Source organism: Pelophylax lessonae (assembly GCF_965119305.1).
Source record: "Pelophylax lessonae genome assembly, chromosome: 11".
Taxonomy (NCBI): domain Eukaryota; kingdom Metazoa; phylum Chordata; class Amphibia; order Anura; family Ranidae; genus Pelophylax; species Pelophylax lessonae.
In genome coordinates this window covers 24,626,625-24,759,256 of record NC_138778.1, presented here as the reverse complement: position 1 = coordinate 24,759,256, position 132,632 = coordinate 24,626,625, and the positions used below count along the sequence as shown (strand labels likewise).

General features: G+C 44.0%; 1 protein-coding gene across 2 annotated transcripts; it reads left to right on the top strand.

Annotated features, from left to right (window-relative positions):
• The first annotated feature begins 13,522 nt into the window (after positions 1–13,522).
• MBTD1 (mbt domain containing 1) lies at positions 13,523–88,940 on the top strand. 2 transcript variants are annotated; one of them, XM_082272476.1, is made up of 15 exons: positions 13,523–13,730; positions 15,769–15,902; positions 20,413–20,527; positions 20,612–20,694; positions 23,957–24,074; positions 26,591–26,725; positions 28,755–28,843; positions 31,305–31,539; positions 31,838–31,893; positions 34,478–34,582; positions 34,735–34,882; positions 36,878–36,960; positions 47,697–47,931; positions 54,263–54,337; positions 88,762–88,940. In XM_082272476.1, exons 1-15 carry the CDS (start codon positions 13,577–13,579, stop codon positions 88,878–88,880), a joined length of 1,884 nt encoding a protein of 627 aa, XP_082128602.1. In that variant the 5' UTR covers positions 13,523–13,576; the 3' UTR covers positions 88,881–88,940. The 2 variants fall into 2 exon arrangements, with proteins under 2 accessions (XP_082128602.1, XP_082128601.1); XM_082272475.1 differs by having other exon boundaries at positions 13,534–13,730; positions 15,769–15,878.
• Positions 88,941–132,632: the final 43,692 nt, after the last annotated feature.

Here is a 132,632-nt window from a genome sequence, read left to right as displayed (position 1 = left end):
GAGAGAGAGAGAGAGAGAGGAATAGAGAGAGAGGAATATAGAGAGAGAGAGGGGGGAATAGAGAGAGAGAGAGGGGGGAATAGAGAGAGAGAGAGGGGGGAATAGAGAGAGAGAGGAATAGAGAGAGAGAGAGAGAGGGGAATAGAGAGAGAGAGAGAGAAATAGAGAGAGAGAGAAATGGATGGAGATATATACAGTGCATTGTGAAGTATTCGGCCCCCTTGAACTTTTCGACCTTTTGTCACATTTCAGGCTTCAAACATAAAGATATAAAACTGTAATTTTTTTGTGAAGAATCAACAAGTGGGACACAATCATGAAGTGGAACGAAATTTATTGGATATTTCAAACTTTTTTAACAAATAAAAAAACTGAAAAATTGGGCGTGCAAAATTATTCAGCCCCTTTACTTTCAGTGCAGCAAACTCTCTCCAGAAGTTCAGTGAAGATCTCTGAATGATCCAATGTTGACCTAAATGACTAATGATGATACAGTGGGGATCGAAAAGTTTGGGCACCCCAGGTAAAAATTTTGTCTTCATGTGCATAAGGAAGCCAAGGAAAGATGGAAAAATCTCCAAAAGGCATCAAATTACAGATTAGACATTCTTATAATATGTCAACAAAAGTTAGATTTTATTTCCATCATTGACACTTTCAAAATTACAGAAAACAAAAAAATGGCGTCTGCAAAAGTTTGGAAACCCTGCAGAATTTATAGCATGCACTGCCCCCTTTGGCAAGTATCACAGCTTGTAAACACTTTTTGTAGCCAGCCAAGAGTCTTTCAATTCTTATTTGAGGTATCTTTGCCCATTCTTCTTTACAAAAGTCTTCCAGTTCTTTGAGATTTCTGGGCTGTCTGTCACGCACTGCTCTTTTAACCGCTTCCATACAGAGCAGTTAGACACCCTTCCTGCCCAGACCAATTTTCAGCTTTCAGCACTCTCACACTTTGAATGACAATTGCTCAGTCATGCTACACTATAACCAAACAAAATTTTTATCATTTTTTTCACACAAATAGAGCTTTCTTTTGGTGGTATTTGATCACAACTGGGGGTTTTTTTTTTCGTGATATATGCAAAAAAAGAGCAAAAATTTTGAAAAAAAAACACTTTTTTTTTTAGTTTCAATTATGAAATTTTGCAAAAAATAAATTTTTCTTCATACATTTGGGCCAAAATGTATACTGCTACATGTCTCTGGTAAAATTAACCCAAATTAGTGTATATTATTTAGTCTGTGTGAAAGTTATTGAGTCTAGAAGCTATGGTACCAATTACTGAAAATTGATCACACCAGATGTACTGACTGCCTATCTCCTTTCTTGAGGCCCTGAAATGTCAGGACAGTACAAATACCGACCAAATGACCCCTTTTTGTAAAGTAGACAGTCCAAGGTATTTAGTAAGAGGCATGGTGAGTTTTTTGAAGTTGTAATTTTTTCCCACAATTCTTGGGAAAATGAAGAAAAAATTTTTTTTTTTCTTTTTTTTTTTCTTTTTTTTTTCTTTTTTTTCCCACAAAGTTGTCAATTTATAAGCTATTTCTAACACATAGCATGTACACGGCAAAAATTACACCCAAAAATACATTCTGCTACTCCTTCCGAGTATGGCGATACCACATGTGTGAGACTTTTACACAGCCTGGCCACAAAAAGAGACTCCACGTCCAAGAAGCACATTCAGGCGTTCTAGGAGCATAAATACACATAAAACTTTCTTACTACCTATCACACTTTTCAAGGCCCTAGAGCACCAATACAATGGAAAAGTCCACAAAATGACCCCATTTTGGAAAGCAAACACTCCAACGTATATTCTATGAGGCATTATGGGTCGTTTGAACATATCATTTTTTTCCACAGGTTTTTGGAAAATGTGGGAAAAAAATGAAAACTTTTTTTTTTTTTACACAAAGTTGTCAATTTATAGGATATTCCTAACACATAGCATGTACACAGCAAAAATGACACCCCAAAATACATTCTGCCACTCCTCCTGAGTATGGCAATACCACATGTGTGAGACTTTTTCACAGCCTAGCCATATAGAGGGGCCGAACATCCAAGGAGCATCATCATGCATCCTAGCCACTTGCCTAGGCCTATTTTTGACATTTGGTGTTTACAAGCTAAAATCAGTTGTTTTGCTAGAAAACTGCTTAGAACCCCCAAACATTATATATTTTTTTTTAGCAGAGACCCTAGAGAATAAAATGGAGATTATTGCACTATTTTTTATCACACCGTATTTGCGTAGCGGTCTTCCAAACGCAGTTTTTTTGGAAAAAATTAACTTTTTTTAATTAAAAAATAAGAAACCAGTAAAGTTAGCCCAATTTTTTTCCATAATGTGAAAGATAATGTTACGCCGAGTAAATAGATACCCAACATGTCATGTTTCAAAATTGCGCACGCTCACGGAATGGTGACAAACTTTGGTACTTAAAAATCCCCATAGGCGACAATTTAAAAATTTCTACAGGTTGCCATCTTTGAGTTACAGAGGAGGTCTAGGGCTCAAATTATTCCCCTTGCTCGAACGATCGCGGCGATACCTCACATGTGTGGTTTGAACACCGTTTACATATGTGGGCGGGGTTCCTGTATGCATTCGCTTCTGCGCGCGAGCTAACGGGGACAGGGCGCTTTAATTTTTTTTTTTTTTTTTTTTTACTATTTTATTTTATTTATTATTTTTTATTTTTACACCGTTTAAAAAAAAAAAAAAAATTGATCATTTTTATTTCTATTAAAAGAAATGTAAATATTCCTCGTAATAGAAATAGGCACGACAGGACCTCTTTTTTTGTGAGATCTGGGGTCAAAAAGTCCTCAGATCTCACAAGTACACTAAAAGATAAAAAAAAAAAAAAAAAAAATAATAATTATAATATAAAATGAAAAAAAAAAAAAAAAAAAGGACCTTTAAACCGGTTGCTAGGCAACAACATTTTCCGTAGCTCCGGTCCTCCAAGACCATAGAGTCAAGTGAGGGCAAGCTTGCCCTCACTCGACATCCTGTCTGTGAGGATTCGGGACCGGATCGTTTTCCCCGCTGCCGGCGGGTCCGGTAAGCGGGGAAAAGGACCGGAACGCGTCGGGAGGGGGGGGGGGGCGCCTCTTCCGCCATCCCGGAAGGGTGATCCCACGGCGAATCCGCCGCTGGGACCACCCTTATCGAAAAGCCAACCGTCCACCGTTTAAAAAAATACCAGGGTTATGGCAGCTATCTGCTACCATAACACCGGTATTTAGGTTTAAACGGACGACGTATATAAACCTTTTTGGACTTGGACATGGTGGCTGTATGAAGGGTGACAGGTACTCGGGTACTTTGTTGGGCAGGTGACAGGTACTCTGGTACTGATGAGCAGGTGGCAGGTACTCGGGTACTCCGATAGGCAGGTGACAGGTACTCGGGTACTCTGATGGGCAGGTGACAGGCAGGTGATAGGTACTGATGAGTAGTACTCACTGACTGATAGGTGATAGGTGATACTGTACTGATGGGTACTGATGATCAGTACTGATACGTGATAGGTATTGATGAGTACTGATGAGTAGTGATGGGTACTGATGAGCAGGCGGCAAGTACTTGGGTACTTCAGGCGTCAGGTACTCTGATGAGCAGGTGGAAGGTACTCGGGTACTCTGATGGGTAGGTGACAGGTACTCAGGTACTCTGATGACGGGTACTCCGTTGACAGGTACTCAAAGTACCCGAGTACCCGTCATCAGAGTACCCGAGTACCCGTCATCAGAGTACCCGTCATCAGAGTACCTGTCATCAGAGTACCCGAGTACCTGTCATCAGAGTACCCGAGTACCTGTCATCAGAGTACCCGAGTACCTGTCATCAGAGTACCCGAGTACCTGTCATCAGAGTACCCGAGTACCTGTCATCAGAGTACCCGAGTACCTGTCATCAGAGTACCCGAGTACCTGTCATCAGAGTACCCGAGTACCTGTCATCAGAGTACCCGAGTACCTGTCATCAGAGTACCCGAGTACCTGTCATCAGAGTACCCGAGTACCTGTCATCAGAGTACCCGAGTACCTGTCATCAGAGTACCCGAGTACCTGTCATCAGAGTACCCGAGTACCTGTCATCAGAGTACCCGAGTACCCGTCATCAGAGTACCCGAGTACCCGTCATCAGAGTACCCGAGTACCCGTCATCAGAGTACCCGAGTACCCGTCATCAGAGTACCCGAGTACCCGTCATCAGAGTACCCGAGTACCCGTCATCAGAGTACCCGAGTACCTGTCACCAGCCCATCAGAGTACCCGAGTACCTGTCATCTGAGTACCTGATGACAGGTACTCGGGTACTTTGATGGGCTAGTGACAGGTGCTCTTTATTGGGGGGGGGGGCAATCAGTGTGTTTAGGGTGCACTGTAGTTGGTAACTAGCTGTTACCACACTCTCTTCCTCACACAGGATCAGTGTGTGAGGAGGAGAACACGGTGACAGCTAGTTACCGTGTTCTCTGTTGACATTTGTGACCGGCTGTGATTGGACACAGCCGGTCACGTGGTAAAGAGCCAATTTCATTGGCTCTTTACCTAGATCGGGGATCGACTCTGTCCGAGGGACGAGCCTCGTCCCCGATCGCTGCTCTGCGCGCCCCCGGGGGCGCGCATTGCAGAGAGAACGAGCGGCTCGTGCTGGAGCCGCTCATGTGATCGGCTGTGATTGACACAGCCGATCACGTGGTAAACAGCCAATTTCTATTGGCTGTTTACCTTGATCAGTGATGGGCTATGTCCGAGGGACGAGCCTCATCCCTGATCGCGCCGCCGGGGGCGCGCAGTAGCAGCTAGAACGGGCCGACGTCATATGACGGCGGCCCGGATCTAGACAACCACTTTGCCGACGTCATTTTACATGACTCGGTAAGGAAGTGGTTAAGGTCTATCCATAGATTTTCAATTATGTTGAGGTCAGGAGATTGTGAAGGCCATGGCAAAACCTTCAGTTTACGACTCTTGATGTAATCCCACATGGATTTTGAGGTGTGTTTAGGATCATTATCCATTTGTAGAAGCCATCCTCTCTTTAACTTCAGCTTTTTCACCGATGGCATCAAGTTACCGTCCAAAATTTGCTGAAATTTTATTGAATCCATTTTTCCTTCTACTCGTGAGATGTTCCCTGTGCCACTGGCTGCAATACAACTCCAAAGCATGATTGATCCACCCCCATGCTTAACAGTTGGACAGAGGTTCTTTTCATTAAATTCTGTGCCCCTTCTTCTCCAAACGTACCTTTGCTCAGTCTGGCCAAAAAGTTCAATTTTAACCTCATCGGTCCACAGAACTTGTTTCCAAAATGCATCAGGCTTGTCTATATGTTCATTTGCAAAGTTCAAACGCTGATTTTTGTGGTGAGGACGTAGAAGAGGTTTTCTTCTGATGACTCTTCCATGAAGACCATATTTGTACAAGTATCTCTTTATAGTGGAATAGTGTACCACAACTCCAGTGTCTGCCAGATCTTTCTGGAAGGATCGTGCAGTCAAACGTGGGTTTTGAATTGTTTTTCTCACAATCCTGCGAGCTGTTCTGTCTGATATTTTTCTTGGTCTTCCAGATCTTGCTTTAACTTCCACTGTTCCTGATGACTGCCATTTCTTAATTACATTCCAACCAGAGGATATTGACATCTGAAAACACTTTTCTATCTTCTTATAGCCTTCTCCAGCTTTGTGAGTGTCAACTATTTTCAGTTTCAGTTTTCTAGACCAGTGGTTCTCAAATCCGGTCCTCGGGACCCACCAACAGGCCAGGTTTGCAAGATAACTAAATTACATCACAGGTGATCTCATTTGCTTCTCAGTGATTGCAGTATTCTAGTCTGCATCCCCCAAGGTAATACTTAAAATCTGGCCTGTTAGTGGGTCCCGAGGACCGGATTTGAGAACCACTGTTCTAGACAACTGCTTAGAAGATCCAATGGTGCTGATTGTTGGGGCAAGGTCAGATGAGTCTGGGCATTTAAAACCTTTGAGATTGACAGGCATTCATTGTGTAGTACTGTCGGGTGGTATTGCTGCCTAACATAGTGGGGGATTATTGGTGCTGCAGCACGTGAACACCCCCCTGTCCACTGGGTGGCATTAAAAACACGACTCAACAACCAACCCCCCCTCCCACAACCGCAAGTCTAAATAAGCCATAAGAATAGATTATGGTTAACAGAAGAGTAACGGACAATGTTCCATACTTTGAGCCTCTTGACATGAAACAATAATTCCATATTCTTGACATATCACGATCTTATGCAGAGATTTAGATTTATTTCTGCATGCTTTAAAACACTATTAAAGTACTTGCATTGATGCATAGCGGTAGGAACAGGTCCTTGTATCTGTGCAGTAGACAGAAGGTTTTCTTTGCAGCTGGATTTATAGCATTGCTGGTAAGAGTTGGGCAGGAATTAATCCCTGCACAAAGATGTCTGCCGTTTATTTAAAGAGAATTACCTATAAAAGTGGAACATAAAAGCAAAGCAACATGAAGGTGGCATGCTGGCTGGTTATCTTTTCTGCCTGGTAGCACTGGGGTCCTTGGTTTGCATCCCAACCAGGACACTTCCTGCAGAGTGAGTGCATGTTCTCTCTGTCTTTTACATGGGTTTTCTTCCTGATACTTGTTTTCCCATCTCTAAAGACATGCTGGTAGGTTAATTGGCCTTAGCATGTATGTGTATGTAAGATGGGGACCTTAGATTGTAAAACCCTTAAACGCAGGACTGGTGTGACATGCACTGTGTAGATTGTTGGCACTACGAGTAAATAATGAGGTCCAATTGCCTAGAATTGAAGTCACCAGGCTTATCTGCTTCATACCTTCTGAGATTTATCCTTCTGCCAACCTTGGTGGCAAATGGTGCTCAAAGATAAGATTGCTTATTGCATATGGTGTATTTATTGCCTTCCTGACTCTGGATTAGATCCTGGGATCTTCTATAACAGGGGTGTCAAACTCAACTTCATTGAGGGCCGCATTAGCATTATGATTGCCCTCACAGGGCCGGTTGTATCTGTAATACTAGAAGTCCTGAGTATCCCAACCCCCTTACATCAGATGTCAAATGTCCCCCCACACTCCCTTACATCAAAGTGCAAACCCTTACCTTGTGTTGCTGCTGGGAAGAAGCTGGGGGCAGAGCTAGGAGGCAGAAAGTGCAGGCTGAATCTCTACTGCAGCTCTAGGAGAGGTGTGAGGGCCACATGAAATGGCCTGGAGGGCCGGATTCGGCCCGCGGGCCTTGTGTTTGACACGTGTGTTCTATAATGTGCATGAACTATTTTTTGGTTTTGGATGGAATTAGGAGATGTTGGGTCATCTGCCTGTCCCTCATTCTGTTTCCTCTAATTTCCTGTCCTGGTGACACCCGGAGCATTGCTGTGAGTTGAACTTCCTGTTACTCTCTGGAGGGCACTCTTCATATGATCTATTGGGAAATTCTTTACTAGGGATGCATCGATCCGATATTAGGATCAGATATCGGCGCCGATACTGCCACAATAGCTGGATCGGTAAAATTAACCGATCCACGGGCCGATCTGGTTTTGCGGAGTCCCGGCTCAGCCGTCCCTTACTTGGTGCAGTAGTAGTAGTATGGGATGGGATGGGAGCCGCTACTTGCCTGTCTAGGTCCGGCTCACAGTGATATCAGATTCACTCCGCCTGTGAATGGAGGAGCCATACACATGAAGCAGCGGCTTTGCTCTGTACTGCAGCCGCAATTTATATAGTGTAGTTCCAGATCGGTTTTCGGTATCGGCAGATACACAATGCCAGATATCGGTATCAGACAAAAAAAGTCGGATCGGTGCATCCCTACTTTAGACTAGAGGTTAGTGAAAGATCTACAAAAGGGACACATGACAATAAAAACCTGACCGGTACCCGGTTCGGTCCAGGGCTTTAGTGAACCTGCATTCTTGCCTTTGCATGGTAAAACAACCAGTTCAATTAAAGGATGTCTATGGTAAAATAGTATCCTCCATCCCGACCCTCTATTTAGCCAAAAACTCTTCAATGCAGATGGTGCTGCCTTGGAATTCACTGGTCCGCTTTCTATTGGCTGCAGACCTTCTCTTCACTTCCGTGCAGGCACCATGTTTGACATGCATCGCCCTTCTATGTGAGAGGTGAGTGAGCAATGGTAAGGTGACCTAGGGAGCCCCTATTTAAGAGAAAAGGTTTCAAATGCCGCACTTCAGCCTATGGTACAAGCAGCCACTAGGCCAAGCTCCATTCAGGCCCCCATGCATTTTGCCCCTCCCACAAGGCTTAGTCTTGGGTACCTCCATGGGCAGAGCGAAATGCGTCAGCAGGACATGGCCTGCATGGGGTTTGGCCTGAGGCTGCTTTTACCATAGACTCTATCGGATTTTTCTGGATGTGCAGCATTTAGGACCTTTTCTCTTGCATGCCTACAAACTCTTTCCCAACCTGCACTAGGAGGCACCAGGGCTGGATAGTTAAGGAGCCTGGAGCTGTAGCTCCTGGTTGCGGAGCACAGCAATTAAGTAAACTTTTTGCTTTGCCAAGCATGAGCAAAATATTGGTTCATTCAGTTTGCTGGTGGCTGATATTTTCATTGTTGGTAGCTGCTGGACAGTTAAACCTTATTCTCCTTTTATCTCTCAAAGACTCCATTGATGAGACCTCTGTGGGGTCTGCAGGCTTGCTGGACCCATTATGAGAGACTTCCATCATCCATAATGGAACCCGCAAAGGTGGCTGGGAACACCCAAAACACTATACTACTAGTTTTGCATTTGGCTAGGGTCAGTGTCACCACTGGTAGCATGAGTCAATACCTGGACCCCATAGAGGTTGCACAGGCAGTCCAACTCCTCCAGGACGGAACATCAATACTCGCCACTGCCAAAAGGTTTGCTGTGTTTAAATAGCATGGAGGATATTCCAGGAGAAATGCAGTTACTCTAGGAGGGAGAGCTGGACAGGGCCATAGGAGGTCCTTAACCCATCAGCAGGACCGGTATCTGCTCCTTTGTGCAAGAAGGCACAGGATGAGCACTGCCAGAGCCCTACAAAATGATCTCCAGCAGGCCACTGATGTGAATGTCATTAACCGAACAATATGAAGCCGACTTCATGAGGGTTTGGCAGCAAATTTCAATTTAGTTTTAGTCTTAGGACTAAAATGGCATTTTAGTTTTAGTCCCATTTTAGTCTTCTGCAAGTGTTTTAGTTTTAGTCGTATTTAGTCAACTAAAACTCCAGTACGTTTTAGTCTACTAAAATGTCCCTACATTTTAGTCGACTAAAACTCATTTTAGTCATCTAAATGGTGATGGTCAGGTCAGAGCGGAGGCTTGTAATGCTGCTGCCTGCAGTCAGTGCAGTGAGTGCACACAGTGCTGCTCAGAGTGCTGGATGGTGGTCTCTGGTCTGACTCTGAACTGAAGTTGTTGAACAGGATGGGCCAGGCGGGCCTCGCTGGCCTATATGCACGCACACAGTCCTGGATGGATGGCGGAATCGGATGCCAGTGGTGACTGGTGAGTGGTCTGAGGGGACTCAGGGAGGCAGTAATAGCTGGCCCGGCTGTTCACTCAGTGGGTGCTCTGCTCTGGATGTGGTGGTGGCCCGGGTGCCAGTGCCGTGTGATGAGTCGGGCCTGGCGCGTCTGGCTGCAGTGCTCTGGTGAGGTCAGATGACTGGTCTCGAGTCGACTCTCTTGTAGTAGTCCACTCCTCATCGGACGTCACGGGGCACGCCACGCCAGACGCCACACAGGCGAAGCTCCGTGAAAACCGGAAGTTGGGTAAACATCCCTGCCTCACATTCTTGTTTAGTTTTCGTTCGTTAACGAAAACTGATTTGATTTTCGTTATAGTTGTCGTCATTTGACGAAAATGTGCTATACTTTGCGTCTCGTTTTCGTCAGTTGAAAAATGCCGGTGACGAAAACGTTTCAGTTGACGAAATTAACACTGCTGTAAACTCCATTGGCTGTGATGTCATTGCACATATTACCAACATTAAATATTAGGGAAAAATATAAGAAAAGCCTTTTTCTTAATTGTTTTAGTTTTCAACAGCTTAGTAGATGCTCCTTACTTATGCGTATGCGGTGGTGCAATCCATGTTTAAATTTTAATGTGCTATTATTACATGCTCAGGATGGAATTGTGTTGCCGATATAGAAATGGCCAGCAGAGGAGTGTTAATTTTGATTATGTCAATTTTTTATTTAGTTTTAGTTAGTCTTATGACTAAAATGCCATTTTAGTTTTAGTCGTGTTTTAGTCATCTGAATTGTTTTAGTCGTATTTTAGTCAACTAAAAGTGTATTAATTTAGTCAACGAAAACGTTTTAGTCGACGAAATTAACACTGCACCAGAATTGGCAGGTCCACCACTGGTGCCCTGTGCTTTTCACAGATGAGAGCAGGTTCACCCTGAGCACATGTGACAGACGTGAAAGGGTCTGGAGAAGCTGTGGAGTACGTTATGCTGCCTGTAGCATCACTCAGCTTGACTGGTTTGGTGGTGGGTCAGTGATGGTCTGGGGAGGCATATCCATGGAAGGATACACAAACCTCTACAGGCTAGACAATGACACCCTGACTGCCATTAGGTATTCGGATGAAATCCTTGGACCCATTGACAGACCTTATGCTGGTGTAGTGGGTCCTGGGTTCCTCTGGGTGCATGACAATGCCCGGCTTCATATGATGAGAGTATGCAGCCAGTTCCTGGAGGATAAAGGAATGGATACCATTGAATGCCCCCCCCCCCCCCCCACACTCACCTGACCGAACTCCAATAGAACACCTCTGGGACATTATGTTTTACGGTCCAATCCGATTGCCGCCAGTACCAATGGAGGGGGGGCGCCGTTGCTCCCACGGACACCAATGGTGGGGGGGGGGCGCCGTTGCTCCCACGGACACCAATGGTGGGGGGGGGCGCCGTTGCTCCCACGGACACCAATGGTGGGGGGGGGGGCGCCGTTGCTCCCACGGACACCAATGGTGGGGGGGGGGGCGCCGTTGCTCCCACGGACACCAATGGTGGGGGGGGGCGCCGTTGCTCCCACGGACACCAATGGTGGGGGGGGTGCGCCGTTGCTCCCACGGACACCAATGGTGGGGGGGGGGGCGCCGTTCCTCCCCTATTTTTCATCCGTCTGGAGGATCGGATTGGATAGGATCAGATGAAATCAGACAGGCGGTCCGTTATCTGATCTCCCATCAAGGAGAGCGGGGCTCTGACAGCCCCGTCTCTGCAAAGCGTAGACGAAGCTGTCATCCGCCTGCTCAGCGGGGATCAGCAGATCGATCTCCGCTGAGCAAAACTTAGGCCCTGTACACACGATCAGATTATCGAACGATCTGTCGTCTGTTTTTTGTGGCATGCTAGTCTGATGTGGAAAGTGAAGAGGTTATTTTCATACGAATTTTCCCGTACGACAGAATTCTACTTCAGAAGTGATGTCATGTGTTGGATTGCTTTGTATGTGTTCTTTCCTCTCTGAGCGTGCCTAGTCTTGCTCTTACATTTTTTTTTCCCGTCTAAATCTTTACTAATGAGACGAAAATCAGACATTGTGTTGATGAACGACAAAAATTTTAAAGCCTGCACATCAGGATTTTGTCGGCCGAAAAGTCAGAGTCGGCTGTCGAAAGCACCATACTAACAATTCGAAAATCGGCAGATCGATCGTCGGACGAAATTTCCCTTCAGATTTTCTTATCGTGTGTATGGGCCTTTAGTCCGTTGGGTGCACCGCCCGTGTGAAAGGTGCCTCAGATTTACCTTCATCTATGTAGTGCAAAAGCCTGCCTGACTGCATACAATATGAAAGTAAATCTAAAGGCAAAATTCTAAATAATTGTATAGTGTGTGTATCCAGCTTAAAAGCCGGTCCAGTTCACAGGTTGTGTGAATCTGATGCGGTTCAAAACGCATATGTGAACACAGCCAAGCAAGAATTTAGTGCTGTAGCGTGTGTGTGTGTATGTGTAATAAATATATATATATATATATATATATATATATATATATATATATATATATATATATATATATATATATATATATATATATATATATATATATATATTATTGGAGGGAGCAGCAGGATCAACCAGTTTTTTTGCAGAATACAGAAAATGAATCTCTTAGTGACTGAGTGAGTATGAATAGCATGTAATACACCATTTATTCATAGTTTTTTTTTTTTTTTTTTATGTTGTGGGTTTAGTGACCCATTAACATACATATATTCGGGGAAATTGTATTTTTGTATTTGAACAAAGCACTTTATTGTAATACGTTTTTTATTTGGACGGGTTTTAATTAGTGATTGACCGGTATCGTTTTTTTATTGCCGATACCGATATTTTGGTCATCGCATATCGGTATCGGCCGCTATTTCACACATTCAATTTTTTTTTTGACAGGTACTATTGTGAAGGGATCTGGGGGGTCTAAAACCCCAAACCCCTCCTCTGCACTTAAAAGCATTCAAAACCCCAAGTTTGGCTGTTTTGAATGCTGTAATTTTTTTTTAATTTGGCGCCAGTACCCGGAAGTGATGTCATGACATCACTTCCGGGTTTTTACATGGAGACCCGATCAGAGCCGAATGCGGCTTTGATTGGGTCTTCTCTTCGGCGGCTGTGCAAGCTTGTTGCCTAGGTCTCCCGGTGGGACGGGAGACCCGGGCAAGCAGCAGGGGGGGGGGGGGTCCCCTCCCGCTCCTTGTAATGACAGCCGAGCGACTTCTCAGCCGCATCGATTGTCATTACAAGACAGCCGACCTTCAGCTATGGACGCCGATACCGGGGTGATGCCTCTAGCTGCAGGCATCATTCCGGTACAGCACTTTCCCGAAATATCGGTAACCTCCAGGGCCGATTCCGATATATCGGGGAAAGTGCATATCTGCCCCTGATATATTGGCTTTGCCAATAATCGGTCGATCTCTAATTTTATTAGAGGTTAATTATTAAGATCACGCTTTAGGCTAGTACTGTATTTTAGTAGTGCACCGAAATTTTAAAATTCTGCACTGCAACCGAAAATTCAGGATGCACTTAGCCGAAAAACGAAATGGACAGTTTTTAAAGAAGATATATCTTTTTTATATATTTATATATATATATATATATATATGATTTTTTTTTTTTATTTTATATCATGAATTTAAATGAATATGAATTTATTTTCGGCACTTTTTTTTTTTTTTCTTTTAGCAAAACGCAGATAATCCTATTTTCAGCGGCCATTATAGGCACCTTTGGGCATTTTTCAGCAGCCGATATTCCACCAGTGTATCGTTACTGTACTTATTCAGTGGAGTAGACACAAAGTGACTGCAAAGAATTCCTAGATCAAAAGTGCTGATAAAAAATGAATAATTGCAAAAAAAATTGTAAATTGTTTGATAAAATTGATGTCATCCAGTTAGGGTTTTCCATGTCCTGTACTTTTAACCTTAAACTCCTGACAATTGTTTCCCGACAGGCTGACCATTCTTCAAGTACAGTGCGGAAGAGACGGGATTCGTTCGGAATGTTTGACGGGTATGATAGCTGCAGTGAGGACACCAGCAGTAGCTCCAGCTCTGATGAGAGTGAAGAGGAGGTGGCACCACTACAATCCAGCCTCCCCATTATAAAAAACAATGGGCAGGTGTACACTTATCCCGATGGGAAATCTGGAATGGGTAAGTGCGAAGTTCCCCATTTACTAAAAATAAAAAAATACCTTTTTGCTGCAGGTTTAAAATTGATTAAAACAGATTGGTCTCCATCCTCACCCCAGAAGCCAATCCCCTATAGCAGTGATGGCGAACCTTGGCACCCCAGATGTTTTAGAACTACATTTCCCATGTTCCCATGCTCGTGCACTCTGCAGTGTAGTTGAGCATCATGGGAAATGTAGTTAACCTCTGGGGTGCCAAGGTTTGCCACCATTGTCCTATAGTGAACCTGTTATGGCATACACCTGAATAATCAATTTACTAGCGTTTTTCAGGATTTTTGTGTGTGTGTGTGTGTATATATATATATATATATATATATATATATATATATATATATATATATATATATATATATATATATATATATATATATATATATATATATATATATATATATAATATTTTTTTTTTTTTTTTGCAGCTTTTTAGAACTGTATTACAAGCATTTTACAGCTTCAGGTGTTTTTGTTTAGCCAAAAAATTTAGCCAATGAAAGAACTAGGGGGAGGAGAGGAAATTGGGGATGGAGAGCTGCTATTTGAGGCGTTTATATTGAAGTCTATGGGGCTAAGAACTCTTGTAGTCTACCAAAAAGAAGCTTGTTTACTTTTTTGAGCTTCACCTGTTTTTCTTCAGGATACAGAACACTCAGATGTGAACAGGGGCCATTGAAATGAATGGGCTTTGGCTTGTTGAGCATTTTAGAGCTGCAAGCTTTAAGCAGAAAATTGCTCAGGTGTGAATGGGGCCGAATAGCAGAACTAATAGTATGATAAATAAGTAGAACGAATAGTCCACTTAAGGTCTGGTCGTTCACACCACCTTGTCGCAGTAACACGCGTGGAATGCATTTGCGAGATCTGCTTCCATTAATTTGAATATATATGAACTCACCTTACAGATGGAGCAATGCAGTAACGTGAGCAGTAAAAAAAAATGGTGCGTTCATGTCTATCGTAAGATGTGTTGGGGTGCTTTTCGCTTTTGCTGCAATACTTAGCTTCCATAAAGAGATTTCCCTGCAGGACTTTTTTTTACCACTTGATGTCCTCAGTCTGATGGCTAATTAATTCAACCCACTTCCTCTGAGCCCAGGTTGTTCTGGACCCGCCCCCAACCATACAGTAAAAGGAGAAGCAGGACAGTGATGTGCTAATTTTTTTGTCGCTCTACTTCCTCTTTCTATGAGCATGCTTCTTGTCAGCACATGAACTGATTGGCTGTGTGTCTTGTGGTGACTCTTGCTCTTACACTCCAGCAATGCTGTACAGGGACTGTACGGGGCTGATACCAGGTCACCTCAGGTACTTACACTGCTTGCATTAGAAGGAGGTAAGGTTGTATCAACGATTGCAGAGATGCAATAATTTGTAACATCTCCTATTCTCAGTTCAAGGCTCTTAAAGAGTACAGATTGATTGTGCTGGTGATAGAACATACTTAAAGCGAAACCCAAAAGTGGAACTTCCGCTCATTTGCTTCTCCCTTCCGAGGGACAGCGCCGCCTGCCGGATGTGGGGAAGAAGGGTACCTGTCAAAAACAGCTACTGTTCCCCACTCCCCCCCGCCCCCCCCCCCCCTGAAAGGTGCCAAATGTGGCACCGGAGGGGGGGGGGGACAGTACCTGTTTTTGACAGGTGCCCTTCTTCCCCACTTCTGGGAGGCAGCGCTGTCCCTCGGCGGAAGTTTGGCCCCCTCCTCCTTCCCCCGCCACCGAGCCAACCCGAATGCGCAGCAGGGACCCGCCCGCGAAGCCGCAAGGCTTCACTGCCAGGTTCCCTTACCAGCAATGGCGGCGGCAGCACCCAACAGCCGATGGAAACATTGGCTGCGGTGCCGACATCGCTGAACTCCAGGACAGGTAAGTGTCCTAATAATTAAAAGTCATCAGCTACAGTATGTGTAGCTGCTGACTTAATTTTTTGAGGGGGAGGCTGGAACACCGCTTTAAAAAGTTATCTGAGGCCTTAATGTATTTTTTTTTTTCTTCTTTTTACAGCAACCTGTGAAATGTGCGGAATGGTCGGGGTCAGAGATGCGTTTTACTCGAAGACAAAGAGGTTCTGTAGCGTCTCCTGCTCCCGAAGCTATTCCTCAAACTCTAAGAAGGCAAGCATCCTGGCGAGGCTACAGGTAGCAGGCTGAGAAACACCCTTGCTTATCACGTCTACTTGGTTTAGGGTTTGTATAGATTAATAGGGCTCCATTGCCGTTTACGATGAACCACCGTCATTTCACCGCTATGTGACCGCATGTCCGTGCACAGGTATACACCTGGGGGAAAAAAAGCACACACAATCACGGCTTCCACTTTTTTTTCATGAATTCTCTAGTTAAACCTGAAATCCCGTATAATAACGCGTGCTGATCCCATACAGGTGGGTTGACCGTGGTTCACTGGCTGGTTAATGCGGGCGAACACAGGTACACGATTACTACACCCTCTGTTACTTCTATACAAACCCTTAAAGGGGTTTTCCACTATGGTCTTAAAGTGGACGTTAGCACCCAAGGGAGAGGTTAGGCCCATAATGTCCACTTTAAGCAGTGTTGATTACATTGTTGCAAAGGTTTCTTTTGATCCAAAAGTGGAATTCCCCTTTAAATACCAAGGCACTGTATGTTGAGTGTAGCACTATAGCTGGTAGCACTGCTGTTGCGCATGTCTGTGTTGGCAGAGGCTGATATGTTTGCCACAGCACACTGATGGGTTTCATGTACACCTGTGTGATTATGGGAGTGGCCAGAGATCTTACAGATGTCAGATTGTTGGTAAATGTCTGACACGTTAAATTGCACCTGTCCTGTTTTAAAAAAAAAAAATGATGCTGTAAATTAGGGCACTACGGGAGGCAGGCTTTGATTATTAGCTAGATGTGTGTTATCGCTTGTATTCTCTCCCCATCAAAGTAGAATTGTAAGTCAGGCTGTAAGACCCCAAGGAGAATGACTTGCCTCCTGTTTGAGCTTAGGACTATAAACGAACCCAATCACTGCGCTGCTCTAGGAGGGTAAAAATGTCAATTAACAAAGCCTCTAGTTTTCATTAATGAAGTTCTGACAGCACATTTGTGGTATGTTTTGGCCTGATGAGCTCAGGAAAAGTTAGTACAGGCTTACAGTAAGGCTCCGTTCAAATGTAGGCGTTTTTGGGGAGTTTTTCTGCTCTAGGATCAGCTCTCAAAACGCCCAACAAGACGAATCCTATTAATTCATTTCAATGGCCCCTGTTCACATCTGAGCATTATGACGCTGTAAGCAAAACGCCCAACGCTCAAAAAAAGTACATGAGCTTCTTTTTGGGCAGATTACAGGCATTTTCCATTGGTTTCTATTCAATCTAAAAACACCTGCACAAAAAATGCCTGTAAAAACGCCTGTAAATCACGGTTAAAATCGTGGTAAAAAACACGCGAAAACGCTACGCTCAGGTGTGAATGTAGCCTAAGAAACTTCTGTTGCGAGAGGGAGAGAATACAAGTAAATAGCTAAAATAAAGAATTCTCTGAGAAGTAAAGCGGCGCGATTATAACAGTCCAAGACCTTCTGATTATTACTGACTAATGCCAGCATGTCTAAAATATGATAAACCATTCATACCTGGAAAAACAAGTACATCCCGTACGCCTTCTATGACAGCCTTACGTTGACAGGTACAGGTGCTTTTTAAAGAGGCCCTGTCACTTTGCATATTCAGGGCAAAGTGACACTCTGGGGATATTTACTAAAACTGGAGCACTCCGCATCTGGTTCAGCTGTGCATTGTAGCCAATCGGCTTCTAATTTCAGCTCGTTCCATTAAGCTTTGACAATAAAGCTTAGAAGCTGATTGGTGACAGCTTCACCAGATTCTGTGTGCACCAGTTTTAGTAAACCCTCCCCCTATGTGTGTGAAAGACCCTTCCTTCCTGATCCATTGATGCTCACCTCTTCAGCAATCCCCTGGCTCTGCTTCCTCTACCTCACCTAGAGAATATATCCTGTGCTTCGGGTATGTGAGACCATTTGACCTCCTCCCGTGTGACATTGCTTGAGTGCTTAGGCCTATGAGCCCACGGGGGACCACTGGGGGGGTGGCATTGTCTCGTGAAAACCTAAGAGTAGCTAAAATTAAAAACAGAAGGGACATAACTTTGTCCTTTTGTACTGGTTCTTCTTCTTTCTGTTCAAATCCTCCGTACCTGCCTCCCACCACCTTTGCTGCTGTAATCTTTTGGTGCACTGTGAGTTAATACAACTAAGGGCATGTCACAGGCACTCGTTAAGAGAGTCTGACTATGCTTACTCTTTCTGCTTAGCTGCACCAGTCATAAAAGAGAAATAAGAAGAGCGCCTCTAAGTGCAGTAGTTTTAATGGTAGCAAAGTACACAACAGTAACTCACATTAAAATAAAGGTAGTAGCTCATCTGAGGAGTCCAGTGATGCAGTGTAGCCTACACCGAGACTGCAGAGCCAGAGATGTCAGCGGGAGATGAGGAGGGAGCCAGCACTCTGTGTCTTCCAGGTAGGCTGGCGTCAGGGCGTGTGACGTCAAGGAAGGGCGGAAGGAAACGCAACGCGTTTCGAAGCATGTGCGGCGGCCACAACAGGCATGGCGCGCTCCTTTGTTGCTGATCCATCATCAGTCCACCTGGAACCTTTATGGACCTTGTTTATGGACCTTGTTTATGGACATTAATGTTGTATTTTATATTTGATTTTAACCTGTTCCATCCCTTATATATACCTTGAGCGCCAACACCATTTGTTTTTTGTTTAGCTGCACCAGTCAAGGAAGCCGTACAGCTTCTATGAAAAATATTAACCAATCATTTGAGGTTTTGGAGAGAGTTTACCATCATCCCTAATGTATGGAAACAAAAAGAACCCCCTTGTTGGGTGGGACTGTAAAGGCAACCGCTAACCACAAAATATAAACTTTATTGCACATATACACAAAACATCATAAATGTAAAAAACAGTGGTACAAATAAATCATAAAATCAGTCACTGCTAAAGAAAAAGAAATTATCTTCACAATTCATGTCATCTCTTCATTCGTGAAAGGAAGCAACCGCCAATACCTGGTGCGTTTCACCACCTTTCTTCAGGGGTATGAAGAATAGAGCTTCTATGAATGGAACAGGATCTAAGAATGAAGGACGTGTGGATCGATTGCTCCTCCCCATCCATTCATGGATCTGGTTTCATTCATCGAAGCTGTGGTACGGCTTCTGTAAATGTAGCAGCAGAAGATTACGACGGCAGTGGTGTGGGGGGGTGGCAGGTAAGGAGGAGGATTTTAACTGAAAGAGGGAGAATCCGTACAAAGGCATACATCCTGCTGATTGGATGTCCTTTGTGCTAATTTTTCAGTTTTTTGATTTTAGCTTAAAGAGGAAGTAAACCCTCCTCTGACACTTTTACCTATAGGTAAGCCTATAATAAGGCTTACCTAATAGGTACTGTAAATATCTCCTAAACATGTACCGTTTAGGAGATATTTACCTTGCATGCAGCCAGTGACATCACTGGCGCATGCGCTCTGAAGGAACGGCCGCTGGTGCAGTTTCTTCAGAGACACGTGCCGTCACTGTCGGCTCCCGCGCGCGTGGAAGTGATGTCACCGCGGCTCCGGCTAATCAGATGGCCGGATGCTGCGATCCCGGAAGACGGGCGACTGGACATGTCGCATGTCATAGAGGTGAGCGGGCGGCACGACGGGGGCTCGTTCTAAGGTAAGTATTTCATAATGAGCTAGTATGCGATGCACACTAGCTCATTATGTGTTAATTTTTTTTTTTGTTTTTTTTACAAGCTGAAAGATAAACGGAGTTTACAACCTCTTTAAGCACTAAAGCCATAGATGATTCGATTCTCCGCCGGTTCAGCAGGAATCGGCTGAGATTTGAAACCTGCTATGGGCAAGTTGAATGTACCCATCAATCGACTTGGGTACAAATAGCATGTCAGATTTTCAGCATAAGTTTATTGTTAACCACTAGCAATATTCACTTTGTTACCCTGGCAATGACTGCTCCCCTCCGGAAGAGTACAATAGCTCCACCGGATAGATTCTAACATAAATCTGATGAGTTTAAAGCCTAACGCAGGCTACAGATGGTGTGATTTTCTTTTCTGCAACCATGGGCGCTTTGAGCGATTTTGTTTCTTTCTTGCAACCCACGGTTGCAGAAAAGAAAATTGCACTGTCTATGGCCTGCCTTAGACTTTAAAGTAAACTTATCAGATGTATGTTGGTATATAAAGTAACATAAAAGTTGATTACAGAACGTCTGCAAGTGCTTTTTCTCTGATCCCATCCTAGGCACTCTTACTGCAGCAAAGGCATTGACTTATATGATTTGGACCTCAGTTCTGACATTCAACAAACGTCTATTAGAACCTTCGCAGCCACTAGAGGCTCTGGTTATAGATTGGAGGAGGAGGGGACATGCTCCCTTATGCCTAGAAGCACCAGGTATTTTGCAGCACCAGTAGAGTTGGTAAGGCGCGTATAAGGTTTTATACCCCGTCATTTTGCCCTGAATATGCGAGTGACAGCGTCTCTAAGTCCATAGGAAGCTTAGTTCATTTCAGCCTACCAGTGATCATTGCCGCCTTGCAGCATGTTCTATTCTGATGCGTTTCTCCCTTTTTTAGGGTAAACCTCCCACTAAAAGAGCAAAGGTTCTCCAAAAACAGCCTCTTGTGGCTAAGCTCGCAGCTTACGCGCAGTATCAGGCTACATTAAAGAATCAATCGTTAACTAAAACTGGTAAGTCCTCTCTCCATATGTGCTTTCCCCCTGCAATTGTTGGGCACTCAGAGTTGGTAATTTTTTTTTCCCCTTATTTTGCAGTCGTCCCTGCAGAGGGATTTAACTGGGGCACCTACATCACTAGCAGTAACCTGCTGGCAGCGCCAGTTACTTGCTTCAGACACGTAAGTGAAACTGTCATTATTATTATTATTATTATACAGGATTTATATAGCGCCAACAGTTTGCGCAGCGCTTACAGCCCCTTCACACTGCCGCGACAGGATTTTGTGGGGCGGCCTGTAAAGTCGCGGTGCACCGCGACCTCGGCGCGACTTGCACGGACTTCATATAATTGAAGTCAATGCAAGTCGCCTCCAGGTCGCCCCAAAGTAGTACAGGACCCTTTTTCTAAGTCGGAGCGATTTGTGTCGCTCCTATTAGAACGGGTCCTGTACTATTCAATGGCGAGCGACTTGTCAGGCTACCAAGTCGCCTGACAAGTCGCGCTAGTGTGAATGGACCCTTAACAAAAGGAATCAGAGCTCCCTGCTCGTTGGAGCTTACAATCTAAAAGAGAGGGTCAATTGATACAAAAGGTAATCGCTGTGGGGGATGAGCTGATGGCAAAAGTGAAACAGTGTATTCGTTAGAAGCCGGATAGGCTTCTTTAAATAGAAGGGTTTTCAGGGATCATCTAAAGATGGATAGATTAGGGGACAGTCGGACAGATTGGGGTAGAGAGTTCCAAAGAATGGGAGAAGCTCTGGAGAAATCCTGGAGGTGAGCATGGGAGGAGGTGACAAAGGAGCTAGAGAGCAGGAGGTCTTGGGAGGACCGACGAGAGCGGCTTGGTTGATATTTTGAGATCAGGTTAGTGATGTAGCTGGGGGCAGAGTTGTGGATGGCATTGTAAACTATTGTTAGTAGGGCTGCACGATATTGGGGAAAAAGTATATTGCGATATTTCGTTTTTAACGATTATATATCGTGATATTTCTCCCAGACAGTCTCCGGAGGAGGGATCAGTTAGCAGAGCTCCGCTTTTTGCCAGGGGATCCACCACACTCGTAGAACTTCTCCCGCCTGAGCCTTGTGTCGGAGCCAGAGTGTAGAGGAAGTGGGCTGTCGGTAGCAGCCTTTGTCCCGCGGTGCTCCTCCGCCATGCTCCGGACGTCTCTTCCCCCCCCCCCCCCCTCTCCTGCTGCAAACACTGTAGCCTCTCCGCCGCCATGCAATCCGCCCCGTACTCCAGCCCTCCCAGCTCTCCCTCTTAGTCAACAGCCGACCATTACTCCGCCCTGCTCCGCCCATTGTCTCTCCATTGAAAAACATTACAGCCTGATCCTGCCCCAGATGCAGCCAGGAGAGACAATGGGCGGAGTAATGGTCGGCTGGATACTAGAGGCAGAGCTGGGAGGGAAGTGTGGGATGGATGCAATCACTGTGAGTCCTCCTCCTCCCCCCGAGTCCCGACTTCTCCCCGCCCTGCCTAATGCCTGAATATCGTGGCTTCGGCGATATGAATATCGCCCGTGCCTGCAGAACGATAGTCGATAGAACATCGACTATCGTTCAGCCCTAATTGTTAATACTTTGAATTTTATTGGTTGGGTGAGTGGAAGCCAGTGAAGGGATTGGCAGAGAGGGGTGGAGGTCAGGACACTGAACGGTTGGTAAGGTGGATGAGTCTTGCAGCAGCATTCATTATGGACTGAAGGGGGGATAATCTATGTAAAGGTGATCCAAGTGAGGAGGGAGTTGCAATAGTCGAGGCGAGAGATAACCAGGGCGTGAATTAGAAGCTTGGTGGTGTAGTTGGTTAAAAAGGGGAGTATTCTAGAGATGTTGCGGAGGTTAAGGCGGCATGATTTGTACAGGGATTGGATGTGAGCCTGAAAGAACAGTGCCGAGTCCGGGGTTACCCCTAGCACCCTGGCATGTGTGGAAGGACTGGTAGTAGTTTCATTGACCTTGACAGAGAATGACTTGTACGAACGGTAACCACACTTTCTTTATCACTCATTAGTGGAGGACGCAGCACTGTGAAGGTCATGTGTCCTTACCTACTAGGTGATAGATAGTGAGAAACATGACTCCACCCCTCTGGGCTGCTCCCAGTGCTAGCCACTCAGTGAGATTGTTGGTTTTTCTTCTGACCTATCAGATTGGCTAATTACCAACAACTGTGTATAACGAGCACCTGTCTGATTGGATATCATTTGAATGGGTTGTTCCGTAAACCTTCAGATTATGTCTGTAGCACCTGAGCTATGGCAACAAGCTGTGTGAGCTCCCATGTAGTGCTGTCTGGTGGAGTGCACATCAGAGTGACTACACAGAGCGTAGCCGAGACCCTGCAGGGCAATGGAGCCACCCTGTAGGTGGAAATAAATACACCAAAATGCACACAGAAAGGGGACAGGAAATAATTATTAAGTTAGGCCCCTTTCACACGGGCGCCTCCGTCTAAGGGACTCTGCTTGTTCAGCAGGGGATCGCTCCACTGATTCCCGCTAAGCAGACAGGTGACAGGTCCGTCTTCACTCACTGTGCAGAGCAGAGATGGACTTGTCCCGCTCTCCCCTATGGGGGAATTGGGTGAAAACAGACCGCCTGTCTGCTTTCATCTGTTCCGCCAGATGGATGGAAAATAGAACCACCATCCGCCTGGATTCTGTGGATTGGATCGGATGGCAGACTGCTGACATCTGCCGCTCCATAAGGGAGAGTGCAAGGTCTGATCAGGTGTAAAGGGACCTTATGCTGCTACATATTTATTATTTTTTTTAAATTTAATGTTATTAAAAATTACCTTTCATTTTCAATCTGAAGCCACTAATTTTCTGCAAAATGCTATGCAGTATGGCTACCTGGAGGTGTTCTGTACAGAATGCCCACCAGCTATGCAATTTCTTGCTTGTGTGATTGGCTTACTGATTTTCCCAGAAGTCCGAACGAAGATACAAGTCAGTTTTTGGGCATCCCCTGCAACTAAAATGCAATTTTTGGTGTGATACTTCCAAAAGAAAACCACAACTAAAGGGGGTGCAGGCTAAGCCTGAAACAACTAATCGATTAATAGACAACTAATCCATTATGAAAATAGTTGTCAACTATTTTCATAATCGATTAGTTAGTCAGCCGATTAGTTGTCCTGCATACAGAATGCATTATTTGTTTACATATCAGAAAATACAGTGCAGAACGCTGTTACTATCATGTCATCACATAAGCTAACCATAGGTCTAAGGGGAAAAAAAAAAAAAAACAATGCAAACCAATGCACTAAAAACGTACATAAAAATGTAGGTATTTAGTGTTTTACTAAAAATTCAATGCTCCTAGAGAAAAATTACAAAAGGCTGGTATGTATTTAGATCATGTTGCAAAATGGTTAGCAGTCACCTATGGACAACACATCTAACATTTATCTTCTCATCACAGGCGCCATTGGGCAACTGCTGGGGGGACATAGCTGAAGGTGTGCGAGTTGAAGTCCTCAACACAGATCAGAATCTGACTACGAAAGTGTATTGGATTGCTGTAATAGTGAAAATGGCAGGTAGTTTTTTTAAACATTTTTTAATATATATATACATATACACTTTTTTTTTTTTTTTTTTTTTAACTCTTCACTAGTTTCTGAATAATATAGTAGCTTTTGTACATGGTAATGCTGTCAAATGCTGGCTTTTGCTTCTGAATGCAGAGGGACTCAAGCACATGCCTTCAAACATAAATCACAGCAATATTCATGCGGGAGGAACCACAGCATGCATCATGAGGAGCAGAGCAAATCTATATAATCCTTTATATGCTCTAACTGTAGACTATCACATCAGAAAGTAAATTCAAAGCACAGTCTAATGGTAGTAGATGTTTCGTATGCTCACTGTCCAGTCATAACAGCAGCTAAAGCAGGAACACGGGTAAGGATAAAATGATAAAAGCTGCATACTCAGTAAGGCTAGGTTCACACTTGTGTGGGACAGAGGGTAAATCGCACCGGTTCCCGCACACGCAGCCAAAGCATGTTGCCCCTTTGCAGACGCATGGGGCTGCCAATCCTTCTTAATGGCAGTCCTATGCATCTGAAAACGTAGCACAGGTTCAGGAATTCGCAATCGATTTCCCTCCAGCTGCGGTTTGAAAATGGTGCAGGAACCTTTTTCCTACATGAATCGCAGGCACAGCAGTCCATTCAAATAAATGGGCTGCCATGTCTGCGGAATTGCAATGTGAAACAAGCCTAAGTAATTTAATTAACTCAGCTGCTGTAATTGAGGTAGAGAAACTGAGGGTTTAATATAATTTTAAAGTGATGATAAACACACACTGTTTCATTGACATTGTCCTTTCTCTTTCTGTGTGTGGGTGATGGCACTGTAACAAACATCAAAGTACCTATTTCCCAATCGATATCCAGCTGTCACATGACCCAGCTCTCTCCTAGCCTGTCTGCAGGGAAACCATAGGCAGGAGGAGCTTCTAGTCCTCTGCTGCTGGTCACATGTTTAAAATGAAAATAAAAAAAACAGCCTTTGGAATGCAGAGTAAAATCAAATTAATATCAATAAACGGTTTTAAATTGTTATTCAAATATATATTTGAAATCACATTTTTTTTTTTTGTGGAAATAACAGTGGGTTTCTGGTGTCAGGACCCTCCAGCCTGCGTCTTTGAATAACATAGAGGCGAAGTCACCATTAATCTACATGTAATATCCCTCCCCCCATTGTGTTTAGCTGGTTAGTGAGCATAGAGTAAAGGAGGGGAGTGGGCTGTCATTTACCACTGTGTATACGCCCACGTATGTGACGCTATAGTCACATGGACTGCTCAGATGTGATAGGAAGAAAATGTACCATATAGAAGCTCACTGAAAACTGAGCATGTGCAGAGTTTCCACCACAGCTGCAAAATCTCTGGCTGAATTGGGGACAGAAGGGAGAGACAGAGCAACAGGATCAACCAGGTTTTTTTTTTTTTGCAGAAAAGGAATCTCATAGTGACTTAGTATGAACAGCATGGAATACACCACTTATTGATAGTTTTTTATGTGGGTTTACTGATTCTTTAAAGCAGGAATCCTCAAACTACGGCCCTCCAGCTGTTGCAGAAATACACATCCCATGAGGCATTGTAAAACTCTGACATTCACAGACATGGACTAGGCAGGATGGGAATGGTAGTTCTTCAACAACTGGAGGGCCATAGTTTGAAGACCCCAGCTTTAAAGTGTAAGTCCACCCTAAATCTAAAATCCCTGCATCTATAGACATCCACAATCTAACACTAACCTATCAAGCCCTGTAAAGAAGAAATCGCTATACATACCTTTTTTGATGCTGCTCCGGTCCGGTCTCCAGCGGTGGAAGCTCTGCAGAGGGCACAGCCGACAGCAGCTGTGAAATGAATGGGGAGGGATGTTGCCAGATGTGTCCTCTGCACCCACCTCCACAGCGAAGCCGCAGCTTCCACACTGAGCTGTCAGCAGGTCGGATCGGCTTCAAAAATGTGTATATATACTAATTTCTTCTTTACAGGGCTAGATCGGTTAGTGTTAGATCGTGTATGTCTGTAGATGCAGGGATTTTAGTGTTAGGATGGACTTCTACTTTAAACCAGCCTTTTTTCTTACTTTTGGGTAGAGTGAGGAACCCCTGGTCACGACTTTACTGCAGTCTGGGACACTGGGACTCGCTACCGACCATTCCAGTCCGTGCTGACATTTTTACTAGAAAGGGAACTGCAACAGAGAGAAATTAAAATGCTTCTCTTTAGTAAAGTAGGAGAAAGCAAGAACCCCCGTCAGTTTTATTTCTGTCTTTATCCTTGTTGCAGGTTTTCCTTCACTTCCTGCCTGATTAAATTGTTGTCAGCAAGGACAGGCAGCAAGGATAAATCTCTCTAATGGAGAGCCAAGGATAGCAGTAAAAGCCTGACGGGAGTCCTGTCTTTTGGCTGCTGTGTCCAAAACCAGATAAAAAAAGTTTGTAAGGGATTAAAAGCCAACTTTAACCTTCTGCCTCCATCTCCATCATGTGTTGTTGTTTTTATGCTCTCTTATGTCTACAGGCTACAACGTCCTATTGCGATATGAAGGCTTTGAGAACGATGTCAGTATGGACTTCTGGTGTAGTATTTGTAGTAATGACCTTCACCCAGTCGGTTGGTGTGCAAGCAGCGGAAAGCCACTAGTCCCACCCCAAAGTATGTTCATTTTTTTTTTTTTCTTCTCAGTATTTTCTTTCTCCTTGGGGAAACCGCCATGTCTCAATTTCATTAAACGTGGAGGTGATGCCTTTTGCAACTAATCAGAATCCTGCAGACTTGTATAAAGTACTCGAAATTTCTACTTGAGTAAAAGTACAAGTGCTCGATCAAAAAGTGACTTGAGTAGAAGTGGAAGTGCTCGCAGAAAAAGTTACTTAAGTAGAAGTACTAAAGTATTCAACATTTTTTTTTACTTAAGTATTGCAAGTAGTTTTTTCAAAAAATTTGCTACTTAAGTACTAAAAGTAAAAAGTACCAGTAGTTTGGAAAAAAAACATTCTACTCAAGTACTGAAAGTAGAAGTACAAGTACTGTGTTATGTAGTTATTAAAGAAAGAAGTCAAAAGTTTGAACATCATATTGTTTTTTATTATTTCAAATGATTTATTCAAATGATTAACCTGTGTTTGTTAGTAGTTTCTTGATGCACTTTAAGCGCTGTAGCACCATTTATTTGTTTGTTTCATATTTTCTTTTTATTGGAAAGATTTGGTATAGCAGCTTTTATTATACACAGCCTTTATTTTCGTATGCGCTGATTTACAAATGACATTATACACATTTTTTTGAGCTTTATGCAACCTGCCATCTACTGTTCTGGCAGTGGTAATTTTTTTAAAAGTAACGAGTAACTATGCAGCACAAAAAAAAAAAATACTTGAGTAGAAGTATCGAAATCATCGAAAAAATGTAGTGAAGTAAAAGTAGAAGTAGGAGAAAAAAATTCTACTCTAGGAAAGTACAGATACCGCATTTCGGTACTTAAGTACAGTACTTAAGTAGTTCTACTTCGTTACTATACATCTCTGGAATCCTGTATCCCTGTTTCTACTGATGGGTAGCACAGCACAACAATCTTTTAGTACTAGCTAGCATATGAAAGTTGGGACAAGGTCAGGTTTGTTAAAAACCCTCCCAGTTCTACTCCCTAGCCCACCAAACCTTTACTGCTGAGCCACCCCATAAGTGCTTATGTACTGTACCTGCGGCATCAGCTCTGTGATCATTAATACGTTATTGTAATGAAAAAATGAGTCAGCACAGATCCACACTCCCCCAGGTAATGAAGTAGGGATAATTAAATAAATTATCCCCTATTCCAACAAGAAACTGTGTATTTGTGCTCTATCCTAAAGTGCTGGTGCAAATATTGTAAATCATAATTTTAAACAAGCACTCGTATAAGTGTGATCAATAAGTGCCACAAAGCAAAATAAATGTTGCATATAAAAAAAAAAAATCAATCATAAACTACAAATTCATATAGTGCATGACCAATGTATACTGTAAATCCAAAGTCCAATAACGTTATAAAGTGATCCAAAAATCAGAAGCCGCTATGTCTCAGCCAATCAGGAGGGAGAGTCTGGACAGCTGAGGGACTGGTGGACATCGCTGGACAGAGATGGGGCTCAGGTAAGTATTGGGGGGTGCTGGGGCGGCAGCTTTTTATCCTAATGCATAGAATGTATGAAGACAAATGACCTTCTGACTTTACAACTCTTTTAATAATTGCAAACAAAATAAGTTGTGATTGTTTATTGTAAGAAAGTTTAAACTGGCTATTAGCTGTAATCTTAAGAAACAATATGGCCCTGTTCACACCTGAGCGTATTTCAGCTCGTAAAACGCTCATCTCTGAAGTCTCAAAACGCCCAACAAGGAAAATCCCATTCATTTCAATGGCCCCTGTTCACATCTGAGCGCTTTGTCGCCTGAAGCAAAATGCCGTAAGCTCAAAGTGCATGAGCTTCTTTTTTGGCAGATTACAATCGTTTTTGTTAGATGTCAATGCCTTCCTCCAAACACCTGCAAAAAACGCCTGAAAAAAGCCCAAAAAAACTCCTGAAATCGATACGCTCAGGTTTGAATGGAACCTTAATGTTTTATTTCGCTTTTGTGCTTTTAGTTCTCTTTTTTTTTTTTTTGTGTTTTCTGTAAAATAATTGTTTTGATCTTTTTACAGCCATTCAACACAAATATTCAAATTGGAAAGCTTTCTTAGTCAAGCGACTAACTGGTTCCAAGACACTCCCTGCAGATTTTGCTCAAAAGGTAAGAAATCTTTCTAGATCCTGTAAGTCTTCATCTCTGTGTTGCAAAGATGAACAAAACCCCCTCCCGGTTTATTGGCTGAATGCAAAATTTTAATGACTTGCTGTGAAAGCTGTGCCAAAGAAGAGGCAAGCATTGGGCAAAGGATTAGTTGCCAGTATTGTCTGTTTGCTCACTGCAGCTGGTTGTTTCTCCTTTCCTGACTTTCCATGCCTTATTTTGCCCTGTGTGGAGGTGAACATCTTGGTGCGGCAGGGTTTTGCTTTCTGCTATCAGAGCTGATCTGGTGACCTGTTGAGGTAATATTCAAGAAGCAGCAAAATAGGTGCACAAAGCGTAGTCTGAGTGAAGCAAATGCAGGGAGATTATTACACTGAAGCTTTCTCTCCAGCTCAGGGAACAGTGAGCAGCACGTTGGCATTGTCACCAAATCTTACTCCAAATTTAATGAGATTAGCAATTTACAGACAGCAGTGCTTTTAACCACTTGCCCAGGAAAGTTTAACCCCCCCCCCCCTTTCTTCATGACCAGGCATTTTTTTGCGATATAGCACTGTATTACTTTGACAATTGCGCGGTCATGCGACGCTGTACCCAAATAAAATGTATGTCCATTTCCCCACAAATAGAGCTTTCTTTTGGTGATATTTGATCACCTCTGCAGTTTTTATTTTGTGCTATAAACAAAAAAAACGACAATTTTGAAAAAAAAAAATAAAACCATTTTTTTATTTTCTGCTATAAAAACACATCATTAAAAAATCGAATTTCTTCATCAATTTAAGCCAATTTGTATTCTGCTACATATTTATGGTAAAGAAAAATCACAAAAAGCCTATATTGATTGGTTTGCACAAAAGTTAAAGCATCCACAAACTATAGGATATATTTAGGGTTTTTTTTTTCTTCTACTAGTAATAGCGGCGATCAGCAACTTGTAGCGGGACTGCGATATTGAGGTGGACAGTCAGGACGCTGACACATTTTTTTGAGGACCAGTGACATCTTTACAGTGATCAGTGCTAAAAACATGCACTGTCACTGTACTGACACAGGCTGGGAAGGGGTGTACCTCAGAGGTGATCAAAGGATTAACTGTGTGCCTAGCTAGTGATTTACTACTGCAGGGGAGGTGCTTTTACTAGAAGAAGGCATAGATCTGTATCCCTTTTCAGGAACACAGAATCCATGTCTTCCTTACTGACAGAATGGCGATCTGCCTTATTTACATAGACCGCCATTCTGCCTGTGTACAGAACCATCAGTGGGTGCCGACAGACATTGAGTCCGTGGACCCCGATTGATCAGCTACTGCTGTGTAGAATCACAGCAGGAGCGAGATGCCAACGACGGCGCCCAATACCCAGAAGTGCAGATCACGTGTGTGTGTGTGTGTGTATAATGTGATCCTGCGCTGAGCGGCCTCTTCCCATCGGCCGTAAGCATATCTGTGGCCTCTCGACGGGTGGGCTTTAACGAGAGAGGTACTGCAAAAAACGCGAACCTTCCGTTTTGGCATGGAAGGTCCAATTTAACTTATGGACTTCAGGTCCACTTCAAGTGGTCATATGGTAGACCTATAGGGGGAGATTTACTCAAATTGGTGCACACAGAATCTGGTGTAGCTGTACACACGAGCCAATCGGCTTCTAATTTCAGCTTGTTTAATTAAGCTTTGACAATGACACCTAGTAGCTGATTGGTTTCCATGCACAGCTGTACCAGATTCCGTATGCACTAGTTTTAGTAAATCTCTCCCACCAGTATCCGATCCAGTGCCTTTTTAATATTCACTGAATGAAGGCGCCCCCCCCCCCCCCCCTCTTCACATGATTTTACTAATAGCAACCGAAACCAATGGCTCCCACTACTCTCAGCCAAGCTTTAGAGAGCACAGAGAGGGGAGAGGAGAACTGAAGCCGGGCACAGTGCTGATTCGATACAGAACTCCAGTAAATGTTTAAAGATGGAGGAGCTGGTATTGGAAGGCTCTCTACTAGGGATGCACCGATACCGAGTATTTTCACAAGTACTCGTAAAAATGCTCCAGATACCCCAAACCAATACTTAACGGTGTGATTTGCGCCCATACAAAATGAATGGTACAAAGATTTGCATGCAGTTTGAACAGGAAAGCGGTGTGATTCCTGTCCAAATCGCATCCACTTTCCCGCGCTGCTCCTGTGTGAGCCCAGGCTGAAGTCCCTATGACCAGCTGGGATTCACACAGGAGCAGAAGGGAAATCCCATCCGATTTCTTTGCAGTGCAATTTGAGCTTATTCATTTTGTAAGAATAAAAATCGCACGTCTAAGTATCAGTACGGGTTATCCGCGAGTACTTGACTGAAACTGTATCGGCACATCCCTACTTTTTACTTTAATGCAGAGACTGCAATAGGTTACAACCACTTTAAAGTTACATTGTGCCTCTTCTTTTTTTTTTTTTTCTTTCATTAAAAGGTGTCAGAGAATATGCAGTATCCCTTCAAGCCTTCAATGAGGGTAGAAGTAGTCGACAAAACACACCTCTGCCGGACGCGAGTAGCAGTCGTAGACAGCGTAATCGGGGGTCGGCTGCGACTGGTGTACGAGGAGAGTGAGGACAAGACTGACGACTTCTGGTGTCACATGTACAGCCCTCTCATTCATCCTATCGGATGGTCTCGAAGCATAGGCCATCGGTTTAAGAGATCAGGTACATGCACAGCTGGGTTGTGTTTCCTGTGCGCCTTTATCTTTCTCGTACATTAAATCAAAGCTGCAATCAAACAGTGAAATACATGTACTGAGCAGTTTTACCAAGAAACAAAAATATTTAAAATTCTGTTTTGTATTTCACACACATCTGCCACAATATATAGCCAGGTAGTGGCTGCATAGTCTGAATGAGACTGCTATTCAAAGCCTGTAGCTTTGTGGCTTCCTGTACATTACTCAGAGTTCTAAAATTAAAAAAAGGGTAGAATCCAACTGATGTGTTTTATTCTTTTCAGACATCTTAAAGAAGAATGAATCTCACTTTAATGCGCCTTCACACTTATTTATAAAGGTAAATATTCATATTAGACATCTTTCCTGGCACAATTTCCTAAAGCTCTATGTTCTCGTGTAGTTGGCATTATTTAGGTCTCATCCATGTAGGGTGTTCCGTGCATCCTCTTGCAGGCAGGTCCCACTGATGTCATTTGGAACACAGCAGCTGCACAGACACAGCTGCTGCTCCCAATTTTGCTATCCATGCGGGTGCGAGCCCCCGAATGCATACTGTGTGAGTTCAGGGATATGCACCCACATGGATTTCAAATTGGGAGCAGCAGCTGTGTCCATACAGCTGCACCCCAATTCACGTCAATGGGACTGCCTGAATGGGGATGCACAAAACATCTGGGTATCCCCATGCAGATTACCATGGCTTTCCATGGGTGTTTACTTTAGCATGCCCCGCGTAAACGAGACCATATTCGGTACTGCCTGTGTTGGAAAATTATCAGATTCAAACATCAGTGGTTCGGCAGTTGTAGTACCTCACTACCACCAGTGGATCTGATGTCAAAAGAAACACTTCAAATTCAATTGTACATCAAGCCACTTATGCCTCGAGTGGAGAAGGATTAAAACTCCTGCTTAGTCTTTACTGCTTACTGTGGCTGCATCAGAGTGGTTCCCCCTCACTTCCTGTCCGGCTGACAGCTGTTTCACCAGACAGGAAGTGAAGGAAAATCCACAACAGCGACACCGCAGTCAAAATCTGACCCGATTTCCAGCCTTCTCTTATTTCTCCTAGCATTTTTATTTCTGCCTGTGTTGCTATTGAACACTTTCTCTCACTTATTGTCTGACAAATCATTATCAGCTGGACAGCAAGTGTGTGTAGTTTTCTCTAAAGACACCTGTGATAGAAGTAAAAACCTGACAGGTGAAAGGAGAAGTCCAGTCTATTGCTATCTAAGCCCTATACTAACTACCATGTAAAGGAAAGATGTCTATATTTACCTATTCTGGTCCAGTCACATGATCACTTCAGTGGCCGGCTTCAGTGTAGAGGAGAGATTGCGAACAATGGCTGCAGAGCCGTGATGATGTCACCCAAATGCTCATTATAGGGCATCCGTTGTCGGCTGTCCCTCCTCTCTACTAAAGATGATGCTGGGTGCCAATCATGTGACCGGACCAGAGAGCTTCAGAATAAATAAGTTTTGACCTCTTTGCTTTACAGAGTAGCTAGTTTGGGGTTTAGGCTTAGATGGCATTTGACAGGACTTGTACATTAAAATCGGCATGGCTGTGAATGAGTAAACTACAAGTCCCATCTGCCATCAAAGCAGACCGACTTGTACACTTGTTCTCAATCGACCACAAGTACGGTAATCGGAGCAATTGTGGTCCATTGACCCTTCCTCCAGCTTAGTAACTGAAAGCTTGTGCAGAGGTACAGGCAGAAAGCTGGAGGGATTGTTTGCAGTAGTCTTGCATTGCACATCCAATCCACTGATCATGGGTGCAATGCTTTGCAGGCTCCTGTAAAAGAAAATAAATAAAAGTGCACATTTTTTTTTCTGCAAATGTAAATGGATATATAATCTTTTTTAAAGGTGAACTTAGCCATTAAACCCCCCAAAAAATGATTGTTGCTGTAACTACTTGTAAGGGATTAACCGGCACCCCAACTGGGTACCTCTGTTGATGGATGCTCCTAGTGCTTCCCGAGGGCTCCAAGCACTCCACCAGACACCATAACCACCTCAGACCCCGCGAACCACCGCAGCTTGGTTGGGTTTTGGGTGTCTCCTACCCACCCTGGATCTACGACGAGGCTCCAGGTTCCCGTGGATGAACCTCTCTTTCCCCAGAGAGTGAAGCAGGAACAAGCTCTTACAAGAGCTTAGTGATTATTCAAGGGAATATGAAGAGCATAGCAATCCCTTGTAGCATATTCCCCCAAACATGAGTCGAGACTTCCTGAAGGGGTAAAAACAGACTGTTTATTCAAACACATGCACAAAGAGATATACAGTGTGGGACTATCCCCCCCTCCCCCTTAGCAGCCAATCCGCATACACATATACATCCCATCATAAGTTTATTTCAAGGCAGACAGGCACAATAGAACAATGGAATACAGGCACTTGCCAATAACAAACCCCATCCCACTATCTAGCAATCTGAAAAGTCAAACCATTCATCTTCATACATTTCCTAAGAGCTATTGCTGACAAATATTACTGTCCCATCTGAAGCAATTCAACCATTAATTATCTGTCTTTCACTCCCAGTGACGGTGAACACAGTCACACTACTTAAATAGTGTTGTCGAGATTTAGGCTTTAATTTTCCTTTAAAACTGTTCTGCCCACAGGGTGACAACTCTGCAGGGTAATAAAGCTGTGTTGCAAAAAATTCAGTGTTAACACTAGTGACAGACTACAGCATATACATCATGTTTGATTTTGCCCGTAGTTCCCACTTTACGTATGTTTCCGATTAAGTACCCCCCACCAATCCCTGGCAATTACCAGTGCCCCTGTGTGATAAAGGGGAGCAAGTCACATGAATCCCATACCCAGATTATTGGGTGTTTCACTTTTGCCATAGTTCCAGTTTTAAATGAAGTTATGTTCTTTTGTTTTCATTAGGTCAAAGATGTTGACCAAAACTCTGACTGGTTCAAGGAAGGGATGAAACTGGAAGCTATTGATCCACTAAACCTCTCTGCGATATGTGTAGCTACCATTCGAAAGGTGATTCTCTTTCATGTTACTGTAGTTGCATGTTCATTGGCTTGGATTTAGGTATCGGTACACACTTTAATATAGGCTCATTAACTGTTTGATTAAATCAAGCAATTCTGGTTCCATCCATCTTGACACATTTGTTTTATGTGCACCTTAAGGTATTAGCCGAGGGCTACCTGATGATTGGAATTGACGGGTCAGAAGCAGCAGATGGTTCAGACTGGTTTTGTTATCATGCTTTATCACCCTCAATATTCCCTGTTGGCTTCTGTGAAATTAACAAGATTGAACTAACTCCGCCGCGAGGTAAGGTTGTATATAGGATTTCAGATATTTAATACAGGGTGACACACTGGTAGTTGTAAAGGCAAATAGATTGTGCAGTTGCACTCATTTTCCTCACAGCTTAGTAAATGTTGTAAAGCTTTGCTGGTTTCCATCATCTAATCATCTAGTGCAAGCAAAAATGCCTTTTTTTTTATTTTTTTTTATTTCTTGCACCTGATTGGGCATTCTTTAACCTGCCTGGTGGTCTGATTATGTCAGGATTTCTGTGCTAAAAGCGGTACATTGTTTTGCATGGAAATCTGTTTTATATTTTAAAACTCACCTTCCCCTGCGATCCCCTGCCGTTCTCCCGCTGTGTGTTCAGCCGATGCCGGCACCTGTCTTCCGGTTCCCTTCCCTGCGAGCGTTGCGACACAGGGGGGTGGAACAGGCGGCAATTTCAAAAATGTAAATATACCAAATGAGATGATACAAAGCTGTGATCCTAACAGATTACACTGTATCATCCAATTTCACCTGGTGGCTTTTCCAGTGCCCTGCCTGTGCGTTTCCAGTTCTTTGTGCCTGGAAAATTGAGAACGACCATGGCGTCCAAAAAGCATCTTTTTGCGCATAAGCGCTTTTAGACGAACTGGAAAACAGGGATATTTGAAGAACTGAGCGATAGCGTTTTGTGGAAAAATTTGTCACCGGGTACGGAAAGTGACGACAGCGACGATTCTGATGTCTCTCTCTGGCACATCGCTCCGTTAGAAATTCTGAATAATCAATTGATATACTTCCCAAATTCCACAACTATGTGCCAGAAAGAGACATCAGAATCATTGCTGTCGTCACTTTCCGTACCTAATGATGAATTTTCCCACGAATCGCTATCGGTCAGTTCTTCAAGTAACTCAGTTTCGCTGTCGCTGGTTTCCAGTTCGTCTAAAAGCGCTTTTGCGCAAAACGCTTTTTGGAAGCCATGGTCATTCTCTATTTTCCAGGCAAAAAGAACTGGAAAAGCACAGGCAGGGCACTGGAAAAGTCACCAGGTGAAATCCTGTGGTGAAATGGGATGACACAGTGTAACCTGTTAGGATCACAGCTTTGTATCATGTCATTTAGTGTATTTATATTTTTGAAATTGCCACCGGTTCCACCCCCCTGCGTTGCAATGCTCGCAGGGAAGGGAACCGGAAAGGCAAGTGCCGGCATCTGCCGAGCACAGAGTGGGGAGAGAGTGTGAGGACGACAGGGAGGACAGCGGGGGATCGCAGGGAAGGAGAGTTTGATTCTGGGGTAATTCCGAGTGTGGCTCGGAGTAACCGCTTCTGGTACTGACAATAAACCCCGAGCCACACTCTGGAATACCGCTAGGGAGGTTAACAAGTTAAGCTATACACACATTGACTTTTACAAAGAAAAAATAGTGCAGCTGCACTTGCAAAGTGCACAGTCTATTTGCCTTTAGTAAACCAACCCCACAGGGTTTGATTCCTTAAATGGAATAGAAGTTTCTCAATCTCTGCTCAGTACAAATTGCTTTGTCGTTACCCAGAAGGCAGTTGGGATTCTGAGAACAGGCACATAGTTTGTGATGGTGTCCATCATGGGCTTTCTTTTCCAGTAGTTTCTATAAAATTTTAAGATATATTTTTAAGTACTAAGAGATTACATTTTCTGATGGCACATGGTACTCCCATAATATTCCCAAGATAACCATTCTTTCTTTGCTGTTCTCTACTCCTTAGCTGTGGAGACTCCTAAAAATGGTAGATTGTTTTTATTGAATTGTTTCTATGAAATGCAGATAATCCATATGATCTGCTATGGAATTCGTTATTAAACAAAATCAGAAATGGGTAGAAAAGAGCCTGGGGTTGCTTTTCAATTGCAGCAGTCTCTGCACTAATGAGCAGACCAATATTAACTGGGTACAGGTTAAACTGAATTCAGAATGTTTTTATGTATTTCATGTTTTACATCCCTGTAATCTCAAAATCAGAAGATTTATTTTTATCGGTTTTACAGGATATACTAAACTACCTTTCAAATGGTTTGACTACCTCAGGGAAACTGGATCTATAGCAGCTCCTGTGAAGCTTTTCAACAAGGTAATGTAAAACTTGTAAAGCTGGTGTGGATGGTAATTGGGAATGTGAAATGCTTTATTGAATAGCTAAGCCCAAAAAAAAAGATGTAATATATTGCAGCTTTCCAGTCCTTAGATGTGGCTTCTCTTCTTCTTTTTTTTTTTTTGTTAACTTTTTAATTTGGTAATGCTGTGAATAACAAACACTTGCTGTCCTTTATGTTATACAATAATTCGAACTTTAAACATCTGCCTTTGTTATTTTATTGTTCGGTATCTGGTGGATTGATAAAACGATCTTGCAAAAGAGAGATAAAGTTGTTTTAGGCTGTCTTTCTTTTTCCTCCATTGAGGGTCACAGCGAAGTCTTTAACCTTCAGGTTATACTGCTGTCTACAGGAGGATTGGATACTGGCAAATACAGTAAACCCCCCTCCATTGCGGGGGTTACGTTCCGGACCCAGCCGCGAAAAGTGAAAATCTGCGAAATAGAAAACCCCTATTAAAATGCATTGTAGGCATGTTTTTTTTTACTGTCACTATACGTGTAAAAGCATTTTAAGGTCTTTAAACACACTTTTAAAACAATAGAAACTCATTTAAACACCTAAGACATAGCAAGAGCTATGGAAAAACACAAAAATATTTCATTTTTAATGATTTATATAGTAAAATAACATTACAAAAAAAAACGCAATATACCGGGACCGCAAAAACTGAACCGCGATGGAGTTTACTGTATAAGAACCTGTAGACACCCATCATTTTTCTGCCATTTTTTTTTTTTTCACTCAAGAAACAAGGAGCCTACTGATGGCGCCAATGTCTGCAGCATGGAATCATTTTATTCTCCTCTTAGACCAGCCATAGATGGATCCAATCTTGGCTGGTTCAGCAGGGAGTTGATCGATGGAAACGAGCCTGCTGGATTTATTTGCATGTGATTACTTCCAGGTGACTAAAGCCACCAGCAGTAATCGTTGTGATCTGCCAGCAGGGAAGAATCCCCGCCAGAAGGAAGGATACCCCCATCAACACTGACACTGTCTGGGGAAAATCAAGAATTTTCTTTCCTGCAACCTATGGCTGCAGGAAAGAAAATTGCATAATTTATGGTCCGTCTTAGTCTCTTCCAACCTCTTAGTCCAATTTAGCTCTGACGCGTGTGGCTGGGTCCTCTGCCCTTTTGGCTGAGGTCTTCATTACGGTCATGCAAGACTTTATGACCCAAGTTACCCACTTATTTGCTGACTTGGATTGCAGAGGCCACAAGCATGCTTCCGTGCCACCTAAAGCAGATACTGTATCAGACTTAGAGGAAGCCTTAAAAGAGTATTGGATTTTTTTTTTCTTTTATAGAGAATCCTACCTCGGTGGATGCAGCATTGGTCTAATGCTGCATCTGTCCCCTGCTTGCTCTAACACGGGGAACCGATCAATCAAACACTGCCGATCGCTCGGTTCTCTCAGCTCCCCGAGCAGAGAGCTAGTGGCTTGCTGAGCCAGATGCTGGTCCAGGGGTCTAGGTGGATCGCGACTGATCTTTCTCGACCCTCGACCAGCTCTGTGACATCAGCAGACCGCAAAATTCAGCCCGCTGTCTGCTGAAAAGGGGTCCCAGGAGTGCAGTACAAACTGCACGCCTGTGATTCACAGAAGTACAGCCAAACAAGCTTTGGCTTTACTTTTTCCTTTTAACAGTTTCTGAGCCATTGGCTACTGAGACACTGGTTTCTGAGTCGCTTAAGTCCTATGAGCTTAACACCGAGGAGTCGCAGTCTTCTGCTATTACTCCTAAATTAGGTAGATCATTTTGGCTCTTTATGATGCAATGCATACAACTCAGAAACTAGAGGATCGCCTGTTGCTGCCAGTACTGTTTCCAGTATTCGGTTGTTTAACACTTCTAAGGCTGTGAAGAGTTTAGAAATTGCTATATCACTGGCTTTTCAACACAGAGATCGGAAGCACCCGAATAAGAATTTTGCTCCCCCAAGCGTTAGTGTTGTATCAGTTTTGCGAGTACTTTGTTCAGAAAAACAGTCCATTCCCACTGTGGATCTGGCCATGTCTTTCCTCAGCAAGGTTCTATCTTTAAGGACCCAATTGATAAGTCGTTGGTTCCAGTTTTGTGAGGATCCAGTTGTAAACTCAATCCTGGATATGACTTTACTTTTTCAAACCATGTTTGATTGATCTAAAGCCCTTTAAAAATGATCTAACTATTGCTTAGTTTGACATCTGGATTAGGATGTTGGTTACCCCAGTCACCAACCGTTCCAAGGTTCCCACCTTTTTACTGTACCCAAGCGAAGAGGAGCATTCAACCAGAGAGACCTAGATCACCAAAGGGCAAGTCAGTCCGGTCTCAACAGGTCAATTTGGTCAATGTCAGAGACCATGCTGTCTCTGGCTTGGTGGCTCAGGAATCTGTCCCTGGAGTCGGGGAAATACTTTCTTCCTGGTTTTTGGTAGATTTTCCTTGTGAAGGGCTACCTTTTGGGTTGGGGAGTAGCCCTGGGCACATTATTAGTGCAGGTGACTTGGCTGTTGAAGAATCTTGCTTCCTGATTAACATCCTAGCGCTTTGGGCAATTTGTCTGCCCCTTCAGCATTGGACCACCCATTGTGACACTCTTAGCTGACCTCCTCCGCTTTTGCATGAGTCTTGGAGCTGACGGTAGCCTTTTTTGAGGCAGTCCCCTTCACCTAACTTCTTTACAGACAGCTGCAATGTAACACTCATGCCTGTTTGTATTTGGACATGTCAGTTAAGTTGATGCCAAAAACAAGGCTATCCCTGGCTTTGTGAACAAGGAATCTGGTTCTTGAGTCAGGAAAATCCTTTCTTCCCATCTTTTCAAAGATCCCCCTGATGGACAACAGCCTGTCAGACTGGGAAGGCATCCTGGTCACCTTGTCGTCTGAGAAATCTTGCCTCTTGACAAACATCCTGTATTTGTGGGCAATTTGGCTGACCCTTCGGTGTTAGACCACCCTGTTGGTGGGTCATCTGATCTGTATGCCGTTGAACAGAACCAAGGCGATGGCAAACGGCCATCAGGGAGGAACCAAGTGTCATTGACAAAAAAGAAAACGTATTCTCTCTTGAGCTGACCTTCACATTCCTGCAATGTTACCCATAGACATTTTAGGCATAGACAATTGGACAGGCAGATTTTCCCAGCTGGCAGAGCTTGGACCTGAGAGTGGACACCTGCACTTAAATATAGACTTTCTTCCCGTAGGTTCAATAGCACACTGCACCCTGATTAATACACCCTGATCTATGCATGTTCTTAAACTTCTTGCTTGTCTGCTCTTTAGGATTGAGTTTGAGGACATTCCAAAGAACCTCATTGCTCCAGACTGACTCGGGCAAATTTGGTATGCCAACCTGGCAAAATGTTTGGCTCCCTGCAGGCACTACTAAATTGTCAGGAACGTCTGTTCCAAGGGCCCACTTGCTTCTCAGACGCTGGCTTTAATGGCATTGCTGTTGAAGCCCAGGTTCTAAGGGACAGGGGAACCTGAATCTTTGCTTTCTATGTTGCTTAAAACCAGGTGGTCTACTTCTTCCTACAGCTGGATTTGGACCAGCGTTTGGCTTTCAACAATACCAAGGTTCAGGTATCTGCCGTTTCTATTTTGTGAAAGAGGCCTTTGGCCTCTCGCTATTTATTCTCCTTTCAATATCTCTTTTATTGTAATTTTCCAAAAAAAAATAAATAATACACATACACAAAAGAAACAAACAACAAAATATCAACATAAAATGTTGCAATAAAATTATTGATCATACATTTTACCTCAAAAAAAAAAAAAAAAAAAAAAAAAGGGAGAAGAGGAAAGAACAGGGAGAGAAATAGGAAAGTGGAACCTTCCATCCAACTCAGTTTAACCCTCACACAATGGGGTTTCTATATATACCATGCCCGCCGCCCTGCATTCTCACCCTAGGGTCCTTATTTTAAATGGGTAATAAAATATATCAATAATTACCGATATATTGTTAAGCAAGCAAAGCAGGAAGGGGACGTGGATGTTCTTGTCCATCTAGGGACAAATGACCTGGCTTGCAATGAAGTGTCAGAGGTGAAAAAATCTTTTATCACACTTGGAAATGACGTACAGGATTTTGCATCCACCATTTCATTTTCTGAAGTTCTGCCTGTGCATAATGTTCAGAATGATAGGCAGAGGCGCATAAAGGAGTTCAACATATGGCTTAGTAAATGGTGTCAAGAGCAAGGATTTGGCTTTGTTTCTCATGATGGCTCTACTTGGAATAGAAAGGAACTGTACAAAAAAGATGGTTTGCATCTTTCTCTCAAAGGAACAAATGTACTTAGTGAACAACTCCAAGAATTTGCGAAAGAGTATTTAAACTAGGAAGGGGGGGAAAAGAGTGGGATTACAAGAGTCCAATTGCCCCCCGAAACAATGCCAGAACAGGTCAGAAGCACAGAGGTTAAGAAATGATAAGCTCAGAGTCCTGTCTACAAATGCTCGCAGTTTAGGTAAAAAAATCAATGAACTTGGGTCAATTATGGCATCTGAGAATGTAGATTTAGTGGCTGTTACGGAGACATGGTTTAATGAAAGAAATGACTGGGACATAACCATACCAGGGTACTCTTTATACAGAAGAGACAGAGAAGGCAAGAAAGGAGGAGGAGTGGCCCTGTATGTGAAAGATAGCATTAAATCTAACCTAATACAAGTTGGTGAGGCCAACATAGTCAGTTTGGGTTACGTTGCAGTTTGCTAATCATGCAGTAACTCGTGTAGGTGTGATATATAGACCACCTGGTCAAGTCAAAGAACTAGATCTACTAGTTGAAGAAATAGCTAAAATGACATTGAAAGGAGAAGTTATCATTATGGGAGATTTCAATCTTCCAGATATAAACTGGAAAACCAAAATAGCAAGTTCTACCAGGAGTACAGATATTCTAAATTCCCTACTGGGGTTGTCTCTGCAACAAGTGGTTGAGGAGCCAACCCGGAGGGAGGCCATTTTGGATCTGGTATTCACAAATGGGGATTCGGTATATGATGTCATTGTAGGCGAAACCTTGGGATCCAGTGATCACCAGTCAGTGTGGTTTAATATAACAACTGTGAAAGAGTCACACCACACAAAAACAAAAGTTTTAGATTTTAGAAAAACAGACTTTTCAAAAATGAAATTAGTCATAAATGAGTCCTTATCAGACTGGTACGGATTACATGGAGTCCAGGAGAAATGGGACTACTTAAAAGGTGCATTATTGAAGGCAACAGAAAATTGCATTAGACTTGTCAGTAAAAGCAAAAAAAGGAAGAGACCACTGTGGTACTCAGCAGAAGTGGCCCAAATCATTAAAAATAAAAAGCTAGCATTTTGTATGTAATTATAAAAAAAACCCAGAGCAATGAAGATAAGGAAATCTACAAGATTAGGCAGAAAGAGGCCAAGCAAGTTATAAGAACTTCTAAAGCGCAGGCAGAAGAAAAACTAGCTCAGTCTATAAAAAAGGGGGGATAAGACATTCTTCAGATATATAAATGAAAAAAGGAAATTAAAACAAGGAATAACTAAATTAAAAACAAAGGACGGAAGGTATGTAGAAGAGAATAAAGGGCTAGCCGACTGCCTTAATGAATACTTCTGTTCAGTTTTTACAGAAGAAAAAGGACCTCCACTTGAAAGGATGACTAATGAATCATTTGATGCATGTGTCTTTACAGAGGAAGACATTCTAAGATTGCTGTCTAAAGTGAAGGCAAATAAGTCACAGGGTCCTGATGAGATACACCCAAAATTATTAAAAGAGCTTAGTGGTGAGCTGGCAAAACCATTAACAGATTTATTTAACCAATCATTAGTAACAGGAGTCGTCCCGGAAGATTGGAAATTGGCAAATGTCGTGCCCATTCACAAGAAAGGTAGTAGGGAGGAATCGAGCAACTATAGACCAGTGAGTCTGACATCAATAGTAATCAAATTAATGGAAACCCTATTAAAGGATAGGATTGTGGAACATCTTAAATCCCATGGATTGCAAGATGAAAAACAACATGGGTTTACTTCAGGGAGATCATGTCAAACAAATCTTATAGATTTTTTTGACTGGGTGACTAAAATAATAGACGGTGGAGGTGCAGTAGACATTGCATATCTAGATTTTAGTAAGGCTTTTGACACTGTCCCACATAGAAGACTTATCAATAAACTGCAGTCATTGAGCATGGACTCCCATATTGTTGAGTGGATTAGGCAGTGGCTGAGTGACAGACAACAGAGGGTTGTAGTCAATGGAGAACATTCAGAACAAGGTCATGTTACCAGTGGGGTACCTCAGGGATCTGTACTGGGACCAATTTTGTTTAATATCTTCATAAGTGATATTGCAAAAGGCCTCGATGGTAAGGTTTGTCTTTTTGCTGATGACACAAAGATATGTAACAGGGTTGATGTTCCTGGAGGGAAACGCCAAATGGAAAAGGATTTAGGAAAACTAGAAGAATGGTCAGAACTCTGGCAACTGAAATTTGGATAATGTGGATAAGTGCAAGATAATGCACCTGGGGCGTAAAAACCCAAGGGCAGAATATAGAATATTTGACACAGTCCTGACCTCAGTATCTGAGGAAAGGGATTTAGGAGTAATTATTTCAGAAGACTTAAAGGTGGGAAGACAATGTAATAGAGCAGCACGAAATGCCAGCAGAATGCTTGGATGTATAGGGAGAGGTATAAGCTCTTTTCGCTGTACAGAACACTGGTGAGACCTCACTTGGAGTATTGTGCGCAGTACTGGAGGCCATATCTCCAGAAGGATATAGATACTCTAGAGAGAGTTCAGAGAAGAGCTACTAAACTAGTTCATGGATTGCAGGAAAAAACTCACCAGGAAAGATTAAAGGACCTTAACATGTATAGCTTGGAAGAAAGAAGAGACAGAGGGGATATGATAGAAACTTTTAAATACATAAAGGGAATCAACTCGGTAAAGGAGGAGAGCATATTTAAAAGAAGAAAAACTACCACAAGAGGACACAGTTTTAAATTAGAGGGGCAAAGGTTTAAAAGTAATATGAGGAAGTATTACTTTACTGAGAGAGTAGTGGATGCATGGAATAACCTTCCTGCAGAAGTGGTAGCTGCAAATACAGTGAAGGAGTTTAAGCATGCATGGGATAGGCATAAGGCTATCCTTCATATAAGATAGGGCCAGGGACTATTCATAGGATTCAGATATATTGGGCAGACTAGATGGGCCAAATGGTTCTTATCTGCCGACACATTCTATGTTTCTATGATATCGACCGATATGAAACACTGATATCGTGATACAGTTTTCAGCCATATCGCCCAGCCCTAATATATATATATATATATATATATATATATATATATATATATATATATATATATATATATATATATATATATATATATATGCTCATTATTTTCTATCTATCGCCACTAGACGTCGATCTTATAATAGAAGAGACCTATTCCCCATAGCCCATTCACATTTTACCTCAAGATCAATAAATTCATTCCTACTAAGCAATCCTTTAACACACATACCTTATCTAATCCATTGTCACCATACATCTTAGATTGTTTAGCCATGGATTCCATCTAACCGCAAATATTTTCTTCGCCGAACTTACAGTAGCCATAATTTTTTCCATCTCACATTGCTGATTAAGTAATGTAACAATATCAGAGGGAGATGGTATCTCCTGAGATTTCCATCTTCTTGTGATTAAGAGTTTTGCCGCTAATAAAAGATGTAAAACCACTACTCGGTACTTTATAGCTATCTCATGGATATTTAGGTGCAAGATCGCCATCTCAGGACTTGGAATTATGTTTTTTTCCACGACTTCTGAGATCATAGAGAATATTTTGTTCCAAAATGCTCTAATCGATTTACACTCCCAAACTATATGGAATAGCGTCCCTTGTTCACCACACTCTCTCCAACATAATGCTGGAGTTAAGGGGTAAAATTTGGAAAGTTTAGTGGGGGTCAAATACCAAAAATTTAAAGTCTTTTGATATAATTCCCAATGATTAGTACATTTTGAGGAAGCGTATGTGGCAGCAAAAGCTTTTAGCCAGTTAGTTTCCGGGAAAGATTTCCCCAGTAATTTTTCCCATTTAAGAACGGTAGTGGGTTTAGAATAGGTGTTATGCTTGTTCAATATATCATAAATAACTGATATACCGTTGGCAGTAGCCAAGGGTGCTTGATACAATTTGTATATAGAAATGGGTAATTTAACATATGAAGGAAGGCTATTTTTCCGTAGAAAGGAAAATATTTCATAATAGCTCAAAAGAGCTGACGGTGGTATTCTATACTGGTGAACAAAATATTCAAAAGAATGAATCCCTGTTTCATTATATAGATCTTTCAAGCATTTAACCTCCTTTCTCAACCACACTTTTATATCAACATTTGGGATGAAGTACGTGAGAACTGACAGGGGAGTAGGGAGTTCACATGTCACCCCATATTCCAGAGGCGAACAAAATACTTCTGCCCACGTTGTATAGGCAGTTTGCACTGTAATAGATTGGATATTGGACACAACAGCTCCAATCATTACAGCTATCATTGTAGCCCTAAGATTTTCTTGATTACAATCATCTGTCTCTAATCCCAGCCACAATTTGTGCTGCACAGGTGTCCACCAATATTTCAATTGGTCTAATACAGATGCTTTATAATATGCAGAAACCCAAGGAACTCCCATGCCTCCTAGGTCTCCTCATAATGAGGCATGCACATCGGGGTGGTTTTCCTTCCCATATAGTTTGATTGAAGCACTTTTGAACAGAGACACAATATTGGGGTGGTAAGGGAATTGCCAACGTACGAAACAAAGTAGTTTGGGAAGTATAATCATTTTTAACATAGCCACTCTGCCTGCTACAGTCAAATCTTGAACCTTAAGTTCTCCAGTTTGTCGTGATAAAGTATCCAGAAAGGGTTTATAATTGTAATCATAAAGTTGGGAAATAGATGAAGTTAAATTAATCCCCAAGAATGGTATATACGAGGACCATGTAAAGGAAAATTTTTCGGTTATATATTTCTGTACTGACGTGGGAACATGAACACCCATAATCTGATTTTGTAATGTTTAATTTGTAATATGATACTGCACTAAAATCATTTATCATTTTCTCTACTTCTATTAAAGACGACGCTGGATTTGTAATGATTAACATGACATCATCAGCAAATAAGCTAATCTTATGTTCAACTTCAGCAACTTTCCAGCCTGTTATCTTCGCGTTGCTCCTAATACTCTGAGCAAAAGGCTCCATAAGCAACGCAGAGACAACTGGTGAGAGGGGACATCCCTGCCTAGTCCCATTAGTTATCCCAACCGATTTAGATAATCCCGATGTAAGTACGTTTGCTGTTGGTCTAGAATAAAGAGCCATTATATTTTTTTCCAACCAACCCACAATCCCAAATTTATGCAGCACTGCCTCCAAATAGCCCCAATGGATCCTGTCGAACGCCTTCTCCGCATCCAAAGAAAGTAGCAGGGAAGGCGTCCGACAGGATCCCATCCGTGTCAGCAGATTCAAAAGTCTTCTCGTGCCATCAGGAGCCTGCCGCCCTGGCACAAATCCCACCTGGTCTGCATGTACCAACTGGGGTAAAAACTTCTGCAGTCTACTTGCTAAAAGCTTGGCAAAGATTTTAATATCTGCATTTAATAAGGCAATTGGCCTATACGATGAAGGGTCCTCAGTATCCTTTTTTTGCTTGGGGATTGTAACAATTAATCCCTTCAACATTTCCGATGGGAATGTACCAGTGGAGGCTGCTAATTCAAATACTGATTTTAAGTGGGGAGCTACTTCTGTAGATACATTTTTATAGAATTCATTGGGAAACCCGTCCTCCCCCGGTGATTCCGGATTAGGGAGTTTGATGATAACTGAGCTAATTTTCTGAGGTTGAAAGTGGTTGGGAAATTGAGCTCAATTGGTCCTCTGTAAGTTTAGGTAACGAAATCCATGCCAAATAGTTTGAGATAATCTCTGTGGTAGGTTGGGGAATAGTTGTATCCTTTTGAAGATCATATAATGACTGATAGTAATCTGCAAAGGCGTTGGCAATATCTCTAGGATTTGTTAACCTCCTATGTGAATGAGGGTGTAAAAGTGCTTCTATTTTGTTACTAAATTGTTTAGATTTCACTTTTTTTAGCTAACCAACATCCCACCCTATTACCCAGGCCATATTCTTTAGCTTTAAGGACCTTCAGGTGATATTCCTGTTTATTTAACAAAAGTAACCTTAGTTCTTATCTAAGTTTCAGCATAGTCTGTGTACATTGTGAAGTGGAATTTTCTTTATTTGTTTTTTCCCCCAAAGCTATTCTATCAAGAATATCTCCTATCTTTTTTTCCCTTTGGCGGTTAATATATGATGACATTTTAATCAAAATGCCCCTCATATATGCTTTATACGCATTCCACAATACAATACAATCCTCTCGCTATTTATTACATTTGTACAGGGGGTCTCCCATAGGGCTCCTCCCTGTTTCCCAGTGACTCAGAATCAGAAAATGCTGAAGGCCTAGAAAGCCAGGCAGCTTGCATTGACTTATGGCAGCCTGTATATTTGTTACTGTACAGCTTTCCTCATACTATTGCTAGCTGTGCAATAATTAAAATATTCCTTTTTAAAGGCTTCTTAACAAATGCAGTTCTGTTTGCCTCTCCAGGAAGTCCCCAATCACGGCTTCCGCGTCGGGATGAAGCTTGAAGCTGTGGACCTCATGGAGCCTCGCCTGGTGTGTGTAGCCACAGTCACACGCATCATACACAGGCTTCTAAGGATTCATTTTGATGGCTGGGAAGACGAGTATGATCAGTGGGTTGACTGTGAATCTGCAGACCTCTATCCCGTTGGATGGTGTCAGTTAACGGGATACCAGCTACAACCTCCAGCACCACAATGTAAGTAAATATAACTTTGTTTTCTCTTGCGTCCTCTGACAGACGCCGTCCCTCATATAGTCTTCACCAATGGGTATTGACCTCTTATCCACAGGAGTAAGCTAGGCAGAAGATTTTGTTAAAAACACACAACTTTGCATAGACACACCTACAGGGGGCTGTCCCTCTGGTCCAATACCCCTGGCTAGCCTCATTCCCAATTCAGTTTGTCTTTTGCCTAGATAGGAGTAGGCAGGCTTCCCTGTGCTGGGGCTACAATCTCAGCATTTTCTCTGTTTTATTACATTTTATTTTCTGCTAAGTGTGTTTTTTTTCTTTGCACTACTAGCTTTTTATTTGTTCCTGCGCTTAGTTAGTCAGACTTCGGAAGATTACAGTGTTGTGGAGCTGGGAATCGGACTGGGTGTCCTAGGACAGAGAACCTTATGGAATCCCAGCCTGCCATCGAACGTTTAGCAGGCAATGCGTACGCCTAGGCCTCGCTAACGACCTGTCCCTGTCCTCAGGGACAAAGCCCGCGAAGTGGCCACTTCGCTAGGGTGCCTCTACTGCGGTACGCCGCGTGTAGCTAGCGTCCTGTTCGGCTGACGGTACCCCCACCCGGAGTGGGAGGCTCCCCGTCTCACGGCGGCACCCACGCTATCGCTGTTCGGTGAGTACCATGTTCCCCTCTGACTGTGGCATTGTCTGTCGGGGGGTGTCTGTGGGGCCTCTGTGCTGGGAATGGCAGTCTCCTATGGTGTCTGTGTTGTTCCCTCATGTCTGTCGGTGTACCTCCCGTGTGTCCCTCCCGGTCCCTGTGGGGGCGCTGTAGCGGTTATGCCGCGCTGGGGGAGGGGGGGGTTGCAGGGGTCCCTCTCCCCTGTGGGTGTTCGGACTACTTTGGGGTGTCAGACGTGTGTGGGGCCCGCTGTGGCTGAAAACTGCGGGGCCGCCATGTTTAGTGTGGGCAGCTTGCTTGGCTTCATGTTTGGGCAATAGCACTCCTCCCTGTAGCAAAATCACACCCTTTTTGGCGCCATCTTTGTTGTTGCAAGGTCCTTTCTCACATGTGCTCGGCGGCCATTTTCCCAGAGCCTCCCTATAGATTTTCATTGGCAACCAACCTTCCTCTCCTCAGACTCTCTGATCGATCCTGCGGCATAGGTAACTGTATGCGCATACTTCTGGGGGTTTTTAAGCTTCTTCTGGGTACTTTTCATTCTGGCTACTTTTTTCCTACAGTTTTTCAAACTTGTGCGATTTCTTCCACTATTGCGGTAGCGGTGCGATCCGCGGCTGTTGCGATTTAAAGGGCCAGCGCCATAGAAGTTTTAAGTGTGTTCTTAATGGATTCCCAGGTCAGCAAATTCCCCCCAACTCTGGTGGAGGGTTCAGGTACTCCTGAATCCTCTGTGCCCAGCTCCCTTACTGCTGCACTTGCGATTTTCGCATCAAAGGTGGATCTGCTGATGTCTGAGCGCACTTATAGAAGAAGGCCAAGGCCTTCACCTTCCTCTGATTCAGATTCTGTCATGGTTGCCACGGACAGTGTACCCCCTAAGGGATCTCAGTCCTCTCAGTTGGAGGGGGAGGTGGTTTTTCCCCGCCAGGGCGGCCAGTGATCGCGCTGCTATGGCTTCGCTCATAGTTCTGTAAAAGAACCGCTGCATTTGGAGGATGAGCCCCACCAGCAGGGTAAGCGGTAGTCTTTTGGGACCCGCAGAACCCAAAAATCGGTTCAGGTTTTTCCTTATCACGCCGAATTTCATGAAATGGTAAACGAACAGTGGCGCAATCTGAAGCGCAACTTTGTGGTACCTAAGCGGTTTCTGTACCGTTGTCCCTTTTGCGTCTCCAACGGATTCACACTGGATTGTGGCCCCTAAGGTGGACCACACGGTATCCAGATTACACAAGGCCACTCTGATGCCCATCGAGGCTTGTCCGGTGCTTAGAGACCCGGCGGATAGGCGGTAAACTCTCTCTTGCCCGCCAATCCTATGTGGGGGCAGGTTCCTTGATGTAGCCCGTGTTCGCCTCAGTAATAGTCTCTCAGGCTGTCGTGGAGTGGACTAAGGTGCTCAGACGCACGCTTGTGGCTGAATCTGCCCCTCCTGCTACTTTGGAGATGGTGGACCAAATTGTTCAGGCGGTTTTATGCCTATGTGATGTGGCCTTGGATGAGGCCCCTTTAGTCTTAAGCTTATCTGCTGTCGCAGTGATAATCCGTCGCCTTGTGTGGCTGTAGAGCTGGTCGGCCGACCAGGCTTCCAGGAAGACTAACATCCCTTATGCAGGGAATCGCCTTTTTGGCTCCCTGGACGAGTTGGTGAAGGGGGTCACTGGGGGTAGAAGCACTCTGCTGCCCCATGTGTCCAAGGGTAAGTTTTGTCCGCGGTAAGCGGGACCCTTCCTTTAAACCTAACCAGGGGTCTTTTCGTGCCTTTAAGGCACATGACAAGGGCTAATCCTTCAAGGCCTCTGGTGGCCGGAAGAAGCCTTGGGCGGGCAAGTCTATAGCCGCCCACTCTGGCATGGCAGCCCCGTCCGCCATTCCTGACAGATGGGTTCCGGAACTCATTCGGTCGGGGTACAAGAACGAATTTCGATCGCGCCCGGCAGACAGATTCTTTACCTCAAATCTTCATTGACCCCAGATCATTTCCAAGCTCTCCAACGGGCGGCTCAGGTTCTCTTCGCCCAGGGGGTGATCGTCCCGGTGTCACATCGGGACAGGTTTTCGGGGGTTTTTACTCGAATCTGTTCTCGGTGCCCTGAAAGGAGGGCAAGGTGTATCCGCTTCTGGACCTAAAGTTTCTAAACCGCTTTTTGTGGGTTCAAGAATTCCGTATGAAATCACTCTGATCGGTGGTGACCTCTCTGAGCCCGGGAGCTTCCTGGCTTTATTCGACCTCAAGGCTGCGTTTTCTAAACATCCTTGTATTCAAGGGTCATCAGAGGTACCTCCGATTCGCAATCACGGCGGAGCGCTATCAGTTCTTGGCGTTACCTTTTGGTCTTGCTTCGGCCCAAGGGTGTTTACCAAAGCTTTGGCTCCTGTTCTGGCCCTGTTGCAGGCGTGGGGGATCACTATCCTTGGATATCTGGACGATCTCCTGTTAAGGTCGAGTTCCAGTTCAACTCTGTTGCGCGATCTGTCAACCACGGTTCAGACGCTCCAGGAGTTCGGGTGGGCCATCAACTTTCAGAAGTCGACATTGCTCCTTTCTGTTTGTCTCCCTTATCTGGGAATGGTCCTGGACTCCGCCCATGCGAGAGTTTTCCTGCCGGAGGACATACTCCGGACTCTGCTGAACGAGGTCAGGTCTCTCAGGGACAACGAATCCTCATCACTCAGGACCCGTATGCGGTCTCTAGGATTGATGGTGTCAGCCTTCGAGGCGGTCCCATTTGCACAGTTCCACACGCGATCTCTGCAAGCGGAGATCCTAGCCAGGTGGGACAGGCATCCTCAGTCATTGGACAGGAGGATATCTTTGAGTCACTGGGTCAGAGTGGACCTTCTGTGGTGGCTCCAGTCTCCGGCTCTGATGGAAGGGAAATCCTTCCGGCCGTTGTTTTGAAAGGTGCTCGCCACGGTCGCCAGCCTGTCGGGCTGGGGTGGCGTTCTGGGCAAATTGTCTGCCCAGGGCACTTGGTTGGAGGAGGAATCCTCCCTACCGATACATGCCTGGGAACTGGGAAAGATCAGACTCTGTTTGCTCCGTTGGAGGGATCGTCTTCAGTGCCACCCTGTGCGGGTGCAGGCGGACTACACCACTGCGGTGGCGTACATCAATCACCAAAGGGGCACCAGGAGTGCCCGGGCGGCCAAGGAAGTGGCTGAGATTTTGCCTTGGGCCAAGACGCGGGTCTCGGCGCTTTCGGCAGTTCACATTCATGCAGTTCACTGGCATGTGGGAACATGCCAATGTTCCATACCCAGTTCACAGGGTATGGAACACTGGCATGCTGACTATCGGAGTCGCCAGACCAGGGGGAATGGTCCCTATACCCGGAGGTGTTTTCAGGCACTGTGTGCGCGATGGCGCGCCTCCTCTAAACAACTAGGTGGGAAGACTCGTGGCAAGCACACGCAATCCTCTCGGACATGCTGGTGGTGCCTTGGGATCAGTATCGCCTGATTTATGCCTCCCCCCCCCCCCCCCCCCGACCCAGTTGTTGTCACGGTTCCTTCGCAGGTTGGTCTCGAAAACCGAGATTGGTGGTCCTGGGTGCCCGGACTGGCCGCGCCGGTCTTGATACGCGGACGTCATGCAAATGGTCGTCGAGCCTCCCTGACGGCTCCCCTTACGAGACGATCTGTGGTATCAGGGGCTGTTCTTCCATCCTGCTTTACAGTCGCTGGCCTTGACGGCATGACTGTTAAAAGCCAGATCTTGGAGGTCACTCCTACCTTGCTTAGAGCTAGGGAGGCCTCGTCTGGTAATATTTATTATCGTACCTGGAAGGCTTGCTTCGCTTGGTGCAAATCGCGGGGTTTCCATCCTTACTACTTTTCGGTGGCAAGGGTGTTGGCCTTCCTGCAATCCGGTGTGGACCTACGTCTTGCACTGCCCACTGTTGAGGGTCAGTTATCTGCGCTGGCCATTCTTTCCAGTGCCCTTTGGCGTCAAATTCTTTGATCCGCACCTTTTATTCAAGGGGTGCGTCATTTGGCCTCCTCGGTGGGCGCCCTTAACCCCTTGGGACTTGAATTTGGTTCTGTCGTTTTGCAACGTCCTCCCTTTGAGAACATCCGGGAGATTCCTCTGCTTGCACTGTCACGGAAAGTTGCCTTTCTGGTGGCGATCACATCTGCTTGCAGTGTGTCAGAGTTGGCGGTCCTATCTTGCCACTCCCCCTACCTGGTGGTTCATAGGGATAAGGTGGTCTTGCGACCTCATCAATCCTTCTTTCCGAAGGTGGTGTCTGATGTCCATCTCCGTGAGGACATTGTTTTGCTTTCGCTGTGTGCGAATCCTACGGAGTTTTGTCTTGCATTCCTTGGATGTTGTCAGGGCGATCAGGGTTACCTGTCGTCTACTGAATCCTTCAGAAGGTCGGATTCTCTTTTTTGCCCTTCCTGAGGGTCTCGGAAGGGTATGGCTGCATCTGTGGCAACCATTCCGGTCTGTTCAGACGGACGATTGTACAGACTTATTCGCCTAGGGATCATGTTCCGCCCTTCCCTGTCACGGTGCACTCTTCGGAGCGGAGGGTGCATTTTGGCCTTTCGCCATCAGGCGTCGGTGTCCTGGTTGTGCAATGCGGCGACCTGGTCGTCCCTGCACACCTTTACAGAGTTTACTAACTTGATGTTTCGGCATCGGCAGATGCCTCTTTTGGCCGCAAAGTTCTGTGTGCGGCAGTACTTTGGGGGAGACATGGCGTTTTTAGCCTGTCCCCTCCTGTGGGGGGTTTTTTTCCCCCTTGGTTATTTTACCTTCCTGGGTTTGTTCGCTCCTTTTGAGCTTTCCTGTTACCCAGTGGGTTACATTTCTGCTTCAGATAAGGTTCCTTTATCTGATCTTGGGTGCTTTGTTACCTTGAGACGGTTGCGTTTCCCACCCCTCATGTCTACACTGCTTTGGGACACCCCATTGGTGAAGACTATATGTGGGGCGGCGACTGTCAGAGGACGTAAGAGAAAACTGAATTTTTGTAAAATCTTACCGTAAAATTCCTTTCTCTGAGTCCTCTGACAGTCGCCGCCCCCGTACCTCTTTTGGGGTTCATGGACTATCTACTGCTTGCTACCAAACTGAATTGGGAATGAGGCTAGCCGGGGGTATTGGGCCAGAGGGACAGCCCCCTGTAGGTGTGTCTATGCAAAGTTTTGTGTTTTTAACAATCTTCTGCCTAGCTTACTCCTTTGGATAAGAGGTCAATACCCATTGGTGAAGACTTTATGAGGGGCGGCGACTGTCAGGACTCAGAGAAAGGAATTTTACGGGTAAAAATTCAGTTTTTACTGTGTTCACTATCCTGACCCCCCCCCCCCCCCCAACCCCGCCTGGTCCCATCTTACCAGGATTCTGTTTAATAGATCTCTACATTGAGTTCACAGGTTTGTATACCTGCTTTTCCCATTTAGAAGGGGTTTCCATTTTACCTGCAGAGTTTTTTTATTTGGATTTAGTTTTTATTATGGAAAATGTCACAGGAGGCACTGGAACACACAAGGTTGGGAGGGAATACTTAAAATAGGAATGGAGTCTGAAATTAAAGCCGTTAGACCTTTCAGGATTATGTCCACAATGCTCCCTATGTTTCTTTATTAAGTCTTTGGACTTTGCAGTTTGTATGATCGCTCTTTTATATAATTAAAATGTTTATTTCGCTGCAGCAAAGGACAACCAGACGAGTGTAACCAAACAGAAGAAAAAGTCGAAGTCACAACAGTACAAAGGACACAAAAAAAGTGAGTACTGCCTTTTCATTGCCACAACAAGCATGTTTCGGGATATTCCTTTATAGGGAATTGTGATTTCTTGTAAGGGCAAAATTAGAAACTTTCTGTACAGACGTTAAATCCTCTCCTTTGAGGAAACTCAAAGTGAGACCGCTACACGCAGCAAACAACTTTTACAACTATTATGCTTACTTACCTTTTTGGAGAGCGACTATTCAGTCTTTGTTCACATGCAGTGCTTTGGCCGCTGCTTAAATCAGACACTTCCAGATGTGTAATAGTGTGCCCCAGGCCCAGACTGACCATAGGGCACACCCGGTATTTGCCCGGCGGGCCGGGGAGCCTGGATAGGAGGGTGGCCTAGGCCGCATATAGTGAGGAACCGATCTGTCAAATTCTCTCCTGCTGCCACTGAATGTCCGCTCCTCCTCCTCTCCCTCCTGCAGGCATTTAGCAGTGGCAGGAGAGAAATGGACGGATCCGTTCCTCTCTATATTCCGCCCCGCCTCCCATCTTCTGTCTGCTGCCTTGAGCTCCTGTGCGCTGTCCCGGCGAGACATCTCCAGTCTGCAGGAGGGAAAGGTGCCGAGACAGGTGAAGAGTGCAGTGTGTGGTGGGGGGGAGGCTGGAGCCGTCCGGACAGGAGGATGGGGGGCCTGTCAATGGCAGGATGAGCTGAAGGTTATATCAGTGGGGGTGCTGGGGCTGACTGAGGACACTGAGCAAATAAAGGAGATACATAGCTGGCTTACATCTGTGTGTGCAAGTATCAGTGTATTGACTAGACTGTCCCTGCATTCCTCTACTGACTGAGATATATATAATATGATAGAGATATCAGACCAGTGCCTGAATCACTGTTCTATGTTGAATGTGCTGTAGTGTGGTGAACAAGGGGGTTAAAGCAAGTGGTGAAAAAATTATACAATACCTCCTCAACACCTGTAAAAGTCTCCCTGAAGAGTGATCCAAACTCTAAATACTCTTCAAAGACCAGAGTTTGTCTTAATGAGCCCTTAAGGGTGGGCGTTCACTGCAGTTTGGTAAAAGCACATCCCAACCATGGGGGGGCATAAGGGTTACTGCCCATCACCTGGTAGTGTGAGGGAGCCCTAGCTGAATCCTTTATTATACTGCCTAGTTCCCCCCTCCTGCCGGCTGCTGTGAGGGATCTGTCAGGATGGAGAGCGGGGAAGGGGCTGGTAAATATGTAATTTACTGGCCCTTTCCTTGTCGGAATCGGTACTGATCACTGACCTTGTCTATTCATAGCTGAGGCATAGTAAACTGTGTTTACTATACTTTAGTTTAAGAATGAACAGGAGGCTCTGTACAGAGCTATTCCTCTCTATTCACTCTGTGCCGCTGAGGCTGCAGAGATAGAGATCGATGGCTGTGTCCTAAATCTCCTTTCTCTGTCTCAAAGGTGTGATGTCAGGGGTCTGTTTAGACCCCTGATATCACACCAAAGCCCCCAAACGGGGCTTCTAATAAAAAATTGTATAAATAAATAAAGTTTTTTTTTAAAAAAATACAAAAAAAAACACAACTGCAGAAACCAGTGGCAGAGCTACCAGGGTCGCAAAGGTCGCACTTGCGACCGGGCCCTAGCCTTCCGCCACCAGGCTCCAAGGGAAGGGGCTCGGGGCTGCTCAGTCTAAAATTCCTGGGCCAATTGTTTTGTCCCAGTCTGGGCCTGGTGTGCACCCCCTCCTATGTTTCCATCCACCAGACCCTAGGTCATTAAAGAACATAGTACTGATGTAGGGGGCTCTAGGAGGAACCACAGTGAGCGGGTATACAACACTTCTGGAAGTGTCATTTTCAAGCATCCCCCAAAGCTCTGCTGTAGAAAAGGGCTCCATTACATTTCCACGCTTGTTATTCTGTGCTTAAATGTGGGTAGCCGGGCCCAGCGTTGGGCAGCCCAATCAAAATAAATAGGTTTCAATGCACCAAAAAGGGCTTTCTGCATTTTTTTTTTTTCCGGGTAATGAACAGGATACTGGGATGGTGGCAACGCCAATTTTCTGGGATAAATGGGCCAGGATTAGAGTCTCCACAATCCAGAAAGGTTAACTACAGGTGATCATCTTGTTTCTGTTATATTCAAGGATAAGGTCACCTTTTGGAACATCATGTTCTACCTGCTGCAGTCTCTCACCCCCTCCCAGTAAAAGCAGCGGGCATCTTCTGTCAATGTATGAAAACCACGAGGCTCTGTGTTCTGTGAATGTGAATCTACAAGGCGTATAGGTCTCAATAAATTACCATGGCCCTGTTGAGCACTCTGGTAGTTCATGGTCTCTTCCTCTCAGTGTGTATCTGCCTGCCCTTACGCGGTACAAGCAGACAGATACACTGACAAGTCTGCAGGAGCCCTGCATGGCACCCGCAATCTGCTGATCACTGGTGCAAAGCTTTACAGGCTCCAAGTAAAAAATAAATGCACATTTTATTACCTGCGAAAAGCTGTACATTTATTGTATTTTTTAAATAGGTGAACTTATCCATTAAAATCCAACTCCAGGCCAAACTTTTTTTTTTTTTTGTCGGTTTTAGATAGCGTGGAAGTTAATATCTAGTTAGGAGGAGAAGATATATCCCTGGTTGGTTGTCTTTTGATAGGTATTGGACAGTACAAATAGGGAGGCATTCCAAAGCTTATTTGATCTGCAAGGTTAGACTGATCAAGGGCTAGTGTGGTGGGTTAAGGTCAGTTTGAATATTGAATTGAATCATATTGAGCAAGGTGGGCTCAAACAATGCTCTCCATATTGCTCAAAATGCTTCACAAACTGATGTCATGTGCAAACTAGTCCAGAAATGGCTTTTTAATTTTGTTTTTGAATTTATTCCTTGGCACATATCTTTGCCGCTGCTTCATGTTCATTTAAATTTGACTTTTGGAGTATTTTGTGTGGTCCAATGAGATCAGCTGTTTTTGGAATGTGTGATTTTTGTCATTTGTTATGCCTGTAATTTTAGCACTGATAAATGTGTGTTTTTAAATTTTAGCACTGATAAATGTGTGTTTTTATTTGAGGAGACAGTTGGCCAGCACAACCTGTGCTCCACAGCCGAAAAGGCTGGAGCAGTACCACAAGAATTGAGGCGTGTAGGTGAAATTAAAGTCCCAAAGAGATTCACTTCCTATTGAGGGGGCCTCCCTGCCGTTGGCCTTTAGATTTTATGATAGATGCATTGAAGATTGGGAGGGTTAGGGTGGTGTCTGGTCAAAAAAGGACACATAAATAGAGCAGCATGCAACACCAATGGAAAGAGAAATGGAAAAACAAGTTTTCTTTCTCGTCCACTTAGGGAAACAGGAAGTGTTTCACCTTTGGGTTTTACTGCCATCCACAGGTGGCTTAGACACTGTGGGCACGCCCAGGATTAGACAACTTCTCTGCTGCTAGAGCTGCTCTGTCCTCTTCTTTTTTGCATTGCTGTGTCCAAACCCCACAGGACTTGACATTGTGGGAATAGCCTGGAAGTGACTTTCAGGCACTTAACAAGACCCAATTCTGGTAAGAAGTTGATCACTACGCACATTCTATGTCCAGAGACTTTGGCATTGCCTCAGCGCTTGCCCTTTATATGAAGACTCGCTCGGTTAGTAGGCCGGTTGGGCCATGCACCAGGAATTCCTCATTTACATTGGTTGTCTGGCACCTTTTTTATCCTCCCCCACTTCCTTCCGGTTTCCACCCACAGAATGGGAGGGGCTAAGTGCTAACTTGGATGACCTCCTGTTGATTGAACAGTCAGCAAGGGTACTGTCGGACAGAGATCTGAATCATTTAAGTGGGACAAATATGCAAAAAAAGACAAAAACAGGAAAAGGAGCAAATTCACCGCACTGTAGCTCCATGGGATCAGGAAACTTTGACATATGACCTTCCTCCTGCTTCACAGGGCCAAAATACAGGGCATTCCAGTGATCCTTTCTGATCGGGACTGGCCAAGGTGAATGTGGTACGCCAGCCTAATTAAGACACTTCTTGGACATCCACTAGATCGTTCAGATCTTTTGACTAGTGTATGGATTTTCCCACCCTGCTTCAAATTTGCTGGCTTTATCACCATGTCTGTTGAGGCCCAGGTTTGAGAGACAGGGGCATCTCTAAATTGGTGAGTCATATGATGTTAAAAGCTCAGTCTATTTCCTGCAGGGTCCATCATTGGATGTGGAAGACAGATTATACATATGTGATTCTTGGGACTCGCACTCAGGGAATTTCTCTGGGGGACAAATTCCTAAATCCCTACAGATGGGTTTGGACCCGCATTTGGCTTTCAGCACTATCAAAGGTTAAGTTTCTGCCCTTTCTATCTTTTTCCAAAGACTGCGGGCCTTTCACTCCTTGATAAAAACCTTTGTACATTGGAATCTCCCATGTAGCTTACCCCTGTTTGTTTCCCTGTGACTCCATAGAATCAGAATCTGGTTGTTTGATCCTATTAATGACATTCCTGTCTCTAATCAAACCCACAAGGTGGTATTCCTTGTAGCCATCACTGTTGTGAGTTGAGTGTCTAAACTGGTGGCCTCATCTTGTAGGGAACCCCTTGTGTGGTTTTATATAGGAGAAAGGTGGTTTTGAGGCAAAGGATTTCTTTCTTGCCTAGGGTAATGTTTGCTTTTACCTCCATCCAGAATATTCATCCAGTTCACCAAAAGTCCCTTTTCTGAAAATGGTTCAGGCTGTGAGAGCCTTTTTGTTATCGTATATTATCCCTATATGGGTGCACTGACTTCTCGTTCCATTTTCTCCAGGTGGCCCAGACAGACCACCATTCAAGGTTCAGGTTCCACTCTTTCCTGTCAATGCACACTCTACTGAATATGTGAGTGCTTTTCCAGCTCATCAGCTTTAGGGCTTTTTCACACGGGCGATCCGATCAGATCCACCTGTCAGTTTTTTAGGCAGATCTGATCGGATCCTCCATGCAGCTCTATGGGGCAGCGGAGACAACTCCGCTGACACCCGCTGCCATCCGTATCCAATCCTGTCCGTGAAATTTGGACGGATGGAAACCCTTTTTTTCCATCCGTTCAGGGATCGGATCGGATGAGAGTGGACAGGCGGTGCGCTCTCATTCGATCCCCCATAGAGAGCAGCAGGAGCTGTGACACCTCCCTCTCCGCACTGCAAGTGGAGACGGAGCTGTCATCCGCCGGCTCAGCGGGGATCGGCAGATCGATTCCCCGCTGAGCAGCACGGATCCGCCTACGGAGGCGGACCGTGTGAAAGAGTCCTTAAGCAACAGTTTCCTAGATTTGCAAAGCTGGCGCCTGGTTCACACATTCTGTGAGTTCTACCTGGTTGGTGTTGGGGCCTCATCTGTTTCCAGCTTTGTGTGGAAGGTCTGTGTGTGGCTCTTTAAACTGCAGATGGCCCCCAGTTCTTTATTTTCTTGGGCCTGTTGGAGTTTGTTTGCGGTGTTGTCCACCCCCTCAGTTGGACTGCATTAGCGAATCCTGAAGGTGAAGGACTCCCCGTGTCCCTTAAAAAAAAAAAAAAAAAAAAAAAGGATTTTACAGGAAGTATAAAGATTATTGTTAAAGTAGAATTGTAGATGATCTATATGTTGCAGCCTATTAATAGCATCAAGGCCTAATTTGCACAAGCAATGAAATACTTCTACGTTAATATAAATGTATGTTATGATTTTCGGTAGTATGATGCAGACTGCGTTTGCGTGCATTCAGTTTATTTGCATTTAGAATGAGTAATGGGGTACTTCACATAGATTAGTGGTTCTCAACCCCGGTCCTCAGGACCCACCAACAGGCCAAGTTTGCAAGATAACTAAATTACATTACAGGTAATCTCATTTGCTGCTCAGTGATTGCAGTTTTCTATTCTGCATCTCCCCAAGGTAATACCTAAAATTTGGCCTTTTAGTGGGTCCCGAGGACCGGAGTTGAGAACCACTGAGATCAACTAACAGAAACTTGTTGGTACTGTAATGTGCCTAAATTTCAGCAAGGCTGTTTCCATATGTACTTTTTAGGGCAGGACAGGTTCTCTTTAGAGCTTTTGCTTATGAGTAAAAAATGCCAGTTTGAGGTTTTTAGTATCTTACACACATTTTCACTGAAAATTACTTCACAAACCCATCTTGGAGTCCATGGGACAACCAGAATACAGTGGAGAAATAACTTCCAGTTTGCTTGAGGATATCGCATATTCTCCCAGGAATGGCGGGAGCAGGTGGGAAGTCGGGTAGCATGCTTTGAACTGTATGTATTGCTTATTCAGAGTTTAGTTAATGTTTAATTATCTGGTATCAATGTATGCTTATGCTGACCCTTTGGATTGATATCTTCCTCATGTGACTGTCCACTGGGTTTTGTTGGCGAGAAACAAAAGGATTGTCTTAAATGTACAAAATGTATCTAGCGTTGGTTTGAGAAGAAAAACTGTTAAAGTAGAATTGTAGCCAGGCTAAGGAAATGTAAATATTTCCTTATTCATAGCAAGCAGTAAATCTTAAATAATCTTTTAAGCAAGCCACTGTTGACTTCTGTAACTGCAGGCACCATGGAGCAATTCATTTTCAAAGTTCACAAGAGAAGTGGTTAAAGCGAAGTCTCACAATTTTGCTCTATCAAAGTATCTAGTCTGTGTGACTGGCGCAGTACACCTGTCAAACGATAACGCAGGTGTCCTAAGGTGAGCTCATGGAAGACCGAAACCTCCCATTGAGCATAAGGGCATTTGTGCAGCCTTTTACTCCTGAGGAACCCTTGAGATCTCGGGGATCCTCTGCTAAAAGATTATTATAGGGCATGGTACATTAAAATGTTCTATAATTTTCTAATCCTGATAAACAGAATAATAAAGTAAATTATACAACAAGGGTATTTGACACCCACAGAGGATTATTTTATTATTTGTTTTAAAAAAGCTCCCCGTTCTATGCGGAAATAATTACATAAAACAAATAATAATGCCTATAAAAGCAACAAACTGTAAAAAATGATAGTGTCCCCTTTCACTAGTTGTCAGTGGATAGGAGTCCTCTTACTTTGGTGATCAATGGAAAAATGCCTTCTTACATAGGCAGTCAATGAATGCCCTCACATTGCTAGTCATGACATCACTTCCGCTATGTGCATTCGGTGTTCTATCTTAGCTGCCTTGATTGCGCGCTTACATTTCTTAGTGCATGCTTTGTAATGTTGGAATGCTGAAAATGAACCCTCGGCCTTGTATTTTTTGAAGGCTTTTCTTTGATTTTGTCATGTTCCAACTAAAAACAAAAATTTACTTTGATACCCCTAACTAAAATCAAGGGGACAAACCAATCGATACCCCTAACTAAAATCAAGGGGACAAACCAATCGATTTCAGAAGTCACCTAATTAGTAAATAGAGTCCACCCGTGTGTAATTTAATCTCAGTATAAATACAGCTGTTCTGTGAAGCACTCTGAGGTTTGTTAGAGAAATTTAATGAACAAACAGCATCAAGAAGGCCAAGGAACACACCAGACACGTCAGGGAAAAATTGTGGAGAAGTTTAAAGCAGGGTTAGGTTATGACAGGGCTCAACAAACCCCATGCGCCAGGTCGCATTGGCGACTAGGATTAGCGGCCTAGCGCCTGGGTTACCCTGCAGCAGGAGTCTTGTTGCCAGACATCCCAAGTCTCATGCGAGGTGCGGGGGTCTCCCCCATGCGGGTTGCGGCTCCCTGACGCCCGCAAGTGCAGCACCCGCATGCAGGAGACTCAGGTCCCACTGAGTACAGTAGTCTCCATCATCTGAATTTGGAAGAGGTTTGGAACCACCAGGACTCTTCCTAGATCAGGCCGCCTGGCTAAACTGAGTGATCGGAGGAGAAAGACCTTAGTGAGGTGACCTAGAACCAGATGGTCACTCTGACGGAGCTCCAGCATTTCTCTGCGGAGAGAGAGGAGAACCTTACAGAAGAACAACCATCTCTGCAGCACTCCACCAATCAGGCCTGTATGGTAGAATGTACAGACGGAAGCCACTCCTCAGTAAAAAGCACATAACAGCCTGCCTGGGGTTTAGCAGAACCCTATGCCTGCGCTAATGAAATTATTTGCAGGCATAGGGCTCCGCTACTTTCACACCTATACAGTAATCCCCCGCTACATCGCGGTTCAGTTTTTGCGGTCCCGGTAATTCGCGTTTTTTTTTTGTAATGTTATTTTACTATATAAATCATTAAAAATGAAAGATTTTTGTGTTTTTCATAGCTCTTGCTCTGTCTCTAAGTATCTTTTATGTGTTTAAATGAGTTTCTATTGTTTTAAAAGTGTGTTTAAAGACCTTAAAATGCTTTTACACGTACAGTGACAGTAAAAAAATCATGCCTACAATGCATTTTAATAGGGTTTTTCTATTTCGCGGAATTTCACTTTTCGCGGCCGGGTCCGGAACGTAACCCCCGCAATGGAGGGGGGTTTACTGTATGTGTGTATGTGTGTGTGTGTGTGTGTATGTGTGTATATATATATATATATATATATGTGTGTGTTTGTGTATATATACCCCTATACAGAAGTTCTGATGTTATGCCTGCCTCCAAAGATGCCCAAAAAAAACGCCTGTAACAAAAACGCCCAGGTGTATTGTTGCAGCCGTTTTTTTGGGCATTTTTTTAGGCGTCTTTGGAGGCAGGCATAACATCTGAATTTCTGTATAGGGGTATATATACACACACATATATGTATTTATACACATACACACATACAGGTGTGATAGGAGCGGAGCCCTATGCCTGCAAATAATTTCATTAGCGCAGGCATAGGGTTTTGCCACTTTCACACCTGTATGTGTTTGTGTTTATATATATATGTATATGTATGTGTGTGTGTGTGTGTGTGTGTGTGTGTGTGTGTGTGTGTGTGTGTGTGTGTGTGTGTGTGTGTGTGTTTTTATATTTATATATATATATACCCCTACACAGAAGTTCAGATGTTATGCCTGCCTCCAAAGACGTCCACAAAAAAGCCCAATAAACGCCTACAACAAAAACGGCCAGGTGTGGAAATAGCGGAGCCATATCCCTGCTCTACTGCAATTCTAAGACAAGCAATCTTTTTTTTTTTTTTTTTTTTTTTTTCTGGTTCTGGACATGCTAGAGAGCTGAAACTTCACAGGTACACTTTTTAGACCCCCCCCCCCCCCAGACACTATAAATCCAAAGAAATCTCTTTTTTTTTTTTTTCAGTAATTGGCGCTCTATCAAAAATTACAATTTTTAAAGAACTTTTTTTGTGTGTTAATAGTCCCTGGGGCATGACCCAGAACCCTATGCACTTTTTAGGGGCATTTATTGGGTTTTAGGGCTTCAAAATGGTGTTTTTTGATTACCGAAGTTCGGGTCCCATTGATTTCAATGGGGTTCTGGAATCCGGACCGGACCCGAACTTTCAGGTGTTCTGGTCGAACCGAACTTTTCAAAAGTTCGATCATCCCTAGTAAAGATAAATGTAGCAATGTACAGAGACATACTTGATGAAAACCTGCTCCAGGGTGCTCTGGACCTCATACTGGGGCGAAGGTTCATCTTCCAACAGGACAACGACCCTAAGCACACAGCCAAGATAACAAAGGAGTGGGTGCAGGACAACTCTGTGAAAGTCCTTGAGTGGTCCAGCCAGAGCCCAGACTTGAACCCGATTGAACATCTCTGGAGAGATCTGAAAATGGCTGCACACTGACTCTTCCCATCCAACCTGATGGAGCTTGAGAGGTCCTGTGAAGAAGAATGGGAGAAACTGACCAAAATTAGTTGTGTGTTAAGCTTGTAGCATCATACTCAAAAATATTTGAGGCTGTAATTTGTGCCAAAGGTTCTTCAACAAGTACTGAACAAAGGTTGGGATTACTTATGTACATAGGATTTTTTTTATTTTTAATAAGTTTTCAAAAATTTTCAAAATTCTGAGTGAGCAGAGCCAGCGTGTTGCTGCTTCTTTACTGTCCAGTAAACTGCCAGGAGCAGTTATGCCACTGTATTTCCTACACCTAACTGAAAAAGTGGTGTCGCCCTCCTGGTAAAGGTAGCTGGACAACTACAAATCGTTTGGCAAATTACTCTTTACATCTGTGTATCTTCAATGCATAGCTATTTGTCTGGAGTTTAGCTTTACCGTAGCATAAATAAATCTGCCAGGGACATAGAGACTGCTGCGGCAGGTGGAATGAATTGAGACCTCCTATGCCCACATTTCTTCCAGAATCCCCAATTGATAAAAAAAAAACAAAGTTGATGAAATGCCCTGCACCTGCAACTTTCACTTTTGGGTGGATTAAGCTTTGAAAACCCTTGCAGTCCAATGCCACGTTAGAACATTTTTACTGACTTTTATGATTTTGCTGATTTCTAGCCTAATTTTTTTCATTGAACAAGCAGGTACTCTTTGGCTAGTATCCTTGTTGGTGATTGCTAAAGACATTACAGAATAATTACACCTTTGTGATGAGAGAGTAAAAAATTTGAAAAAAAAAGCTTTGAATAGTTAAAAGCAGCCCTTCAGGCTCCAGGGGCCCCAGACTGTAACCAGTGGAAGTATACAACGTCTCAGCATCAGAGGGAGTGGACAATGGCTGGTGGTCAATGGGAGTGAATAAAATGACAAATGTGGTCAGTGGGAGGAGGAATAGTGCCCAATTGTTGGTGTCAGTGGAAGGCATAATGCCCCATCGTTGGTGTCAGTGAAAGGCATAATTCCCCATCATTGGTGTCAGTGGGAGGAATAGTGACCCGTGGTTGGTGTCTGTGGGAGGAATAATGACCCGTGGTTGGCGTCAGTGGGAGGAATAGTGACCCGTGGTTGGCGTCAGTGGGGGGGAATAGTGGCCCGTGGTTGGCGTCAGTGGGGGGGAATAGTGACCCGTGGTTGGCGTCAGTGGGGGGGGGGGGGAATAGTGACCCGTGGTTGGCGGCAGTTGGGGGGGGGGGGGTATAAGTGACCCGTGGTTGGAGTCAGTGGGGGGGAATAGTGACCGTGGTTGGTGTCATTGGGAGGAATGGTGACCCGTGGTTGGCGTCAGTGGGGGGAATAGTGACCCGTGGTTGGCATCAGTGGGGGGGGGATAGTGACCCGTGGTTGGCATCAGTGGGAGGAATAGTGACCCATGGTTGGAGTCATTTGGAGGAATAGTGACCCTTGGTTGGCGTCAGTGGGGGGGATAGTGACCCGTGGTTGGCATCAGTGGGGGGGGGGAATAGTGACCCGTGGTTGGCATCAGTGGGGGGGGGATAGTGACCCGTGGTTGGCATCAGTGGGAGGAATAGTGACCCATGGTTGGAGTCATTTGGAGGAATAGTGACCCGTGGTTGGCGTTAGTGGGGGGGGATAGTGACCCGTGGTTGGCGTCAGTGGGGGGGATAGTGACCCGTGGTTGGCGTCAGTGGGGGGAATAGTGACCCGTGGTTGGCGTCAGTGGGGGGGAATAGTGACTTGTGGTTGGCGTCAGTGGGAGGTATAGTGACCCATCATTGGTGGATAAAAGCAAGCAAAGGGCCACAGTTTTTGAGACCACTAGTGTAGAGAAAGGGTACGAACCTTTGTGAGGTTTTTGCTGCTCTCTGTCCCCACTGAGGTGGTTTACCTTCTCTTTTTTTGTTCTGGTAACCATTGTCCCACCGATCGAAAGTAATGGAAATCTAAAATTGTACAGTTGTCAGCAGAACAGGAGCAATGGGGGGAATCTTCCAATGGGGACCCCTGTTAAGTGACAACTGTCTAAGGGTTCTGTTCCGTTCCAAAAAACGGAACAGAACTGAAAGGAAGAAAATCGGATGTCAGCGAATGGAATTCCGCTGACATCCGCAATGCCATTGACTTACATTATGTCCGCAAATCATCCGCAAAAAAATAGGATGATTTGCGGACACACGGAGCGGCCGTGTGAAAGAGCCCTAAGGCTTCTTTCACACTGGCGGCAGGCTCTGAAAAGCCTGTTTTTCAATCCCAGGGGGAATACTGCATTGCAGCTGCTATAGCCATGTGACATGGTCCCATTGACTTTATTGGGTGCTTTTGGCAAGCTGAATGAAACATGTAATGTTAAATCTAGCATGCCACATTGCAAAGTGATTCTAATTTGCCAATCTCAATGACCCTATTCAGCGCTAAGGTAAACATCACTACATTGATGCAAATGCTTGCCCATGGGAACTAAGCCTAAGAGGGTTTTTTGTTTACTTACTGCTTCCTGTTGCATCTCTAGGACAGGAAGTAAAGTGAAATTTCCCCAGTAGGGATGCGGACTTCATCAAATAAACTGACATGGTTTACAACTTTGTAACTTTACATTGACACCCGCAGCGGTTCGCAGAGAGCAATGTGAACTACCTGCGAGTAAGATGTGATGCGGGAGCTTGCACAGGAATCCTGCTGGTTCCCGCATCGCAGACGTGTGAATCCGGCCTTAATGTCCTTTACTGAGACACACTATAGAGTTATATAGAGTTCATATTTCATGTCTGAGGTTTATGACCACTTTAAATAGTGGACCATATGCAATAAATGTTGATTCCTTTTGGTATTTTGCTAGTTTTTTTTTTTTTTCTTTCTAATTTGCTGTTTTTGAATTGAATTGCAGATTTGAGAATCCTTCCTGGTAGCAGGTGCTAGATAGTGACCGTACCAGCCAAAAGCTTCATTTCAGTGCCTATCTATATTGTTCAGTGCCTATCTGTATTGTTCAGTATACGCCCAGCAGTAGTGTTCAGTATGTTTGCATTGGCGTTAATTCTGTTATTTTGATAACGTAAATCCTGTTAGTTCTTGGTTTATTTTTGTGAACCTATTTTGTAGTTTTGTAAAAGTATTTATTTTGTATGTTTGAAATAAAGGTTGAATATTGTGAGAAACTTAAAAAAAAAATGAATGAAAGACGTGCATTAAAAAAAAAAAAATGAATGAATGAAAGATGTGCATTCCTTGTATCAGGGTAGTTAGATGGTGCAGAAGTTTGTCAAATGCTATGGACACTCTTAGCATCATTGTATGATAAGCTTAGAAGATTAGACTGCAGATAGAGGACTTTTGTAATGCATGATGGTACACACTGTGGGCTGACCAAAAAATAACTGAGAAGCTTGCTGTACTAACTATGTGATGTTCGAAAACAATAACTTAGTGGGGAGATCGATGTACTAACAGTAGGATGAGCCCCACACCAGTCAGTCATAGGTGTGCGCAGCCTATTGCATTAGGGTGTGCACCCCAAAGCTCAAACACACACACCTTTCTCTGCAGCCTCAGCTGCACTGGACAGTGAATGAATGGGAAGTGCTCTGTGCTGAGCGGCTTCCTGTTCATTCACAAACTGAAACATAGTAAACCTAGTTGTGTTAACAATGTTCATTTGGAAGAGGAAGGAACCAGTAAATTACATATTTACTAGCCCCTTTCCCCACTCTCCACCCTGCAGCGTAGTGATTAGGGTGTGCCCAGGCACACCTGGCACACCCCCTGCGCACGCCTATGCAGTCAGCACTCACAGCCATTGGCTGCAAGCACTGATCAGCAGCTGTTTTTATAGCATGGCCGTTTCGACAGAAGCTGTACACATGGGCCAAATGTAAGCTGGTTTCTGTTGAACCGAACCGGCTGATATTTGGCCCGTGTGTACCAGACTTAAGGCAAGCCATCGATGAGTCGATTTTTCTTTCCTTACACCACAAATGGAAGGAAAGAAATCTCAGGATTCCACTATCAACACATTCAGAGTTGATAGGGTAATCCCTTCTGCAGCGCTATTTTGTTCTGCCTGCAGGGGGCGGTTGTCCGGGTTGGGATGTGCATAATGAATCTTCCTGGCCCCGAAAAACGCAATGATCGATAGCTGCTGGCAGTAATTGCATGTAAAAAATTTGACAGGCTGGTTGTTCCCAAGTTGATTGATGGATCAACTTGGATACAACCAGCCTGCCCAGGGATAGATCAAACCTCGGCCCGTTCCTGCTGAACTGGCCAAGATTCAGTTGATCTGTGGTTGGCTTTACAGATCTCCAAGAGCAGTTAATTGGATAAAGAGTTTGACAGGTTCAAATTTATTTCTTTGCCCCTCATGTTCGTTGTAGAAACCGCACAAGAAATCAAGGACTTAAAATCAACCTGTGTGGCCATGCAAAGCAACAATTTCACTTGAGGACTTTGTACCCTGGAAGCTGTTTCGGAAAAGGCAAGCAAAGGCCTAGGCTCCAGTATTGCCCTTAGGCTGCCTGCAGATTATCTTTTTTTCATTAGGACTGACTTTACCATGCCTTGCACTGTGTATCTGTGTGGAGGTGACCATTTCAGAAGAGGACAGGGGTTTGTTTTCTCATATCAGGGCTCCCCACCCACCTAATACCTATTCATTAGTATTCAAGAAGCTGCAGAATGAATAATGCAGAAATGCACTGCAGGTCTTCAAGTACAGCTTCCTCTCCAGCAAGTAGCACAGTTGTGACATCACCAGTTCTATTGCCAAAAATTGTGAGACTAGTGGGAGAGCAGTGCCTTGTATGATATAACTCTGCGGATACACAGCTATGAGGCTTTGTTTTGTTTTTTTCAGGGGAAACTCAAGGTAAAGATTTTAGGGTACTGCTTTAATAACTCTTCATGTTTCCTGTAAGATAACGAATCTTTACTTTCTGAGTTCTGTCCCACTTTAAAGCTGACCCCAGCAGATCCACATACTTACCCTTTGTTTCATTCCCCTGCCTATTTGTTTAGCTTACACAGCACTAACTTTCACCACTCCACTGTGACAGTGCAAGTACGAGGAAGGAAAGCAAATCACATTCTCCCCTATATCTGGATGTACCGGATGGTTTGTCTCTGTGCCGTCTCCTGTGAAGTAGAGTATGGGGCTGCTGGTGGGGCCACCACTAAAGTGAACCTGTTGCTTTGCCCTGAATCAACAAAATATAGAAGCACTTTTAGAATGGCATCTGCTGACCCTTTAAATATGCTAGTGCCAAACCTTATTATATGGAAACTTGATTAGGTTGGAGTAAAAAAAAAAAAAAAATAATATATATATATATATATATAAAATCTGAGACAAGTGTGTAGACTGCCATTGCTGATTTTTTTTTTCCTCAAAGATTAATACTCAGTTTAGGCAAAATAGGCATAGCAATACATCAATGATGAGTACCCTGCAGAGCCACATAAATACAGTTCCAACTACAAGAACATCCTGTGACTAGGGAACTTAATTGTGAAGAACGTCCTGCAATCGCTTGATTTATTCTCCCTGGAGAAGCGACGCCTGAGAGGGGACATGATAGCAATTTATAAATATCTCAATGGTGATAGCAGCATAGAAAAAAAGCTATTCAGTCGAAAGGATTGCATGAGGACTCGAGGGCATACAATGCGATTAGAGGAGAAGCGTTTTAACCTCAGGCAGGGGAGTTCTTTACTGTTAGGGCTACAAAATTGTGGAATTCTCTACCACAAGAGGTGGTTTCTGCGGGAAGTATGGTTGCTTTCAAAAGACTCTTAGACGTAAATCTCAAGGATCAGAACATTCAGGGGTATGAGACATGATTACGGTCACACACACCTACACAGGTTGAACTGGATGGACTATTGTCTTTATTTAACCTCACCTACTATGTAACTATGAAATTCAAAGTGAGCCACCCTACAAAAGATCATTCATACTTAAGGTTGCCATCTCATCCCTTTAAACCCGAACACCTATGAATTACACAGGTTCTGAGGTTAAATTAATTCAGATAAGGCACCGAGTTTAATTACCACCTTAATCAGCCACAGAACCTGTGTAATTTAATCGTGTTCGGTTTTACAGGGATGAGGTGGCAACCCTACTCCTACTCCTATTCCCAGTGGGCAGTGAGTCCAGTCTTCATTGCCTTGAAGAGCTACATCTGCCAATGTAGCGTAACACTTGAAGGTGTGTCAGGTACCCAGACCCCCCCACTTTATGCTTCACTAAATTTAATACCAAATCCAAGCTGAGCTAAACCTGACTCTCCGTTAGCGATGAGGAAGCTACCATCTTAGCCTTTGTTTGATTTGCATTTGCCATGCTGCTGGCCATGTGATCAGTTATGATATCAGCCATCAGATGGCTTGACCAGTCCAGTTGAGCCTGCAAAGCTACTGTGACAGTTTTCATTCATTGCATTAATGCATTCACACCAGCTGCTGCATTACAGCAGTGTTGTATACAGTGCCATTGCACTGCTCACATTTCCCCCCTCTAAATGAACTTTATTGAAAGGTCATACTTGACCTTTTACGAAGTTCTGTCGGCCTGTGTGCAGTGCAAAGCGATGCATTGCACCACACTGTGCTGTAATAAGTATGGCAGGCTGTACCTTTTTCAGCGCATACCACCAAAACGTAGTGGTGTGACCTGCCCAGGGAGGGGATGAGGCATTTTGGTATGTCATGTGGTGGGACTGTGCTGTTTGGCCACCAAATGCAGCCCTACTGCACCTGGTGTGAATGGTACCATGAATGTAACAGTTTTGGGAAACTGCTAAATTAATGGGCCCATAGCTGACATGGGAATGTTACTGAGCTTAACTTTATCGTGTTTCAGTCTGCTTTTTTAGCTTGAGAGACAGTGGTTATAAATTATCTGAGGGCTTTAACTTGAAAGTCCACGGAAATTCTTTCTCCTGCCTGCAATAAACTTACTAGAGCCTTGGGTGACTTTTTCCAGTGCTAAGATACAGATTTTAAAGATAATAAAAATTATAAAGTTGCAGAAAATTTTGACATGTTGGAAATGTATTCATGTAGACTTTACTGAGAAGTTCCCTTTCATAGCAGTCCAAAGAGTGGGCCTGGACTCCTAGGACAGAGACATGACCACTAACAATACATTTTATATATTGGCTTCACTTTATTTTACCGGTACAACAGGGAATAATGAAATAAAGACTTTGGATGCTATGTGCAACAAACACTTGGAAAACTAAAGCCCCGTACACACGTACCGATCGTCGGCCGAACGATCGGCCGTCTTTTGTCCCCGGGCTGTCGTGTCCGCTGAAAAGTGCAAAAGACTGCACACGAATTTTGTCCGCCAACAACAGCCAACTGCAGAAGTGATGTCATGTGATGGTTAACTTTCCCTGTGTTTTTTCTTTTCTGAGCATGCCCAGTCTTGCAAATCTGCTGTCTGTTGGCCGAATTCTGTACTGACTGGCGAACAATCGGCCGTTCTGGTGTCGGCATACAAAAATTTTAATGCTTGCACGACAGATTCTGTTCAGCCGAAAGTGCGCTGTCGGCTGTCGGAAGCATCATACTAACAAGCCGAAAATCGGCCGATCGGTCGTCGGCCGAATCTTTTCGGCCGACAATCTGCACGTGTGTACGGGCCTTTACATTCAGTGATAGTAACAAGTCACACACTGGTCTACAACCCAAACTCCCATTAGAACCACAAGGTCAACGTTTGGAACACTTGCCTGCCAAAGACTCCTTCAGCGATGTGATTTTCTCCATTTCCATGCGCTGTTGAATTAATGGATGCTGACACCAATGGCATGCCGAGACTGCATACTGAGCTGTGCATGCCTAAAAATCGCTAGCAGGTAAGGCAGAAGCTATTTTTGGCCAGAGACATACAGGGGTCATTTATTAAATCTAGAGACTGCAAAATCTGGTGCAGATCTGCATGGAAACCAATCAGCATCCAGGTTTTATTGTCAAAGCTTAATTGAACAAGCTGAAGTTAGAAGCAGGTTGGTTACCAGGCACAGCTGCACTAGATTCTGAGTGCTCCAGTTTTAGTAAATTTCCCCCACAAAGTCTGTTTGGCTATCATTGCTAGCAATTTTGTTAAAAATGGAGTTCCACAATAGCTAAAGCCATTTTTGTTTTTAGTGGAGTAGGGAATGTTTAAACCCCAAATCAAGTTTTTTTTTTTTTTTTTTTCCTTGAATTTTTTTTCTTGTGCAAGTTTTAGAGAAAATCGAGGAATATAATAAAAAATATGATACTTTCCTTATTTAACTGGATTAAAATTATATTTTTATATATATATATATATATATATATATATATATGCGCAGGGCTCAAAATTTCAAAGCCTGAGCTACTAACCAGGCCTCAAGGGTTACTCACCACCAGTTGCCCAACCGCTATTCTGCCCTGAACCAAGCCCTTATAAATTATCTCCTAAAATGACACTGTTAAATGTTTTTGCATTAATGCAGAAGTTACAAAAATAAATGTTAATAACAACTTTATCAGTGTTCATCAATGCAACCTCACCTTTGCCCATAGATGCAGCCTAACGTGTGCCCGTCAGTGCAGTCTCACCTGTCCCCATCAATGCAGCCTGACCAGTGCAGGGTAAAGGCCCGTACACACGTACCGATCGTCGGCATACAAACGTCGGTGGACGAAGGATCTGCCGATTGTACGCGTGTTAGTATGGTGCCTCCGACAGATGTCTGCGCACAATCCGCGGACAAAAGTCTTTCGTGCAAACATGAAAATATTTGTATGCCGACACCAGAACGGACGATTGTTCGCCTGTCAGTACACAATTCGGCCGACAGACCGCAGATTTGCAAGACTGGGCATGCTCAGAAAATAGAAAACACAGGGAAAGTTAACCATTACATGACATCACTTCTGCAGTCGGCGGACAAAATTCTTGTGCTGTCCTTGTGCTGTCTTTGCACTTTTCAGCAGACACCGACATCCCGGGGAGAAAAGAGGAACATTTGTAAGCCGACCATCGGTACGTGTGTACGGGGCTTTAGAGTGAGGACAGGAAGAGGAAAGCCAACCAGATAATCACAGCTTTCATTTAAATTTCCAGGTGCTTGCCATCACACACAGTGGATCCAGGCTCTTGGATCGGCTCCTATGATAGATGTCACACGTCCTGGCATTGGACCGATATTCTATCTATCAAAGGAGCCGGGCCAGGAGGCGGTGCTGTGTGTGATGGCGAGCGCCCAGCAATTCAAATGAAAGCTGTTACAGTGAGGCAATCTCCGCTCTGTGATTATCTGGCCGGCTTTCCTCTTCCTCTCCTCTCTTTTCCCCTGGGCGATCGCTGGGAGAATGGCTCTCGCAGAAGCCCCACACTTGCCCTCAATCATTTTCCACTCGCAAAATGTGAGCCGGAAAGTGGAAAATTTGAGAGCTGGTATGTATATACACTGCTCAAAAAAATTTAAAGGAATGTTTTGAAAACATTTCTGATCTCAACAGGGAAAAATATGCTGGATATCTATAATGATATGGACTGGGTAATGTGTTAGGATCTATACTGTTATGGACTGGGTAATGTGTAAAAAAATGAAAGGATGCTACATTGCTTGATGGAAATGAAAAAAGGGCTGAATTCAGACCCCTCTAAAATCAAAGTGAAAAACTGATGCAGACAGCTCGTCCATTTTAGTGAAATTTTCATTGCAGCAACTCAAAGGTACTCAGAAATTTGTATGGCCCCCAAGTGCTTGTATGCATGCCTGACAACTTTAGCGCTTGCTCCTAATGAGACGATGGATGGTGTACTGGGGTATTTCCTCCCAGATCTGGACCAGAGCATCACTGAGCTCCTGAACAGACTGAGGTGCAACCTGGTGCCATCGGATGGATGGAAACATAATGTCCCAGAGGTGTTCTATTGGATTTAGGTCAGGTTAGCGTGGGGGCCATTCAATGGTATCAATTCCTTCATCCTCCAGGAACTGGCTACATACTCTCCACATGAGGCCGTGCATCAAGAGGAACCCAGGACCCACTGCACCAGCATAGGGTTTGACAATGGGTCCAAGGAATTCATCCTAAAACCTAATGGCAGTCAAGGCCCCACTATCTAGCCTGTAGAGGTCTGTGCATCCTTCCATGGATATGCCTCCCCAGACAATCACTGACCCACCACCAAACCGGTCATACTGAACGATGTTACAGGCGAAATAATGTTCTCCACGGCTTCTCCAGACCCTTTCACATCTGTCACATGTGCTCAGGGTGAACCTGCTCCCATCTGTGAAAAGCACAGGGCACCAGTGGTGGATCTGCCAATTCTGGTGTTTAGTGGCAAATGCCAATTGAGCTCCACGGTGTCGGGCAGTGAGCACAGTGTTGACTAGAGGATGTTGGGCCCTCAGGCCACCCTCATGACGTCTGTTTCTGATTGTTTGGTCAGAGACATTCACGCCAGTGGCCTGCTGGAGGTCATTTTGTAGGACTCTGACAGTGCTCATCCTGTTCCTCCTTGCAAAAAGGAGCGGATACCAGTCTTGCTGATGTGTTAAGGACCTTCTACAGCCCTGTCTAGCTCTCCTAGAGTAACTGCCGGTCTCCCTGAATCTCCTCCATGCTCCTGAGACTGCTGGGTGAGACAGCAAACCTTCTGGCAATGGCACGTATTGATGTGCCATCCTGGAGGAGTTGGACTGCTTGTGCAACCTCTGTAGCAGGGATCCTCAAAGTATGGCCCTCCAGCTGTTGCGGAACTACATATCTCATGAGGCATTGTAAAACTGACAGTCACGGACATGACTAGGCATGATGGAAATTGTAGTTCCTGAACAACTCGAGGGCCATAGTTTGGGGGCTGTTTTGCTTATATCAAAGCCCTCTCCTGTAGACCAGTAAGAGTTCCAGTGTGACTAAACTCACCACACCTCATACTTTTTGACATTGACACATTTTCACCAAAAAAAATACTGTGAACTCAAAGCAGAAAAAAAATAAAACCTAATGTGTCTCCATCTGGGTGGAAGTTTCTTGGTCTTTGTGGTGGATTTCTATCGTGGAGATTGCATTAAGAGCAGTTTCTCCCACAATTTGCAGACTACAGAGTCAGGACCAATGGCAGGGAGATCTTGCTGACGGAGTTCCCAGAAAAAAAAAAAAAACAGTCTCCAGCTGTAACTGAGCTTTTACTTGTGTGGGGGTTAACTTCTTAAAATTTCACCTAAAACTTTTTTTATCACAATATAAGCAAATAATACATTCAGTGACTATGTGATGCACAAGCTTCATAAAGTAAACAAAAAAAAAAAAAACTTCCTTTACCTTCCCTGACTGAGCTAAATCCTCCTTTATTTGTGTCTCACAAAATGTAAGTGCCGAAACCCTTTTTATTGGAGGCTTCAAGTTTTGCTTCTAAGAAAAGAGGACCTTCTGGGAGAGAAGAATTAGTAGATGCATAGAGAAAGACAGGCATGTCTTTAGGCCGGTTTACAAATCAATAGAACCAATAGGAACCTTACAACAAAGCTATTTTGCCTATATATAAATGTCTATAGAAGTGAGCTGTAATGGAACCGTGACCACACAACGTGCCTGTTGGCTTCCTTCAGTATACGGCTTCCTTCAGTCTGAACGTAGATAGATATTCCAGCCGCCCTGCACAAAAAAATAGTCGACAACTTAGCTTGTATGTATCTGAAAACAACTAACTCTTTATTGAACAAGAAACAGACTTTTATGCACTAGAGAAGTATGTCAGTCACTACATACAATGACCCGAATATTTACCCAAAACATCACACAATGGTTAGATAAGGAGGTATAGCTGACTCATGGCTAATCCCCATCTAAACAGTGTTCTTATTCACATGCTAATTAACTCAGCGCACTTAAACCAGCCAGGATGACCAGACTGCCGGCAACAAAGCTAAAACAAAATACAAAATTACACATTATCCTAAGTATAAATACAGAACACCTTATTATACAGACAATGGCAAGAGACCCCAGTATCAGTCTGTCTCCTACATTGAAGTACATGGAATACACAGCAAAGCAATGCTTTGATAATTTAGGAGTCACAATCTTCATGGTAACAGTCTACAACAGTCTATAGGCCTCACAGTGTAAAGAGGGAATAAATCTTCATAGTTCTTGAGATATATTGTTGATAAATATTACTGTCCCATTTGAAGTAATCCAAACCATATTCTCAGTGTCCATATAGTAGCTGTCCATCATTTCATTGGACACCCTGTGTCCCTTACACATAAGACAGGCCTGGGGGGCTGAGAGAGGAATTTCTCAACCTCTCGAGGGTAAGCTGGGTTCCACGGGCCCCCAACACCAAAGTGACTCCCATCACATGAGCCAAGTGTGTTTGGTATGAGCAAATCTCCGAGTTCTCAATCACATTTTTAGGCATTTGTTTTCCGGGGACAAAATACATTCTACTGCATTTAAAGGGATGTCTTTCAACCTGTGTGCACTACTATCAACTACCCAGCTGCAGCAGAAAAATAATACAAAGACGGTTCCAGTAATAGATTGGTCACATGATCTCAGCCAGGGATCCTCAAACTACAGCCCTCCAGCTGTTGCTGAACAACACATCCCATGAGGCACTGTAAAACTCTGACATTCACAGATTTGACTAGGCATGATGGGAATTGTAGTTCCTGAACAACTGGAGGGCCATAGTTTGAAAACCCCTGATCTTAGCTGTCCATTTACAGCTGCCATCTTGGAAATTGTGCAAAGCATTACAGAATACCGTGGGTAGAGCAAAGGAGTGTGGCAGCCCTAAAGTATAACTAAAGCCAATACATTTTTTTTTTATTAAAGTTTTGGATAGAGTAAAGAGGGATTAGAACCCCTGTCAGTTTATGTTACTGTCTGTGCCCCCGTTTGGGAGATTCACCCTCTCTATTTGTCCTGTTTACCATTATCATTGAAAGCAAAAGAAAATTCCATATTTTGGGTTGTCCCCAGAAAAGGGAAAATCTTTCAACAGGGACAATAATTTTAGTGACCTAGGGGCCCCCATGGAATTCCCTTAATTTGCAGGGCTTTCCTCTCACTTCCTGTTTGGCTATGGGACAGGAAGTGAAGGGAAATCTCCACAATGGGACACAGATGGCAAAAACATCTGATGGGGGTTATGACCCTCCTCTGCTCTATCCAAAATAAAAAGTTTTGCTCATAGTTCTTTTTTAAGACCCCGTTCACATCTAGTGATTCACTAAGGTTTTGCCTGTGATTCCAAATTGCACTGCAATGCTGCAAAAAGGGGAAGGGAAGCAAAAGGAGGAGTTTTAGGACTATACTGGTACCATAAAGAGGACTGGCCATGTACAAGTTATGATAAAATATCAAAAACATAACTTGCATATGGGCAGTTCTCTTTTTGGTACCAGTATAGTCCTAAAACTCCTCCTTTTGCTTCCCTTCCTTTTTTTGCATATAGTTACTTAGTTAGGTTGAAAAAAGACACAAGTCCATCTGGCTCAACCAATAAAAAAAAAAAATAGTAAAGAAAACCCAACCATACAATCTCATATACACAATCCTATACCCACAGTTGATCAAGAGGAAGGCGAAAAAAAGCCAGCAAAGCATGATCCAATTTGCTACAGCAGTGGAAAAAATTATTTCCTGATCCCCCCGAGAGGCAATCGGATATTCCTTGGATCAACTTTACCTATAAATATTATTACCCATTTATATTATGTACACCTAGGAAAGAATGCAGGCCTTTATTAAAGCAATCTGGTGAGCAAACAGAACCACCTCTGGAGGGAGTCCATTCCACATTTTCACAGCTCTTACAGTGAACAAACCTTTCTGCATTTGGAGACAAAATCTATTTTCCTCTAGACGTAAAGAGTGCCCCCTTGTCCTCTGTGTTGACCTTAAAGTGAATAACTCAACACCAAATTCACTATATGGACCCCTTATGCATTTTTACATGGTGATCATATCCCCCCTTAATCTCCTCTTCTCAAGAGAGAATAAATTCAGTTCCTCTAATATTTTCTCATAGCTGAGCTTCTCCATGCCTCTTATCAGTTTGGTTTCCCTTCTCTGCACTTTCTCCAGTTCCCCGATTATATAATGTATGGATGAGGTGCCTCCCCCTCTTTTTTTCTATTGCACTGCAATGCTGGCAAAACACAACATGCATGTTTGTATGCCATTCATTTTTAATTGTGGTAAATTGCATCGCCTGAAGCTTGTCGTCCAAAATGGAGCAGGAGCTTCTTTTGGGTAACGAGCATTATGGGATGCAGGGAATCACGCAGCAATGGCTGCAAAACCATACCGCGCTTTTGTGCCCTTAAAAATGAATGGTGTACAAACATGCATGCTGCGATTTGCCTGCATTGCAATGCGATTTGTAATTGCAGGCAGAATCACAACGATTCCGCCCTTGAACCTAAACTGCTAGATGTGAACGGGGCTAACACTTGATCATCAAAACTTCCAAGATATGAGAAACCTAAAGAAGTGTCTCTTAATTTTTTTCATGCAGTATTCTGTTCCCTAGAGCAGTGTTTCTCAACTCCGGTCCTCAGGGCCCACTAACAGGCCAGGTTTGCAAGAAGACTGAAATACATCACAGGTGATATCATTTGCTGCTCAGTGATTGCAGTATTCTAGTCTGCCTCTCCCCAAGGTAATACTTAAAATCTGGCCTGTTAGTGTGCCCTGAGGACCGGAGTTGAGAAACACTGCCCTAGAGGACAATACACATGAGGTACTTTGCCCAATCTTCCTATATGTTGTGGAAGGCTAACTATATGGTAGGACAGAATGTTCTCCCTCCACAGCCATCTGACAACACAGCTAACAAGAAAATGGCTGTATTGATAGCTGCTGCTTATCTCTAGCTCCAAGCACTTTCCAGAGACAAGCGACGGCAAGAGCAATGCAAAGGGATAAGAGTCTGATAATGAACCCTCCCTTTCCAGAGACAAGCGAAGGCAAGAGCAATACAAAGGGATAAAAGTCTGATATGAACCCCCTCTGCATTCCTCTTGCCATTACTTGTCCCAGGCAAGTGCTTTGATGGCTGGGAGGGGGGCATCCTGTCCAGCCATGTGGATAGCCTGTAGGGAAGATTAGACGAAGTTCTACACATACATTGTCCCCTGGGGGACAGGAGACCAATTAGAAAATAAATGACACTTCTTTAAATTCAATATGTCTCCTATATAAAATGTATGAATGGGTGTTTTGGCAAACTTTTAGGCTGTCTGTAGACCTTTGCAGAGACGGGGCTGGGTGACACTGATGGCAATTTCACTAGTGTTGGCAAAAAACTGCAATATTGTGTAGCACCCTCCTAGGTAGGTGCTAGGTTAAAAGCATTGTTATGCTCCATCTACTTATCAGGGGAGCCTGATCTGTTAGTTTTGCCTGTTGCATGTGTCCATGTGTGATTCACTTGGTCTGAGGGAGTGTCCCCACTGTATGCAGTAGGGGAGCCTCTTGGACAGTGGAGGAAACCCAGCCAGTGACACACAGGCTTTTGTGACAGGGAGGGCACAACCGCAGTGCATCCTGGGATTGATCATAAAAGCCAAGGGCACATGTGACAGGGCGTCTTTGGTGGGAAGCAGAGTCCCAGGAGGAGGGGGACCGCTGTCTCTCCTCCTGCAGTTGGAGGAAGGTGGTCACAGGCAGTTGGCCTAGTGAGCCAGGTGTGGAGCTGAGCCTGAAGGATCCTGGAAAGCTGACAGTGGAGCTGCTGGCAGAGTCACCTGGGAAAAACAATGTCCGTGAGTACCAGGGGGCTTACCAAGAGGTCTGCCCAGGAAGGAGGACCACTCCAGTAAAGTCAGAAGGTCAGCTCACACAGTATGCAAGAGTAAAGGGGGTGCCAAGTAGAACCATGAAAAGTAGGGGTAAAGGGGGTGCCAAGCGGGACCCTGAAGAGTAATGCACTATACAGTTTGCTTATTAGATACTTCACTTCAGTGGCAAGGTGAAGCAGTGGCCTTGCCGCACTCAACATAGTTAGAAGTCCTAAAATTGTGCATAGTTCATCCAGTTGGAGTGTCCCACTTATCCATTCTCCTATCCAAGTTCTAAAATAAAAACAAATCCCCTGGACTGTTTCCTGACTGAGCCAAACACTTAAAGTACTTTGTATTACTAAGTTGTTGCTATGGGTAACCCAGGGGAATCCGCATCCAGCAGCTCCCAAGGGAGTAGTGATACAATTGCTAAGGTGTATCCAGCCACAAAAAAGGGTAGACCGTTGTCGCTGGAACAGGTGTCCCTATCAGAAGATTACCCCCAACCTTGGTGCCAGCTGTAAGGGCCCGATCACACCATCTTGTTGCGGTAACGCACTCCTTGGATCCATTTTGAATGGTACCCTAACCCATCTTGCCAACAGAAGGGTTGACACGCCGCAACACATGGTGACACAATATCGTACGTTGCAGTGTTCTGTAATACAAAAATAATACATGTGCTTTTTTTTTTTTGGTACATTAGGCAGATCGTTCAACTGAATAGGTTGCTTCATTGCAGTGAACGTTTTCGCAACACAACAGTGTGGATGGGCCCTACAATTCTTGATTTCGCTTCACTCAGTCCATTTTCTATAATCCTAAATGTGCAGCTTTTGTGATACCTGGTGATCCTACAACGGAGGTGACAACACTCTCCCTGTCTCCAAATTGTATATTGTAGTTACCCAATCACACATTATCCCAATAAGAGACTAAAAGTGACCATGACAATGCACATTACACAGATATAGCCCACTGTTGTCACCATCAGGAAACCCATTAAGGGCAAATGACCTGCAGCCATCGCTGGAGTGCATGCAGACAGAAAGAAGCTGCAGGAGACTAGCAGCACTGAGGTTCAATCAATGATATAAAGCTGAACATTAGGGATCGACTGATATTGTTTTTTCAGAGCCGATACCGATTTTAAAGGCCACCCTTCAGGCCGATAGCCGACATTAGGTGCCGATATTCTGCACATTTAAAGTTTTTATTTTTACACTGTCCCTTTAATTTATTTATTTTTTAAAAACTTTTATTGCTGTCACAAGGAATGTAAAACATCCCTGGTGACAGGTACTCTCTATGGAGGGATTTGGGGTCTGTAAGTGAAGCAAGTCCGTGCTGGCTTTCAGTGCCGTCTATCAGTGCTGCATATTGGTGCCTGCTCACCAGTGCCGCCTGTCAGTGCTGCATATTAGTGGCTGCTCATCAGTGCTGTCTATCACTGCTGCATATTAGTGCCTCCTCACCAGTGCTGCCTATCAGTGCTGCATATTAGTGCCTGCTAATCAGTGCTGCCTATTAGTGCCTGCTCATCAGTGCTGCATATTAGTGGCTGCTCATCAGTGCTGCATATTAGTGGCTGCTCATCAGTGCTGCATATTAGTGGCTGCTCATCAGTGCCGTCAATCACTGCTGCATATTAGTGCCTACTCATCAGTGCCGCCTATCAGTGCTGCATATTAGTGCCTGCTCATCAGTGCCGCCTATCAGTGCTGCATATTAGTGCCTGCTCATCAGTGCCGCCTATCAGTGCTGCATATTAGTGCCTGCTCATCAGTGCCGTCTATCACTGCTGCATATTAGTGCCTGCTCATCAGTGCCGCCTATCAGTGCTGCATATTAGTGGCAGCAGTGCCGCCTATCACTGCTGCATATTAGTGGCTGCTCATCAGTGCTGCATATTAGTACCTGCTCATCAGTGCCACCTATCAGTGCTGCATATTAGTGCCTGCTCATCATTGCCGTCTATCACTGCTGCATATTAGTGGCTGCTCATCAGTGCCGCCTATCAGTGCTGCATATTAGTGCCTGCTCATCAGTGCCGTCTATCACTGCTGCATATTAGTGCCTGCTCATCAGTGCTGCATATTAGTGGCTGCTCATCAGTGCCGCCTATCCGTGCTGCATATTAGGGCCTGCTCATCAGTGCAGCCTCATCTGTGCAAATCAGTGAAGGAGAAAAATTACCAGTCCTGACATGTTTCTTTTACAGTGTGTATAAACCCAGTCAATGAATTCATTATACTGTAAGATGCTACAACTCCTTTTCAATATTTTGAAATTTGCAGGTTTCATTAAAATAATACCTGCTCGTCCTACCATGAAGGACCTTGTGTTCAGGCACTTCCGCAGTGACAACGCTCCATCCCTGTTTACCAGTTCTATTACTTGGTTGTCACACGGGAATCTGACGGTAACTACAAGTGGCATTTTTAACACCTATTACACAGACATGGGCCACTGTTGTCACCTGGAAACCTGCCCTGAGAAATACAACCAATTCTTGAAGGGATGCAGACAGAAAGAGACGGCAGGAAAACGGGAGAAAAAAAGCTGCACACAATTATTTATTTATTTTTTTAATCGCTTCCCGGACCGCCCACCGCATCTATACTGCGGCAATGTGGCCTGACTGCGCAAAGTCACATACCTGTACGTGATTTTGTGCACGAGATCTAGGGCGCTGCTCTCGCTGTGATTGGACACAGCGGCAGCCAATCAGCAAGCGGCTGTCGAGACCCGGCGATCGCTCGGAGGAAAGGTAGAACGCCGGCCTTCCTATGTAAACAATGCAGACCGCTGTTATGTCAGGGAGTAAAACACAGATTTCTCTTTTTGTCCAGTGCATCCACCCCCCCCCCCCCCCCACACACACACACAGTTAGAAAGCACTCCCTAGGAGCACACTCGCCCCTGGTTTTAAACCCTTCCCTGCCAGTGTCATTAGTACAGTGACAGTGCATTTTTTTTTTTTAGCACTGATCACTGTATTGGTGTCACTGTTCCCCAAAAAGTGTCACTTAGTGTCAGATCTGTCCACCGCAATGTCGCATTCCTGCTAAAAATCGCTGATTATTGTCATTACTAGTGAAAACATGAAATTAAAAGAAAATTAAAAAGTCCATAAACCTATCCCATAGTATGTAGATGCTATAACTTTTGTGCAAACCAATTAGTATACGCTTATTGGGGGTTTTCTTTTGCCAAAAATATGTAGCAGAATACACATTGGCAAAAATTGATGAAGAAATTCGATTTTTTTTTTAAAATTTTATTGGATGTGTTTTAACCACTTCTGGACCGGGAGGTTTGCCCCCTTAATGACCAGGCCATATTTTGCGATTCGGCACTTATTTTAACAGACATTTCGGAGTTATTTTAACAGACATTTGCGCGGTCGTGCGACGCTGTACCTAAACGAATTTGACATCCTTTTTTTTCCCACAAACAGAGCTTTCTTTTGGTGGTATTTGATCTTCTGTGTGATTTTTTGATCATGCGCTATAAACAAAAATAGAGCGTAAATTTTGCAAAAGTAACAATATTTTTCACATTTTTTTATATGAAATTCCAGAAAAAAATGTAAAAATCAAAATTTTTTAACATTTTAGGCCAATTTGTTTTATGCTACATATTTTTGGTAAAAAAAAAATCGCAATAAGCGTATTTTGATTGGTTTGTGCAAAAGTTATTGCGTCTACTAACTACGGGAAAGATTTATGTAATTTTTATTGTTTTGTTTTTATTTTACTAGTAATGGCGGCGATTTGCGATTTTTTGCGGGACTGCGACATTGGGGCGGACAGATCGGACCCCCTGACGGACATTTTTGACACTTTTGGGGGTACCAGTGACATTACTACAGGAATCAGTGCTACAAATATGCAGCCTAGGGGCGTGTTTCTAACTGTGGGGGGGGGCGTGGCTTGTGGAATGCCCATAGAGACCTGTGTTCCTATATAGAAGGATCACAGGGGCTCTATGATTGATCATTCCAGGGAGCAGAACAGTCAGCTGTGTTTACAACAGCTGACCTTTCTTCTCTTTTAGCAGGGAATGCTTGCGGGTGTCAGGCGGCAATCAGAGCCGCCTGCCGCTGCATCGGCTTCCCTGCTGACGAGCTGGGGCAGGAGGGTGCCGCCAGCGGCGCACGCTCGCCCTCTAGTTCCTGCCAAGCGATCAACGTAGCCCTACATTGGTTTGTCTGGGAGAGCCACGCTGCCGCAGTAAATATACGGTAAGTGGTCGGCAACCGGTTAAAACAGAAAGTAAAAAAATGGGGTTTTTTTTCACAAATTGGGGTCCTTTTTTGTTTATAGTGCAAAAAATTAAAAGCACACAGGTGATCAAATACCACCAAAAGAAAGCTCTATTTGTAGGGAAAAAGGACATCAATTTTATTTGGGTACAGCGTCTTACGACCGCGCAATTGTCAGTTAAATGGGTGTAAACCCTCACATATAACCAGTGAAGTGAACAGCCTCAGATGATACACAAAGATGAAACAAATCTCGCTACACATGTTTTTCATGTACATCTGCTGCCTTCGGCTTTATATATTCTTTAGAATGTGCACATCATTTTAGAGATTTTCTATTCCTGTTCAGCACTGGGAGTGGATTCTTGACATACAGCCAAGGCAGCTGATTGAAAGAAAGGCATACAGGCCTACTCCACATAGGCAGAGACTTGCAGAGCTGTGCTGTGAAATGACAAGCTCTCTGCTAATCTATTTATAGCAACCTCCCACAACACAAAGTTCAGGCTGGTTTTACCAGAGAACCTGTCAAAAGTTATCATACTGATAACAGAGCAAAAAAAACAGCAGAAAGACATGGGATTCAGGGCTTTGGAGAGAGATAAGAAAACACTACAGCTATACAGTATCTCACAAAAGTTAGTAAACCGTTCACATTTTTGTAAATGATTTATTCTATCTTTTCATGTGACAACACTGAAGAAATGACACTTTGCTACAATGTAAAGTAGTCAAAATAACAACACACAGCCATTAATGACTAAACTGCTGGCAACAAAGGTAAGTACACCCCTAAGCCTGGCCATACACTATACAATTTTCTTATTCAATTTCCTTTAGATTTACCTTAAACTATGTAGTGCAAGGGCCTGCCTGACTGCATACAAATTAAAAGTGTTTAGGTTTGACCCTATATTACATGGTTTTGGTAAATCTAAAGGAAAGTTGAACAAGAAAATTGTATAGTGTATGGCCAGCCTAAGTGAAAATGTCCAAATTGAGCCCAAAGTGTCAATATTTTGTGTGGCCACCATTATTTTCCAGCACTGCTTTAACCCTCTTGGGCATGGAGTTCACCAGAGCTTCACAGGTTGCCACTGGCGTCCTCTTTCACTCCTCCATGATGACATCACAGAGCTGGTGGATGTTAGAGACCTTGCGCTCCTCCACCCTCCATTTGAGGATGCCCCACAGATGCCCCACAGATGCTCAATAGGGTTTAGGCCTGTAGTTTTGCTTGGCCAGTCCATCACCTTTACCTTCAGCTTCTTTAGCAAGGCAGTGGTTGTCTTGGAGGTGTGTTTGGGATCGTTATCATGTTGGAATACTGCCCTGCGGCCCAGTCTCCGAAGGGAGGGGATTATGCTCTGCTTAAGTATGTCACAGTACATGTTGGCATTCATGGTTCCCTCAATGAACTGTAGCTTCACAGTGCTGGCAGCACTCATGCAGCCCCAGACCATGACACTCCCACCACCATGCTTCACTGTAGGCAAGACAAGTACACGTCTGTGTACTCCTTACCTGGTTTCCGCCACACACACTTGACACCATCTGAACCAAAAAAGTTTGTCTTGGTCCCATCAGACCACAGGACATGATTCCAGTAATCCATGTCCTTAGTCTGCTTGTCTTCAGCAAAGTGTTTGCAGGCTTTCTTGTGCATCATCTTTAGAAGAGGCTTCCTTCTGGGACGACAGCCATGCAGACCAATTTGATGCAGTGTGCGGCGTATGGTCTGAGCACTGACAGGCTGACCCCCCACCCCTTCAACCTCTGCAGGAATGCTGGAAGCACCCATATGTCTATTTCCCAAAGACAACCTCTGGATATGACGCTGAGCACGTGCACTCAACTTCTTTGGTTGACCATGGTGAGGCTTGTTCTGAGTGGAACCTGTCCTGAAAATCGTTGTATGGTCTTGGCCACCGTGCTGCAGCTCAGTTTCAGGGTCTTGGCAATCTTCTTATAGCCTAGGCCAGTGATGGTGAACCTTGGCACCCCAGATGTTTTGGAACTACATTTCCCATGATGCCCAACCACACTGCAGAGTGCATGAGCCTCATGGGAAATGTAGTTCTAAAAAATCTGGGGTGCCAAGGGTTCGCCATCACTGGCCTAGGCCATCTTTATGTAGAGCAACAATTCTTTTTTTTCAGATCCTCAGAGAGTTCTTTGCCATGAGGTGCCATTTTGAACTTCCAGTGACCAGTATGAGAGAGTGAGAGCGATAACACCAAATTTAACACACCTGCTCCCCATTCACACCTTAGACCTTGCAACACTAACGAGTCACATGACGCCGGGGAGGGACAATGGCTAAATGGGCCCAATTTGGAGAATTTTCACTTAGGGGTGTACTCACTTTTGTTGCCAGCGGTTTAGACATTAATGGCTGTGTGTTGAGTTATTTTGATGGGACAGCAAATTTACTCTGTTATACAAGCTGTACACTCACTACTTTACATTGTAGCAAAGTGTCATTTCTTCAGTGTTGTCACATGAAAAGATATAATAAAATATTTCCAAAAAATGTGATGGGTGTACTCACTTTTGTGAGATACTGTGTGTGCTTAGGTCAAATTTCACGAATCAGGTTTACATCGACTTTAAAGCAATATTATTTATTATTAATATCGCAAAAAATTAAAAACGCAGAGGTGATCAAATACCACCAAAAGAAAGCTCTGTTTGTGGGAAAAAAAGGACGTAAATTTTGTTTTGGTACAACATTGCATGTCCGCAATTTTCAGTTAAATTCGCGCAGTACCAGGTTGAAAAAAGTGGCCAGTACATAAAGCGGGAAAATCCTCCGGTCTTAAAGTGGTTAAGGGGATAAATCTCCCGGTCCAGAAGTGGTTAAAAAAAGTGCATCATAAATAATACATATGTGCCAATCCATAGTGTCCATAAAAAAAGTGATTTATATAGTTCAGAAAAGGTAAAAATGGAAAGACCGGCCGCCAGAACTCCTGCCTTGTGAATGTTGAGAAGTATAAAATAAAGCACCCTGTGCTGTCAGAGGAATGAATGAATTGCCAACTCACCAGATGCAGGAATGACGGAATTGTCAACTCACCAGATGCAGTTGATATTACTTGCTATACAGCAATAAGATCAAATCACGTTTGTGTGATCACCTTGACCAGGAAAGGGAATCTCAGAACGATCCTGCTACATCTTGGATTATTTACTCGGAACCCATGTCAATTATGCAGAAACAAAAAGGAGATTGGACTCCACTTTGAGTCATTATGATAATGCACTATGTGGAGCCCGATCTTCTTTTCATTTCTGCATAATTTACACAAATAAATTTCAGCGCTAACAAATTGATAAACATGATCATAAAGTGCAAAACTCATGTGAAAAATGTATGAATGTCCAAAAGAAATTATTGATAAAACATGATCATGAAGTGCATAATGTAATTTCCGTGAAATGTCCATTAAAAATTGGGCAAAAAATTATAAAAAGTACTGAAAAAAACAAACAGACAAATCCCAGCATGCGTGAAAAGGATGATCTTACCCGATCCTTAATAAGTGTGATCTCCAACACTAATCAGGCCGCTTACCAGAACCAGGTGGCCTCCAAATTAATGGAAAAGCCTAAAAAGCTTGATCAGGTTAGTGTCCAAGACATATTAAGGCGTCAGGGGCAGACTGCCAACTTCCAGCCCAGGGGGTGAGTACAAACCAGAGATCAATGGTGCAACGACTTAGCCCCCCTCCCACTCTCCCTCTTCCTCTCCTCCTCCTGACCCCCACATTCCAGGCTGAAGCCCTGCTCCAAGTACTCTCTACTCATTGGCTGAATCCGGGTTCCTAACCTGGCCAGCATGGGGCGGTTGGGGGGAGCTGGGACAGCTGGGTTGGGGCTGGCCAGGGGAGGAGAGTCTCCAGTGGGGCATGGAACCGACCTCTACTCCTCAGACACAGTATATACTATCCGTTCTGGGGGGAGGGCTGCGCTCTGTCCTTGTCTTCATCTCACCTTCAGAGTCGGTTCACACTGGCGACACGACTTCGGGGGCGACTAGTGAAGTCGCCGTGCACCGCGACTTCGGCGCGACTTGCACGGACTTCACATAATGGAAGTCAATGCAAGTCGCTCCGACTTCTGTCAAAAGCAGTGCAGGAACTATTTTCTATGTCGGAGCGACTTGAGTCGCTCCTATTAGAACGGTTCCCATAGCACTGAATGGACTGCGACTTATCAGGCAACCAAGCCGCCTGACAAGTCGCGGTAGTATGAACCGGGACTTAGTAGGTCAGCGGTGGGGACTTTTTACTTCTCTTCATCAGGAATCCTTTAGGGATGTCTGTGGCAGAAGCGGTGCAGCCTTTTTTACAGAACATCAGAGCGGCCCAGGGGGCAATTGCCCCCCTGCCCCCTGGCCCAGTCCTCCCCTGGAAAGCGTCGCTATTATTCATTCAAACAGATGTCTCAGGATGGGTTCAGGATGTAGAAGGCGCAGGGACAAGCTTGATTTTTACAAGCAAAAGTTGAAATTTGCATATAACTTCAGCTGCCTTTATGTGTGGACCTACTAACTGTCCTGACATGCAGTTATCTTCTTTTTTATTTTTTAAACATACACAGCATAGTATTTATTGTATGTAGACTATACCTATACTTACCTTTTTATTTTTTCCCATAGTAACGACTTTACAGCTGAAGGAGGAGATGCTAGACGGAGAGGATTATTCTTTTCTCCAAGGAGCCTCTGACCAGGAGAGCAACGGGTCCGGCAGCTACTACATCAAACAAGAACCCTGATGCAAGTTGAACGATTCTTAAATAATAACCCTATAAGAATGTTTTCTTACAAAAACAAAACAGACAAAAAAACATAAAAACAAACTGAATCTTAAAAAAAAAACACAAAAAAATGGACTCGCGTGCAGGGACATTCTGTTCAGTGACAAAGAAAATATTTTGGTGAAGAAAAAAAAGTTTTACAGTTTATTAAATAACGTTGACGATTTTGTGTTGTATTTGAAGTTTTTGAAAAGAAATGTAATATTTTCAGATTTTACAAATATTGTGCATTGTAGGCAAGGAAATAGATTTTTTTTTTTCTTTTGGTACCTTTTTTGCAGGGCTAGATTATTTGTTTAGGAAGGGTGATATTTTGCAAAAAAAGAAAAAAACAAAAACCAAAAAAAAAAAATATGTTCACAATCTTGGTACACACTGGGTAGCTTTTTTTGGTGACCAGGAAACGTATTTTAGTTACTAAACTTTGTTTAAAGAAAAATTTTAAATGATTAATGCATTTATTAACTGTGTAAATGAGAAAATATGCCCTTCTGTAATTATTTTTTAAAATTATTGTCAAGCTTTTTTTTTTTTTTTTTTTTTTTTTTTTACTGTTTTTGTTTTTTTTTTTTTGCATTGAATTTTTGCTTAAGCTCTGTACACACTGAACTTTACGTGGATGCTCTTAAATTCTTTGCCCTCTGGGTGTGTATGATTTTAGTGTGGTCATCTCATATAATTCCCTTGGACCACTTCAATATGTGGGGTCCTCCTTTCAACTCTGCGTCCTGCTTCAACAGCAAGGTAACCCAGATATGGTATACAGCAATTTTAAAGTGCACGGTATGTCAAGCCAAAAACTTTTTTCTCTTACGTCCTCTGACAGTCGCCGCCCACTCATACAGTCTTCGCCAATGGGGTATTGACTTCCTCTCCACAGGAGTAGCTAGGCATAAGACTTATTAAAACAAAAGCATTTTACATAGACACACCCATGGGGGCTGTCCCACTGGTCCAATACCCCCCTGCAATCAGCCATCCCAACTCAGTTTGTCTTCTGCCTAGTTAAGGAGTAGATAGGCTTCCCTGTGCTGGGGCTACAGTCTCAGCCTTCTTCTATTTTATGTTGGGGTTGTTTACCCCCTTGGTTATTTGCTTTCCTGGGTTGTTGCTCCTGTTGAGCTTTTTTGGTTGTCCAGAGGGTTCCCTTGCTGTTCATGTAAGGTTCCTTTCTCTGATGTGGTTGCTGCGTTGCCTTTTCTGACGGTTGCGTTTCCCACCCCTCATGTCTACACTGCTTTGGGACATCCCCATTGGTGAAGACTGTATGAGTGGGCGGCGACTGTCGGAGGACGTAAGAGAATACTGAATTTTTGTAAAATCTTACCGTAAAATTCCTTTCTCTGAGTCCTCCGACAGTCGCCGCCCCCGCCCCTCTTTTGGGGTTTTTATACACTTAACTGTTTGCTACCAAACTGATTTGGCATGGCTGATTGCAGGGGGGTATTGGACCAGTGGGACAGCCCTCATGGGTGTGTCTATGTAAAATCCTTTTGTTTTAACAAGTCTTATGCCTAGCTACTCTTGTGGAGAGGAAGTCAATACCCCATTGGTGAAGACTGTATGAGTGGGCGGCGACTGTCAGAGAACTCAGAGAAAGGAATTTTACAGTAAGATTTTACAAAAATTCCGTTTTTTTTTTCTAGTATTGGATGGAGTTAGGAAGGACCCTTATCCTGTTGGACTGATACTGCTATCCAGGGCTCCAATGGAGGGATTTCCCCTCACTTCCTGTCCTGCTGACAAGGGTTTCACCAGACAGGAAGTTGGATAAAAAAAAAAATTTGCAGCAAGGACACAGATGGAAATACAAATCTGAGATGGGTTCTAGCTTTTTTACCGGCTCCATTGAAGAAAAGAGTTTTATTTTGTTGGAAAATTCCCCTCATTTCCTGTCTGGTAAAATGTTGCCAACAGGACAGGGAAATCTTTGTAACGGAGCCCAAGACAATGGTAAAAACATGACAGGGGTTCCAACCCTTTCGTGCTCTTTCCAAAACTCAAAAAAAAAAGTTGTAGCTGGATATACCACTTAATAGAACGTATGATGGTTTTTGGCCAATTTTTAATTTGATAAGCTTCACAAATTTTTAAACTGATATTTTATATAATGTATGCAATTGTTTTTTGTATCTTTATTTCGCAAAAAAAAAAAAATATTAGGGTGCATAATAGACACTTAGTTTTCCCGGCATTACCTGTATGCGTGCAGGCTTACTCACTGATTTATTTAATGCAGGCCATACATTGGTCAAATCTCAATCAAATTTTCTTTTGAAATTCAGAAATTTTATGTATTTTGTGATCCGATGGTGCCGCCATTGATTTTGAAATTGAACCAAACAAGCCTTCAATTTCACCTCATGTTGCTAAAAGAATTTTCGTGGCTGGGAATCTTCTTTTTTTCCGGGAATTTTCTTTTCTTTTGCTCATGCACATTTCTTTTTCGATTATTTTTCTTGCACGATTCTCCTATCATTGATTAAAAGATAGTTTGTTTTTCAAAAAATTTCCAACATGCCCGATCACTCAAACTCGATGGCCGCTTAAAAAATCGGCCGTTGCTGAGGCCCTCTAATGGTGCAAAATTCAAACAAAAATTCTTAGTTGAGATTTTCGAAAGAAAATGATTTTGGAATTCGACCCATGTATGGTCGGCCTAAGGCCTGAGGGAGGGGGGCATCCCTCCTTTTACTCCTTCACCTGTGTGTGTAATCTGAGATTTTCTGTTCCTTTCCAGTACCTCTGGCTAAAAGCGGCATGTAAAATATTTTTATGTAATATTTTATGTCTACCTGGCTAAAATAATATTTTATAAATATTTGTATTCTTTTTTTTTTAGTTCTTAACATATTTGTAAAAAAAAAAAAATCATAATTCCCTTTTTAAAATGTCAGTGTGCACAGCACCCTCTCTCATTTCCATACACTTTGCCAGTTTATAGCGAAGATCAAAGCTGATCAGTGTGCGTGAGCTTTCGCCAAGGAAAATGCTTAATTGCGTGTTTAAAAAGTAAACTTGGTAGTGTCCGGCTGGATTGACACCTCCATAAGGTTCTCCATAGGCTGGATTAGCACCTCTATAGGTTTTGCCATAGGCAGGATTCACATCTCAGTAGGTTTTTCCATAGGCTGGATTGACACCTCCATAAGGTTCTCCATAGGCTGGATTGACACCTCCATAAGGTTCTCTATAGGCTGGATTGACACCTCCATAGGTTTTTCCATAGGCTGGGTTGACACCTCCATAGGTTTTTCCATAGGCAGGATTCACACCTCCATAGGTTTCTCCATAGGTTGGATCCATACCTCCGTAGGTTTTTCCACAGGCTGGATTGACACCTCTGTAGGTTTTTCCACAGGCTGTATTGACACCTCCATGGGTTTTTCCATTGGCTGGATTCACATCTCTATAGGATTTGCCATAGGCAGGATTCACACCTTTTGTAGGTTTTTCCATAGGATGGATTGACACCTCTATAGATTTTTCCATAGGCTGGATTCACACCTCCAGCTACTCGCCACCATCCTGCTGGCGGGTTTCCATTGAAATGAATGAAAATGCACTTTCAATGTGCACCACAATGCACTTTGTATTGAAGGTTAACACGCATCCTAATGTGCATTTCCGTAGATGCTCGTCATTATGCTTTTACATGTCTCCTGACATGTTGGCATGCATCCTAACCTCTTGTCATCCACATAATGTATATGTGAGGCAGCAAAGAGTGTGGTCTTTAATGCCCATTCGCCGCACATATGAGTCCATGGGCAGCAGAGGGTTCTGTGCTCCCAGCACACAGACCAAGCTGTCAGACTGCTCCAGGTCTCTAGTAATGATGGTCACATGATCAGGCAGACCTTCCTGCCCGCAGGTGTATAAGCCCAGCTAAAGAGATGCTGGGCTCAAAGGAGTAGTATTTTTGTGTGTCCATTTATTTCAATGGCAACTTGGGAACTTCTGTCATGTCATATATTTACCAAGATCCGTGCCCTTCCTAGGGAGACTCACCCTCGTCAGTTGTCTTGGTGACTCACTAAAAATGGAGTGAAATCCAATATTTTGAGTTACCAACAGAACCGGAATAGATAGAAAATCTCCCAGTGAGAACACTTGTTCCAACACTCCTTGGAGAGATTTCCTCTCATTGCCTGTTGTATCTGTAGGACAGGAAGTGAAGGGACACATGGCAAAAAAAAACAATAGAACCCTACAGGTTTTTACCTTCCTTTACTCTATACAAATTTAAAAAAGGTTTTGGCTTTAAATGTACTTTTCTTGGGAGTTTGGTACATCCTCATTGATAAATGGATAGAAAATTTTGCCGAATGTTGAAAATTCCGTGTTGTTAGTCCCAGGAGTATATAAAGGGTAGGTGTTATGCTGTCCTCTCCGCTGGTCCCGTCTTTTTCTTTATTTTAACAAGAAAGGTTTAGTCATTTTTAAATCTGAATTTCAGGAACATTTGAAAAACACCTTTGCAATAGGGCAGTCTTTCATTACAAGGGTTAAATGCTTATTGTTTTTCTAGGGGAACATTAGGAAGCAGTTTTACTTGCCTTATTCCTCACTTCCCGACTCCTGGAACTCTCCTCTAACCTCTGGTCCTCCTGGTTGTGGATGGGGAGGCTTAGTGTCCTCACCTACTAATACAGAACTGCTGGTCCTGCATTGTACTTAATGACATCAGGGTGCTACTAATGGAGATGTCCTTATATACAATGTACTACCAGCAGTCCTGCATTGTACGTAATCACATTAAAGTGCTGCCGATGGAGACGTCCTTACATATAGTGCACTACCAGTAGACCTGCATTGTACGTAATGATGTTAAAGAGCTAACGATGGAGAGCTGTTGAGAAAAGGTTTTGGGGATCTGGCAGCAAGGATCAAGGAAGAGCCTGCAGGAGAGTGGGATAAGGTAAGTGTAACTGCTTTTTATTGTTACCCTGGACAACAAGCGTATAACCCTTGCAGTGCAAGGGGATCACCATTGCAAGGGAATTTCTTTACATATACATTTCAGATTTAAGTGTAAGGTGTTATTTCATCCTTAGAGAGATCAAAAGGCAAGATGGAGAAAACTAATATATGTTTTTTCTTTTCTTTTTGTATTCTTAATGGTTAAGGTGAAGCAGCATGAGCAAAGTATCGCTAATCCAATATCTGGCCAGGTACAGATCATTGTGCCTTAATACACATCAGTCACTGGTGACATGCTCGTATTGTGTTGTTTGTGTCTAGTTTGTTGTATATTTGGTCAGTGATTTGATAGAATGTAATATTGGTTTGTCCAGCAGATGTCTGTTGTAACAGCTTTGGCCAATAGCAAGAGTCGGTCAGGGGCTGCATTGGTGGATGTCATCCTTCTCCTTCCATTACATTGATGTACCACTGCAGGGGTCTACAAACTTTATAAAGAAAGACCCAGTTAACAGTGCCCCATCGTTGATGTCAGTTGGAAGAACAGTATCTCATCATTGGTGGCATTGGGAGGAAAAGTGCCCCATCATTGGTGTCAGTGGGAAGAACAGTGTCCCATCGTTGATGTTAGTTGGAAGAACAGTATCCCATCATTGGTGGCAGTGGGAGGAATAGTGCATCATCATTGGTGTCAGTGGGAAAAACAGTACTCCGTTATTGGTGTCAGTGGGAAGAACAGTGTCCTATCATTGGTGTCAATGAGAGGAAAAGTGCCCCATCATTGGTGTCAGTGGGAGGAACAGTGCTCCATTATTGGTGTCAGTGGGAAGAATAGTGCCCCATTGTTGGTGTCAGTGGTAGGAACTATGCCCCACTGTTGCTGGGCCAGATAAAAGCAAGCAAAGGGCCGCATCAGGCCCCTGGGCTGCAGTTTGGAGACCACTGTACTACTGTTACCATTGGTGTGTGAAAGGAAGATGAAAAGAAATTACCCCAATAAAAAGATACAGTACAAAGAAATTCCAAAATTCAAGGGAAAGTCTGCTCATAATTTTGTGCGGCAGGTTAGATTGCCTACTTCTTCTTTTTACCTAAAATGTCAATTTTGGTTGAACCAAGCCTTTAAACCTACCTAGAATTGGTTACGTCATTTTAGGTTGTAGTTGGTGTGGTCACTTGCCGGCTCTCTAAGTCCAGGCTTCACCCCAGCTCAGCTGCTTGCCATGGGCTCAGTGACTACCCAGCCAAGATCTTTTCTAAGTGGACCTACCCTTGATTATTTAATTTAAATCAGGACAGTTTGTGACCTCCTATAGTGTCCAACGAGATTATCTTTAAGGCTGGGTTCAAAGGTATGTTAATTGGATGCGGGCTTCACTGCATCCAATTCGCATGACCGAAGATTGTGACCGTCTCTCAATAGAGCCGGTTTACACATCTCCAGGGCAGCTGCGGAGTGAATCGCACAGGGGTTCTGTGCATCTTTGGCTCCGATCCTGGTCTGAATTCAGCCGAAAATTTGGGCCTAAAACAGAGAGCCCCTGCTGTCAGTCACATCCATTTTAAGTGTGAACCCAGCCTCAGCTTTACAATTGTTTTTTTATTTTTTTGTAGTTTTCTGTAAGGGCTTTGTTGCTAATGTGGTGCTGTCAGCCATTGAAAAACAGTTGCATTTTCAACTGTTGGGTGATTTTTTTTTTGTTCCAGGGTTGGTGTTTAAATAAGAACTCTACTTAGTGGCTTTTGAGTAGGAGGGATGGGGCTGACGTTTTAAAGGGCTAGTCCATGCATTGTTTCCAACTGAGAATCAGAGAATGGGGAGACTACACTTTATAAATAGTATGTTTTCATTGTCACTGGGTTCTCTTTGGCTATACCAGTGTGATAGACTCATGGGATCGATGACGATAATGTGTTTTACCATTTTCTAGGTCTCAGCACTGTAGAAATTGTATTGCCAAACCTACACTCAGTGAGATGAAGGAGGACTGGTGAAGGATGTGTGTAATTTACATGCCCCACTCACCTCCCCCCGAGTCCATATGATAGTTTCAACCTGACACTTTAACCTAAAGCTGTTCCTCAACCAGGGGCCTCCATTAGAAATCATGACACCCCTCCTTCCTTTTCTCTCTCCTTCAGCCTCCACACACTTAGATCTCTCACTTTCCAGCCATCGGTTAGAGCCTTTCTTTCCCAAATAGTGCCCACTTTGCACCCCATTAGCTCCCATCCTGAGCCCTGTAGGCCCCGTAGTGCCAGTTTTGTGGAGAATGTCAGAGATCGGTTCCAAAGCACCTTCCTAACCAATCTTAATAATCCTTCTGCTACAGCACCCATTCCTGCAGTGCAAGGTCTGTTCCGTACCTTAGCCCCCACCATATGAGATCATGGGGCCCCATACAGCCTAACGGCCTGTTCCAGACCCTCTATCTCACCCACTTGGACCTGGTATGGTAGGACTGCCTAAACTCCCCTATTGGTGGCCTGCCTCAACCTAAGCCTCAAACCTAACTTTTACATCTGCTTGCAGCGGTAACGCGCAGTGGCATTTAATTTTAGTGACATCCGAATGCAACTTAGCAGCACACCTCAAACACATCTGCTTTTACGTACATTGTACACCATACATCTTAACACATGGTATTTTAGGCATTAACGGACATTGGCCCAAGTACCAAAGTTTTTGCATTGACTTCTGTGAGGCTTTGAGTAGAAGAAGCTAGACTCGTTCTGCCGTAAGACTGGAACAACTGGGGCTCATTTTTGAGACCTGTTCCTACATCAACCTTACGTCTTTCCTTTCCAACCAAAACCAATGAGTGGAGTTTTCCTAAATTTTACACCACTACAAATGCTAGCGCATCTATATGCACTGATGTCCATTAAGGTCAGAACAGAATGTTCGTAGTCCAATGTAAATAAATGAGCAAACCAAGTTTGGCATCATGTACAAACATGACTCAAGGAGGAACAGTTCTGTTCATAGCAGATCATCCTTCTCACGTTTCCCTCATTGACTGCATGCTGCTACATGACAGCTCAGCACATCTTAGACCAATCTGTTATGATATACCATGTGATTTGTAATGTTGGCAGTCTCTGTTATCCCCAATAACTTAAATCAGCAGAGGGATGGTACTTACGTTAAATGGGAAGTATCCCTTATGCTGGTAGGTGCTGCATTAGTTGAAAGTCCTCTTCCCCTCCACCCCTGCAGCAGTATTCTTCCAGTACTGCAGGGGTTCAAACCACCACTGAACTGTTAGAGGCACTTGTCAAGAGTGCCATCAATGTCCACTCTTTCTGCCCCCCGCTCCTCCATTCAAACAAGATGTACTATAGCTTGCATCAGTGAAAAGCTCTGTATGAATGGAGGATGGACAGATGAATGGAAGGTCCACCTCCTCTATTCATAGAGCACTTTATACTGATGGAAGCTATAGTACGACTTCTATGAATAAAGGAGGGAGGTAGAAAGGGCGAGCATGGCTGTCACTGTTGATGACTGCCTATGACAGGTCCAGTGGCTGTATTAACCTCTGCAGCACCAGAAGATTACTGCCATTGGGAAGGGTGGGGGCAAAGGATTTTTGACTTCAGCTAACACAGCAGTCACCAGCACAATGGACAGTTCTCATTGAATTTAAGTACCAATCCTTTTCCAGATTTAAAAATAATAATAATTAAGCTTATACTTGAAGTCTCTTGGTGAAAAGGAAAGCAGGAGGTAATATCTTTCTATGCAGACTGTCCGAGGCTGCTCAAATATGGCAGCTCCAGAATATCACCCTACACAGGAAAATAAAGTAATATCTGGATTACCCTGTAGTGATAGCAACTCCTTTATGTAACTATGTATTATGCTGAACTGGATGATTTTTGCCAATTTGGGTTTTAATGTGATTGTTAAGTTGGGCCCACTTTAAGAAATGTTTAACATATGAAGCCCGACATTTCAAACTGCAAATGGAGCCAGAATGTGAAATATTAGGAGCCATAAGAATTTAAGTTTAAAATTGTATTTATACTGTATATGCTAAGTTGTGACAGGCCAGTTTTATTTATTTGCAAATTTCAATCTTTACAATGAAGAAGATAGTTGTCCCTAAATAATCAGTTGCTGATACTTGCTATACAATGGCTATAGGCTCAGCAAGTGCTGCCTTTGTCATAGGCTTAGTTGTATACAGAGCAGGAGGACTGATGTGACTTGGTATAGCTCAGTAATCTGGGAAATGCTGGAAATGAAGAATGTTCATCTGACATGTCAAACTCAAAAGATACGGTTGAGAGCAAAGTTACCTTGTCTCCTGATTGAACCGCCCTCCCCAAGCACAATATGCTCACCTATCCATGTTCCTTTGTTGCCTCCCCGATGAGTAGATTATGGTGTCTGAGCTTACCCAGGTGGATGATGTCACTGCTTCCCCCCCCCCCCCTTTAGATAGGGCTACTGAAAAATAAAATACAAAACTGAATCGGGCCCAGGTTGCAGAGTAGAGCCCCCGCTAGGAAAATCTTTCACAGCTTCAATCTAGGTATTCCCACTCACATAAATTTTGGTGAGCCAAGCCATAGAGGAGAGCTATGGGGAAAACAACCTTAATCTTTCCTCTAGGAATTCTCCAATACTTGAAGTGGTTGTAAATCTCAGACATGAAATATGAACATAGCATATCCCTCTATAGTGTGTACTTGTCTCAATCCAGAGCATTAAGTGTAATTTCTTTCTGTTGCTTCGTTCCTCTGCTATCAGCATGATCCACTTCTGATAAGCTTTTCTGACACCAAGAGAAAAATGGTAACAAGGGAGGGTACTCCAGCAGATTGACAGCCTCAGCTCTGTACCTGTGAACTCCGTGAAGGGGAGGAGGGGTGTCCCTTCCCTCCAATCAGCTGTCAGAGCTCTCCTCACTGAGCTCTGCAGAATGTAACTTCAGCTCCCCATCCCCTTTTTTTCAGAACTCTCAGCTTTAAAATGTATCACTTTGAACGGCTGTAGAGAAGAGAAGACTGCAGATAAACAGGTACAATTTATGTAGGAGGATTTTTTTCATCTTTGTGCATCACCTGAGACCAGTCCCTTCACTGGGTATATGTAAGGGTTTACAACCACTTCAAATAGCCCATTGCAGCCATTCAGAATTTCACTGATCTAACCCCTCTAACCTGTAATTCGATTGTCATCGTATTGAATGGTTGCTACACTGTATACAGGTCCTGATCAGGATGGTGGCCATTTGGTGGAACTGGTAATTTTAGTAGAGATAATTTACCACTGACTGGCGAGGCATAAGAAGCCAGTGCAAACATGTGACACTAAAATGTGCTTTAGGTGGATCTGGCTTTTCAAAATGCCTGTTTGTATACATTTTTTTTTTGTTTTTTTTTAATAATTTTAAGGCTTTGTGTTTTTAGCCATTGTTGAACTTATGCAAAAAACTTTTTTTTTTCTATCAAGTTTTTATTGATAAAAAAAAACCAAAAAGGTTTTGGCCTGAGTTTGACTTAAAATAATTTTTCCTTACTAAACTGCTCACAGCCTATCTTTGGATATTATAGGTCACTGCGCAACATTGCTCATCAAATAAATCATTCTAAATAAAGTTTTACATGTTCAAAAAACAGAAAGTACCCAAATGACAGCACTGACTACCCATTTTCCCCACCCCTGATATAGGAAGTACATTCATGCATTATATACAGTATAAATTTAAACAAGCAATAATGTATACAGAATCTGCATGCACAAATAATAGTTGCATAGATATTCAGCAGTTTATTATTATTTTTTCTGTTTTTTTTTTTTTTTTCTTTTTTTTTTTATTCTTTAATTCAAAATGTGATATTTAAGTTTCTTTATATTTGATGCAAGTCTGTTTGCACTGAAATATATGGCAGCTGAAATCTTATTCTTTACTTTAAATACAAAGCATTTCTAGTTATATATTGTGATCCTCATGTATATCCTCATGTATCCATTTACCACTACAGAAACTGCCTGTTATTGCTCCACAGCCATCAGTGGTATTCAAAATGGCGTTCTGCAAGTGACGTTTGATTGGTGGCCATGGAGTATTAAAGGCAGCTCATAAGGTGCCCACATGCATCTCAATCCATGAGTTTGATAATCTGATTGTGTTTTCTTTTATATTTGGACTGTATCTGTGCACAAGCAACTCCAGTTAATCATCCTAAAGTGGTTTTCTAGGTCTGCTTAAGTGGGACCCTTCCACCTCCTGATTTAAAAATTGCGTGGTAAAAGCCATAAAAAAAAAAAAAACATACACCCCAGTTTTTAGCCATTACCTGTAGTGACATGATTGGGCTTTTTCATGGGATCCTGGGAAAGTAAATAATACTGACTATCTCAAGTAGACACTCCACCACTATGCAGAAATGCATTGTCACCAGATTTAGTCCTCTGCTTTTCTAGGATCCCATGGTGAGGCCCAGTGATGTCACCCTTGGTGAGAAGATAGGTATTGGTTAAGTACTTTTTACATTTTTTCTTTTACTGTTATTTTTTTTTTTAATGGCTTCCACTCAACTGTTTATAATCAGAGGTTGGGGGATTGCCATTTTCATGCAAGGTATGCTTTAATGCCAGCTATACACATGAAAAAGAGTTTGTTGACTGTAAATTTATTCGTAGAACACAATTTTTTGCTTGAAAATGATTGTGCAAAAATTCAGTTTTTATTTGTATTGGTCAAATTGGGGTTGATTTACTAAAATTGGAGAGTGAAAAATCTGGTGCAGCTGTGCATGGTAGCCAATCAGCTTCTAACTTCAGCTTGTTAAATTAGGCATTAACAAAAAAAAAAAAAAAAAACCTAAAAGCTGATTGGTTTCTATCCAGAACTGCACCAGATTTTGCACTCTCCAGTTTTAGTAAATCAACTTCTTAGAGTCAAATTTCAGCCAGGACTGTTCATTTTATTGATTGAACCTTCTTTTAGAGCAGCCATTTGCTGAAAGGTAAAATTGTCCCATCTAAAAAGTCCTGGTAGCAAAGTTGGCCATTTTCCATTTGTTTTTGGTGTGGTTGTAAAGCGTTGTGAGATAATAGAACTATTTATTCAGTCTTTTTAAAGCATGAAAAAAGTAAATTGAATGAGCATTATAGGAATGGAAGTTGTCCTTTTAATCTTCCCCCCACTCCACTGAATGGCGTCTACCTTTCAAATTGCTTACCTTAAATATTGGGTGTGCAGGGGCAGGGCAAAACAAGGATCTCAGGGGTAGGGCTAAGGGTAAGACTTCATGTAGGTGGCAATTCAAGGGAGTGGGGGAAAGAATAAAGAGACAATTTAAAGCCCAACTTTGGGAAAAGATCTCCCTTGCAAGGGGGCCTACACTGCAAGGGTTATCGGCTTGGAAGACGGCACTCCCTTATGTTCCGGCAGTGGACTGTCCCTAAGGGTCCTCACGTGCAATACAGGGCTGTGGGCCCTCAATTGGTCTTAATAATGTCAGAGGACTATAGACCGCCGGAGTGTAGGGGAAGCTGTAGGGACCACTCTAGCAGTGCAGAGGATCAGGTAAGTAAAACTGCTGTACCTGGTTCTCCTGAACATAAACAAGCAAATAACCCTAGTGCGGGACCCCCTGCAAAGGAGGACTCTTGCTTTTCCTGTTGTTCAGCTTTAACTAAAAGTGAAGTTGATGAAAATTTTCGTAATTTCCATCAAATTCCAAGCAAATTTTAAAACAGCAAATGTGTGTGGCACCATTAATGGATAGAAGCATCTGATTGGCTATGTCTAATGGCCACTAAATTATATTGGCTAATAGAAGTGAGAAAGCGACCCACAAGGCAATTCAAAATATCTGTGCTTCTCATAGCAACCAATCAGATTCTTCCTATCTTGCAACATAATAACTACAGACATAACTGGTTGCAGTGCGCCAACGCTGACTGTTCCTTCCATTTTGCCATACATAAGGCCCATTTCTCTTTACAAAGGCAGTGACAATCCACTCGTGTCCTTCAGTGCATCGTTAGTGTAATGTAACGACGTAGCCGCTGAACAGTAGAAGAAGACGTTTCTATGTAGAAAGTGAACGATATATCTTTAGAAGGCAAGTTCTATTTTTCTACGTAAAATAAAAAAAAATAAAACGAAACTAACTGAAAGACTATGTAGTAAAAATGAATACATTCTTATGTAGCTGGATATTAATTCCCTAATGCAATGTAAATATACAAAAATGTGAATAATAACAAGGTTATTTGTGAGTAATATGTGACTGATGGATTTTGAAATGATCTATTAAAATACTATGCCCCAATACTGAAACCATAGCCTGCTTTCATTTGTAAACTATTTTTTTTAAATATGTATATGTATGTTTGTATATGTCTATGGCTCCTTGCAAAATAGATCCTTTCTATGCATTTGTGTATTATGTGTCCTTGTAGTCGAATTCTGTTGGGGGGAGGGATCTACACACTGATATCAGTTTGGCTGCTACATTCAGTTTCATCTAAAGCCACAAATGGGCCTGTGTTGATGGGCTTTTGTGTGCATTAAACTGGTTTTATGCCTAAGTCAAACCTGCTAATGAATTCTGAATAAGAAGTGTCTTAAGCTGATGCCATTGAGGCAGGTTCTTTCTCAACCTTTTTGCCACAGAGGAACCCTTGAAATAATTAAAGGTCTCAGGGAACTCTTGTTAAAAATGATTATATCTATAGCTCTAGGTGCAACAGTCACGAGGGTGAGGAAGGGGCCTCCTTACATTAGTGGTCATTGGAAAATATGCCCTGTACACTAGTGGTCAGTGGGAAGAATGGTCTTTAAAATAGTGGTCACTGTAGCGCATCCATACATTAGGGGACAATGGAAAGAAATGCTCCTTGCAATGCTGGTCAGTTGGAAAAATGGCCATTACAATAGTGGTCACTGTAGCGTACCCATATAGTAGGGGACAGTGGAAAGAATGATCCTTACAATAGTGGTCAGCTAGAAGAATGGCCATTACAAAGTGGTCAATGTAGCACACCCATACAGTAGGGGACAATGGAAAGAATGATCCTTAAAATAGTGGTCAGTTGGAACAATGCCCATTACAATAGTGTTCACTGTGGTGCACCCATACATTAGGAGACGGAAGAATGTGTCTTACAAAAGTGGTCAGTTGGAACAATGACCATGAAAATAGAGGTCACTGTAGTATACATTGAGAGACAGTGGAAGAATGCTCCTTACAATGATCAGTATGAATAATGTCCATTAAAATAGTTGTCACTGTAGTACATACATTGGGGATGGTCAGTTTGAAGAATGCCCATTCAAATAGTGGTCACTGTAGTACAAACACTTGGGGACAGTGGAAGAACGCTTCTTACAGTGGTCAGTGTGAAGACTGTTCCCCTTACAAACAGCTAACATGATCATTGGTTGAGTGCCATTGGTGCTAGATTTATGCAGACACCTTCTGGCAGGAGGTAAATTGGTGAATGCTCAAAGAAACTTTTGCAATCTCTGGAGGAAACCTAGCTGAAAAAGGCCTTAAAGGTCCAAACAAAATTAGTGTAGACTGCAGTCTGAGTATTTTTTTTTTGGGGAGCATCAGATATGCATTATGTGATACTGTGAACCACATCTCCTAGTGTCCTTGGACAACAACATATTTGATGCTGTAGATTCCATAACCAAAGCTTTCTAAGGCTAACAGTAGACTTGATGGTGTTTACCAAACCTATCAACAATCACTTAGTTGTACGGAACTTTGTACAAATGAACATTACGTAGACATCAATGACTTTCTATTTTTTACATAGGATGCATATGTGACCATTCGATTCAATTATTTTTTTCCCCAAGTGTTCTTTTTTTAGTTTGGGTTTCCAGTGGGGAAAAGTTGAGACCTTTGTCAAGATATTATTGATGTCTGTGTCCTTGCTGGGGCAATTAGTCCTATTTGTCCTTCTGACCTTTTCCACCAAGAGAGATATTAAAGGAAAGTCAACATTTAACAATTGTCTACGAGGGGTTTTCTTATTTGGAGATATCTTGGTTTCCCAGGTCAAAAGATAAATCTACAAAACATGACACAGACCACAAAATAGAAACTGACTTGGCCCAAAATTATTTCTTATTTTATCAAATATAAAAAATGTTTAGCTAAAGATACACATCAAGGTAGGAAAATAAACTCACTGAAGGATTGTTCTTATGGCAGAAAGTGACCAAGACAATCTAGATCCCTGGAATGATCCAGTGATGTTATGGGTTACAATGATCGGAATATTAAAACTTCACGTGTTTTTTCCTCGATGAGAGATTTAAAAAAAAAAAAATTAAAGGTTAGATGTATCTGACTCAATGGATTCAGCCTACTTCTGTTCTATGTAGCAAGTTTTCAAAGGAAATAACCTACATGGGTGTTCCAAAAAGAAAAAGGCCTGATCTGCACAGGACCAGCTCAGCCTTTTATCAGGCATGTGTTGGGTAGGACCATGGGCAAGGCAAAGCAATACATTTTGTGAACATCATAGATATGTAACTCTATTAAGGAATTTGCTGAGAATGCTGGGAGACATGGAACTCAGTAATTTTTTTTTTGCTGCAGTGTACCTATCCTTGAAAAACACTGTCTTGCCCCCAGGAGTTGCCTTAAGCCCCGTACACACGTACCGATCGTCGGCATACAAACGTCGGTGGACGAAGGATCTGCCGATTGTACGCGTGTTAGTATGGTGCCTCCGACAGATGTCTGCGCACAATCCGCGGACAAAAGTCTTTCGTGCAAACATGAAAATATTTGTATGCCGACACCAGAACGGACGATTGTTCGCCTGTCAGTACACAATTCGGCCGACAGACCGCAGATTTGCAAGACTGGGCATGCTCAGAAAATAGAAAACACAGGGAAAGTTAACCATTACATGACATCACTTCTGCAGTCGGCGGACAAAATTCTTGTGCTGTCCTTGTGCTGTCTTTGCACTTTTCAGCAGACACCGACATCCCGGGGAGAAAAGAGGAACATTTGTATGCCGACCATCGGTACGTGTGTACGGGGCTTAACACCAACAGGTTTAATCAAGGGGTGCAATGATGCAATGTGCAATTTGCTCACATCAGTTGAGTGTAGCACTGTTTAATATAGACAGTAGCTTAAAACCTGAACAACTGGAGGGCCATAGTTTGAAGACCCCTGCCTTACAAGCTATCATGCTTGTAGGTTCTTTAATTTCTTTTAGTCAGGTGTAGCTTGTATTCATCTTCCTATTCATCATACGTTTCTGAATGTCCCATTATATCAATGTTCGGTCTGTCCATATTTTCATCCATTATTATTATTTGCTGTTTTGCCATCTCTATGATTCTTCTGATATGCTATTTTGATATTTTTTAGTCTCCCCCTTTATAGATATTAACCACTTGCGGACCGCCTATCGTCTTTTTACTGCGGCAGGGCTGCCCCACTGCGCCAGATCACATACGTGTACGTGATCCTGCATTTCTTGGTATGGGGCGCATGCCGCCCCATCTGTGCTGTCATTCGCTACACCACAAGTCAGTTAGCAGGTCCCGGCCAATGATTTTATGGCCAGGACCTGCTGATCGGCTCAGCGGATCAGAGTGCAGAGCTCTGTGTTTACTAACATACATGTCAGAAGACACAGTGCAGCACACATACAGCTCAGTACACCCTCCATACATGTCAGTATACACAGTGCAGCACACATACAGCTCAGTACACCCTCCATATATGTCAGAATACACAGTGCAGCACACACACAGCTCAGTACACCCTCCATATATGTCAGAATACACAGTGCAGCACACACACAGCTCAGTACACCCTCCATATATGTCAGTATACACAGTGCAGCACACACACAGCTCAGTACACCCTCCATACATGTCAGAAGACACAGTGCAGCACACATACAGCTCAGTACACCATCCATACATGTCAGTATACACAGTGCAGCACACACATACAGCTCTGTACACCCTCCATACATGTCAGTATACACAGTGCAGCACACACACACAGCTCAGTACACCCTCCATACATGTCAGAAGACACAGTGCAGCACACATACAGCTCAGTACACCGTCCATACATGTCAGTATACACAGTGCAGCACACATACAGCTCAGTACACCGTCCATACATGTCAGTATACACAGTGCAGCACACATACAGCTCAGTACACCGTCCATACATGTCAGAATACACAGTGCAGCACACATACAGCTCAGTATACCCTCCATACATGTCAGTATACACAGTGCAGCACACATACAGCTCAGTACACCTTCCATACATGTCAGTATACACAGTGCAGCACACACACAGCTCAGTACACAGTCCATACATGTCAGAAGACACAGTGCAGCACACACATACAGCTCAGTACACCCTCCATACATGTCAGTATACACAATGCAGCACACATACAGCTCAGTACACCCTCCATATATGTCAGAAGACACAGTGCAGCACACATACAGCTCAGTACACCCTCCATACATGTCAGTATACACAGTGCAGCACACATACAGCTCAGTACACCTTCCATACATGTCAGTATACACAGTGCAGCACACACACAGCTCAGTACACAGTCCATACATGTCAGAAGACACAGTGCAGCACACATACAGCTCAGTACACCCTCCATATATGTCAGAATACACAGTGCAGCACACACACAGCTCAGTACACCCTCCATATATGTCAGTATACACAGTGCAGCACACACACAGCTCAGTACACCCTCCATACATGTCAGAAGACACAGTGCAGCACACATACAGCTCAGTACACCATCCATACATGTCAGTATACACAGTGCAGCACACACACAGCTCAGTACACCATCTATACATGTCAGAAGACACAGTGCAGCACACACACACAGCTCAGTACACCCTCCATACATGTCAGTATACACAGTGCAGCACACACACACAGCTCAGTACACCCTCCATACATGTCAGAAGACACAGTGCAGCACACATACAGCTCAGTACACCGTCCATACATGTCAGTATACACAGTGCAGCACACACACAGCTCAGTACACCCTCCATACATGTCAGTATACACAGTGCAGCTCACATACAGCTCAGTACACCCTCCATAAATGTCAGTATACACAGTGCAGCACACATACAGCTCAGTACACAGTCCATATATGTCAGAATACACAGTGCAGCACACATACAGCTCAGTACACAGTCCATATATGTCAGAATACACAGTGCAGCACACACATACAGCTCAGTATACCCTCCATACATGTCAGTATACACAGTGCAGCACACACACAGCTCAGTACACCCTCCATATATGTCAGAAGACACAGTGCAGCACACATGCAGCTCAGTACACCCTCCATACATGTCAGAAGACACAGTGCAGCACACATACAGCTCAGTACACCCTCCATACATGTCAGTAAGTGCCTGAGGACTTGTGAAGGTGAATGTGTGAGGAGCAATGCCTCATGGGATATATATATATATATATATATATATATATATATATATATAATGTATGTGTGTGTATATACTGTATATATATACACACTTATACTCATAAGTACTCATAAGTAACGTGTTCAAAATAATATTCTCTGCAGATCTGCTGCTTCCACTTTACGCCTGCTTTATTACCACTTCAGCTCCGGAAGATTTACCCCCTTCATGAACAGGCCATTTTTTGAAAAACTGCGACGATTGCGCAGCCATGCGGCAGTGTACCCAAAAAAACATGCATGTCCTCCCCCCCCCCCCCACAAACAGAGCTTTCTTTTGGTAGTATTTGATCACCTCTGCAATTTTTATTTTTTATTTCTTGCGCTATAAACAAAAAAAGAGACCGACATTTTGTAAAAAAAATATATATATATTTTTTACTTTCTGCTCTAAAACATATCCAATAAAAACATGGAAAAAGATCAAATTTCTTCATCAATGTAGGCCAATTTGTATTCAACTACATATTTTTGGTAAAAAAAAATCCCAATAAGTGTATATTGATTGGTTTGCGCAAAAGTTATCACGTCTACAAACTATGAGATATATTTATGGAATTTTTATTTATTTATTTTTTACTAGTTATGGCAGCAATCAGCGACTTATAGCGGGACTGCGATATTGTGGCGGACAAATCAAACACTCCATGACACTTTTTTGGGGACCAATGCCACCAATACAGTGATCAGTGCTAGAAATATGCACTGTCACTGTACTAATGACACTGGCAGGGAAGGGGTTAACATCAGGGGCTATCAAAGGGTTAAATGTGTTTCTACGGAGTGCTTGCTAACTGTGTGGGGGAGGTGCTTGTACTGGGGAAATACAGAGATCCGGGTTCCTGTTTACCAGAAACACAGGATCTCTGTCTTCCCTACTTATGGCCCGTACACACAATCCGAAAATATCGATTTCGAAACGATCGTGCGATAATCAGATCGTTAGTACACAGCTTTCGAGAGCCGATCACGACAGTTCATCCGATTATTGTTCAATTGGGACTGATCCATGGATCGTAATGCAGGCAGACTGCACAGCTGGGCGGGACCCATCCATGGATCACTTGGTGGGGAGGCCCGCCCACTTTCCAGTCAGGAATCATCTGACATCCTAGTCATGTGACTACTGTCCCACCCACAGGGGGCTGAAAGCTACAGATTGGTTGGATGAAATCCCTGGGCTCTTTCCGCTCTTCTCTGAGGTAACAAACTGCTTGGAATTATTGCTGTTGCCGGGCAGATTAGAAATTTTCACTAAGCAGAGCTGCTGGTGGATTGGTGATTCATGTTTCGGAGGGAAAACAACTGTCCAATCCCTGTGAGCCTTTATATCAGCTGCCAGCAGTTACCTCAGGATTACTTCAACTGTATTACCTGATCACCACATGTGAGTTGAACTTGTCATTTGGTTGTTTGCAAGTTTTAAATAAAGTTGTGATTATCATCTGTAAACCCAGTAAAGGCTGCGGCCTAATTCTTCCCACATTCTGGTTTATGTGTATATTATAGTGTTATATATTTGGGTATATGGGGGGACATATTGGGGGGTACAATCCCAGGCTGATGGTGTTCATTTAGTGAGAAGAAATTGAATAAAAATAAATAAAACCCCCACACTATGTGTAACTACTTAAAAACCCACAAATAATAATAATAATATCGTATACCGGACCGCTACCGCAACAAAATTCAGCATTCCTTTATCAACTAAAAGAGCATTACGTTTCCCAGGGCTGTCCTATTGTGTGTGCTCATCATTTATCACAAATCAACTAACAATCTGCAGAAACTCTATATATATGTATATATATATATATATATATATATATATATATATATATATACACACACACACACACACACACACACACATTATATATATATATATATGTGTCTGTATATATGTATGTATATATATATATATATATATATATATATACACACTTATACTCATAAGTAACGTGTTCAAAATAATATTCTCTGTATATCTGCTGCTTCCACTTTACGCCTGCTTTATTACCACTTCAGCTCCGGAAGATTTACCCCCTTCATGAACAGGCCATTTTTTTGAAAAACTGCGACGATTGCACAGTCATGCGGCAGTGTACCCAAAAAAACATGCATGTCCTTTTTTTTCCCCCCACAAACAGAGCTTTCTTTTGGTGGTATTTGATCACCTCTGCGATTTTTATTTTTTATTTCTTGCGCTATAAACAAAAAAAGACCGATATTTTGTGAGGAAAAAAAAAAAATATATATATATTTTTTACTTTCTGCTCTAAAACATATCCATAAATGGAAAAAAATTGAATTTCTTCATCAATGTAGGCCAATTTGTATTCACCTGCATATTTTTGGTAAAAAAAAAATCCCAATGAGTGTATATTGATTGGTTTGCGCAAAAGTTATCACGTCTACAAACTATGGGATATATTTATGGAATTTTTATTTATTTATTTTTTTACTAGTAATGGCAGCAATCAGCGACTTATAGCGGGACTGCGATATTGTGGCGGACAAATCAAACACTACGTGACACTTTTTTGGGGACCAATGCCACCAATACAGTGATCAGTGCTAGAAATATGCACTGTCACTGTAATAATGACACTGGCAGGGAAGGGGTTAACATCAGGGGCTATCAAAGGGTTAAATGTGTTTCTAGGGAGTTCTTGCTAACTGTGTGGGGGAGGTGCTTGTATTGGGGGAATACAGAGATCCGTGTTCCTGCTTACCAGAAACACAGGATCTCTGTCTTCTCTACTTATGGCCAATAAGAAAATCAGACAAAAAATACAGATTTCGAATCGATCGTACGATAATCGGATCATTAGTACACAGCTTTCGAGAGCCGATCAAGACAGTTCATCCGATTATTATCCAATTGGGACCGATCCATGGATGGGAATGCAAACAGATTGCATAACTGGGCGGGACCAATCAATGCATCAGTGGAGGCCGGTGCATTGGGGGCGCAGGGGCACCGCCCCCCCCCTATCCATGCATCCGGCCCCCTAATCTACATGTGGGGCGCCGGACACATGGAGAGCCAGAGGCTCTAATAGGCTTCAGCAAAGGGTGGACCCAGGGCACAGAGCAGTGCGCCCTGAGCCCACCCATTGTGTGACAATAGCGAATGAAAATTCGCTATTGTCACACGGATCCTCCTGGCCAATCAGGAAGCGAGTCCGAGACCCGCTTCCTGATTGGCCGAAAGGCAAACCCCATGCTATTGGCCTGAAGAGGAGGCGGGAGGACTGAGGACTCAAGGTGATGCGGGGACTGAAGAGAAGCCGCCGCTACAGGAAAGTGTACTGGTCTCTGGCGGGGGGGGGGGGGGGCTTGGCATGCTGTTCATTCTGCATTGAAAGGGGGCACGCTGATCTCTGCATTGAAAGGGGGCACGTTGATCTCTGCATTGAAGGGGGCACGATGATCTCTGCATTGAAGGGGGCACGCTGGTCTCTGCATTGAAAGGGGGCACGCTGGTCTCTGCATTGAAAGGGGGCACGCTGGTCTCTGCATTGAAAGGGGGCACGCTGATCTCTGCATTGAAAGGGGAAACGCTGTTCACTCTGCATTGAAAGGGGGCACGCTGATCTCTGCATTGAAAGGGGGCACGCTGATCTCTGCATTGAAAGGGGGCACGCTGATCTCTGCATTGAAAGGGGCACGCTGATCTCTGCATTGAAAGGGGCACGCTGGTCTCTGCATTGAAAGGGGCACGCTGGTCTCTGCATTGAAAGGGGGCACGCTGTTCACTCTGCATTGAAAGGGGGCACGCTGAGCTCTGCATTGAAGGGGACATGCTGGTCTCTGCATTGAAAGGGGGCATGTTGGTCACTGTGCATTGGAAGGAGGCACGCTGGTCACTGTGTATTGAAAGGGGGGCACGCTGGTCTCTCTGCATTGAAGGGGGGGCACGCTGGTCTCTCTGCATTGAAGGGGGGGGCACGCTGGTCTCTCTGCATTGAAGGGGGGGCACGCTGGTCTCTCTGCATTGAAGGGGGGCACGCTGGTCTCTCTGCATTGAAGGGGGGCACGCTGGTCTCTCTGCATTGAAGGGGGGCACGCTGGTCTCTCTGCATTGAAGGGGGGCACGCTGGTCTCTCTGCATTGAAGGGGGGCACGCTGGTCTCTGCATTGAAAGGGGGCACGCTGGTCTCTCTGCATTGAAAGGGGGCACGCTGGTCTCTCTGCATTGAAAGGGGGCACGCTGTGGTCACTCTGCATTGAAGGGGGCACGCTATACCTTGATTACTGAAGGCCCCTTTCACACTTTTGTGAGCTCAAAGTCATGCAATTTTTTACAGCGTTTTTTGCTGCAAAGCAATGCCTATTACATTTTTCTGTTTGCGCCCCCCCAAAAATTTTGAGCACCAGCCGCCACTGATCAGCATGCAGACAGACTGCACAACTGGGCGGGACTGATCCATGGATGGGAATGCAGACAGACTGCACAATGGTGCGGGACTGATCCATGGATGGGAATGCAGACAGACTGCACAATGGTGCGGGACTGATGAAAAAATTCAAAGGACTAGCGGCCTGCTTCTCAGCTCCTTTGGTTACAGTTGTTTTGATTCCTTCACACTTTTTATAGGCTGCTCAGACTTGGACATGACTTCCACAGGCAGATATGAGAAGCAACTCCCTAAGAAATATGCTTAGATGAGGATGGGATTTGAACCCATGTGTGCAGAGCACAATGGATTAGCAGTCCATCGCCTCATCAACTTCTTGCCCCTGATGACATCTAGCAGGGCAAAGCAAGGAGTCCATCCAGGTGGGAGGTTGTTTCTCTATGCTGACCGGAGAAGACTGCTGAGCGCTGTTGTCTGCACAGTCACACTTTTTTTCTGCAATATCGATCTGATGCGAGTGGCTTTCTGGTCTGCCTACTGCACCCTTGTATAATGCAGCCTACAAAATATGCTGCCATTATCTACTCCCAAGTCTGTGCAAAATTTCAGATTTTTTTTTTTATTTTCTGGAAAATACACAATTTTTAGATTTCTTCATTTTAATCCTGGATTGTTTCTTCATTTTAAAATGCCATCTTGTAAAAGTGCTTACATGCTATGGGTATTTCTGACTGTTGTCTCTAAACCAGTGTTTCGCAACCATTTTTTCAGTCAATGCCCCCTTTTGCCCCCTTTAAAAAAGATGGACAGTTTAGGAGCACCCCATTCTAAAATGTAAAATCTATTCTAATAGTTTTACATAATGTAGCAACATCCACAAGTCCAAGTAGGAAACCCAACCTTAGAGGCGATTTATTCTTCCAAAGCAAATATAATTTTTAAAACTGGTACTGACTAGTATTCCAAGGTTTCTCTTCTCCCTCAGTTTTTCCTCCATCAGCTAATGTGACCCCAACGCTGTAGGAGAGGGGCAGAGGGGAGACAAACAAGGATGCTATGCAGGCGACTGACATCCTCCTTATCAACGGATGAGGCCTTTGGTTGCTAGAAGGCCGGTAGCTAGAAGGTTGTAATGGTGCACAATGAAAACCTGTGGCTTTATGTAAAAGGAAGGCTTCATCCACCTGCCGGCTTGTATACAATTTTTAGGCATTTTGCTTGAGAAAGCTCAAGGCACCCTGGTTGAGAAAGGCTGGTCTAAACTAATTACACTTATTTTTATATAGAATTTATTTTATTTGTATGCTTTATAAATTTTTCAATAAATTACATGATTTAGTATTGGATTAATAAGACCGCCATCTCGGGTAAGGGAAACCGGCTCCACAGCCGGTTCCCTACTGCGCATGCGCGAAGCGTGCTGTGCTTTGTGAAATGGCCCGGCAGTGGGGGAAGGAGGAGGGGGAGCCGAACTTCTGGATGAGTTCGCTGCCGCAAAGTCAGCCGGAAATGGGAGCGTGTACCTATGAAAAGCAGGTACCCAGGCAAATGGGCGGATCTTCCCCTTTTGGGTGGAGCTCCACCTTAAGGCTGCCTCTAACATGAAATCCTCACCTAAAATTATTAAAATAGTGTTGCGCAAAGTAAAAATCTATTTAAATGTGTAAAAATTAAGATAAGGTGTATAAATGAATAAATACGTGTAGCCCTCAATATGCAGATCCTTATTCTGTTAACCTAGAATTCCTTATATAAATAATCCGTCACTGAGAGATGAAAAATTTGTGCTGTGTGTGATCCTAATAGAGTGTGTAGGAAAATGGTAGTGCTGTAAGAAAGTGCTAAGACCTGTGATGTATCTCAATGGTTTCTAATGCATGAAATCTATAGAATAATCAATATACAATAAAATATTAATATGTAAAATAAAACAGTGAAAAAATATTTTTAAAATGTATAAATTCTTGTAAATACAATATCAAAGATATGGAAGATATATAAATATAAAAATAAAAGTGTCCAATAAAATCCAGTGACAATTAGTGCAATTCAGTCTTCTATATGTGCTCAGGCCACCAATCTGTGGCTGTGATCCCAGAACGAAGTGGGTGACCAGGGTGTCACAACTTATTCCTACTCGTGCACCCCCTTCTGATTGGGCGCTCACCTTGTATTAAATATAATTGTGCTCAAATGCTGGATGTCTAGCAATTCCAGGAGGTCTTATCCCATAGATTATCCATTTCTCTCATCAGTGAACTTGCATTAAATAATACTGGGCTCGAATGCTGAATGTTTAGGAGTTCCAGGTGATCTTATCCCATAGATTGGCCTTTTATCTCCTCAGTAATCCACATGACATGAAAGTAAAGGAGCTCAAATAGTGCTTATACCATTTAAAAAATATATTTATTCCAACAAATCAAATGTAATTACACTCACATTTAACGGTGCATCCATGCACCTTTAGATAGCCCTTCAAATAATAGCCCTCTTCAAAGTACCGTTGTGGTATAGTGGAAGACGCCGCAGCTGTGTCCTTATCCCTGCAGTGGATGTAGGCGACAGCCTGACAGTCTCGCATACAGATCAGCGGAGCGCTCCATCCGTCCTTGCCCCTCCCCTACGCGTGACGACACAAGGGACCACGTGTCTTCCTCAGGATGAAATCCTCACCTATTGAACAATAAAAAAAGTGTAGGGAAAGGCCATTCATTTCCCTTTTTGCTTATTTTTTTGGGGGATTGTTGCTCTGCAGAGTCCTGCATTTCAAACTTGGACCCAAGGAAGGACCCCTAAGGCCCCGTTCACACATACAGTCCGTTCAGTTCATCGGTTCAGTCACGTCAAAATGTATCCGTTCTTTTCATCCGTTTTTTTCACATCCACTACCAATGCAAAAACGGATGAAAAACAGACCGTTTGTTTGTGTACATCCGTTTTTCGTCCGATCCGTTTTTTTTTTGACGGATGAAAAATAGGGCATTCGTCCGTTCAAAAAAATGGACATTGAGGGAAGCGGATGAAAACGGATGTTAACGGATGATCTTCCGTTGTCATCAGCTTTTACATAGAGATGCATTGATGTCCGTTTTTCATCCGTCAACGAATGGATGAAAAAAGGACAGACGGACCAAAGGGGCCTAAAGTACCCAATTTATGAAAAAGCACAGACACTTTTTGGATGAACCTCTCTAGGCGTTGAGGTGTTCCTGACTGGCCTCTGTAATGGGGTAAACTTTCTCCCCCCCCCCCCCCCCCACTTACAGCTGTTTTTTGCTGTGCAGATGTTACAGGATTTAATGCTTAGCTGTAACTTTTCTGTATCTGTACTTGCTTCCAGCGCTGATGTAAACCCTGTATGCCCAGATCTTTAGATCAGATATCTTATTTGATCATTTTGTTGATCGCAGATCATCCAGTTGTCATCTGCATCAATCAGCCAAATGAACTGCATGGTTTCCAGAGTCCCAACCCCCCCTTCTTCCCACTTTTAGGGCCAGTTTACACCACATGCAGTCCAGTGCGGTTTTTTTCTGTATCAAAAATGCGTAGATAAGGGATTCCCAAACTATGGCCCTCCAGTTGTTCAAGAACTACAATTCCCATCACTCCTAGTCATGTATGTGAATGTCAGAGTTTTACAATGCCTCATGGGATGTGTAGTTCTGCAACAGCTGCAGGGCCGTAGTTTGGGAATCCCTGGCGTAGATAGTAGTCTGTGGTTTTCAACGGCATTGTTCACACCAGTGTGGTCAGTTCTAGGGAGTTCCAGTTCCAGAAAAAAAGTAGAACACGCTGCATTTTTTCTGCACTGGACCACGATAAAATGCATCAAAATTGTACTGGAAAACGCATGTCCTTATTTAGGGAGAGTTCACGCCACATGAAGTCCAGTGCGTTTTTTTCTGCATCAAAAATGCATGGAAAGTAGGTTATATGGTTTCCAATGGCATAGTTCACACCAGTACTTGCAGATCCAATTCCAGAAAAAAAAGTAAAACATGCTGCATTTTTCCTGCACTGGAAGGCTTGATTCACACCAATGCATTTTTTTCATGCTTTTTGCAGAAATGCATTTCATTTTTTTTAACATGGTTTCCTATGGAACACATTCACATCAATGCATTTTTGTGCCTCTGCATTTTTGGAAAGGGTTGGGGACTTTTTTCCTGCAAAACGCAGCGTTTTGCATGTAATAGACTTCAATAGACCTGCATCCAAAACGCAAGTATTGCGTTTTTACCACAATTTTGCCGTGATTTTGTGTTTTTCTTTTTTAAATCAAAGTTTCCAAGAAAGGAAAAACCATACAAAATGCAAATTGCGGCAAAAATCGCAGTAAAAAAAACTGCAACGTACAGCAAAATGTACCACAGAAATGCTCAAAAGCAACATGCATGGGTGTGAATCAACTCGCTGTAAAACACACCAGAGTGTACCAAAAATGCACTGGTACACACGTGTCCTTTTTTAAGGTTAATAGAAAAAAGGGGGAAAAAATGCACTGGTACACACGTGTCCTTTTTTAAGGTTAAGAGAAAAAAGGGGGAAAAGATGTACTGGAATGCATCAAAAACACGTCAAAAATGCTCAAGCAGAAAAGCATCCAGATTGCATTTCTATGGTGTGAACTGGTCCTTACAGTCATCATTCCAGTGTAATCTGAACAGGCAGAAGGAGACTGACCCTTGACTTAACTGAACATATATCGCATAATCCGATCAAAGACACTTCTGTGCAGTTAAAGCGGAGTTCCACTGGCTTTTGTGTTTATTCAGAGTCAGCAGCTACAAAAAGTGTAACTACTGACTTGTAATAAACACATACTCACCTGTCATACGCAGTGCTGTATCTTGGCCTAGGCTGGCACTTTGCAGGGGGGCAGCAAAAAAAGCTGCACTCTGCATGAAAAAAAAAACAGCCTCTTCCCGGCTCTCGCACGAAAAGGGTCCCCGCCGGCTTGCTCTACACTTTTAGTATAGTGCCAGTCTAATGGGGCGAATTGAGAAAGAGGGCAGGGTCCAGGAGGCAAATCAATCTGGCACCCACATAAAGCTGTCACACTGCTACCTGCCGGTATAATACAGGCGGGTGAGGACATTCAGACAGACCGCATGTCGCCAAACACATTTAATACAACTGGTCTGACGGTCCGAAATGCTAATAAGTGTGGCACTGCAGCCTAATGCACCGCCTACCCTCCTCCACCCTGCCCACAGGTATGGCAGGCATCATGTCAATAATATAATTTCCATTTCTTTAACCTCTCCATTCTTATCCTTGAGCGAGCATATTGAATTGTATCATATACAATTAAGACTTTTAATTGTATATGATGGCAATAATATTTTGGACCTGCTTACCTTATAAGTGCTATCGCAATATGTCACTGGGTTAGTAAGATTACTCCAATCTTAGAAGATATTTGGAATTGTGTTTGCTGCCACTGATTATTTCACTTATTTGTAAAATGACTCTGGACTTCCTGCTCATTATACAAATAAGTGAAATATTCCTATAATTACAATCAGTGGCAGCAAACACAAGTTCAAATAACTTAGGCTGCACTAATAGGCACTGATAGGCTGCACTGGTAGCCACTGATGGGGCTGTACTGATGGCCACTGATGGGGCTACACTGATAAGGCTGCACTTATGGGAACTGATGAGGCTATGCTGATGGCCACTGATACACTGTGGTTGTGGTCTGTGGTTTACAGATGACAGAACGGGTCATAAACAGGAAGGGTGTGGCCTTTACAGGAAAGGGTGGGTCATATTTAAATTAGGAGGTGCACAAGTTTAGTCAGGCCTAGGGCAGCACAAAACAAATACTCCTCTGGTCATATGGTCCAGCGATGCGGCCGGGAAGAGCCTCGGATCTCTCCAGCTTCTCCCCGCGGCGCCAGCATTTCTACTGTGGGCACCCGACTGTGACAGCTTGCGGCTTCACATTCACAGCTGGGTGCGCACTGCGCATGCGCGAGTCGTGCTGCATGTCATGACTGGTCAGGCAATTTTCTGGGAACTGCGATGTATCCCAGAAGATTGCAGGGAGGGAGGGGGGAGAGGAGAGCTTCCGCCCGAAAGGAATCGGGAGCGGGTATCTGTCAAAACTAGGTACCCGCCCCCCCCCATCCCAAAAAACATACATGCCAAATGTGGCATGTCAGGGGTCAGGACCACTTAAAGCAGAAGTTCCACATTTGAGTGGAAATCCGCTTTAATGGGGAACCCATCACACATAACCCTAACCGCACTACATGGAGGCAACCCAACTGAGTGTCCTCCTGCACAACTCAACTATTTAAATCTTCTAGAGTGTCATGTTCAACCCCCCTTGGAGGATTGCGGTATCGCTCTTTGTCTGGCCCATCAACACAAGACCTGTCTGGCTGGGGTGTCCCCCACCAGGTGCAAAGGCTCCTGTCAGGAAAGATTCAGGGGTGATTTGGGCACGCAAGCCATTCCACCACGACAAGGTGGCGATACCATCAGGAATGGAAAAAACATGTGAGAGTGGTGGCTTCACTCTCTGCTCTGTACTCACTGGCAGTACAGGGCAACAACATGTGAGAGTGGTGGCTTCACTCTCTGCTCTGTACTCACTGGCAGTACAGGGCAACTGCTAAGTCAGCAGCTACAAATACTGAACCCACTGACTTATAATATTAGGACTTACCTGTCCAGGGTTCCTGCAATGTCGGCACCTGAAGACTATTTTTGGATTGGCTGTCCATTGCTGCCGCCGCCATTCAAAGTTAGGGTACCGCTACGCTTTGTAATTGGCTCGGCGGCGGAGGAATGAGGAGGGGGAGGTCTCCTGAAAGTAGGGAATGTTACCTGTCAAAAACAGGTACCCGTTCCCCCCCCCCCTCCCTCCCCCTGAAAGGTGCATATAAGCGGAAGTTCCAGTTGTGAGTGGAACTCCGCGTTAAAGTGATGCTGAAGTCTCCGTTTTTTTTTCCTTTTAACCACTTCTGGACCGGAAGGATTTGCCCCCTTAATGACCAGGCCATATTTTGCGATTCAGCACTGCGTTACTTTAAAAGACAATTGCGCGGTCGTGCGTACCTAAATAAAATTGATGTCCTTTTTTCCCCACAAATAGGGTTTTCTTCTGGTGGTATTTGATCACCTGTGCGATTTTTTTTTTTCTTGTGTTTGTTTTTGTCACCCCCTCTCGCGCTCTCTCTCTCCCTGTCACCCCCCCCCCCCTCTCGCGCTCTCTCTCTCCCTGTCAAACTCCCCCCCTCTCTCTCAAGGGGGGGGCTGACACGGCGCTGGAGACCCTAGGTACGTCTCTGGCTGTTGGTGCCGTATTGCCCTCTTAGCCAATAGGTCTAAGGGCAGCAAAGACATTCCTGGGCTCAGGCAAGTATTAGGGGGGCTGCTGCACCCAGAAGGTTTTTATCCTAATACATAGAATGCATTAAGATAAAAAACATTCTGACTTTACAACCCCTTTAAGGGGGGCCTTTTGGAAACTGATCTTAGGAGGAGTTCAACCCCCCCCCCCAACTAGTGGTTATGGCAGTGAACGTGATAATCCCCCTCAATTGGTGGCTATGGCTGTTAAAAGCCTAAATGTGTAAAATCCGCACTATGGATAATGCTAAGTGTGAATAGAGCTGCTGCCCCCCTTTAGGCTGCTACCAAGGCAGTGCCTGTTGTAAATCTGGGTAAATGTAAAAGTTGGGTTTTGGTGCTGCTCTGTTTGCAATGTAAAACTAATATAGTTTATCATAAACCAAAAAAGCAGTAAAATGTATAGAAAATTTTGTGCAACATATGCAAAATTATGTGTAAAAAAAGAAAAACAATTATTAATAAAGTGCATGTGTTAAAGGTGCCCAAGTTATGTGAACATCCAATTCCCCTCAGCACCTGAACAGTCCATAAATCTTATGCAGTATCTCATTAGTTAGTCCAAACTCTCCAGCTCTCCTTGCTGGTCCTCAGTCATGGTGGTATCAGTAAAAGGAGCAATATTTCATTATATTACAGCCAGAGGTTTGTGCAACCGCATGCGGTGTTGTCAGGGTCCGGACTGGTAGCAGGAGCGGAGCAGGGAGTGGATCCGCTGTGTCAGTGAGGGAATGGCATGGACCGTACCGGAGGATCGGTTCTAAGTAGTTACTGGTTTTCACCAGAGCCCGCCGCAAGGTGGGATGGACTTGCTGCGGCGGTAACTACCAGGTCGTGTCCTCCAGTAGCGGCTCAACCTCACTGACTGCTGAGATAGGCGTAGTACAAAAGGAACAGGCAGAGGCGTAGTCAGACGAAGCAAAGGTCAGGGCAGGCAGTACAGGTTCAAAGGCGGTAGTCATTAGCAAAGGGTTCTGCAACAGGCAAGGGATACACCAACAACGCTTTCACTAGGCAATAAGGCAACAAAGATCCGGCAAGGGCAGGAAGGGGCAGGTCACTTATATATGAAACAGGAAGGGAGGTTTGGGCCAGGCACCAATTACTGGTGCACTGGTCCTTTAAATTTCAAACAGCCGGCGCGTTTGCATTACTGTGCAATTGTCAAAGCGCGACAGCGCTGAAAGCTGAAAAATTTGTCCTGGGCAGGTAAAAGTACCTGGTATTGAAGTGGTTAATATATGTACACACACATGTGAATGTTTTCTATTTCCTAAAGACTTCCAATTGTACTTTGTCCAAGAGGAAGGGCTGCCTTGATGGAGATAGTGGGTTCATATGGATAACGGTAACCGATTAGTGGGGGACACTGCAGGCGAATGAGAAGCTGGCTGGTGTGCTGGTTGGAGGCAGGTGTAGCAGTAGCATCGCCCTTTTTAATTTGGCATGTGTATCTCCCAGGAGCCATCGCCTTGAACTATGGTGACTTGTTCAACTCCTGCATCATTGATGATATTGATACAGGGCACTGCATTGGGTAAGTAGGCTTGAAGCATCCTTAGGATTGGAAGAAAAGGAGATTCCTCCTCCATGCCATATGATGAGGAGTTCTCATCTGGTTCAGGTATGGTATTCTGAACAGACGACTCCTCATCTGCAGTGTCAGAGGAGACGGCATCCTCGTACTGGTCCCCGGAGACGGCATCCTCGTACTCGTCCCCGGAGACGGCACCCTCGTCCCCAGAGACAGCGTCTTGGTCCCCAGAGACGGCGTCTTGGTCCCCAGAGACGGCGTCTTGGCCCCAGGCGTCTTGGTCCCCAGGGACGGCGTCTTGGTCCCCAGGGACGGCGTCCTGGTCCCCAGGGACGGCGTCTTGGTCCCCAGGGACGGCGTCTTGGTCCCAGGCGTCTTGGTCCCCAGGGACGGCGTCCTGGTCCCCAGGGAAGGCGTCTTGGTCCCAGGCGTCTTGGTCCCCAGAGACGGCGTCTTGGTCCCCAGGGACGGCATCTTGGTCCCAGGCGTCATGGTCCCCAGGGACGGCGTCTTGGTCCCAGGCGTCATGGTCCCCAGGGACGGCGTCCTGGTCCCCAGGGACGGCGTCTTGGTCCCAGGCGTCTTGGTCCCCAGGGACGGCGTCTTGGTCCCAGGCGTCTTGGTCCCCAGGGATGGCGTCTTGGTCCCCAGGGACGGCGTCCTGGTCCCAGGCGTCTTGGTCCCCAGGGACGGCGTCCTGGTCCCCAGGGACGGCACCCTCGTCCCCAGAGATGGCATTCTTGTCTTTGTCCTCAGAGATGGCATTCTCAATCTCTATGATGACGTATTCAGAACCTGTAGGCTCCAAGAGACCTGTCTCTTCGTCCCCGGAGACAGCGTCCTGGTCCCCGGAGACGGCATCCTGGTCCCCGGAGACGGCGTCTTGGTCCCCGGAGACGGCGTCCTGGTCCCCGGAGACGGCATCCTGGTCCCCGGAGACGGCGTCTTGGTCCCCGGGGACGGCGTCCTGGTCCCAGGCGTCTTGGTCCCCAGGGACGGCGTCCTGGTCCCCAGGGAAGGCGTCTTGGTCCCAGGCGTCTTGGTCCCCAGAGACGGCGTCTTGGTCCCCAGGGACGGCATCTTGGTCCCAGGCGTCATGGTCCCCAGGGACGGTGTCTTGGTCCCAGGCGTCTTGGTCCCCAGGGACGGCGTCCTGGTCCCCAGGGACGGCGTCTTGGTCCCAGGCGTCTTGGTCCCCAGGGATGGCGTCTTGGTCCCCAGGGACGGCGTCCTGGTCCCCAGGGACGGCGTCCTGGTCCCCAGGGACGGCACCCTCGTCCCCAGAGATGGCATTCTTGTCTTTGTCCTCAGAGATGGCATTCTCAATCTCTATGATGACGTATTCAGAACCTGTAGGCTCCAAGAGACCTGTCTCTTCGTCCCCGGAGACAGCGTCCTGGTCCCCGGAGACGGCATCCTGGTCCCCGGAGACGGCGTCTTGGTCCCCGGAGGCGGCGTCCTGGTCCCCGGAGACGGCATCCTGGTCCCCGGAGACGGCGTCTTGGTCCCCGGGGACGGCGTCCTGGTCCCCAGGGACGGCGTCTTGGTCCCCAGGGACGGCGTCCTGGTCCCCAGGGACGGCGTCTTGGTCCCCAGGGACGGCGTCTTGGTCCCAGGCGTCTTGGTCCCCAGGGATGGCGTCTTGGTCCCCAGGGACGGCGTCTTGGTCCCCAGGGACAGCGTCCTGGTCCCAGGCGTCTTGGTCCCCAGGGACGGCGTCCTGGTCCCCAGGGACGGCACCCTCGTCCCCAGAGATGGCATTCTTGTCTTTGTCCTCAGAGATGGCATTCTCAATCTCTATGATGACGTATTCAGAACCTGTAGGCTCCAAGAGACCTGTCTCTTCGTCCCCGGAGATGGCGTCCTGGTCCCCGGAGACGGCGTCTTGGTCCCCGGAGACGGCATCCTGGTCCCCGGAGACGGCGTCTTGGTCCCCGGAGACGGCGTCTTGGTCCCCAGGGACGGCACCCTCGTCCCCAGAGACGGCACCCTCGTCCCCAGAGACGGCATTCTTGTCTTTGTCCTCAGAGATTGCATTCTCAATCTCTATGATGACGTATTCAGAACCTGTAGGCTCCAAGAGACCTGTCTCTTCGTCCCCGGAGACGGCGTCCTGGTCCCCGGAGACGGCGTCCTGGTCCCCGGAGACGGCGTCTTGGTCCCCGGAGACGGCGTCTTGGTCCCCGGAGATGGCATTCTCACTCTCTATGATGACGTATTCAGAACCTGTCTGCTCTAAGAGACCTGTCTCTTCTTCATCCTGTTTTTTACGTTGAAGCATTTTTCTGTAAAGAGCAAGGAGATATTACATAAGCTTGGTTTTTAGAACAAATAGAGAGTTCTTCAACAAATACTACTTCTAGCTGGGAAGACACTCTTGAAAAAAATTAAAGTGCTAACAGAACTTACCTGCACACCACCCATAGGCTAATGGCCAGGACCACAATGCCAAGCACACTTCCTCCTGTAATTAGGAGGATGAAAAGCATTGGCATTTTCTCCTGCTTGATGGTCTGTTGTTCTTCCACTATTGTTCTTTCATTCATTTTAGGGAAATCTGTAAGGAACACAGAGATGACTGGTTAGAAGGTGAAAAGACTAGAGATCCTGCCAGTAACACACTTCCTGTCCTAGAGCGACAACACTCACTCATCGTACAGTACCCATGGGATATTAGTGTTGTAACCCCAGGAAGAACTTTAGAACACCTTGCCCTCGTTTATCTTTTATAACAGGGGTCTCCAAACTTTCTAAACAAAGGGTCAGTTTATTGTCCTTCGGACTTTAGGGGGGGCCAGGCTGTGGCCATTGGGAGTAGAAAATGTCCCGGCATGAGTGGTAGCAAACAATGTCCCATCTTCGGTGTCATTGGGAGGAATTGTACCCCATCATTGGTGTCATTGTGGTGTCTTTGGGTGGAATTGTTTGTGACCCTTTGTTGGTGTCAGTGGGGGGGGGGGGGATTACACCCCATCGTTGTCAGTGGGGGGGAATTATACCCCATTGGTGATGTCAGTGGGGGGGGGATTATACCCCATTGGTGATGTCAGTGGGGGGGGGGGGAATTATACCCCATTGGTGATGTCAGTGGGGGGGGGGGGAATTATACCCCATTGTTGATGTCAGTGGGGGGGGGGGGAATTATTCCCCATTGTTCATGTCAGTGGGGGGGGGGGAATTATACCCCATTGTTGATGTCAGTGGGGGGGGAATTATACCCCATTGTTGATGTCAGTGGGGGGGAATTATACCCCATTGTTGGTGTCAGTGGGGGGGAATTATACCCCATTGTTGGCGTCAGTGGGGGGGGGGGGGGATTATACCCCATTGTTGGCGTCAGTGGGGGGGGGGAATTATTATTCCCCATTGTTGGCGTCAGTGGGGGGGGAATTATACCCCATTGTTGGCGTCAGTGGGGGGGGGAATTATACCCCATTGTTGGCATCAGTGGGGGGGAATTATACCCCATTGTTGGTATCAGAGGGGGGGAATTATACCCCATTGTTGATGTCAGTGGGGGGGGGGAATTATACCCCATTGTTGATGTCAGTGGGGGGGAATTATACCCCATTGTTGGTGTCAGTGGGGGGGAATTATACCCCATTGTTGGCGTCAGTGGGGGGGGGATTATACCCCATTGTTGGCGTCAGTGGGGGGGGAATTATACCCCATTGTTGGCGTCAGTGGGGTGGGGATTATACCCCATTGTTGGTATCAGTGGGGGGGGAATTATACCCCATTGTTGGTATCAGAGGGGGGGAATTATACCCCATTGTTGGTGTCAGTGGGGGGGAATTTTACCCCATTGTTGGTGTCAGTGGGGGGGAATTTTACCCCATTGTTGATCTCAGTAGGGGGGGGGGATTATACCCCATTGTTGATCTCAGTGGGGGGGGGGGGAATTATACCCTATTGTTGATGTCAGTGGGGGGAATTATACCCCATTGTTGATGTCAGTGGGGTGAATTATACCCCATTGTTGGTGTCAGTGGGGGGGAATTATACCCCATTGTTGGCGTCAGTGGGGGGGGGGATTATACCCCATTGTTGGCGTCAGTGGGGGGGGGGATTATACCCCATTGTTGGCGTCAGTGGGGGGGGAATTATACCCCATTGTTGGCGTCAGTGGGGGGGGGAATTATACCCCATTGTTGGCATCAGTGGGGGGGAATTATACCCCATTGTTGGTATCAGAGGGGGGGAATTATACCCCATTGTTGATGTCAGTGGGGGGGGGAATTATACCCCATTGTTGATGTCAGTGGGGGGGAATTATACCCCATTGTTGGTGTCAGTGGGGGGGAATTATACCCCATTGTTGGCGTCAGTGGGGGGGGGATTATACCCCATTGTTGGCGTCAGTGGGGGGGGGAATTATACCCCATTGTTGGCGTCAGTGGGGTGGGGATTATACCCCATTGTTGGTATCAGTGGGGGGGGGAATTATACCCCATTGTTGGTATCAGAGGGGGGGAATTATACCCCATTGTTGGTGTCAGTGGGGGGGAATTTTACCCCATTGTTGGTGTCAGTGGGGGGGAATTTTACCCCATTGTTGATCTCAGTAGGGGGGGGGGGGATTATACCCCATTGTTGATCTCAGTGTGGGGGGGGGGGGAATTATACCCTATTGTTGATCTCAGTGGGGGGGGGAATGATACCCCATTGTTGGTCTCAAATATGAAATATTGCCCCAAGGGCCAGGTAAAAGCAAGCAATGGGACGCAGTTTGGAGACCACTGCTCTATAACATAATGGGATAGGGGGTTCTGTAGTCCCCAGGGATAGCTGGGACCAATGTAATCGATAATTGACGGCACAGGGATGTTATCAGCTGACAAGATTTCTGGCAGAATCAAAAGGTGCAACTTTTATATTTATTTTTAAACAACCAAACAGGTTATTAACAATATTAACCACGTGCTGACCGCCGCACGACTATATACTGCGGCAGTCAGCCCCCTACAGGAAAAGTGACGTAGGGGTACGTCGCTCGCCCACTCCCGGCCCGCTCGTTCCCTGCCTAGCCCGCGCGTGTGACCGGTGGCTCCGATGTCCGCTGGCCACTTGCGATCTCCCTCAGGGAGAGAGAAAGATAGATGGCTGATGTAAACACAGCCGCCTGTCATCCTCCCTGAAGTAATGACAGAGGCTATGCGATCCTGCTATGTAGGATCGTATGTCTCCGATTACTTCACTAGCCACGCCCCCTAACAGTTAGAATCACGCCCCTAGGGAAACACTTAACCCCTTGATCAAAAATAAAGTTAACCCCTTCCCTGCCAGTGTCATTTTTACAGTCACAGTGCACATTTATAGCACTGATTACTGTAGTAATGTCACTGGTACCCCCAAAAGTGTCAATGTCAGTCAGGGGTCCGACCTGTCCACCACAATGTCGCAGTCCTGCAAAAAGAAATCGCAGATCGCCGCCATTACTAGTTAAAAAAAACAATAAAAGACATAAATCTTTCCCGTAGTTAGTAAACGCAATAACTTTTGCGCAAACCAATCAAAATACGTTTATTGCGATTTTTTTTTTTTTTTTACCAAAAATATGTAGCAGAAAACATATTGGCCTAAAATGTAAAATTTTGATTTTTACCTTTTTTTTTTTTTTTTTTATTTGAGAATTTCATATAAAAAATGTGAAAAATATTACTTTTTTAAAATTGTCGCTTTTTTTTGTTTATAGCGCAAAAAAAAAAAAAAAAAAGAACGCACAAGTGATCAAATACCACCAAAAGAAAGCTCTGTATGTGGGGAAAAAAAAGGACGTCAATTTCATTTTGGTACAGTGTCGCATGACCGCGCAATTTTCTTTTAAAGTCACACAGTGCCGAATCGCAAAAAAAATGGCCTGGTCATTGAGCAGCCAAATACTCCGGGGCTTAAGTGGTTAAATAGAAGCGTAGTATACAGTTTTACATACCTTTTCAATGGCACGGTTCACACTGCTGCATCATTGGAATCTGACTTGTGAGACCCCAAGTTGCATGACATGTCAAATGCAATGTTTCCCTATGAGGGCCGCCTTAACTAATGCTACACAAGTCGCTCTGACGTTAGAAAAGGTTCCTGCACTACTTTGGTCCGACTCCTAAATAGCATCCAAGTCGGAAGGAAGTCGCAGGCAAAGTCAAATGACTTTCATCGCAGCAGTGTGATCCGAGCCCAATTCCCCCCACCCAATACATAGTAGATATAAACAAAGCACATCAGGCTCAATTCACAAAGCTAATCCACCAGAATAAGGTACGTTTTTTTTCTCCAAGTGACAGTTATTTTTTACTAAGTCCCATGATATTTGAAAATGACAGTCACATGGCTACACTAAAGCGCCTTACCCTGGTTTTAAAGGTTTGTGCATTGAGGCTATTGTATTTCTAATGCTTACATTTCCATAACTTACCTTGTGGCAGAAAGGTGTTCACTTCCACTACTGGAGTCGGTGTATATTCCTGCCCGTTAATGCTGAGGTGCAGTACATAGGAAGCACTGTCATTCAACCTGACTGGATCCAGTACCAGGGAGCAATTTCCTCCATTCACTAGCTTATTAAATACCCTGGCTCTGGAATTAAAGTGTTGAGACACTTTCCGGTTGAATCTTCTTATTAGCGGGTGGTATGAATCTCTCTCGGGGATAAGCTTCCCCCACTCCATCTCGATCAGGTGCCCCTTTGATGGGTCATCCAAATGGAATATGCAAGGGATGAGGAGCCGTGAACCTACCAGGGCATCCATGTACCATGGCACCGAGGAAATCGTTTTGATTTCCACCGCTGTAAAAAAACAAAAAAAGAGAAAACCGTTATTTTTCACTTGAAAGCTCTAAAAAAAAAAAAAAAAAATCCTATAGAACAATGTTTTTACTTTTACAACTTTTCCTGTACAATAAACAATTTTTATAGGACGTCTTGCGCTCATCTAAATTGACCGTTCCACATCCTTGAAAAGTCCATTTGTTTTATTGGGAGGAATTGGGATTTCCACCTTACCAAATTACTATTTTATCTCCACACTGGTCAGTTGCGAGTTAGGCTGGCCATACACGATACAATTTTCTTAAAATTTTCTGAACAATTAGTGCAAAGGCCTGCCTAATTAGATACAAGTGAAAGTGTTGTTTAGCTTTGACCTCATATTATGTGGTTTGTGGTAAATCGAACAGAAAATTGTACAACAAAAGTTGAACATGTTTGGCCAGCCTTATGTGCCATACACACTATACAATTTTCTTTAGAATTTTTCCTTCAGACTTACCAAAACCATATAATATGAGGTCAAACCTAAACACTTTCAATTTGTATGCAATCAGGCAGGCCCTTGCACTACATAGAAGTGTAAAGGCCCGTACACACGTACCGATCGTCGGCATACAAACGTCGGTGGACGAAGGATCTGCCGATTGTACGCGTGTTAGTATGGTGCCTCCGACAGATGTCTGCGCACAATCCGCGGACAAAAGTCTTTCGTGCAAACATGAAAATATTTGTATGCCGACACCAGAACGGACGATTGTTCGCCTGTCAGTACACAATTCGGCCGACAGACCGCAGATTTGCAAGACTGGGCATGCTCAGAAAATAGAAAACACAGGGAAAGTTAACCATTACATGACATCACTTCTGCAGTCGGCGGACAAAATTCTTGTGCTGTCCTTGTGCTGTCTTTGCACTTTTCAGCAGACACCGACATCCCGGGGAGAAAAGAGGAACATTTGTAAGCCGACCATCGGTACGTGTGTACGGGGCTTGAATCTAAAGGAAATCTGACAACAAAAGTTGTATAGTGTGTATCCAGCTTTTGTTAGGAAGTCCTGCTTGCTGCATATTTGCACCAAAAACACACCTCCCCATTAAAATGAATAAAAAAAAAAAAAAAATGTGCTTCCCCATTAAAATTAATAAAAAACATATCAAAAATGCACCTTTCCAGTGAAATGAATAGAAATGCAAAAAATAAAAAATCCACCTACCAATTGAAATGAATGGAAAATGCATCAGCAATGTGTCAAAAATGCATTAAAAATGCATTTCTCCATTAAAATAAATGGAAAATATATAAAAAAAACATGGCAAAAATGCACACCCTCATTAAAATTAATACAAAATGCTCATTCCCATTGAAATAAATAGAAAAACGCTTCAAAAATGCACCTTTCCAGTAAAATGAATGGAAAATGCAAAAAATATGGCAAAAATGCAACTCTCCCATTGAAATGAATAGAAAATATATTAGTAATGTGGCAAAAATGCAGTAAAAATGCACCACCACATTAAAATCAATGGAAAATGCATAAAAAAAGCTCGTCCCCATTGACATGAATAGAAAACGCTTCAAAAAATGCACCTTTCCAGTAAAATGAATGAAAAATTCAAAAAATATGGCAAAAAAATGCACCTCCCCCATTGAAATGAACAGAAAATACATTAGTAATGTGGAAAAAATGAATTAAAAATGCATCTCCCACATTGAAATCAATGGAAAATGCTCGCCCCATTGACATGAATGAAAAACACATCAAATTGCACTTTTCTACTAAAATGAATGGGAAATGCAAAAAGTATGGGAAAAATGCACCTTCCCCATTGAAATGAATAGAAAAAGCATCAGTAATGTGGTAAAAATTAGTCAAAAATGCATCTCCCCATGGAAATCAGTAGTAAATGCATAAAAATGCTAGTTCCCATTGAAATGAATGGAAAACGCAGCAAAAATGCACCCGTGGTCGCATTTTTGGTGTGTTTTTTATAAGTGACATTTCAGGTGAAAACGCACTATAAATGTGGAAAAAAGTGAAGATGTGTTTTTACTGTTTTTGCAACTGAGCAGTGTGGAAGTAGCCTAAAAACAAAAACGGATGCAGCCATCACATCTAAGAATTAGTAAACTGCAATATAATAAATGGTTGTTTTTGGATTTGATACAATTTTATATTCTTCATTTCCGGTTACCCCAGAGAATCCATCTATACATCTATAGCCAATAATATTCAAATTCTGCTGCATCTATTTAATAAAAAATATCTTACCTGTCGCCTCACTGATGAGAACAACAACGGCTGCTATGAATAATAATGATCTCATTTTGTTTTGTTTTTTCAGTAGAATAATAGAAGAGCTGCAACTCTGACCTCCTCTCTCTCCGTTTGCTAAAGCTCAACTGTCAACTGTCAGCTGGGAGCATTCCTTTTATAGGCAGCTGTGATGATGTCATTGGTCATGTGACTTTTTTTTTTTTTTTTCAAATTAGAACTCCAGGCTGACCAACTGCCAACTGTCATGTGACTCCTGCTGCCAAATTCCTAATGCCATATTTTTTAAAAATATACCCCCTCTGGGGATAATATCTGCTTTACATATCTATATATATATATCTATCTATCTCTTGATTTATATTCATTGCATTTTCCACTTCATATAGCAGAACTTCAACAAACCATTGCAATTTAGAATATTTTTGTATGCTATTATTTACTATGTAAAGAGGGGGGGGGGGGGCAGACTTATGTGTGTGTGTATATGTTATATATATATATATATATATATATATATATATATATATATATATATATATATATATATATATATATAGTTTTTTTTTTTCCTTCTCTTTTTTTAAAATTAAAAACTTTCCAAACAAATTTCCAGAAAATAGACACCCCAAAGTGATCTCATTGGTTGCCACATTTTTCCCCTGTAAATGATACATGCTGCTATGTAGGGGTCTGAGATGCGCATAGTCCTTAATCAACCAAGCAAACGGTGAGTGTGTGGCGGCTGTGTGACCCCCCCCCTACAGAAGACTGTACAATCAGATTGTATAATGTGTGATAGATTGTACAATCCAACTATATAATATATAATGGGAATAATGTGTATCAGGTACGAAGGCACAAAGGGGTTAATTAACTGCCACTGGTTGGTCACTAATGCAGCAGTGACCAGCAGTGACAATACATTAACCCCCTCATGCTGCATAATACAAATACCATTGGTAATTAAATTAACCTCTTGCCAACCCATCACAGTACATATACTGTGACAGGGTGGCAGCGACAGGTGTACGTCGCTGCCTGTTTTTGGCGTATGCCCGTTCTATCTATTTTAAAATTATTTGGGGGAAAAGTAATTTTCGGTTTTCGGCCAATGGCATCCTGCATTTTCGGTTTCGGCCCAAAATTTTCATTTCGGTGCATCCCTACCTAAAACATGTTCAAACCGACATGCATGTGAAAAAATCCAAAAGTGCAAGATCCAAAATAGATGTGAGCAGTGAAGCCTCCACCGTGATCGGATATGCCCCTTACCAGATAGAAATAACACAAGGGCGCAGGCCCGGACTGGGACAAAAAATAGGCCCGGGCATTTTAGGCTGAGCAGCCCATTTTTTTTTTTTTAAACAAAATGACCAATGATGAACAACTACCGGTTTCTCTATGTTTTTTAGTTATATTTAGCCTGCACACCCATGCGATCCGATTCTGCAAATCGCACTGTGTTTTGAAAACCGATTGGGGGGTGTCGTTAACCTAACATACACTCCCCAATCTGTTTGCATTCACGGGTTGCTATTTAGATGCAGTCCAAATTTGGTGTGAACCCAGGCTAAGAGATAACAGGTAATTTTAGGGTACATTAAAAATAGATTACCCAATTTTTGGGTAAAATATAAAAGATGAGTTTATGTCAAGTAAATAAATACCCAACATGTCAAACCTTAAGCCTATGCATGCGCGAAAATAGCAACACATTTCAGTACCCTATATTTTCCATAGGCAAAGCTATTAAATAGGAGGTCATCAGTTCAGAGTTAACCATAAATATTGATCCTATAATTATTGCTCTCATTCCAGTGTGCAGGGTGATATATTACACGTGTAGTAAAATCAAGGTTTTTGTTCACAGGCGCCCCCAAAATGTGTATGTAGTTTCTTATGGTATTGATGGGATAGGGATGACATAAGTAGCAGTGGTGGTGGGGATAGGGGTGACATCAGTAGTGGTGGTAGGATAGGGGTGACATCAGTAGTGGTGGTAGGATAGGGGTGACATCTGTAGTGGTGGTAGGATAGAGATGACATCAGTGGCAGTGGAGGTGGGGATAGGGGTGACATCAGTGGCAGTGGTGGCAGGGATAGGGGTGACATCAGTGGTGGTGGGGATAGGGATGACATCAGTAGCAGTGGGAATAGGAATGACATCAGTGGCAGTGGGGATTGGGATGACATCAGTGGCAGTGGGGATGGGGATAGGGGTGACATCAGTGGTAGTGGGGATTGGGATGACATCAGTGGCGGTGGGGGATAGGGGTGACATCAGTGGCGGTGGGGGATAGGGGTGACATCAGTGGCGGTGGGGGATAGGGGTGACATCAGTGGCGGTGGGGGATAGGGGTGACATCAGTGGCGGTGGGAATAGGCATGACATCAGTGGCAGTGGTGGGGATAGGGATGACATCAGTGGCAGTGGTGGTGAACATAGGGGTTACATCAGTGGTAGTGGGGATTGGGATGACATCAGTGGTGGTGGGGGATAGGGGTGACATCAGTGGCAGTGGGGATAGGGGTGACATCAGTGGCAGTGGGGATAGGAATGACATCAGTGGCAGTGGTGGGGATTGGAATGACATCAGTGGCAGTGGTGGGGATTGGAATGACATCAGTGGCAGTGGTGGGGATTGGAATGACATCAGTGGCAGTGGTGGGGATTGGAATGACATCAGTGGCAGTGGTGGGGATAGGGATGACATCAGTGGCAGTGGTGGGGATAGGGATGACATCAGTGGTGGTTGGGATAGGGATAACATCAGTGGCGGTGTTGAGGATAGGGATGACATAAGTGGGAATGAGGATAGGGGTGACATCAGTGGGAGTAGTGGTAAGGATAGGAATAACATCAGTGGCAGTGGTGGTGGGGATAAGGATGACAGCAGTGGTGGTGGGGATAGGAATGACATAAGTGGCAGTGGGGATAGGAATGACAATGTCCACTGCCACTGATA

Coding starts and splice junctions, on each gene's coding strand:
- MBTD1 (XM_082272476.1), top strand. CDS start 13,577: ATGTTTGACGGGTATGATAGCTGCAGTGAGGACACCAGCAGTAGCTCC. Junction 24,075..26,590: donor TGTAATAGTGAAAATGGCAG/GTAGTTTTTTTA, acceptor TTATGTCTACAG/GCTACAACGTCCTATTGCGA. Junction 47,932..54,262: donor ACAACCTCCAGCACCACAAT/GTAAGTAAATAT, acceptor ATTTCGCTGCAG/CAAAGGACAACCAGACGAGT.